Genomic DNA, 144,179 nt, shown 5'->3' on the forward strand with positions numbered 1-144,179 from the left:
CTCTTAATGCAAAATGGACCAATATTGGTCCTAAAGCAACAAACATTATGTTCATCATAAATTGTACATGCGCTTAAAACATTGAATACTTGGTGACTTTCTGATGTCAAGATTAATTTTGTTCCATAGGAAAATGAAGACTTGAAATATTCAGTATCATTGCCATTGGAACATGGTGGTAGCGCCAGCAGATCAGCTGCGGCTTGTCTCGTATTAACACAATGTCTATCTGAAATATAATTGAATTTTGAAGAGAGATATGATGGAGCCAAACTATTTAGAGATTTATACATCAATAAAGCCTTAAAATAGTTACAACGGTCTTGAAGTGACTTCCATCCTAACATTGGAAACATAATATCAGATGAAGTTAGATAATTAACACTCAATATAATTCTGGCACAACGTTTTTGTAATACACTGAGTTTATGGACATCCTCGTTGTATCTACCAAACCATACAGCACTGCAGTAGTCAAACTGAGGCTGAATCAAGCGTTTCGATATGGATGGTCACATATGTTCTTAATACACAGCGTTTTGGTTTGATTGAAATCGTTTTAATAACATTTATATGTCGGGTTATATAGACGTCATGAAAACGTGCTTAAAACGTTTGATATCAAAACACTTAAATTCACAATGTTATTGTAAAATATTTTGACAAACATTTGTGTAAATATTTTGTCAATTCTTAAAGGCTCGGATAGCGACGTTTGCAGAGTATTTTTTGTGGGACCTGCTGAGAGCACACCAGACACACCAAATTGCATTCTGAATACAAGGAATATCCTTCTGATGTCAAATATTTTTGATTTTTTGAAAATCGCGATATAATACACATTGTATGACGAATCATTGAAAAATAAAAATTTTAGGTCGTTTTGAGAAAAAAATGTATATCTTTAATAAGAAAGCTAAGGTAAAAATTGTCGTTGACGGCTTTTCCTCCCAGCTACATACACTTTGAGTACATATCATTAAATTGATAAAATTCACTTCGAGGACTGTTAAATATCAAAAATATTTAATAATTTGCCATAAAATTTGAATTATATCGTGATTTTCAAAAAAATCAAACTTATTTAATATCAGAAGGACATTCCTCGTAATGCGATTTGGTGTATCTGATGTGCTCTCATGCCCCAAAGAAAATATTATGCAAAGGTGGGTGACCGATCCTTTAAAAACAGTATGTAGCAATGCTTTGCATCAAGTTTTCAAAACGTCTGTTTTTGGAACGTTACTACAACGTTTTATAGCCTTTATATAACCCGACAACAAAACGTTTTCTGTACGTTTTGTGTTTGCTGGGAATGAAAGCAACAATTTTAAACTGTTGCGATTTGGTAGTTCATTCTTGCGAATGGTAGTGAGTTTTGGCAAAAATTTAACTGATCAATTCATAGCGAGTGTGTAGAAGTCTTTACTAGAAGAATTCAAATATCACAGATATACTTTTGTACGTCCTGTGGTTCTTGAACTTCTTGAGTTATGTTGTAAAAAGGGCTGAAACAACAACACTTTTGTAAAACGTACACAACTCATGAACAACAATAAATCAAGCAAGTTTTCAAAGAGCTTCAAAGTATATGATTTGTAGAATGATCTTTTGCCAAACTTCCAATTGTTATTGATTTAGATAATGAAAATCGTCTTTTTTTTATGCTTCGACCAACAATACATCGTCTACCTTTAACGCACAGTGATGGCTTTGTTTTGTTTTAGCCATCATTCCACAATGCAAGTCTGTTTTAACATCAAATTCGGGGTATAAGTTTAGTTTTCCAATAACAGTTTATTCTGAACATGAAGACGTGTTTTTTTTCACGATATGCCTATAGGGGCCTATATATCATGTATACGTACACGTCACGTCGTCAAAAACGTGTAACGAATTACCGATATTTCCTCTTTATAAGATTATTGTAAAAGACGACAATAATAGTGTCATAGTGTCAATATCTTACAAACCACAACAGTTTGATAATTGCGCTTATAGTATTCAATATGCGTCAAATTGTTTTTCGATTAAAGGTCAATTAGTTTCCATTCAAACAAGATAAATACAAATTATTCGAAATAATTTCTGTTTTCTGACAGGTCCCATTCACATGATGCACCTTTATAGGGCCTACTGTTAATATTTAATGTTTCGTTTGTGCAACTATTACAAACACTAAGAGAAAAATAAAAAGTATAAAGAAAAATATGAAAAGGTGTGCTTGTCTTTAACCGTTGGTTAGTCACTCTTACCCTTCTCACATTGCGCTCATAAGATATTATAAGTTGCTTTCAACATATGGAGTTGAAATTAATTAGCAGACAGTTTTAATCATGTTAATGGGCCATTCCAGAAAATAGATGCACACCCCATTCGGATTTACGGACTTTTTGTCCAATCGTGACTGTTGGAAATCCAGACTTTAAAGTGTCCAAAGGTAAAAAATCTGGTAGAAAAATAGTTCAAAATCAGAAATCCTCAATTTGAGAGCTCATTTCGGACATTTCCGTGATTTTCCTTCATTTAATTGGATTTTCAAGTTTTTCAAGTGACATTGGCAACTGGAATTCCAGTCGTTTTCAGAAAGTAGACTTGGAAATCCGGACATTTCTTTGATTGAAAATGTATTCCTCTATAATAGTGGGTGTGCACTTATTTTCTGGAATCGCCCAATACATAAAGGATGAATAAATGGTATACCTGAAACGGCATCGTTTTGATGTACTCAAAATGCGATTCATTTTCCACATGCGATTCCTTTTTTGAACACTCTGAATTAAATTTCCTCTTGAATCTTGATGTGCAACCATGACTTTGCTAGGACATTGAAACCCTCTCTATCCACGCGGGTGTTTACTGCAGCCTGACGACAAGTTTCAAATTTTCTTTAAAAATTCAACAATTTCAGAATTGTACATTTTAATGACCATATTTGAATTCAGCATGAAAATGCATTAAAATGAAAACAAACAAGCCTGGTTTTGGATCAGTGGTTCTTGAGATAGCTCTTCTTTTTGAGCAAATATCTCAAAACTTGGGACTTTTTATGTTGAATCCTATGGCTAGCAAGCAGAGCATTAATTCCCTTAATTGTGTAATCATCAATCAAGAGAGCAACTTAACTGGAACCAACAAGAGCTTCACTAACATGATTAAGTCGTGATTGGCCTCTAATGTCAAGAGAGATGTCCTAAGAGCTTTCGAGCTGATGATCGTGACTTTAATTAAATATTAAACATCGATTCTCAGTAGCCAACTGAAGAGGATTTTCATTTTGCATGATTAACCATGCTAAGCACGTCCAGTCCGTCCGCGATTTATTTTGTCCATGTTATAGAAGTTTCTAAAAACACATTGCTATTATTTTAAACGATTATTAACGTGAGTTGGAATAAGAAGGTCAAAATTACATAATCTGTAATCGTAATTGAAGAGGCATTCAAAGTGCTTGTATAACGAGTTAAACCAGTAATGGAAACAATATTAGAAATCAGGAAGCTCCTTCTCGGCAAATATTGGCACTTGAAGGAAAATATTCATTCGAAATCGTGCGAAATGTTGCTATCTTAAACGGACATATAGGACATTAAGATTGGAAATTTACCGTGGCTAGTCAAAAATCATTTTCAAGAACTCAAAATTTTTCAAAATTGATAAAATAGGCAAAACTACATACAGTGAAATTTTTATTTCAAATGCTATGTTCAGAGATATTATTTTTTGGTGTTGTCAAAATTTCCTGAAAAACGTGGACGAATCCTGAAAATGCACCTTTCCCTATACTTTTGCACAGGAAAGGTAGAGCAAAAACTTCCTGAAATTTGTAATTTAATTTAAAATTTTTCTGAAATCGGGAAATTTCATGAAAAGTGGCTTCTCTGTATGTTGACTCCTATGGGACCAATAATGTATCCTCATCCTTGTATCAGAATTTCATTAAAGCATTTCTTTCATATGTCAGGCATGAGAATGGCCTTTTTGAAAATTGCCTGAAAAGAGGCGTGAATTCGGCTTTAAATCTGAAGGCCCAAAATAGGCTGGGGAAAATGTGTAAATTTGGACAACAAAACTGCCTGAATTCAGGCAAAAGCCTGACAATTCTCATGCTTGATATGTGAGTGTTAAAGCTCTTGTTAATTGACAATATTTATTTGATAGCGGGACAGATTTCCCATCATCCCAAGTCCCTTGGATATCTTCTCAAAAGACAAGCATTTTTCTACGTCTGGTTCATAATGTCTCGATTCATTTCATTATTGGCCAAATTAGTGTAATATAAATTCTCACGCATATCCACTGGAAGTAATTGGTAGGAGTGGTCAGGGTTACGGTTGGCAATTTCAACCCTCATAAATTATGTTGTTTGTATAAGAGAAGCACCAGGTCATTTTTGATGAGATTCATCAGGATCGTTTAAAGTCAAATACTTCAGTAAGTTCTGGTAACAGATCCAAAAGAAAAGTAAGTACTCACTCGAAACATTTCAGTTCCAATCAGGAACCTTGTTCACTCTGCAAGGACTGTAACTTAGTGTGTCTAGATTCGGCAGTCATTGCAGAGTGAACAAGGTTCCTGACTGAACTGAAATATTTTGATGATTACGTCATTCTTTTGTCTTTGTTACCAGAACTTATTTAGTTAGGTACCAGGCCATCTACCAGCAGTTGATGGGACAATTGTGTGCTAATAGTGTATAGCTTGGGTGAGTAAAATTACCATTTATTTTCAGTAAGTCAAAAAGAGAACTCCTGCACGTTAAGACCAGTCCCTTCTAAACACTCCTCAGTCTCAGCATTGCAAGCCTTTGAAAATCACAGAAACACTTGCATTTGAACGTAACGTTTTCAGTGCTTTATTTTCAATACATAATATACCAGCTAAATATCAAATAAGAACATAGGCACATTGATTAAGCTAATATTAATAAAAAATATTTTATTTGGGGTATCCTCATCGGGGATTTGCCATTTGGTCTAATACCATTTGATCTAATATCCATTTTGTCTACATCCATTTCATCTAAACCCATTAGGTCTATATCCACTACGTCCAATAATCATTTGGTTCTTTAACCATTTGGTCCGATAACCATTTGGTCCGATAACCATTTAGTCTAATAACCAATAAGTCTAAAACCATTTAGTCTAACAACCATTTAGTCTAATACCCATTTGGTCTATAACCAATAGGTCTAATAGCCATTTGGTCTAATACTCATTTGGTCTACACACCATTTAGTCTTACAAGCAATGAGTTTATTAATAAATAGACGAAATGGTATTAGACTAACTGCTTATTAGACCATACGAGTATTAGACCTAACGGTTATTAGACCAAACGGTTGTTAGACCAAATGGTTATTAAAGAAATATTAGACCAAATGGTTATTAGACTATATGGTTAGTAGACATACCGGTTATTAGACCAAACAATATTAGACTAAATGGGCATTAGACTAAATGATTATTAGACTAAGTGGCAATTAGCCTTTCTGGTAATAGACCAATTGAATATAGACTAAACGGGAATTAGACCAAATGGTATTAGACCAAATGGCAATAGACCTCCTCATCCTTGTATCAGAATTTTATTAAAGCATTTCTTTCATATGTCAGGCATGAGAATGTATTTTTTGACAACTGCCTGAAAAAGCGCTAAAAATAGATAAAAATGCGTACATTTGGACAACAAAACTGCCTGAAATCAGGCTTTAATATTCTCATGCCTGATATGTGAGTGTTAAAGCTCTTGTTAATTGACAATATTTATTTGATAAAAATAGCGGGACATTTTTCCATCATCCCAAGTCCCTTGGATATCTTCTCAAAAGACAAGCATTTTTCTACGTCTGGTTCAAAATGTCTCGATTCATTTCATTATTGGCCAATAAGTGTAATATAAATTCTCACGCATATCCACTGGAAGTAATTTGTAGGAGTGGTCAGGGTTACAGTTGGCAATTTCAACCCTCACAAATTATGATGTTTGTATAAGAGAAGCACCAGGTCATTTTGATGACATTCATCAGCTGATCAGGATCGTTCAAAGTCGAATTAATTTAATAAGTTCTGGTAACAGATCCAAAATAAATGAAGGACTCACTCGAAATATTCCAGTTCCAATCAGGTTATGACTGCAACGTGTTTCTAGATTCGGCAGTCATTGCAGAGTGAACAAGGTTCAAGTTCTGATTGGAACTAGAATATTTTGAATGAGTCCTTCATTTCTTTTGGCTCTGTTACCAGAACTTATTTAATTAGGTATCAGGCCATCTACCAGCAGCTGAAGGGACAATTCTGTGCTAAAAGTGTATAGCTTGGGTGAGTAAAACGACCATTTTTTTTTCTATAAGTAAAAAAGAGAACTCCTGCACGTTAAGACCAGTCCCTTCGAAACACTCCTCAAAGAGTGCAGGATTACAAGCTTTCGAAAATCACAGATACACTTGCATTTCAACGTAACGTTTTCAGTGCTTTATTTTCAATACATAATATAGCAGCTCAATATCAAATAATAACATAGGCACATTTATTAAGCCAACATTAATATAAAATATTACATGTATTTGCACTTATCATATATTTGTATTTTAGCACCGGCAGTGACAAAAAAAACCCAAAACAAAACAAACAAACAAAAAACAACAACAACAAACAAACACCCCACAAACAAAAAACCAATAACATGCCCAGCAAACACAAAACATTTTAGACATCATTCGAAAAAGGTTAGAAAAGGTTGCCAGAAAACGTTTAAATGTCAGGTTATATAAAGAGTATAAAACCTTTTCATAACATTCATAAAAATTGTTATGATAACTTACTGCAAATATTCTAACATAATGTTATTTAAGTGTTGACAAAATATTTAGCAAAATATGTTTGCAAAAATATTTTACAATTACATTTTAAACACTTTTTATAAATATTTTAGTAGTGTGTTTTCATACAAAACGTTTAAAACGTTTTCATGACCTTTATATAACCCGACATTTAATGTAAAACATGTTTATCAAAACAAAAAAATAACCTGTATAAAACGTTTTGTGTTTGCTGGGTGGTTACTATTTTACATTGTTCGAAAAATAAAGTAAATTCAGTAATCGGCAAAAACTGCAAGGCAAGAAAACGAACAGAAATATTTGTTTTTACACTCTTTTTGCCCCAAAGAAATAAAAGTAAAATGTTTTTGTTTACAAGGCCAATTTTCAATTTTATACTATTTTAGTCTAAAAAAAAATTGCCTGTGAATGTGGTCCAGGAAGCTGTTCCATGTCAGTGCATTTTGATGTTGTGTCAGTTGGACAACTGCTTGGTTACTAAGATGTGTTTAAAGAAGAGTATTGAAGTAATCCTGTGTGTAATTTTGGTTCATTTTGATGGACAGGGTTTTAAGATATGACCTTGTGAGCCTGTCTTTTTTGGGTTTGTGTATAATATTAACAATAATTACATAATATAAATACGTAAAAATATGCACACATAAAATATAGCACTTGATGCAATGGACACATAAACATAATCTTCTCAAAGAAATCAGATGTGATTGCCATTATACTCCCACTCAAACATTCATTTTGGTTTGCTAATTTTGACACTTATTGTAAAAACAAAGTTGTGGGGCAAATGGACAAAGTAAGAAATATACAGGGTGTCACAGAATTATTAGTACTGTGTATTTTCCCCAGTTTGAAAAAAATATATATATAAAAATACGGTAACACTTGTCACTACAGCAAATTATTCTGTTAATTTCATCAGCATATCTTTGTTTGTTTCAGTGCGATATTGATATTTAATGATAATAAATGAAACCTGTTGTTTTATTTACAGTCCGTAGGAATCTCAAATCATGTAGTAGGAAAATCAAAACCATAGCTTATCTCTTGAATATAGTGCTTCTGTCTGGGATCCATTCACTCAAAATCTCATAGACAAGCTGGAATCTGTACAGAGGAAGGCTGTCAGATTCATCATGAACGACTATGGTCGTTTTTCTAGTGTTACGGACATGATGTCCGTGTTGAGTATTGAACCCTTATCTCAACGTAGGAAAATTGCAAGACTCACAAACTTCCACAAGGCAAGGGGGGGTCGCCTGGCGGTCCCGGTGCAAACACTGCTGCACCCGGTTTGTCGTCACTCTCGCCATTCCAACAAAAATTGTTTCATTGCCATAAGTGCCAACAAAAACTGTTATCTTCACTCATACCTGCCACAAACAGTCCGTGATTGGAATCAACTACCAGAGCAACTTACAGATATTCAAGACCCAAGCAACTTCAAAGAAGCAGTAACCAACCACTACCTCCAATAAACCATCATTCGCAAGCACGCCCACCAACCTACTCGTGTGGCTCCAACTTGATTAGCTTCAACTGGAGCGTTGAGTAGTATCGTACAAGACAAGACAAGACAAGACTCATATACTGTTAGTTACTGGGTTCAGTGTTGACATATTATGAGAATGAACATGCGCTAAGTGTCATACTAACAACGCTGAACCCAATAACTAATTATAATACCATAAAATTATTCTGAATGTATTAAAAATACTATATTTAGATATCAAGAACACAATTTATGTGCAAAATACCAAGTATAAATTCAATATATTCAATATATGTCTGATGTTTTTATGACATTTACAAATAATACACTATAGAATATGAATATTATGACAGTAAAGTAAACTTTGGCATGTTTGTCATCGTCTGGAAATCTCACAAACAATCCATAAAGATCAGTATTCTTAGTGTCAGTAAAAAACAAAACATATACAAACACCTACTTAATGTCTCAAAATCATTTTGTGCTGAGTCAGTGGTATTAATTGAGACGAAAAACTTTTGTCTCAGGTTATTACAGATTTTCAAAACTGAGATTGTTGCGGCCAAACTTGCGAAAATTTTTTTTTGCAATATATTGTGTATTTTCAATAATGGTTCCATTCTTAAAATCTAAAATCCATAAGAAAGCTGAATGTACATACAAATTTGATCTAAAAACAATTTGGTCAATAGAAACAATATTTATGGTACCGTATTAAAATTGTAATATAATGGGCATTGACCACTAGTAAGGCCAAAAAAACTTAATGTTTTGGTTCTCATCCCCTCCCTGTTACTCACACCCCAAGAATGAAGACATCCTGATAGAAGGATACAGTATAAAAAATTGTGTTTCCCCCGCCCACTTTCAAGATTCTTGAGTGTCATGTGGAAAAAAATTGGATCAACAATTCACAAAAAAAATATTTCTGTTGGTTCATTCGCAAGTTTATTCCCCCTTAGGCTAACTATACTGCTCCAAGAAAGTATCCTTACACTTGGAAAAATTTCATAACTGAACCATATTGGGGTAAATTTGTTTTTTTAATAGATGCACTATCTAATCTGGTACATTTTGACACCCCATTGAATCCAATGTGACTTCAAGAAGCAAAGTTACAAGCATTTGATTAGACGAAGGTCCAGTTTTACAAGTGACACGCTGGCCTATTCAAAACTTCACAGACTAGACATTTGGTTTGAGAGTGGTAAATGGCTAATTTGTGTGTGCCTTTAATTTAAAACAAAAGGAACTAAAGAAAACTGAAACAAAAGAGCTGACAAATAAAATACAAGTTATGCAAAGTACTGAGAAGTAAAAATTGAAATAAATACTGCTTTAAATAAAGTTTCATTGAAGAAACTGTGTAGTCTGTTTGTTGCGCTGTTGGAATCTTTTTGCGCCTTGTATAGGCCAATTTGTCACTTTAAAACAGGACCTTTGTCTATTCAATTGCTTGTAACTTTACTTCTGGAGGTCACATTGGATTCAATGTGGTGTCATAATGTGCAGGATTATATAGTGCATCTATTACAAGAACAAATTTACCCCAATATGGTTCAGTTTTGAAAGTGTGATTATTTTTCCAAACAAGTGTAAGGATACTTTCTTGGCGCAGTATATGTAGTAAGCATGGTGCTATGTCATGTGAATATAGTGTCACAATGCTTAGCAATAGAATCTGATAGTAGCTGGCTTGTACTTTTAACCCAGCAATCCAACTTCTGTCCTGTTAGTTTACTATGTAATAAGCATGGTGCTGAACCCAGCAATGTACCACTGCATATTCCTTCATTGCCTGGTGGAGAAATATAAGAGAAAGAAATAAACATTACTGAATGTACCAAACCTATTTCAACTGGCAATAAACTCCCTATCTGCTTTTGGCAAAGGAAAAGGAAAGAAGGAAGAAGGTGAAGAGAAAAATTGTAAATCCCGACCCTCGGATCAGTGGCGTAGATTTCTTTTTGACATTGGGGGATGGGGTTGGACAAATTTCTTGAAGTATAGTGAATTCAGCACTTTTTGACGACATAATAAGTTAGTGGTACAAATGCACATGAAGTGCATGAAAAATTTTGTCATTTTGAAGCTAAACTGTTGAAATATGGCACAAAAATGGAATGAATTTGCACAATGCATGAAAAAATGGCCAAATATGAGGTTAATTTGGTCAGAAACTTGCATACAGGTGTCAACATTGGGGGATGATTGTATGGACCTTCCGCCCTGACAAAATATTGGGGAGATTTATCCCCCCGGATCTCGCCTATGCCTCGGATGCAGAGACTGGGGATATCAACCATATGTGTGAATGTTGTACCGCCAACGATTTTGTGTGTATATGTGATTTTGGATGATTATGTAATCGGATCACATGGGATGCTTGGTCTTGCAGTCACTTTATATAGAGTTGTATTTTGTAGTACATGGTATGGTTAGGGGTAATGTATTGTTAAGCACTTAATCCTTGTTGCATGATTTTGAGATCTTCAAATTCCCAAGGGTAAAACTCATGAGCATTACCTGAAAACAATCACCTTTGAGGCGTGGTCCAAATGTTTGTTCTGCTTTTTATCTTACATTGAGGCCTACCATTAAAATAATGTTTCCAAATTTAGAGTTGTATTGCTGCAGTGGTTTTAATATGAGAAACAAAAACATTTATAACCGTGGCCCATGTACATACACTTCTGGTGTGGTTACCACAATTCACCACATTTTTGTTCACAACATTTTAAAGAAAAATATCTGGGGCATTATCTTTTACTTGGATAATGAGAAAAATATGAGATTTCTCCAGATACCAAATTTCAGTTTTGATCAAGAAAAATGGCGGATGAGGCTGTCAATCGGGTCAAGCATCATTAATTTGATTTTACCCAATTATTGCCAACCTGAATGTCATAAATTGCAACAATCAAACTTACTCTTTTATATCAAACTGACTAGAACTAACTTAAGTGATGAGAAATCTTACCTATTAAATCAACCGGATGGAACCGTAACTTTTCTTGCACAAGTGTCATGACCTTTGACATAGACTCTACATTGACCTTTCCATAGGTTAGTCTATGGTCATGAGTAAGCTGAGGCCAAAGTTGTCCATATTCTGATGTATCCATCTTCTTTGGCCTGAAAAAGAGTATGACACAAAAATCATGTTATTGGATGGGGGAGGCTGAGATCATAGGCACTGAACAAGAAGGATTCACACACTGGATAAAGGAGGCTATAGAAATTAGGAAGAGGAGAGGCACCACCATTGAACAGAGACGACGGACAGTATAAACTCTCACACAATTTTTCATGAGTTTCTAGAACTGGGTTCAAGAAAATCCCCAAATGGAAAATTAACTGACAACACCAAGACCTATGCTGGACATACATCTAGTGTCGGTTGCCAGTAGGAGAAGAGTAGAGAAAGAGCAAAAACTTGCAACTTTGTAAGTTCTTATACAAGCACATTCACAAAATTCAAAGACTTGGCAGAAGTTTAAACATTCAGCGCCTTAAATTTAGGTTAAGATATTACTCTTTATATTACTATTTCATGTTAATTTTAATAATTAATTATAAAATAGAATATAAAATGTGTTTGCTAAAAATTCAAGTGCATAGCTTGATATTAGACTTTATACAAATCTTCAGGCTTGATTGTCCCAACATCCAAAAAACCCATAAAAATGCATAATTCAAGAGTAGTGTGTCCTTCACAGTCTAGTTCTTAAGCACAAGCTTTGTGCGTCAGGCTCTTGCTTAATAGATTTTGCTAGTTCAGGTAATTCTGCAGGCATATTCAATCAGCAAATAGTATTGCCACACCCATGATTTGGTAGCCCAATTAGGCAACCATTGACTTAGAGAATAAACAATAGGAATTTTTATTTTGCCTATCCTCTAGCCCTCTACCTATGATAGACGACAGGCAGGTCCAATATTTTGAGTAGTGGATGCGGCGCGGCGTATCCACTACGATAAAAATATTGGACCTGCCTGTCTATCATAAATGAAGAGCTAGAAGATAGGCAAAATAAAAATTCCTATCGTTTATTCTCATTATTAGTCAGCTAAATATTATTTTAATAACTGTAAAATATTTTTTAAAGGAAAAATTAAGTTACCGTCATAAAAAATCCTCCTTTTCAAAAATGAAAGAAACTTGTTTACAACTTCACATCTTTTGTTGCAGCGTACTGCTAGCGGCGTGCGATACTCCGACCTGCGTCTCGCGCATACAGCGCGATACATACGCGAACCTCTATGGCGTGTTACTGGCGTTATCAACACTCATGATGGCGTGGGGTCGTCTACCGCCTGATAGGCGACACCCAAAATCATGCGATTGTCCAATCAGATTATGTGTCTACTAATAGACCACTCCCACTGTCTAAGAATTGTGATTTGAAAATGGCCACCATAATTTTGCAACTTTTGGGCTACTTTTAAACTAGAGTGGGAAAACATTAAATTTTTACCAATTTGCAGTGAATTTTCCTACAAAAACATAAAATACAACATTTTTTAAGATGATTTTTAAACAAAATGCACAAAATTAATTTTAAAATGCACAAAACCACTTTTGTCTCAAAAATGCCCTCTAGAATTGATTTCTGAAAAGTTATATTTTGGGCGGAGTTTTGTAAATTTTAGCAATATTTCAAGTGCCATGCATTTGCGGCAACCCTGCAAGCACACTCAAATCAAAGCATAAATAGTGAAGGATCTCCTTCACTATTTATGATCAAAGCAATCAAGTCATGAAGCAAGTTGTTTCTTTGACATAGCATAGAGCATGACAAAGTCAACACTAGAAAGCATGAACAACTGCTTGTATATGGTTGTCAGAATCACATATTTAGCACAAGTACTACTTGTTAGTACAAGTAGTACTTGACGCTTGATCATTTTATACATGTAGTAATCATAAAATGTCCTGCTAAGATGTGAAATTACTTGGTACTCTAGGTTGGTAAACATGAGTGGGATTTAATCCTTCCCTAGAAAAGTGTTGATAACCCCCAAAGATTGAATCCCACTCAATGCCCTGCTAACCCTGAGTTGCCTATCAGATTAACAAATTTTCTTGTCTCACGTAATGAAACAATGATGGCACTGATTTAAAGCCTTAATGTACTATCTTTTTAAATTTTTAGATTTTTCTTTTTTTCTTCCAAAATGATAAAATAGTTAATATGCAATCATTATGAAAGTTCCCAATACATTTGGACGCAAAAAACATTGGAAATTTGCAAAGAAACAACATCATAAGCTTTACCTCTATCACTCGAAATATCTTGCACTTGGATTAGGACGGCGAGTAGGCCTCAGAGTTAGTCTCCTCTGAAGCCAGTTTGGTTCACGCTCCTCACGGCGCAGCCACACGTGGAGGGGCGTAACTCTTTAACTGGCTTCAGAGGGAGACTACGATTTGATTGTTCCGACATATTATCATAATCTGAAAAATTATGATATGTCGGACCAACAGAAAATCATCCGCTTTCACTACAAATAGGACAAATTTGACAGTTTGCTTATAGATTTAAGTTGGAACATGAGTAAGTATTACAAATATGCCAAAAAAAATCTGTTTTGAAAAAAATAAAAGATCAACAGAGCTACAATCATGTTTTGATTTTTTGTAAATACCTGATAGGATCGCGCATATATGTCTAGCATTCCACTGGTCTCTTTTGACTTGATCATGGGGTTATAGCATAGGTATGGCAGTTCTTGGAATTAAAAAAAATCTTGTCTGAAATTCACATTCCCTGTGTGGAAGATTCAGGTCATCCACATGTATGGATTTCAACAGGAATATCTCAATCATGTTCTCACCTGAGTAAGTCTGCTATAGAGATGATTGAATTGAAGAATAATCTCTTTGTTGTTTTGGTATAGTCTTTATAAGAGAGTTGCCCTCCTAGGCTCATATGTAATGCTGGTATATTACATATGGTTTCAGCAAGAAGGTACTTGCTACAACTAGATGGTATATGATCGATGGTTAATGGCACTTCTGAAGGTTGAATTAACTGGAACATAAAAACAATACAAATAATATGTTTGTTATTGGGTGGAGTGGGAGAGTTATAAAATAACAAAATTCTCAAGAATGCACTCAAATAAAAGTCCAATGGTTAGTGGCTGGTATCTTTGTCTCCAGGCTGACAAATTTTCAAAATTACATTCCTGAGTGGTTGGTAGCATTTTAGTCAGGGAACCTTAATATTTTTACTTAGAAATTGAATTGGTCAAATTAGTTATCTGAGTGGCTGGGACTTTTATTGGTTAAAATTAACTGCTTAAAAGGGTTTTAAACTTAGCAAAGATAAAAACTGAGTTTAGTATGATATAGGCTTACACTAGCTTCCAGAGAAGTACAGCAGTCTTTTGCTCCGATTGACGTGAGCTCCCAGATAATGAGCAACATACACAGAGCTTTGCATTCCTTTAAAGAGCCTTGCTTTGCACCGACAAACGCTTTGACGCGTAATTTGGCCAATCACATTATCGGTTTGTTGTTATGACTGTCAGATGATTAAATCAACCAATCTGAGCCCCCACTTCAGTGTTTATGCTGTACATGCTCTCAAAATATAAACAAGTGTCGTTCTTCTCTGCCAGAGACTGAAGGCAATTGCATAAAAATATCACAACAAATGTTACACACTCTCTTGTTTTCAATTATGTGCTTTTTCTAGAAAGGTCCTAGTTTCTATTGATGAGCAAAAAAAGGGGTTTTTCAGGCGTTAAAAAGACGGAAAAGCTACAATTCTCTTACCTTGAAATTTGAAGGTAGATCAAGTTTGAGCACCAAATCCTCCACCGCATGAGTCTGACTTTGATTACTGACAAAGAAAGCTAAACCAAGTCTGTCTGGTCTCCATACTTTACATAGAGTCACCCTAACAACAGCATCACTACCTAGCTCTGTATGTTCAACTGAATGTGGGTATGAGACTAGATCACTAGGAAGATAGGTCTCTGGTTCTTTGTCCTTCAGATCTTCAGTTGCAACATCAAGTAGAGAAACATTTGTCTTAATACCACTGTCAGATTCATTTGAAAGAGTTCTTGGATTAGTTGCATCATGTAGCAGGTCCTTTGTTCTATCTGAACCACCAAGTAAATCACTATTTGTACTTTCAATTTCAGATGTGTCTAAAAGTAAATTCTCCTTCCGATCAGGAAATTTGTTTGATATTTCAGAATCAGAAGTAGCACCCAAAGATTGTGGTGACTCTTCTACAAATAAATCATTGTTTGAAAGTGAATTTGATTCCATTTTTCTGACAGGAATAGGAGATACTTTTGCAGCACTTGGTACTGACGTATCATCGTTTATTGATGCTGAATTTTTAAGTGGATCAAATTCATGTTCATCATTATCTACGTTAGGTGGGCTTGATGACAAGAGTCTGTCTACGTCTGAGTTGATATCTTTGCTGGTTTCCATAGATTGTTCCAGGTTAACTTCTTCAATTGATAATCCATCAAGAAGATTGGATTCGTTAGATGCTGAAAGCTCTTCTATCAGGTTATTTTCCTCCCTCTGTAAAACCTGTTGTTTTCTTCTATCAATGGGAGCCTAGAGTAAAAACATTGAAAAGAAGAAAGTTCAAATGTTATACATAATCATATATAGGCCTTCACATTAAAAATGTGACCATCCCCCAAAATGAGCCCAGAAGTCGGAAAATATGATTATAAGCTACAGTGGAAATATCTAAGAATTTCATATTTTGAGAAAAATTAGATTTTCACAGATTTGAAATATAACATAATTCTCTTATACAGCTGCAAATTTACACAGCTTTACAAAAACTAAAAATACTAATGAATTGATATTTTATGGAGCTGATTTCAACAGAAATAGTAGAATTGATAACTTCAAGTGCAGTTTGAAGAAACATATCTTCATTTCAGTCGCTTAGTAGCTAAAATATTGAAAACTATGGATAGTTTCACAATACTTTAGAGGGTGATAAAACTCCTTGATTTAAGTGAGTAATTGAAAGTTGAAGTGAGGGATTTTGTATAAATCTTCTATGGCACAGACAGTTCTATTGTACCACAAAGAATGCTGAGATGGTCCTTTCAGCTCCTGTGCCCAGTCTAGTATCCCAGCTTCCAATTGTGTATGTCTAGGTAATTTGCTATGACCCATTAACAAGGTTTTTAATACCAACCTTACTCATCACCATAGATCGTTGCATTCCACCAAACAGCGCCCTCGCTAATTCCTTCTTCTGTCTGTCTTCTTCACTGTCTTCAGTTGTCAGGTTATTTGGTCTTCTTGTAGTCCCAATAGCTTTAGCACTACTCATCTGGGCAGTGTTAGAAAACAAATTTTATATTATGTAATCAAACAATACTAGTCTTAAAAACTGATTGTAAGATATGACCAAACACAGTGGCGGCACCAGGAATATTGGGGGTGGGGAGCAAGATAGTGGGAGGCAAAAATTGCCAAAATTTGCCTAAAATTGGGCATTTTGGGCAAAAAAAATTTTGGGAGTCAAAGCCCAACATTGGGATCGGGCCCCCTTGGCACCACCACTGACCAAAAGCATGCAGGTTCTATCATTTTCTATTGTTTAAAATGCCACTTGTTGTAAGTCAAAACAAGATATTTCAATTTAGTTGCCGTTTTCAACAATAGGAAATGTTACGATGTGCTATTCCAGTTGAAATCCATACACCCCCTATGGAAGACATGACCTTAATCTTTCACACAGGATATGTAGATTTTACATGGAGTCACCCATTCAGGTAACCCAATTTGCAATTCACACTTGGTGTGTTGAAGATGTAAAACAACATTTCCAGTCTTAATCTCCCACAAACAGGGGATGTACATTTTAAATGGAGTCACACATTCAGGTCACCTAAATTGTAATTCACACTCCCTGTGTTGAAGATTAAGGTCATGTCTTCAAGTTTTTCATAGCTCCTACATAGCCTTAACAATTATATTTTACTCTAAAAATGTTGTTTTATCCTTACATGCACACTAGCTCTTCCTTTCAGGGAGGAGGTGAGGGGATCAGCCTCCAAACAAAAGCAAATTCATTTATAAAACATCAAACTTTTGGTTTCTTTCCTATTTTACCTGAACACTAGCTCTACCTCCATCTTTGCCTGGTAAGACAACAGGTGAGGTCACATCTGACATCTCACCTTTGACCTTTGCCGCTGTCCTTTTGGGGGATGATTTTGGCCGGATGTATCCTTTTTGTCCCCAAACTTTCTTTACACCTTCAAGTTTAAGGGCAGAACTGTGAAATGAACAATAGGAATATCACAAATGAATGAATTCATTCATTCATTCATTCATTCATTTTATTTTTCATCATCATCAATACATATATAATTAGCATAACAGAGATAAGCAATGTGGAAAATAATGATGTGATGAGGTAGATGCATTACAAAGCCAAAGGCCTGAAAGACAATGCATCACCTTTACATTAACAATAAGAGGTCCTGGGTTCCTGGGTTCTCTTCCCTGGTGGGTGACATTTCCTGTTCAGCCTTTGTTATAATGAAGTAGATGAAACCTTATTAGACACTCTCTAGTTTACACCCTGGGTTTCCACAACTGCAAAGGATCAATGTTGTCAAAACCTCAAATTTTGGCAATACACATGTAGTTCAGGTTCTCAAGTAGCCCAAAATTAGGCAGAAATGTGATAAATTACTATCACTATTTTTTTACCTTTGCAAGGCAGTGACATTAGTGCACATTTCATTTGGTGCATTTCATTTGGCGTACCTGTTGTAGATACACTTTTCTTTTTTTTCTCTTACCTGATATTTGCTGCAACATTAAACATTATTTATGTCTTTTTTATCAAGTATACCATGATATTTTCATATAAATAATATAACATGTAACCTTACTTATAAATTTTGTATAATGTATTAATGCTACAGACTTATTCTGTAACTTTTAACTGGGTGAAACAACTCTATACGCTCTGCATTCCTGTGGTATCCTGATCTCACAGACTACATTACCATAGCATTATTTTGTAATATAATATTAATATTATCTCATTTATCTCATTGTATGTTGTTAATTTATTCAAAAATGTTTATTCTATATTACATTATTCCTTTTCTTGTGCTAATGTGTTGTGATGATGAAAATAAACTGAACTGAACACTATCACAGGCACACACAGTGTTGCATAGTGATGGACAATTGACTGGTCACAACGCCGCTGGTCATCCAGGTATGCACATGTATGATTTCTAGTATGACGGACCTCTTGCACAAATTGGACATTAAAGTCACAACTGGCTTTAGCAAGATGGAGACCCAATTGGGTTCTTTCCAGGGTACAATGAAAGAAGATACCGAAGACATAAATCACATGAAATCTTTAGTGAACATTATGGAGGGTGATTTGAACCAAGTCAAAGAAAGTGTGATTCCCATTCTTGAGAAGGAACTTAAAGAAAAGATAAAAGCTCTTGAACAGAGTACACTGGAATTTGCTCTTCTTCAACATTCCCCCGTCATGTTGAAGAAACCTTGCATATTCACCTGGCAGCCACAATAACAAATGCACAAAACATCATGTTTATGAATGTTCATCGATTGCCAACCAAGTCTGCTACAGCTGATAAACCGATCAATGCCAAATTTTTGCGCATGAGCGGAAGAAACAGGAACAAATTCATCTTAGAAGGAAGACCACTTAAGATAAAAGTTACTGGCACAAAAGTACAGATCCTAGTAAATAATGCTGTCTACAGGGGACAGACTAGTAGGTTTCAAAGGCAATGTAGGTCTCTACAGGGATGATGGACTGGCCATCACTCAAAAAATGTAACCACTAATGTGGGTAAAGAATTCTTCAAACTCTTGGACCATCATTTCCCAAAAGAATCCCCCAACACAAAATCTTCAACAGAAATAATATAAAGTTAAGCTACTTATGCATGGAGAATATGAAATCTATCATCAATACTCACAACAAACAGACCCTCAACGTACCCTCTGCGAGCAACAACGAAAGGACATACAATTGCCCAAAGCAAGGAAGGGCAACTTGCCCGTTGAACGGACACTGCTTAATGAGAAACATCATATACAGAGCATCTGTTGCCCCAGAATCATATCCACTCAAGCAATACATCAGCCTTGCCAGCACCACATTCAAGGAGAGATTAGGGAACCACACGGCCGCTTTCAAGAACAAGTCCATGTCCCTCTCCATAGAACTTTCCAAGTTCACATGGTCATTAAAGGACAAAGGTGAACAATACACCCTTGAATGGTCAATAATACAGAAAGCTGCCCCATATAACCCATCCACCAAGCGCTGCAATCTATGTCTAGCAGAAAAATACCACATCTTGACAGCTGATAGAGACTTAACCCAAAACAAACGCTCAGAACTGGTGTCTAAATGCAGACATAAGCGAAAATAAAAACTCAGTGAATTTGGACTAACATTACTTTTTTCTTGGTTGGCCCAGTGCTTATTGATGGCTTTCTCCACTTCAACTAACTCTTTTTATGCTGGACTATATTGTAGCTTAAGGTCAAGTAGTTTGTGTGGAGTGTATAACCATTGTATTATGTGTGTGTGTTGCTTGTACTGTAGTTATTAGATCAGTTTGCCTGATGATTCCATTATGGATGGATGAAACTGCCAGTAGCAAAATAATTTAACTTTTGCATTATCACTGTTTATAAATATAAATGTAAATATAAATGTAAACAAATATAAATATAAACAGATATAAATGTTCAAACAAAAGTTTAAAAACTGTTGTTTGAACTTTGCCTGATGATTGCCCCAAATGCTGGCGTACATATGCACATTTTTTAAATATGCATACCGTATTGTTCCTAATAAGCGCCCAGTCTCTATTAAACGCCCACCCCAAAAATTTTCCACAATGAAAATTGAAATTTACCATTATTAAGTGCAAATATGTTAGATCATTCCTAGGTCTCACTGGATATTATAGGAAATTAATTTCTCCTGATGATAAGCTATTCCTCCTGTAAAAACGTACACACAAAAATGATCCCTAATAAACGCCCAGTCTCCATCAAAATGTCACAGCCCATGGGCGCTTATTAGGAACAATACGGTAGATATGTATGCGAATCAGCTGCCTCATTGTGTTGACATCACTGCCTCATCAAGATGAAAAATACTATAGTGGACTTCTGCTAGCAGCAATAATCATCACTCTTGAAGACTGTAAATTCCTTTTGTGTAAGATAACATTAAAGTTTTCCAGGCTCTGAAAACAAGTATATATTCTGTTTGAACTGCAACAAAGGCTGCCATGGTCTAATTGCCCAAGCAGTCCAACTTTAGCAAGCTGTGGTAGTATCAGGGTTGCCAAAAGATTTCAGCCCGAATCGAGGGTCAAATAATCCAAAAGTCGCCAAATTTTTCTCTTTACCATTGGTTTCTATGGGGCAGGAAACTACCGGAAGTCGTGGGAGCCAATGTTGAAAAGTCACCCAAATTTTTTCTTAACCATTGTCAAAAGTCGCGGAGAAAATTTTCAAAAAGTCGCCTAATTGGGCTACCAAATCGTGGGTTTAGCAACCCTGGGTAGTATTTGTAAAACCGCAGCAGGCTTGTTCCAAGTAGCCCAATTTGCATTACTTGGCAACACTGTGAATGCATATTCAACACTACTCCTATCTCCTTTACTCACCTGCCATGTGGCTCAATTTGTTCATGACTTTTAGCAGAGCCTCCCCCATCAGAGCTGACAGACAATGGAGGAGTCACTTGCACAGAGCTGTCTTTATCGCTTGTTAGTGACAAGACTGTAGATGTCTCAGCTCCGAGGGCGCTATCTTTGGCGCTATCTTTATCTGTTATTGGTGACGAGATAGAAGCCGATTCACCACTGGCAAGAGACGCTGGGCTCTCGTAGGGTTGAAAATTCAAACCAGCAAATATTGGCTTCACTTCTGTAAAATAAAAAAGTAGTAGATAAGGCATGGTTTATGGTAATACATAATGGGCAATTCCAATTGAAATCTATACACCCCCTATGAAAGACATGATCTTAATTTTTCACATACTGAGTGTCTATTTCAAATGAAGTTACCTGAATGGGTGGCTCTATTTGAAAGCTACACCCCTGAGTGGGAGATTCAGGTCATGTCTTCCATATGGGATGTATTGATTTCAACCGGCATAGTCCAATGTCAGTGCTAATTGATAAAAAGCCCATGAATATATATATCAAGGACTATAAAATGATATTATGCAACTTATACAAGATTTTGCAACTTTCAATTGTCTCTCAGATGGGATTTTCCCACAGTGCAATTTCCTTGGGTAAATCATTATATGGCTAAATGAAAGAGAAAATATTTATCTTCACTTCACAAAATTCAAACATGCCGTCTTCTAACAAACATAAACATGGCCAATGACCTTCCATACGTCTCTGCTGCCTACAGAGCACAATTACTCGCTAATGCATCAAACATGTACTATAAGCATACTGAAAACACACTATTACCTTCAGGGGAGGGTTGTTTTTCCATGTGTCTTTGCTGCCTGGGTTTATAGGGAGCACACCCATTCTCTAATGCATCAAACATGTACTCTAAGCATACTGAAAACACACTCTTACCTTCAGGGGAGGGTTGTTTTTCCATATGTCTCTGCTGCCTGGGTTTATAGGGAGCGCACCCATTCTCTAATGCATCAGACATGTACAATAAGCATACTGAAAACACACTATTACCTTCAGGGGAGGGTTGTTTTTCCATGTGCCTTTGCTGCCTGGGTTTATAGGGAGCACACCCATTCTCTAATGCATCAGACATGTACAATAAGCATACTGAAAACACACTATTACCTTCAGGGGAGGGTTGTTTTTCCATGTGCCTTTGCTGCCTGGGTTTATAGGGAGCACACCCATTCTCTAATGCATCAGACATGTACTCTAAGCATACTGAAAACACACTCTTACCTTCAGGGGAGGGTTGTTTTTCCATGTGTCTTTGCTGCCTGGGTTTATAGGGGCACAACCATTCTCTAATGCATCAAACATGTACTCTAAGCATACAGAAAACACACTATTACCTTCAGGGGAGGGTTGTTTTTCCATGTGTCTTTGCTGCCTGGGTTTATAGGGGCGCACCCATTCTCTAATGCATCAAACATGTACTCTAAGCATACTGAAAACACACTCTTACCTTCAGGGGAGGGTTGTTTTTCCATGTGTCTTTGCTGCCTGGGTTTATAGGGAGCACACCCATTCTCTAATGCATCAAACATGTACTCTAAGCATACTGAAAACACACTCTTACCTTCAGGGGAGGGTTGTTTTTCCATGTGTCTTTGCTGCCTGGGTTTATAGGGAGCACAACCATTCTCTAATGCATCAAACATGTACTCTAAGCATACAGAAAACACACTATTACCTTCAGGGGAGGGTTGTTTTTCCATGTGTCTTTGCTGCCTGGGTTTATAGGGAGCGCACCCATTCTCTAATGCATCAAACATGTACTCTAAGCATACTGAAAACACACTCTTACCTTCAGGGGAGGGTTGTTTTTCCATGTGTCTTTGCTGCCTGGGTTTATAGGGAGCACAGCCATTCTCTAATGCATCAAACATGTACTCTAAGCATACTGAAAACACACTATTACCTTCAGGGGAGGGTTGTTTTTCCATATGTCTCTGCTGCCTGGGTTTATAAGAAACACAACCACTCGCTAATGCATCAAACATGTACTATACTGAAAACACACTATTACCTTCAGGTGAGGGTTGTTTTTCCATGTGTCTTTGCTGCCTGGGTTTATAGGGAGCACAGCCATTCTCTAATGCATCAGACATGTACAATAAGCATACTGAAAACACACTCTTACCTTCAGGGGAGGGTTGTTTTTCCATATGTCTCTGCTGCCTGGGTTTATAGGGAGCACAGCCATTCTCTAATGCATCAGACATGTACAATAAGCATACTGAAAACACACTCTTACCTTCAGGGGAGGGTTGTTTTTCCATATGTCTTTGCTGCCTGGGTTTATAGGGAGCACAGCCATTCTCTAATGCATCAGACATGTACAATAAGCATACTGAAAACACACTCTTACCTTCAGGGGAGGGTTGTTTTTCCATATGTCTTTGCTGCCTGGGTTTATAGGGAGCACATCCATTCTCTAATGCATCAGACATGTACTATACTGAAAACACACTCTTACCTTCAGGGGAGGGTTGTTTTTCCATATGTCTCTGCTGCCTGGGTTTATAGGGAGCACAGCCATTCTCTAATGCATCAGACATGTACAATAAGCATACTGAAAACACACTCTTACCTTCAGGGGAGGGTTGTTTTTCCATATGTCTTTGCTGCCTGGGTTTATAGGGAGCACATCCATTCTCTAATGCATCAGACATGTACTATACTGAAAACACACTCTTACCTTCAGGGGAGGGTTGTTTTTCCATGTGTCTCTGCTGCCTGGGTTTATAGGGAGCACAGCCATTCTCTAATGCATCAAACATGTACTCTAAGCATACTGAAAACACACTATTACCTTCAGGGGAGGGTTGTTTTTCCATGTGTCTCTGCTGCCTGGGTTTATAGGGAGCACAGCCATTCTCTAATGCATCAGATACATAGTCATCCAGGAAAGACAAGGTAGAATCCAGCTGTAAGTCACTTCCATTACGGGATAACACACATTCCATCAATTCTGTGTCTTTACTAAGAGTCTCCAGCTCATAAATTCTCTAGAAACAAAATTAATGAAAGTTGATTTTTCAAGTGGTGATCCACAAATGGTAGAAATGATCAAATAGTGAGCCATAAAGTAAATTTTTTATTACTTCCGTGGTCCAGCTATGCGCAGGTGATCGGCGATCGCATAGAAGTGACAAGATCACCTACTATGCGCCGCGCTGACAACCAATGGGTCAACTGACTTGTTGTCAAGAGATCAGCCAATCAGCGTGAATGTTTATCTCTTCTGTAATCAAAATTTAGCTGTAGATAGCTGCATGCTGGGTAATGGTGCCATCTGCTGCAAATTCTCCAAACAGGGGGGTATTATAAAGAGAGATATTTTCGCGGTATGAATTTTTCAGGATTGGAGCTCTTTGGAGTAGTTTTGTAGTTTCTAATACTCATGATTAAAGATTATGGGTAAAAATATTTCCATGGACTTTTCGCAGTAGAAGGTGTGAAATTAAAAACCTTCCAAAAATTTCTCATTTATACAGTACTCTATAGAAAAGGGTAAGTACATATCGTCTTTGTGTCACTGGCCCCTGAACATGTTTAAAGCAGAACCTCCAATAACCTGTTGGCAGTTATGTTTTAAACATGTTCAGGGGCGCACATAGGAGGTTTTCCTGCCCAACAATGATATGTGTCGCCGGTATGGTTGCATTTTCTCCTGTAACTCTAATAATGGGTTGTCATGTTTTTGGAGGTCACCAGAATGGGTTAGATATTTTGTACATTTGCTACTATAAATATGGGTCAATTTTTGGCTCACCTGTATTATGTTTGGGGTCAAGGTCCCAAGAAGTCCTCAGTTGGAATATATGCACATATGGAGGTGATTAAAAGAACACACCCTTCCCACCCACTTACTGACCAGTGGCGTACCGTGGCCGCTCCTACCCCGGGGGGCTGAAGAAAATTCAATTTTGCCGCCCCTTCATCAACAGCCCGAAAAGGTTGACCCAAAAAATTTTTCGGTGGTTTGAAAAAGTGAAGAACAAAAAAAAAAAAAACTAAAGCAACACATTTTGATGTATAGCGCCCTTTTTTACTTATTCTTTCTCCCCCTTCTTTATGCTGCCCTTCTTCTTCCACCGCCCTTCTTTTTGCCGCCCTTCTTCATCCGCCGCCCCTTCGTTTTGGCGCCCCTGCTTTTACCCCAGGGCACGCACCCCAAAGCCCCCCAAATACGCACTTGCTGACACAACCCATAAAGATCTAGCTTACCAATCAACTCACCTGTCTTAGATTCATGGAGGCTGCCATTTTATATTTCCTCAAGATTTGTTTGACATCATCTGGTAAGACCTTCCCACATGCCACAACCTTCACCATGGCAGTAACCAGCCATTCTCTTGTACTGCTGTCATCGCTATAAGGCCTCTCTAATAAGGAACATAGAATGTGTAGAAGATTCTCACAATCAGGAGAATCTGGAAGGTTACAGCAGTCTCCTATCACCTGTAAAGAGCAGTTTATGTAATGATTCAATAAAAAAAGTCTTTTCTCAAGAGTAACATACAGGCATAAAAAGTGGCAACAACTAAATGTGTGCAAAAATTTGAAATGTCTCCAAAATTGGACAGATACAAGTGTACCGAAAAAAAACCACCCGAAAGTCCAGAAGTCCAAAATTCGGAAGGCTTACATTACTACGGAAGTTCACCATATCGGTAGTTCAAAAGAGCTACAGTGCTACTGCTATGCAATACTGTGAAAACAACAAGTTACTGCTTATTTGCAATTTGCATATGTACTTTTTGCCCTTGAACATGGATGAAGCAAACCATTCAATATAAAGTCTACACCTACAAGGTTTTATCCATTTTCAAGGGCCAAAAGTAAATATGAGGTGTTTCTTGCATGTACTATTGGCCCTTGAACATGGATGAAGCAACCTCTTCAATATAAAATCTACACCTACAAAGCTTTATCCATGTTCAAGGGCCAGAAGTACATATGAGGTTTTTCCCGCCTAGTGACGATGTGTTTATGAGGTGACAGGTGCCCTGCGAGCCGATAGAAAAATATTATTCTGTAATCAATTTCTATCCATCAGCTTTATTGAGTGTTAAGCAGGGCTGTATTTTAGCATCAGTGGGATAATTTTGCTGTCAAGCAAGAAATAAGAACCCACCATGGAACTGGTAATGTTTTGTAATTTGGCTGGAATTATAGACTGACCGATTGAGGCCAAAAAGATATGGTACAGCTGTAGATTGATTCAAATTAAGAATACAAATACAAATTCATTATTTTGAATCACAGTTTTAGAGTTTAAAAAAGTAGTGAGAACTGAACTAAGGAGACCGAAGAATGTATGTGTGATATCATGAAACCTTCAGTTGAATCCCATTTTCCATAATACCATAATTCTTCAATTTGGTTCTTAACCCTAACTGCCCTGAATGCTAGAAAATGCTATAGCGCAATAAAATATATAATACAGCAGTACAAAGCTTCTGCGAGCCCAAGCAGCCCAAGTGATGTAATTGCGCGATAATCTGATCATATATCAGTGTTCGAATTTAGGAAAAATAAATGGTTGTCCCACGGACAACCAGATTACAATTTCTAGTTGTCCGTCTAAGTTTCTGGTTGTCCGTAGGCCTATAAATGTGACTTTTGGCTAGATTTATGGTTGTCCGGCGGACAACCGAATCAGTATTTTTGGTTGTCCAGCGACTTTTTTAGTTGTCCCGGGCAACCGGACAACCAAAATTTCGAACGCTGTCATATATATATGGCACAGAAAGGCTGGCTGGCCAGGTCACTACACATGGCTTGCTATTATGGGCAAGGTGCTTTAAACCCCTGGGTCGGTGGTTTTCTATCTCCTCCGCCCACAAAAGCAGTTAGGTGTAAGGCCTAAAAAACAGTTTCCGAGTCAGTTTGTAAGATATAGGTTAGGGTTAATGCAAAAAAAATTACAAAAGCAGAGTGATTTATAGTGCGCTACGCACAGGCACAATGCCTAGATGTTGATCCACAAGCCTCAGCACACTTTACAGGTTGTCTCTGACAACTACGGCCCACATCATTCCATAAACCATTTAACAACAACACAGGGGAATTTTCAGCTTCAAGAGCGCACACCCTAGACATTCCACGAATGAACATCGCAATCAGGTTCAGCTCCCCGAGTTTTGTATGAGTTACAACGAGACAATTAGCAGTAAGCGTCTTGCCCAGGGGAATTTCAAGTTTTTCCACAAGAGCATAATAAACCTCCACCAAGGTTCGAAACCACAACCTCTCGCACACAGTCGAACTTACCCATGCAATGAGTTGAACCAATATTTCTGGAATGTTGGGTTTAGCTGCAAATGGTAGGTATAACTCCATGATATGCTGTTGTACGTCTATACTATTATCTGCAATTACAAATTGGATGCGACAGAGAGTGTTATGTGTGACTATCATCACAGGTCACCTCTGTCAAATAAAACATCATTCATAACAGGCTACCATATTTGATTGAACAAGGAAAATGCTACTTTTGAGAAATAGGTCTACAGTTTGTCCACTCTGAAGTACAAAGTGATAACGCGTGCCTGTACAGCACATAAACAGTGTGTAAAGTGGGCACAATGTGAACGTCTGTACTTAAAGCCATATAATAACATTTGCTGAGGAGAACGCCCTCAAATTTTTTAATTCTGGTTTTTACACGAATGTAATGCACTTTAGTCAATAAAGATACTCTGCAAAAATCAAGACTTTAGGTGCTGAAGTTTTGTCAAAATCCGAGATTTTGAATAAAACGATGGAACCGGCGTTTTATTATTTCTATTTCTATATTTTCTATGCTTTACCTCACTTGTTCGGCTCAAAATTAAAAGGGGACGTATCTGACAGTAAAAGCTAACATTTTATGGAAAATAAATACTAATCTATTTTTACAGAAATGTTTTAATATGGCTTTAAGAGCAGACTGACTATAGTTGAAATTATCTACAATAGAGTTCAAATTCACAACATAGCCACTGCAACATAGCCCTTAATATATGTGCCTAGAACTTTTGAAAAAAAAAAGGTTTATACAAATGTCATATAAAATAGACCATTCTGCCGATGGTATCACTAGACGTAATTTCAGATTAACAAAAGGTGGATTTATACCTGCTCACTTTTGCAAAAATGCCAAGTCAAATTGGGATAAGGAATGTATAGATCATGCAAAAGTGATTGTGAATTCAGCTTAACTTGCCTTGTGTTATAGCATTGATGATCTTGTGAACAATGTTTGTTGGTACATAGTTTCCTCCAGTAAGTATAAGCATTGTCATGGCATCCACATACCACCTCACAGTTGGACGATATGTAAAATATTATTTGGTTAAGGAATAATTATTTCAATACATTACAAGCTGGATATCATGCACATGCATAGATAGGTTGGGTGAATGACTATACTTTTTCTGGAACGAGTGGTTACTATGTGGCCAAATTTAGTGCAGAACACAAATCTGACCAAACGTTTGACACCTAGAAATTCAAAATGGCATCCAAAATAAACATATTTTGCTTGCTAATTAGATATTTAAAAAAAATATACGGCTTCCAATATATCTTTGGTGGTTGGGGAGCACACATTCAATACTTTAATTAGCAGTACCCTGCACAAGCTATGAATTGCCCGCATTGAATTTCATCTAATTTTCTTCATGACAACTGCTTCACTGGCTGTCACTGTTATTGTCCAGCTTTTAAAGTATCGGAACCTCATATACCTTTCAATTATTTTCTGGCTTTCTACACCATTCTATGGCTTTCTTTGTCTTTTTATGGCTTCCAGCAGCATTCTCAGGCATTTAACATCGGCAAGCGACACTGTGTTTACAACTCTCTCTTGCCAATACGGATATGCCAAATTCAAACCCCGCATACCACTCTCTGTACCCATCTTATTTCACAAAGGATATTTTTCTGCTTTTTTTGGCTGCTTCGACCAACAATACCTCATCTACCCTTAAAAGGATGCATTGCTTTCCACAAGAGTTGAACTTGGAGGGTGTTGGTTTGCAACAGAAGGCATCCCTAAATCTTTAGACCATTTTGCAAAGCACATTTGTACATAACATACAAATATGATTTCTTCTTGGTGATCTGTTTAAGAATTATTTTTGTGTGGATCAACTCAGCGTGCTGCCTCATTGTTCCACTTTAAATAATGCTATCTCCTCTGTTAAATCAGGCTATAGAATCGCGGCTAGGTCTCAAAACAATACTTTCATTCTCTAAATAAACCGAAAATCCGAAGCACAAATATTTTCAGGCACAATGGGATGAAGATTAAAACTCACTGGCAAATTAACCTCCTTTTTGGACAAAAGTAGTATAGTATCATCACCCTCATAATCAAATCCCCCAAGTCTTTATTTTGAGGTTTTGAGTTGTTTTGCTTAACTCAATCTTTATGACAATTGCCACCTTGTAACAAAAAGACATTATTACAATAAAGAGCATCCTCAAACACCTTAATGATTTTCTGCCTAAATCTGTGAGTGTGACTTAGGCAATTTATTTCAATGACTTAGACAGTTATTCCAGGACTTGTACCACTATATCAGTTTTTTTTTAAATTTCAAACCCTGCATACCACTCTCTGTACCCATCTTATTTCACAAAGGATATTTTTCTGCTAGTTGTGTAATCTTGTTCACCAGATCTCTCTTCACAAAGTCTTCTTTGGTGGAACCCATGAATGCCATCAGTTTCTTACACACGATAGAGATGTTGCTTTCATTGGTCATTCTATACAAGAGTTGTACTGTCTGTGTAAGCAATGAAAATACACTGCATAAAATTAGTATTGTAAGACAACTTTCTATGAATTCAAGAACCAATGATCAGAGCGACTATATTAAAACTCAACCCAACATGCAGAACTTAATGAATCAATTTTATCAATTAGCAGCAGCATTTTCACCAAAAGATAGCAATTTCAAGCTGTATCAAATGAAATGCGCACTGATGTTACTGCCATATCAGGGTGAAAAATGGTATAGGCAGTCTATGACAGTATTCTGATATTTAATTGAATATCAATTAGAAATTTTCACTTAACAAAACCAGTAAGTTTTTACTTACTCTAATATTTCATCCTACACGTCGGAGGACTTCTTCAGATGTGAAACATCTGATCCACTTGCCCGGGACGAAATATTAGAGTAAGTAAAAACTTACTGGTTTTGTCAAGCGAAAATTTCTAATTGATATGTCTTACAAACCTGATGAATCTATTCACTGTAATTGAATATCAATTGCTCCTACCTTCAATCTAATGGTTGAGTCCTTGTCATCTAGGCAGTCTATGACTGTGTTCTGATGTTGTATGGCACAGGATGGTGATATATCTAATATTGCACTTAAGGCAGAAATACCTGAAACATGATCAACAATAAAATAAAATCATTCTGGGTTACTCTACAGGAGTTCCTCAAGTACCTACAAATACATAAGACTAGTCCACATGATGAGTTATGAACTACTATTTTATATTTTGTTATTATGAAGTGAATGTACATATTTTTGGATTATTATTATTTTTTCTTACTTAACCTGGTTGAATCCTTCAATGTTGTATACAGATAGCCAGGCGTTACCCTAATCACTGGCTGTGAGGTATTTACCCTCATTCAATGTCAGACACTGTTCTCCCATGGTATATGATATACAGATAGCCAGGTGTTACCCTAATCGGAACTGGTTGTGAGGTATTTGTCATTCACTGCAACTGCCTTGCAATTTAAATGCAGTATGGAGAGAACAGGTAATAAATGTGCCACCTCCGGGAATTGAACCAGGGACCTCTTGCATCTGAGTCTAAGAAATGTAGGCAATCTGAAAATTCCAAAATGTGTTCAGACCAAAGCATTTATTCCACCAAAGATATTGGCTTACAAACATGCAAAGAGCCCAGACTCAAAATAATTCACATAATCAACATTCCATGGTTCTTACCTAAATATTTCAGATTGTTGTTCCTTGATTTGACAAATTTGTTGATACAGTAAGCAGCCTTATCCAGGAGTTCTGATGATGGGTGAACTTTTGTTACTGTTATTATACACTCATATTGCACAGCTGAAATGAAAAAGATAACGAGAGTTATGACTGGCAGGTGGTATCTGGTCAAGTGCAGATGCAACTATCACAAACAACCATTTAAGTCAGTTCTGTTAGATCCACTCTTTAAAAAAAAAAGGAAAAAGCGGACAAAAATACAAATTCTGATAATTAGTTTGGTGATTTTCACCCCAATTTGCTCTAAAATCCTCGGGCTCCTCCAAAATGCCAGAAAAATCATGACAGGCCCCCTGGATCCCCCTCAGTTTATTTACATCACATGCTAAAAGCATTTTCCTCCCAAAATATTGCTGCTACACTATTTTGCAAAGACCTTTTGCACTTGACGACCTATCATGTAAAAAGAACTAAGTCACATCTGGGTCACACCATGCTATGCTGAGGTGCTGATATAAAAAAACATGGTGATTCAACTAACCAATCGGAACCCGACTACATGTTTATGCGGTCAACAGCGCCAAATCGGGCAGTGCAAAATTTCTTTACAAATAAGTGTATATTGTTTGATTTTTGATTTGATTAATTTTGCATTGATTGCTAAATCAATCTATCGATCAGGCAATATCAATCAAGAGATTGATTAAAGGATCAAAAATCCTACTTACCAAAGGCTATATTCTGACTAAGATTAGCCTTATTAAACATCTCATCTAGCACATCATGTATTGTACCACAACACCTGAAATGCAGAAAATAAAATAGATCTGTTAAAAACAAGATTGCGGACAATGACTTAACTGATGCATATAAGTAGCTGTCACATCCCATCACAATTTTACACACCATTGGGGATTCATTAAGTTCAAATATGTTTTATTTATCCTTCACATTAATGAGACCCAGTTTTAAGTTCACTGAACTTTCTCAGTTACTATTTTTACAATTTAGTATCTGTCAAAAATCATTAAATTTTCCCATCTTTGGGGCACACCAAGATGGGCAAATGGACTATTTAGTAAGCTGCCAACTAGTCAACTCCACAAAATGTGACCCGGCAGCACAAATGAGCCGTAAATTCCCTAAATTGTATTCTGAGTTACGGTGTAAAATGTGTACGAAGGTCGTATTCATCGGTAACTTAAGCTGGCCCGACATCTGTCTCATTTTGATAGTCAAAACTAATCAATAATCCTATTGTTGAAGTGGATAATAAGCTTCTACCTTAGATGGCTATAGAACTTTTAATAGCTCTGGTCTTTGTTTGCTTTTGCTAAATCCTGTTCAAGTGGTGGGTTACCAGGCATTGTATTTTGTACAGGTATGCATAGCCAACAATTAACAATGAGAGAACTTTCTTAAACCTCGTTGACTTGGGGATGATTTGAAATGACCGCCAATTATGACTGTTTGATATTTATTGCCAGCAATGTGGAAAAAGAGACACATGTAAAAGCGTAAAAAGCTATAATTTTGTTGAAGGAGCAAAGTTTAACAAGCCATCACCCGCTTCTGGATATCGTTTGAAGTCAAATGATATACCATTTTTATGTTTATGTTGTTTATTTTTTAAACACGAAATAAATTTAACAAAATTGACCGGGGGAGGAATTTACGTCTCATTCGCCGTGAACGGTCACAAATAGCCATAAACCTTGTATAAATAACCAAACAGGCAACCCTTAGATTTGGTCCAGCTGGGTGGAGGAATGGCGGCTATATGCAAATTAGGAGATTGATGATCACATCTGTGACATCATTTTTTGTCAAAATTATTTGTGCCGAAAAATGACGAACATTTGCACTTCTCTTTCCATTACTGTCATATTGTGAAGTACCAAATAGCTGTGGTGTTAGTCTAATATGTTAGGAAAAATTCAGTTCAGTTCAGTTCAGTTTTATTTCATCAAATTCATCCATTAAATAAATACAATATAAAAAAGCTTTTACAAACATCGTATAATATGGTGAAATGATGAGGATGCCACTGAGCAGAGCGTGTTGTTGTGGCACCCTTTACAGAAGTTAGTATTAAATAATTATGATAAACTTTAGACTTTAAATTTTTAGAATAATAATAAATACAATAGCAAGATATATGCCTTGTGGGTTAGGTATAAACTAATTATCACAAGAGCTGTGCTTTCAATTATAAATCAATGAGTAGTGATGGTGAAAATAACAACCAAACCTACACAGTAGGTGTAAAAGGTTGTAAAATCCCATTATAATATAAAACAGTTCAGGCATGGCATAAGTATATTTACGGTACAATAGTAACAAAAATGTAAAAATTAGCCCGGTGAAAGCATAAGCACATGATTGCACGCGTGCACTTGCAACGAAGTCTATATAATGAGCTAAGTTATAACTAACATAGCAGGTAACTATATATTTAATGCAATATTTTGTAAATTAAATCTACATATTTAATGGAGCGATAAATTAACATGGTAAATGGTGTATAGTTCTGCAGAGCAAGAACAATGAAATGCAAAAGTGATAATCTGCATACAAGGCAAAGCGAGCTAACAAAATTTATCAAATAGCTTATTTTTAATATAACAAAGTAATAATAATAATAAATAAAGACTGGAACAATACAAACAGACAGACAAAGCGGGTCCGATTTGTTGTGGAACATATATACTGAATTAATTTTATGCAAGTAGATCCTGAAAAATGAGAAGGAAAAAACCAAACAAAAACAACAACTGCAGGTGTAGGCTAATCAGTGTTGTACATATGTGCTGATGAGGATTTTTTTAGAGTTGGATTTGTAAGATGGCACTGAACTACAAGATTTGATAGACTGGGGAAGTGAGTTCCAATAAAGGGCTCCTTGAATACTAATTATATTATCAGCCAATTTGGTATTGGACATTTTAACGTGGAAATCATTGGCTTGCCTAGTATGGTGATGGTGAATACTTTTGTTAGGTCTAAAAAACTCCGTAATGGCCAAATCTTTTGGGAGGAGATTGTGGTGGTATTGGAACATAAATGTTCGAGTTGATGGAAATAAATATCTTGCACCTTAAGAGTATTGAGTTGTTTAAAAAGCGGGTCTGTATGGGCAAGCCAAAGAGAGTTGGTGCATGTCGAATAATTCTTTTTGTATAAGGAATAATGAATTTATATGGGAATTATTTTTTGTCAGCCCAGATAATGTTGCAGTAGGATAAGTAGGGAGAGCAAAGGTGTTATAAAGTGTATGTAATGATTCCTGAGGTAGATAGAGGCGAACCTTACGGATAATACCATTATATTTAGAGACCATTTTGGATACATTGGAAGTGTGAGATTTCCATGAAACATCGTCATCAATTAATATGCCTAGAAATTTAGTTGTGTGAACTTTGTCTAAAATATGATTATCTATGAGAATTTTAATATCTTTGTTATGAATATTACTGTATTTATTTTTGAAAATCATGAAATTAGTTTTTTTGATATTTAAGGAAAGTTTATTTAGTTTAAACCAGTTCGAAATGGTTACTAGTTCATTGTTAACTAGAGTTTCAAGGGAGTTTTGATCTTTATGTGAAAAAAGAATATTTGTGTCATCGGCAAATATGACGAAGTCCGCATTGTTGGAACAAAGAGGAAGGTCATTAATATAAATTAAAAACAAAAGTGGGCCCAATATCGATCCCTGTGGTACACCACATGTGACAGATGTCATATCAGAGGAACTCTGATTGAAAACTACATATTGTTTTCTGTTATTAAGATAGCTGCGTATCCAATTATTAGCAGTGCCTCTATACCATAAGTGTCAAGTTTATTTAAGAGAATTTCATGGTTAAGTGTATCGAAGGCTTTGCTAAGGTCTAGGAAAATACCAACTGTATGGAGCCTATTATCAAGATAATTGGTAATTTTGGTGTAGAGTTAGTTGATAGCCATGTAGGTGTAACGTTTTTGTCTGAAATCAAATTGTTTGGGACTAAGGATATTGTGAAATGAAATGAAGTCATAAAATTTTTACCTGAGGACCCATGTTGACATTGGCTAAATTAGCTGTATTTTCGCTTGAAAGGGTGACAATTCTTGTCATTTTCATTTCGCCATTTTTATTTGAACAGACAAATTTGACCTTTTGAGGTGATCTAGTAGATTTTCTTAACAGTCGTTTTTGTTATCCCCACTACAATTTGCTCTTTGAAAACTAAACTTTTTTTGAGGTACCAATTTTTTCTGATCGCTGGATCAACAGTGTCTGAAAAGCGGAGGGGTAATGAGACGGGGCAATAGCTAACTACCTTGGGGCTATCTAAGACACTGATTACCAGTTGATCAACTACAGGTTACCTTTCATCTGCAGCTCCAAGCCTAGCCAACATCTTCAAGATGAGGATCTGCATCCATGGTGCCGACACTCCATGGAACTCAAAATCTGATGACAACTTCCTCATGATAATCTGATCCAAAATGCCCACAAGGGGGCGCACTAGCTGTAACTGCTCTGATGGATCCCTCTGCAAAACAAAAACAGAATAAAAGTTCAGTTATTCTGTTAAAAAACTTGTGTGGAAAGTTGAATGGCACCAAAACCGAATCACCAGTGGCCAGAATTCAATTAAAGATCAAACCATGCCAGACAAGCTGTTGTTTACAAAAATATTTTGCAGGTATATATTTTCACTAAACATCATTGCTACATAACTGTTTGAAAACAACTGAATACCTGAGTGGAAGAAGGGCCCAACTCCAATTTTTTACAAAAATGAGTTAGACCCTGGACTGTTCTTCCGTGTGTGTGAACGATGAGCCAAAATCCACTCTCTAAATTGTCTTCCATGTACACTTAATCATGGTTTTCATGGAAGAAAGGCCCAACTCCATGGAGTCCATGGAGTTGGGCCCTTCTTCCACAAATATTGGGTTAAAGTGGAATTTTGTTTATCCATGAAATCTGCTTTTCACTACAATAAACTTTCTTGCTAACATATTACATGCTCCTACTTGTGCAATTTATGGATAATTATCAAATTTCTGTAGCTATTTATAACACATCTGCTTTACGGAACTGGCACTTGCAGTATATTAGTGGAAGAAGGGCCCAACTGCAGCTCGTATTAAGTCCTGTACCGTTGACATCATATAATTTCTAATGTATGTAATACTGTATGTTCATGTATTAAAAGTCCCCTGAAGATGAAAACATTCTGTCCATAAAACTTTTCCAAATATTAATTTTTTTCTTAATATCTCAAAAACAGTTTTGATGGAGTTGGGCATTTCTTCCACTCAGGTATTCAATTGATAACAATTTTTGGAGTGCAAATTTTGCACTCTACTGTGACCTGATTGGTGGGTGATACGAGAACCTGGTCGCAAAGTTTTGGCTCCTGGTGACCAATATCTTACACTACAAACAATAGGACCAGGAGCCAATCTTTGGGACCAGGAGCTCATTTTAGCTCCTGGTCCAGGCCTACTTAATATAAGGCCTGATTACATAATTCTTCCTTCCATGTCTATTGCCAGTGCTCCTTGTAAATGACGGAACCATGTAATGGGCGAATATGTGTGTAAAATCTTGCTTGGTAAAAATTGATTGGAATTTGGAACTACATTATTTTTTGTTTCATTATCTTCACTATAATGCTGTACTAACAAATTTTAGCCACAAGCAACTCATTTTTCTTGATAAATAGTATTTATTTTTATTCCATACAAACCTGTATAAGATCATAGTACATCTGTAATGCAGCATACATGACAGTGGGATCCCTATCACACAGGGCTTGCTTAAATCTATCCTGCATATGTAGTATGAGATGGGGAGCCTTGTGGTAAAATCTATGCAGCACCATCACAGCTTTCTTTCTGACCAATGCTCTGAAATAAATCATATCAAACTTTGATGTTTTAAACTCCAAAAATATGATGATGGAGCTCAAGTGAAAACACATATAAACTAATTTGGTATTGCCACAAAACTTATGAAGAATCATATAATTACAAGGCTGGAGGGTTTTCAAATACAACATATCTTGCAACCATACGAAAACATTTTATTGATAATAATACTACAATTATCTAAAAACTAAAGACAATAAGCATATACCTTAACCATCTCATTACAGCTCAATCAATGATGATTCCAGTTCCAGAACAAACTAACAAGCACACAAGGTTGTAGCCACCAGTTTTTGAGTGCTGGGTTTGCGCGCAGGGCCATGAAGCGGCCAACGAGGCACTTGCCCCAAGCTAGGAATGTGTATTTTGTAATGTCAGAGAGGGCCTGTCACGGTATCCTAAGCACTGAACAAGTGCTAGGCTGAGCAGCATTTCCAAAACCAAAGTTATTAAATTAGCAATGACCATTCAGTGGTTTAATTATTTAACTTTTGAGAATTCAGAACTGTACATACATGTACATATGATTGTACATATGATTTTACTATAAGCTTGTTAATAATTTATTGCTAAAAACCTATTTCTGGTATTGAACCTTTATTAGTACTTTAGTAATGTACACATGTTTTGGAAATTTGAGTAATGAGTGGCAACAATAAAATCACTATTTAGTGATGGGTGACATTAGAAACCACGTCTAATTTGGTCCTATATCACTATCGGTGTCCGGTTAAATACTGATGACTCTATCTATATCATACCCTGGTGATGTAATAAATTATATCAAGCACAATAATTAACATTTGCATAGTGTTATCATTTTTTATTTCAATAAAAAACAAAAGCAATATGTAATGTTCAGGGTACAATTAAGAGCCATCAATACCATGAATACCTGGGGGGACCGATAGCGCTATAGGACCAAATTAGATGTTGTGCCTTAAAGAGTGCCAGGCAGGAGCGAACACTGCCGACCATCGTTGCAACAACCCTGCCAGCAAACAAACAAATTAACAACTATGATTTACCTTGGATGCGTCATCTTTTCTTCAACCAATGGCAGCATAGCAGGAATCATATCAGTGCTAACAAGTTTACACAGCACACCCAATGCCATACAGTTATCCAGGATGTTGGTGCTACGCAGATCACGTTGTATAGTGTTGATTAGAAGCAACACTAATTCATGGTTCTCATGTAAGAACATCGAAACTGCTAGATAACCTGCATGAATAAAGAAAATGATATAACATGACAAAGTGGATCTAGTAATAATATTGTACCTTTTTGTATAAATTACCATGTTATAACTTATACATTGCACATGTAACAAAACTGGCTCACTCCATCTCTTATTTGCTCACTCGATCCTCCCTTTCTCTCCCTCTATGTCTCTCTTTCTGTCGTTCCCTCTCTTCCTCTGTTTCTCTTTCAAAATATATTACATAGCTGTGGTATTTAACAATATAAAAGTGACATAACCATATGAAGATTGTAGTACCAGCAAATCACAAATACACAGTCCAGATACTGTAACCGTACCTATTATAGTGGGGTCTCCCCGTCAGTCCGAAACACTGTTAGTCCGAACCACCGCTAGTCCGAATTTTAGGGTTAGGTTTAGGATTAAGGTAAGGGTTAGGTTTAGGTTTAGGGTTAGTGTTAGGAAAGCTTAAACTTCAGGCTAGCGGTGGTTCGGACAGACGGGGTGTAGCCCCTACAGTAGCGTTATTGGGGGAGCTGTACTACTAGGCAGAACTTGTCTTATATTGCTGAGTTTGGCCCATTTCATTTAAAAATCATAGTATTTTGTGATAATAAAATAGAAATAAAGGGTCCAACATTATCCTTTACACTCTTGGCAGTAAAAAACATTAGAGAGATTGCGGAGAGGCGTTCACTGCAAACGCCATACGGGTTACGGATTTCTGCATTTTGCGGTAGAACGTCATAGTCCGTTCACATCCAAACTAGCCTCCTACACAGCCAGTTTGTGTCGGTCCTAACGCTCGTCGTTCCTAGTATGTTCGTGATAGCCGCATAGAGTCTGAACCAAGACTACGTGTTAACGCAATTGCAATCATGATGGCGCTATGCTGAGACAAATAATCTAAAGGTAATAGGAAGCACCCATTGATTCACCTTGGGTGCATCGAACCAGAACATATTATCTTCTTTCATCGAACTACTTTCCTCGGTATTGATATGCAAATACGACTGGCTGTATCTATAATGCTCTAAGCATTCAGTCCAGATTAGCCATATTTGAGTTTTGCGGGCTATTGGAAAATGAGTATAGGCCTATGTTCACACGTGTATGCTATTTGTCTAAATAATCTAAACAGAGTTTGGTGTTGGATGCCTAGGAAGTCTTGGTGTATATTATTTGAATAACAAGAAACAAACTCCATTATCATATAAATAATACCCTGTTTACTTTCTAAAGCAAAATGAAAATAGATAATCTAATATGCCTAGTTACTACCCAGCAAAGACAAATATATTACAGAAAACGTTACATGTCGGGTTAAAGGTTATGTGAGGGTCAAGGGCATTAAGAGTTTTAATAACATTCAAAAACCCTTTGTTCTAAACTTGCTGATAAACGTTCTAACACAATAGACACTTAAATATGTTTGCCAAATGATATTTTACTATAGCATGATTTCGAATTTTGGCTTGAAATGTTGTTGTATTATTTTTTTCAGTATAACACGAGTTTTCATGATTTTTATATAACATACATCGATATGTTATCAAAACATTTTAACTAAAACCAAAAACACATGCATTATCATGTTTTAAAAACATTTTGGAGTTTGCTGAATAGTATCCATAAGCAAAACACTTTGACAGCTGTTTAATGCACAACGAAAAAGCAAAGCGACAAATAGCGTTGCACGAACTTCTGTTCCCCGTCCCAAACAGACAATTATACGGAATTTATGCCGTAGCACGCCACAATCTTGCCTAAAACGCCTCTTCGCAAGCTGATTTTTGGACGGCATTTTCCACACACAAATGAATAGGCAATCTACCCGTTCGAATTCAAGCGTCGAAAAAAATCGAAATTTGTTCAATTCTTCTTGTCTATCTACGAGATCAAATTTTAACCCCAAAATGGATTTTATTACATGTCGGACTCTACTTGTTCTATTAGGATACTTTGATTCGTTTCATAACATGATAAACATAACATTTTTCTGCATTTTATAATGCGTTTTTTTGTCATTTTGGAGCGTCATTTTTTGCTACCAACCATAGCGTAATCGCTTTTACGGTAATTCCACGATTGACCAATTCACAATAGATTTCACCCTCTAGAGGGCATAATAACCGATTTTCGACTAATGTAGCTTGCCGTTCGCGTTCCCGTGTCACGTTTCACGTAAATTTCGCAATCTCTCTATTATTTATGTTTTTACTGCCTCTGACATATCATTTGGGTGTAAAGGATAATGCATTACCCTTTATTTCTTTTAAAAGTTTATAATTTTTTCAAGATTTCAAGAATTACAAAATCCAAATTTGATGGAAATTGAACACTTAACTTTGGCTTTTTAAAGCCATTTACCTTCTCCAAAAATAACTTAAAAGTCATTTTTGGAGTAGGTAAATGGGAAAAAAATTATGCAATATCACATTAACACAATGCTGAATGAAGACACTGTAAATAATCATAGTCTATGTAACAGATTAATTTATCCATATAGGTATTGAACTTTTCTTACTGATATTATAGCACCAGTATGTACTTACCAACTCTTTTGGTCATCAGTGTCCCTTGTTGTGCAAGTTTCAGTGCATAGATGTAACCAAATGATGCACTTTGACCCAGCATCTCACAGTACATCAACCGCACTAAATACTCCTTCATCTTTTTCTGTAATAAAACAAGGAAATACATTTTACAAATTGAAGAGTAAAAGGGATTCCAAGGTACAGCATCTGGGTATGGGGTAACTATCAAATCAAGGAAAAGGAAAAAAAAAAGAAAAACTATGGAAAAAAGTACAACAAACTAACTCAAACACACGGACTCTGGGTTACACAAATGTTTGTTGTTGTAATTGTGCATATACTGGTATACTACAAATGTACATGTGTAAGTAAAGCAGGGGTCGAAATATGTGATAGCCATGGCTATTATATTTTCCATCGGGCTATTACATTAGGTTTTATGTCCATTTTATTTCTACCCCTGGTGAGGGATAGACTACTGCCCTCATTTTCAACTTTCTGGGTTGACGACTGAGAAACTTCTGTTTAAAAAAGTGTTGGACTTTGCAACCAGATTATGTTGCATTGAGACTGTGCAGTTGTGTACAAACCTTTTGGCTACATGTATGCTTGTTACTGAACACAACGAGTGGTTATACTATCACTGTGACAAGGTAGTACTTCGTATTGGACAAACTACCTCATTTTAAAGCTCCCTGAAAAATGTTGGATTAGCTTTTGTCCAAACAGAATAGGTTTTTTTATGCAACATCCACACCTACTCAGTGTGAAGTTTTTAAATTGAGCCCTTCTATCAGGCACATTTCTCCATGGAAGCAAGATCGCAGTAAAATATCAATCGAGCCTGAATAAAGAACCTGTCTAGCATCTAGCGTAAATTCTGGGATATAGGCCAGCTAGTGGCGTGCGTACTGCGCAAAGGGGGGCAGGGGGCACAGGTCCCCCACTTTGGTTGGTCATTCGGGGGAAATCAGTCATTCGGGTGAAATTGGAAGGTCCCGTGGAAGGAAAAATCTCTGAGAAATTCAGGGAAATCAAGAATAAATTCGGAGGGAAAGAAGAAAAAAAGTAGAACGAAACCATGCTTGCTGTTGTGGATAGCATTCATAGCAAAACTCGAAGGCCATTGATGTTTTGTCCAAAATCCGTACCTGATTTACATATGGTGTGAAAAAAAGGTATTATGATTATGAAAGAGTCCGTCACTTTTGACGGTACAAAAACGTCAAAATTTGCCCCCTCAAAATAGGATTCCTTGGCCTTTTAAAACGCTAAAACCCCAGAGCTTTCGGGGGCGCTGTCCCCTGGACCCTAATACCAGGGGCCCTAAGGTGGGTCCCTGGACACCCATGAGGGACTTCGTGGCAAGCCGCTCGCAGTGCGGGCTACGCCCATACCTTACACTCCTAATCAGACTCCATTCGGGGAAACTAAACAACCTGCCCCCCCCACTTTCAATGTGCTGCGCACGCCACTGGTATAGGCCTACACAAATTTAGTCCATGCAGTCATTCTCCCAATGTAATGCAAATGAGTGCTTAGGCTACGCGCACATATTCATATTTTTTTATTTAGCTTGAAATTGGCAATTTGTCCACGCTTTGCGCACAGTTCCAACTGGTTTAATGTAAAAGCAAAATTCACTACTTCCGAATTTGGAAATTTTTGCGCGCTTCGCATGCATTTGTCCAATTCAATTTTCGTACTTGATCATTTTAACTTGAAGTTGAAATTGACAGGCTTTCTGCACTTTGTACAGAAGTTATTCAGAGAACACCACTTTCAAATTCCGAAATTTTGGGCGCTTCGCATTCCTTCAATTCAATAATGTTCATATGATTATTTTAGTGTAAGTTTACCAAAAAAAGCATGCGCACCGTCGACACATGCGCAAAGCAAACCTCCGTCGACACATATGCATTCGATGAACATGCTAGTACTGTAGAGGGAAACAGGACGGTTCGCACCCTTTCAATTTCGGACCCGTGCACTTTCGCCCCCTTTCAATTTCGCACCCGTGCACTTTCGCCCCCTTTTTAAACCGCGGGTAATGTGCTGCTGTTGATTGATGATGCACGATCGATCGCTTCAACTCCCGGCGGTACAGTGGGGTGTTGTATATGTGTATAGTATTGGTTGACTGTTTAGTGTTGATTGTCTGTGTTTGCAGTACCGGTACTGAGTCCAGCGTGTACAAAAGCAAACAGTATGTGTACCCGGGATGTTGATGGACTCTCCGGTTCGATTGAATTTAATAGGCCTATATTATTACAATATATTAAATGTGCTTCGACTGAAGATTGGTATTCATTATGTTTTTGATTTGTTATTTTATTTTACTTAGGTCTATTTTATTTTATTTAGGCCTATTTATTATTTTTATATAATTATTATTATTATTATTATTATAATTATTATCTATGCCCGTGCAACGGGGCATAGATATTGTATTTGTTGTGTTTATCTATGCCCGTGCAACGGGGCATAGATATTTATCTATGCCCGTGGTAACGGGGCATAGATATTCTGCTTGTTGGCTTTAGTCTTCTCCTCCTTTTCCTCCTCAAGACTTTTCTTTGCTCCAGCATATCTTAGGAACTAAAAGAGCCCTAGGGCCCAAACTTAGTACAAGGATAGCCCATGACTCCTAGATATTTCCTAGGGTAGTCTCGACCCCACAGGTCAAAGGTCACGGGCCCCAGGGGCCCAAATGTTAAAATACAAAACATGCAGTTTCTCTTCAACTAAAGCAGCATAAGGGCCCTGAGTTGGTACACTGATAGCCCTTTGGCATAAGACATTCACAAATATGCATGAGCTCCATAGGTCATTTACAAGAAAGATGCTTTGTCTTTTGAAACATGTCTTGTTTTTGGATGTTGCTGCACATAATAATTTATTTCTATCAATTAGATTTGTTCAGTTCGTCTTAATTTCTTTGTATTTTTTTTCTTTTTCTTTTTGTTCTTTTTATCTTTCTTTCTTTCTCTTTCTTTCTTCTTCTTTCTTTCTTTGTTTTTCTTTCTTCTTTCTTTCTTATTACACTTACACATTAAAGTATTTATTTTGGAACTTAGCTACAAATATTATGAATTGCAACTAAACACAGAAACGCTATATTCAATTTATTATTATAACTATTATTGTTATTATTACTGTTATTATTATTATCATCATCATTGTTATTATTAGGGGATGTGCAATAATTATGAGCCCTGGGGGGAGGGTAACATTGGGGTGGGGGTGCAAGAAATGTTTGACGAGCGAAAGGGGGAGGCAAGCAATTTTGGCCAGCCGAGGGGGGCAAGTGATTTTTGGCACACATTCATGTGGCGCCTTTTAAATAAAACACTCTAAAAATGCTTAGGAAAACAGTACGGAAACGCTTTAATATGCAAATTATCCTGCTCGCTCCGCTCGCAACATATATCTAGACCATTTAAGGTTTGAAAATTGGGATCCCAAAAATTTGGCATGTGTAAGGGGGGCAAAGATTTTTGGCGGGCCGGGGCAAGCGATTTTTGGCAGACCGAGAGGGGGGGGGCAAGCGATTCTTGGCGGGCCGGTCGGAAATTAACACCCCGGGGGGGGGGGAATAAATATTGCACAGCCCCTTCCCAGCAAACACAAAACGTTTTCGACATCATTCGCAAAAGGTTATAAAAGGTTGTCAGAAAACCTTTAAATGTCGGGTTATATAAAGGGTACATTAATGGTATAAAACGCGTTTTTATAACATTAAAAACATTTGTTCGTAATTTACTGCACAGCAAACACAAATGTTTTACAGAAAACATTTAAATGTCGGGTTATATAAATGGTATAAAAACGTTTTAATAACATTCCAAAAACGTTTTTGAAAACTTGGTGCAAATCATTCTAAACAGAATGTTATTTTGGGGTTGAAAAAATATTTTGCAACAAATGTTTGCCCAAAATATTTACAATAACGTTTTTAAAATGTTTTTGTGACCTTTATATAACCCGACATTTAAATGTTATTAAACGTTTTGTAAATAACATTTTAAGAACATTTCTGTGTTTGCCTGGTGCAAATATTTTAATATAATGTTATTTAAGTGTTGACAAAATATTTGGCCAAAAATGTTTGCAAAAATAGTTTACAATGACATTTCGAAAACATTTTAAAAATATTGTTGTAGTGTGTTTTCATACAAAACGTTTAAAACGATTTCATGACCTTTATATAACCCGACATTTTAATGTTATTAAAACGTTTTTACCTGAACCAAAACCCAAAATATAACTTATTTAAAAGCGTTTTAAAAAGCGTTTTTGTGTTTACTGGGTTATTATCATTGTTATTATTATTATTATTATTATTATTATCATATTATTATTATTATCATCATATTATATTTTTAAATTAACTTTGTTTATATTATTATCATTGTTATTATTATTATTTTATCATTGAATTGAATTATTTCATTATTTTGGGTAAGCCTGCTGCTAAAATATCTGGCCTGTAATATATTCTGAGAAAAAAAATTGTTCCTCTATTTTGTTTTAAAATATCCTTTCTTTCCTTCCTTCCCGGGTTTATCATGACTTAATAAGTGCATGCCCGCCGGCCCAGTACTATAAACATACTAGTAGTAGTACGCCGCATTGCCGGGAGTTCAAGCAATCGATCGTGCATCAATCAACAGCATGACAGCAGCACAATACCCGCGGTATAAAAAAAGGGGGCGAAAGTGCACGGGTGCGAAATAGAAAGGGGGCGAAAGTGCACGGGTCCGAAATTGAAAGGGTGCGAACCGTCCAGCATTCCTGTAGAGTGCTTTATCATTTTTCCTTCGGACAGCGGTGCAATTTTTTGCACCGGAGTTTATTTGTTCTGTTGAAATTTGTATAAAAGTAACCTCCAGTTAAAACTTCTGCAGGCAGTATTTGGAAGTATAGCATCCAAGATCATGAATGATTCACTTTGCCGAAGACAGTCAGAAATAGAATTTGCATTTGTTCATGTTCATGATGTTGGTTGACATGTTCTATTTTACTAGCAAATGACTGTAAAACTTATCTTCTAACTTCTTCTACCCTTTCCTTAGTAACATCATTCTTACCAAAGTAACGTCTGGCTGAGCAAGTTTGCTTTTTAACAATTCCAGCTCTTTCTTCACAGCTTTTTCCTCATCGGATTTCGACCGTGCACGATTTACGCTTCGCACAAGATTGCAAAACCCAGGTGACAAATCCGTATTTCTTGGGGCCACTGTACTTAACAGGAACCCCGAAACGGATGCAAATGTCTTCTCCATTACATCTGTCATATTTTACAACGTCCGGTCTTTTACTTACGTTAAAAAACGTAACTTTACGGTGTCCTTGTATGAAATACAGCCGACTTTGGGAGGTTTGTTTCCATTTTGAATGGTGCATGATGGGAAGGAGGTCACTTATTTTAGTCTCTGCAACAAAGCTGTTTTATCACTTTTGTATTCTTTTGTGTGTATATGGACTGACATTTTCAAGTTCTGTGTAAGAGTATTTGAGGTTACTTGAGGACATTGACCTAATAATCAAAACAATGTCAGCATGCAGGAAACTGCAACTCACAACATTTGTATACAGGGATAGATTTTAGTGCTGTGAATTAAAAAAAGCCTTTGCTTCGTTTGGTAAAGAATAGAGGTGACTGACTAATCGACTGTGTGCAGTGAATATGTAAGTTTTTGGAAAAATCTTGTTGCGTGAAGAAGAGCGAATTAAGTGAACAAGTTCATTCATGTACCTGACTAGATACAGACTTTAAGGTACATATTTCGAGGTGCATAACAGACACAAAATTTGTGTCATAACAAACACCAAATTGGTGTCGATGACCTGACATGCATGCATTCTTTTGTGATGGTCTTTCAATTTGTGCCGAGTGTCCTTGGCATACTTGACTATGCTTCAGTGGTCATGAAAGGATTCAATAGATAACCTCTGCCCCACTAATCCCCAGCTATTGTCTGAAATTGCACCTCGGAAGATATATTATAACAACTCAGTCCCTCAAATGATAGTCATATAACGACCAAAAGATAAATGACTGACTATCATTGAGGACTGAGTTCCGCAGTCTAGTACCTGACTGAGTAACTTCATTTTCAGTAAGCTTAAAAAAAAGAAAAAAACATGCTGAAAAAAACACTTTTTTTTAGTTTTTACAATTAATTTTTGTATTTCTTCCAAGTACGCACTGGTGATTAGCGATTGCGCATAATTGGAAACCTCTGGCAGTCTGGCTACATAATGTTTATGTACAAAATATATCTTGCAGATTAATTCGTTTAGCAAAGATATCGTGAAATTTGAATTTCGTTCTGATGGTATACCAGAACGAAATTACAACACATTGTCTATCATGTGTCTATGGAGCAGTGTAATATGAAAATCATGCATAACTCGCAAAGCGCAAAATCAGAATCAACTGAAATTTTGGGAATAGGCTTTTTTCGTGGATATGTACTGAAAAAATGTCATAAAAAGAGGTTGCTAGGATCTCGAAATACTCCTTTAAATGCCCTGATGACCATGTAGTTCACCACGTAAACTTGTATGGCTCAAAATTCGGACCGCTCGCCAATAAGTTTACTGCCATGGCATATTTTGAAATGGTTGACGTTTTAATGATCCCCGGTTTCCGGTCGATTATGTTAGCTGTGTCACGTCACGTGCATGATGCTAGTGGTAACCAGCTTAGTCTAACTTCAGTAAAAATATGTGCAACGCTTTTGATGTTTTGATGTTTTGGGACACTGTGAGGGATCCGAATAAACGGATGACAGAGCCTATTCTTGACTGTGTAATATTCCTTAAACATGCTGCCGTACGGTAACAGGCTTATACGATGGACAGATAGTATCAGTTTGTGAATGAGTTGAGGACATCATATAAGGTCATAAGCAAGATTAGACCTACCAGTTGCATTGTGTACCCACCACTGATCTTTTAATTGGTAGAATTCAGTCTAAACTATTATTAACATCAATCTAATTGTTTCTTTTTATGAATAAGATTACATATTTCAGCCAAAAAACCAAAAATAAAGTTCTTGATTAACTGCTTAATTAGCACTTAATTTCTTAACGAGGCACTCATATTGGCCTGTAATGCGTAACAACCGAGCTCATGTAGCCTCACTTATTTGTAATTTTCTAAGAGAATTTGAAGATAATTCCTAACAAATAAGGTATCATAGAAAAGCTAAGACTCTAAGCAATATCCCTGAGGCAAAGATTAAGTTGTGCAAGGATCTATTTTTTGTGAATGAAGTTTTTGACGTTGTTGAGTAATGTTATGTAATGGTTTCCAAAGAAAGTGAATGAAAGTTTGTTAAACTCACCCCTGGATGTGAAAAGTGGAAAAAATTCGGCCAAAACTCTATCGTATGAAATGAACAAATAATATAGTTCAAAATAAACATCTTTAGGATGACAAACAAAATGCTCCAGGAGCTCAGAGGAGACGATTTCCATGATCAGTCCACTTTTCAAGACTGACTTTAACAGTGATTACAAGCTTTGTTTCTGCTTAAATTACCGTAACCCCTGTAGTAGCAGTATTTTTCTACTGTTGTTCTTAAAACTTTTACATACTAATGAACATGTGATTGGCAGTAAGTACTGAAAAAACAAAGTAGATAGCTCTTTCCAGTGATGTGGAGTGGTGGCTGAGGATTGCAGTTGATGGTCATGTACTCATAAGGCCCGGCAAAAAACGCGATCTCGCTTTTCACGCCGTGATTCTCGCTATTAACCAATATATCTCGCTTTTTAAAAAGGTTTCCAAGCAGTGCACTTACTATAAAAATGTTGCTTTATGCCATAAAAGTTCGCCAAATTCCATTAAAATGCAGTTCCAACTTCGCCAAAGTGCAGAATTCAGCAGCATTGCAAGCACAAGGTCGAGTGAAAAACCCATGCTTTACTCAATAAAAACTGACATTTCATTTCAAATGAGTTCAAGTTTAGGCCAAATATCATTATATTTATTGAATTACTGGAATATTTTGACTATAAAACATAATTAAAGGTCAATTTTTTGTCACTTTTTTGCCATCTGATGACAAGGTAGTAAAGGAAGCACATCCTCACTGTTGTCATTGACCGAATCTGAAAAACAGAGGGCTTTTTTTATGGATTTTTTTTTTCTTTTTCGGATTTTTGTATTTTCGGAGCGTTTTTAAAGCTTCTTGTGCCATTTTCCGGAGGAAATCTTGCTTTTCTCGCTTTTCAAAACTTTGGATCTCGTTTTTTACTTCAAAACATTGCGTTTTTTGCCGGGGCCTATGTATTCAGTTTTATTAAGTTCATTTAATTGCTCCTTGCGCTTGTGTTTACACAAGTAATATAAACTGAAACCAAAAAAAAGGCCCTAGCATCATTGGTGAATTAAATACATGTACAATGTATCAACACATTCTGTGTGGCGGATAAGTGTTCCATTTAATTTGTCGTTTAGAATCATGACAACTTGTGGAAAATGAAGTGTGGAAAATGCTATAAAAGAAGAGGCACGTATTCTTTTGATGTTCATTTGGATCTAAAGTCTGCACAAGAAGTAACACAGCTGTTATAAATATGCCTATAGCTTCAGAACTAATAATTATTTTCACAATATTTTAACATAAAAAGGAGGATAATTTATTTACACGCATTTTGATATCCAATTTGTCCAGTTTTGTTCAATATTAACAATACAGTGCTCAGTGTTTTGAAACAAAGATACCCGAATTTAAAAGTTGCAGCTATTTATATTGATTTGAAGTAAGCACGAAGATAATGGCGTGCTTTACGTGCTACAGTGCTGGCATAATAACCATTGATCGCTGTAAACTGCAACTCTTTAATTCGGGTATTTTTCATTAAAAGCACTAACTGCGTTGTTAATGTTGAACGACATTCGACAAATAGGGCCTCAAAATGCGCGTAAATAAATCATCCTTCTCTATGTTGAAATATTGTGAAACCATTATTAGTTCTGAAGCTATAGGCGTATTTATAACAGCTGCGTTACTTTTTGTGCAGACTTTACTTTGTTTAGTGCCTGTGAATTTGTCATGATTCTAAACGACAAATGACTGTATATGCCAATATTTTTGCGTACCTGTATTTTCGCGTTACTTCCAAGTATCACTGACAATTTCGCGAGGTGTGAAATTTGCGGCTGTTGGCAACTTATCTAATAAAATACATATGAAATTTCCTCATTTTAACATATTCGCGGGTTATTATTTTTGCGGGCACATATTAATCAGCAAAATTCGCGAAAAAAAACTACCACAAAAATTTCACTTACCCGCCATACATGTACATCTACTTGTAATTTGTTGATACAGCAAGAGAAGAATGAACCACCAAGCTTGCTATATTCATGGCCACTTGGCCAGCTAATGACTTACAAATTCTGGAGAGCCATGTCAAATATCATACAGACATGATACAGACTTGAAAATGCCTAATAAAAACTAATGGCAACTTGAAAGCTGTTAAACAAGTACAGAGCTATTATAGTCCTTTTCTAGACCAATATATCTCCAGAAATCTCTTGTTCATGATTATCAACTTGACATTCGATAATCAAAGTGTTTTATCAACAGCTTAGTAAAAGTGTGGAAAATGCAAAAAAAAAAAACAGGGGCATATTCTTTCGCTGTATTTGCAATATGGGGACTGTTTAAACAAGGCCTATGATTGGTAAAGTTCCTATTTAAACGATTTGAGTTTCTACATGTAGGTATTTGATACTTTGAAGGAGGACTCTTTCATCACAACAATTTATATATCGCTGGCTTTGAGTATGTTAAAAACAGATTAATTGAGTACGGTACCGTAGGGTAAAGTACACAGATCAATATGCCTTTTGTTTGGAGCAAATCGGACATACGGTTTGCTGTATTACATAGTGAAGCATAATACATCAATTTATATTTTCTTTGTATCCTATTGTTTTTGTCAATAATCAATATAGTTAATGAGCTAAAAGGACTGAAAAGGCTTATTAATATATAAATTTTGCCAATATTTTGCTAAAAATCTATGCATTATAAATGTTCAGGGTACCGGTACTTTTATTTTGCATACTTTTGCCCTGAAACTTGGTCAAAGTGTTTCTGATATGTTCTAATGTATTACATAGTGAAGCTGCCCTCTAATTTGCATATTTGCATAATTAATGAGCTAATTTGCATAAATGCTAATTAATTATGCAAATATGTAAATTAGGGAGCGGCTTCACTTTATAATACATTAGAACATATTAGAAACACTTTGACCAAGTTTCAATCCAAAAGTATGCAAAATAAAAGTACCCTGAACATTTATGCATGGATTAAATTTTAGCAAATTATTGGCAAAAATTAATGAGCTTCTCCAGTCATTTTAGCTCATTAACTTGATTGATTAGATAATAAGATGTAAATTTATATATTTTGAAAACCAAATGTCCGATTTGCTTCAAACAAAAGGCATATTGATGAGCGTGCTTTAATTTGTTCTACTCAATTAATCTGTTTAAAACATGCTTAGAGCACTTCGGTAATGCCTCCAATACCAGCTTAATTTGTTTGAAGATTAAAGCGCATTTTGCAATTTAATAATTTTAAAGGAATAAAGAATGTCTGCCTTGTTACTAAAGTTTAATTTTCTAGTAAGTCAGAACAAGTAATATATGTATTTTTTTTTTTCCTTTCTTTTTAGACATCATTCCAAGTAGATTATACATCACGATCCAGTAGCCACCATGGATCCATCACTATTAAGGGAGAGAGATGCCTTCCGGAAGAAGGCCATGGCTCAGCCTGCAGTGGAGAAGAAGAGGCCTAAGCCAGGAAGCATGTCAGGTCGTCCACCTCCAAAGAAGAAGAAACCAGCATGGGCAACAGCAGGTAAATGGGCTATTCCAGTTGAAAAAAATTCATACACCCCTATGGAAGACATGAACTTAATGTAATCTCCCATACAAAGGGTGTAGATTTCAAATTGATTGACTCACCCATTCAGGGAGCCCCACTTGAAATTCATATGCCTTGTGTGGAAAACTAAGGTCATGTCTTCTAGAGGGAATATGGACTTCAACTAGAACTGTCCAATGTGAACTTCAAAAAGCTGGTGTTAGACTGGTACTTCTGGGCATTCACTGAGGAGAAAAAATGTAAAAGATGGGGTCTTTGAGTAAGAGATGGTCTTTTACCCTACATAATATGGGTTTATTAGATCATACATTACTGTGGCATAAGAGTTTAGTAAACCATACTGGGCATGGTCTGCTCTGGATTTGTAAAAACAATTATTAGAGCAGTACTGAAGGAGTTGTCATTTAAATAGAAAACAAAAACATCAAACCAAAGGGTCTAGGTGACGGTTCAAAGATAAAATATTGGGTCTGAAGTTTGGATGACAATGCAAGATTAAAATATGAGGTAATTATGCCACAGTTATACTGACAAAATAGGGATGTTAATAGCCCAACATATACCGTAAAACCCGTCTACAAGCATATATAGTGTTTTTATAAAAGCTTAATTAATTCAAGCAAGCGTTAATATACCAATACAATAGATCGGTCTTAAAATAATACTTGTTTGTATATGCTTGGATCCGTAATTTATTTGCTCAAACTCCATAATGGCGCCTGGATTAATGTAGCTTTCATCAGAAGCACACTATATGCTTGTAGACGGGGTTTTACGGTATGCCACCTCTGAAATGGGCATTCTTCTCCCTGACCTTGGATGTGACGATACTCGGAGTAGAATTATTTATTTTTGTGATTGCTGTATTGTATGCAGTTCATTTATAAATTGGTAAAAATCTGCATCACTGATTTACCAACAACCAACAACAGCAGCATAGTAATCAAAAAGATTTCAATATGTATGATTTTTATTGTTGTTGTTATATAATTCTTGATTATTATGTTTTATTTTTATCAGGTCAAGGTCAATCAAACAGCTCATCACTTTCCGGTTCTGCTTATAACTATAAAATGATGCAGGGAAGCTCAAAGTACAAGTTTGGAGTCTTGGCCAAGATAGTCAACCATATGAAGGTAACAATTAACAATTAATAAGGTTGAGAAAGGGGAAAGGGTAGTATTAGGGGGTAAAAATGATGCAGGGAAGCTCAAAGTACAAGTTTGGAGTCTTGGCCAAGATAGTCAACCATATGAAGGTAACAATTAATATTTATTATATTTAATAAGGTTGAGAAATATCTGACCAGCCATCTTTATTCGGGCAATAATTCATGTCTTGCCGGGAGTGCAGTCAGGGGTGAAGTTGGAACTAGCATTCAAAATAAGTGGTATGGTCGCCCAAGACAATCCAAAATTGATTGCAGACAACCTAAAATGACATTGTGAATTTAACCCCCTGAGCACTACCTGCCGATCTAACATTTCCTCTGTTTGGTCAATTACATGATATCATTATTTTAATCACCAATCAGAATGGGGCTTTGTTAATAATTCACCCCGATTTTTTTGTGTGGTGAAATTATTCTAACAATATTTCTGATTGGTCCAATTGATAATGAAAACTTCTTTTCGGCCAATCGGCAGGTAGTTCTCATCGGGTTGAGTTCAGACACATTTCATCTTGCCACTGCCCAATGACAATTGCAGTATAGATCATTAGATCATTGGTAGAAAAGAACAAAACACATTTGAGTAAAACAAATTATGCAAAAAAGTGACATTTGTAGCCGTTTTGTAGTTTAAACAAATGATGCTGGCAACCAAAAAAAATGTGCAGGACAACCAAAAAGATGAGGCCAGGTTGTCTGTGGGAAACTCTTCATTTTTCTTATTTTGAAAAATGTTTGGGATTGGATCTTGAAATATAAATTTGTGAATATTCTCAGTCATCCAGGTAGATAAACATAATAAAATGAATATTAAATCTGTTCATCTGGACTTACTATTTTTGATAGCGACAGTACGTCAAGTACCATCAAGTACGTCACAGGTCAATAGTCAACAACCTGGTCAGTCAGCCTGATGATGCGTCTTGGATGAGACGCGATACTGTCGCTATCAAAAATAGTAAGTCCAGATGAACAGATTTAATATTCATTTTATTATCTTGAAATATAGCTTTTTGTTATGTCCTGGTGTTGCCTGTTCATTTCATTTTATCTGATTGACAGTAATTAGGTGTGGAATAATCTGTGTGGTGAAGGGTGTGGTGCCCCCAAACAAACACAGGATCGCTCTGACCCCCTATTCAAGATATTGGCACAACGAGAGAGAGGATGAGAGAAGTTGATCGTTGATTCGAAGGCCAGAGTAATGGATGACACATTCGTTCACGCCCGAATTTGAGATTTCTTGATATTTATCAACACTAAGATGTATTCTTTCACTTGAAACTGATAAAATACAACTTTCTAATATTTACTCGTATTTTTGCTTGATTTGTTTCACTCTTTTCAACTCTAAAAAGTCACATGGCTCAAGACAGCTTAGTAAATTGGCGGAAATAATGAGTCAGAAATGCGTGAATGCGAAATATTGTGATTACGCGCGATTCGCTTAGCGTGACGGGCGCAACTCTTGCGCGTATGTCCAACGCAGTCTAGGCGCATTCGGTTTGTTGTTCACGCCAGCAAATGTGGTGTAAACAAAACAAAAATTTGCAGTCAAAATGCCACTTATATTTTTTAATTATTTTGAATTTTGGCGCACTGAAAGCAGACATTATAGATTTATTGGTGCAAAAAGATGCATATTTAGACCATGCACCAGATACAGCTTTTACAAGCGTGAAAGTCTTCCCGTTTTAAAATAAAAGGACGTTTTGTGCATAATTTTGACATTTTTTTACTAAAACATCGATTTCTCAGAGTTCACTTTTGAAAATATTGCACGATTTTTGTGACAAGATAACTCGAAAAATATGCAAGCAAAAGGTAAACTTTTTGCACTATCGTTTAGAGTACATCAAAGCCCAGGGAAGGTTTTCTCATTTTTTCAAAATATTTGTTTTAAACAAAAATATACACCATTCTGTGCAATTTTTAGCTTAATAGAGTGACAAAATTGCTTTTTTCACATGTTTTTTTCAATATTTTGAAAAAAGAGACGAATTTCAAAAAAATAAAAAAACCTTCCCTAAGTTCATGCCTCTTCTTTATGAAAAGCTAACTGAAATTTTTTATTCGAGCGGATTTTTTTCTAAGTTGTCACAAAAAATTGGGGTAAAAAGTGAATTTTGTGATTTTTTCAAAAACTCGAGATTTTTGAACAAATCTGACATCACCATGGGATTCCTTGACTCATTTCCTTTCCAAAAATGTATAGTTTTATATACTTTTGGCATACAATTCAGAAATAATGATGCTCGAAAAGGTCCATGTTCTCTCCCATTACACTGGCCTTAAATTCAAGATCAAGACATTATATGATTCCTGTTTGTGTCTGAATCAACCTTAATTAGTGAGCTACCAGACCGATATCCCGACACTTTCATGAATGTTTGCTTTATAATTGTGTGATTTTCAGACAAGACACCAGCAAGGAGACACTTTTCCGTTGTCAATTGATGAGATTTTAGATGAAACAAGTCAACTGGATGTTGGTTCAAAACAGAAAATGTGGCTGATGAATGAGGTAAGTATTGGGCTAAAATCCATATATCCCCTATGGAAGACATGTCCTAAATTTTCCACAAAGGGAGTGTGGATTTCAAATGGGGTTACCTGAATAAGTGACTCCATCTGAAATCTAAACTCCCTGTGTGGGAGGGTAAGGTCATGATTTCCATAGGGCGTTGTATGGATTTCAACTGGAATTGCCCATTATATTATGACACTGAACAGATTCATTAGGGTTGTAGATAACCATTAAGGAAAATTTTTAATTAATTAATAATAATTAACATTATATTATGGTTGCGTCATAATATTACATTCGCTACCAGCACATATTTTTTATTACGTTCATCTCTTGCTCTATCTGAAAAGTGACTAGCCAATAATGTGAATCAGAAGTCAATGACCATTGTCAAATCGATTTAGTCAACTTTTAAGCAACATAAAGCAGTCATGTACAACAACTGAACTGAAGCAGTGTCTGCACCATTTCTACCAGCATTTGATCAACACTGATTTGTCTCAAAATGTATGTACACACAAAAATGCCTAGTATGATAGAGGCATTAATCTTTGAATACCTAAATGCAATTCAATAGATATAAGTAAAAAAACGTTGTTTCAAGTTTTAAATAAAAGCTGTGTATCAGAAACGTAATTCACACTTTTTGTTTGAATGTTGTGGTGTTAACAAATCTTTTGTCATTTTCATTATGAAGGTTTTTGATTACCTATAAACAAAGTGAAAAAGATTGGACCATTTGATTCATGGAACTATTTCTAAATGCTAGGATATCTCTTTCCCAACAGTCTTCAATTGGACAACTTCTGATGCATTATGAGTTCAGATTAAAAATGCTCAACCAATCACAATTTGAATGTTTCATGGACTCGTACTGAGCCCATTATCTCTATATCTGCCTTTGATATGTTGCAAGTTATGCAATCGGGAGCCCATATACCTACAATGTTTTTCATTGTTTTTGTACCTCATTTTCTAGGCGCTGCCAAACAATCCCAAAATCGCAATGGAAGACGGTGGCTATGTTTTCAAACCACCATATCATCTGAGAGGAAGGAAAGATCTGCTTAGACTCCTCAACAGGCATGACCAACAAGGCTTAGGAGGTATCATGTGGGATGACATTGTAGAGAGTCTACCAAATGCAGAGAAATCAATTAAGGTCAGTTGCATGTTTTGGATAAACACAAAATGTAGTTATAGTCTGTATACCTTTCTCGAGTCAGTAATTTGGATATTTTGTTTTTATTGTATCTCTAAATGATAAGTATATAAAAGTATAAATTTTCAGAAAACATATGATGCAAGGAATCCAACTAGCATAATAGATTCCTGCAAAAATTAACAGTTTTTGAGAAAATCTCAAAATTTGATCTTACTTTACTGACTCGAGGAAGGTGTATGGACAATAGATGCATCTTTGTTATACGATCAAGCAAAATGATCCCCCTGTATAAGACATGACCTTAATCTTCCACACAGGGGGTGTGAATTTCATGGGGCTTCTTGAATGGGTGACTCCTTTTAAAAAAACTACACCCCTTGTTTGGGAGGTTAAGGTCATGTCTTCCATAGGGGTATATGGATTTCAACTGGAAGAGCCCATTGTGATCAATATAAAATCAAATAATTGTAAAGTTGAAAATATTATAGCCTTTTATGCAATTTAGTTAAGTTTGATATAATAAGGAGAAACTTATAAACAAACAAGGAATGTCAGATAACTTCTCCATTATCCCATAGTTTGTTATGACAGTAAAATGTTGAAATATTAATAACTGTTCTATTAACTTGAAGTCAAATGTCATATCATGATATGAAATCGCTGGTAAACAAAATGGTAAATGATATTGCGGTGAAAGTCAATTTTTAGATTTTTGCATCATGATTTATGAGAACATTTGATTATACCATTCAGCAAATTACTTCAGCGGTGTCCATCTGCCATGTCTGATTATCGCGTAAAAAGAACAAGGTCACACGTTGCTATGCAGCTTTTTATCCAGTGATGATGACATGATTCAATTAGCCAATCAGAATCCCATTTCCGTATACGCCATAAACTGCCAAATTTACGACCGCTGAAGTTCTCTGCTGAAATCTATAACTTCTGATGATATTGTCATCAAAATGTGAAAAGAAATTTATAATTGAAATCACTGGGCATTTAAACAAGAAACAGCATGGAGATTTGAATTCATATTAAACTCAAATACAACTTTTTGGTGAAATTATCCTTCTTGACTTGATCAGGTCATATATGTTGTGTTGTGAAGTGTGTTTATATAATTATGCTGAATCACATTAATGGTGTATTAAACCTAACTTGTGTATGTTGATGTAGGTTCATCAGATCTGAGAAGTAAATATGTTGATGTAGACTTAGCTGCTTTGGTTGAGTCAGGATGAAGAAAGTTAAACATTTACTCAAAGCTTAATTTTGCTCACCTAACTTGTGGATGTTTGCTGATTTGTTTACAGTTGTTAGGAGACAGAGTGATCATCATCACACGGCCAGACAAGAAAAAGGTTTTATTTTACAATGACAAGGCATTCCAGTTACCCATAGATGAAGGTAAGGGATCTAGCATCTTGGACTGACACTGGCCACCCAGCACTCAAAAAAAAAAAAAAAGTTGAAAATGTTTTTAAACATTTTTTCATTTTTAACAAATGATTTTTTCATTATAAACAATGTTGCCAGTCTTCGGGAAATTTCCTGATTTCTGGAAATTTTACTCAGATAATCCTGTACAAATGTTTAGGCAAAGTATATTTTTCAGGAAATCTTTTGCCATTTCAAGATTTTTTGACAACACTGCATCTCTGGTAAAAAGAGCAAGAAAACAAACAATCAAATTTTTTAGGAGGGTGATACCCCTAGCCTATTCCCCAATCCCTTGTGTTCGCTCAACTTTAGCTGGCTAGAACCCTGGGTAACAGTTACTGATCTACTAAACACTGGCACTGCACAAAAAGAAAGTCCATGCATTGAATGGTCATGATTCTTAAAACATGATTGATTAAGAACATTGAAATTAATATGAACATATCAAGAATTTTGTTAGCTTGAGTTTGATGCGTCTGATGTGCTCTCATGTCCCACAAAAAATACTGTGCAAACATTGCTATCCGATCCTTTAAAACATCCTAGAAAACATAAAAATTTTGTAAATGTTATAAACAATATGTTCTGCTTTTGGTTAATACATTTTAATAACATTTAATAATTTGCCATAAAATTGGTATTGTATTGTGAATTTTAAAATCGCCACCCTTAGCGTTACATGACAAATATTATGAATTTTTACACCAACCAGGTTTCTAATTAGATTATCTCCACAATCATCAACCCTAAACTAGCAAAAGTATACATTTTTGGAAAGCGGAAGGCATAAGCAATTCAAATATATACATTTCAATTCATTATACAGGGTGACCTGCAAGTTATACAAGGTGGAATAAAAAAGATTTTGATAAAAAATGGGCCACTCAATGCATTGCTTATTACCAACTTACAGTAATAAACTGGAAGTAAACAACATTCATTTGGTTAGAGGATATGGAGAACCAACTGACTTTGGAAGAAACCAAAATCACAGCTGTTTGGTAATCTCGAATATAGGGTGTCCCAAAGTATGTTAGATTTTTTACAATTCAACATATTTTGAACCTAAACATTTCCCCTAACCCATACAGAAAAAATATGTCCATATTTAGATTCCTCGTCAAATTTCCCTTCAGAAAATCTATACTTTGACTATGATAGGATAAGTAATTAAAATTTTACAGTAACTTTTAGATTTTGAAGACATCCTCATTACTTACTACAGTGTTTAATCTGACAACGGGTAGTTTTGTATGGAAAAGTTTGTATTTCTAAACCAATCATAAATGATTAAAAACAATTAGTAGAATTGTTTAGCTGTAAGGCCATTAGTCTTTTGAGATGTTAAATAGAGTCCAAATCCAATTTACAGCCTTTACAGAAGCAGATTACGCACTAAAAATACCAATCCCATAGAGTTTGTGTGTACCACATCCCCACCACCACATCCCCACCACCGCCACCCTGCCCATTCTGAATTCTATGAAGCACAGTGTCAGTATTAAAAAGTTCAAGTATTTCTTTTTACAGGGTTGAAAGTTCATTTTCTTAAGCAATAAAATGAGACCACAAGCATGACAATAACTTCTTGCTTGACAGAGATAACATCATTTGTTTTGAGTCGACTTTGACAAAATGTAACGTCGCCACCTTTTTTTGGTGGCGAGCTCAAGACACACGACCAAAAGCAAAATTATTTGATATCATCAGTACATTTTTTGTATTCAGAATGCAATTTGGTTTGTCTGATATGCTCTGGGTTCCCACAAAAAATACTATGCAAATGTTGTATCTGATTCCGTAACAGAGTAATGGAAGAAAAAATAAGAAGTTACCTCTTTTTATAAAAAAAAAAAAAAAAAAAAAAAAAGGTTTGTCTCAAAGCTTGCGCGCGCATTTTAAATTCGTGAGATTTGGAAAATAAGAAATGTAGAATTTTTTTTTATTTCAAATTTTTTTTTTTTTTTTTTAGTTTTTCCGGAAAAATTCTGCAAAAATCTGATTTTTTTCTCCAAATACCATGAAAAAAGTCAGGAATAAAAATTTAAAAAATCGCATTTTCGCATTTGTTTTCAAACCACTCTTGAGCTTTGAGACAAACCATTATTTTTTTTTTTGGCCTTATCTTACTTTTTATGCCTCCACCGGAGGTATTATGTTTCCTGGTTGTCCGTCCATCCGTCCGTCCGTCCATCTGTCCGTCCGTCCGAGCTTGCGGGTGCAATTTCTCGTAACTGGTAAGATGTACAGTGATGCAATTTGGTGGGGGGATGGTCGTTGGCAGTCTTCAAATTCCAGTAGGTTTGGTTAGTGGGTCAAGGTCACCCAAGGTCATCTAGGGGTCATCTGAGGTCAAATTAGCAAAAACCGTCGTATGGGCATGAACCTTGGTGTACAGTGATGCAATTTAATGGAGGGATGGTCGTTGGCGGTCTTCAAATTCCAGTAGGTTTGGTTAGTGGATCAAGGTCACCCAAGGTCATCTAGGGGTCATCTGAGGTCAAATTAGCAAAAACCATCGTATGGGCATGAACCTTGGTGGGTACTGTAAACATTTAGAGCCAAATTTTTTTGAAGGTCATTTTGGGGTCATCTGGGGTCCAAGGTGGAGGCATTGTGGCCGACGCTTTGCGTCGAGAACCGCGCAAGCCGAGAACCGCTCTAGTTTTCTTATGCCTTTCATTTTCTTTTCTCAGTATCAAAATAGTGGGTCATTTGACCTGCCATAAAGTTTGTTAACACACTACTACATGTGTGATTGTGATATCATTACCATAATATTATGTCTTTTTTGATAGAATTTAAAGAATTATGGCACAGTTCTACAGTGGAGTCATTAGATGAAGGCAAGATAGAAGAGTACCTCAGGAAACAAGGGATCACATCAATGCAGGATCTTAGTTCAAAGAAATTTGTAAGTATTACTATTCAATTGGGAAACAAATTGGCTGTTCCATTTCAAATCCTCACACCCTCTGTGGAAGATTTAACTAATGCCTTCCACAAAGGGAGTATTGGTTTCAAAATATTATAGACAATTGGGTAACTAACTTCCATTTGAAATATTTTTAATGATAACATTGTTATAATATTAAATGAATGAGTAATAATTCAATCAATTTCTCCGATAGGTCAGAGTTCAAAATGCTCAGCGAAAACCGGAAGTTACAATGCTGACGGGGCTTATTGCAAGTCGGTGATAATAAATAATTGTCAAAATTGTTTCCTGTGGCTTGGTTTTGTTCTATACTAACATCATTTCTTGATGAAAGTACAAAATAAAATTAATTATATTTTCTTGTTTTCTTCTTTCTTTTCAGACCCCACATCAGAAGAAGAGACCGGTCAGGAAAGGTCCAAGAAAATTCAAGAAACACAATGACCATCTGGCTACAGTTCTCAAAGACTATTCTGAAGATACAAATAAATAACAGGTCCTGATGAGGCTTTCAATGATTTTCTATCTAGATACTTTAATGCACTTGATTCACTCGGTCGGACATACGGGTCCCCTTTGCACAAGCGCGCGCATAGCAACCAGCTCAACAAAGGAGAACTACACATGTGCACACTGGTTTTGTAAGGCTATTTCCCTTGTGTGACGTCAGCCCGACCAAGAGAATGGGTGTTTGTATCTGTAAAGTGTAACCTGTACAGAAAACATTTGTTACATCAAAGCAATTGGGCTAAAGTAGCCCTATTTAACTCTCTCCATGCGGGTGTCGACTGCAGACGACAAGTTACAATTTTGCTTACAAATTGAAACAATGTCAGAATTGTAAATTTTTATGACCATATTTGGAATCAACATGAAAAATGCATTGAAATAAGGTTTAAAATATTGTTTCATTGGCGTAACCCGGCCTACCCTAAAATTAGGCCCGACCCTAACTTTTTTTTTCTTTTTTTGCAAAAAAATAATAAAATTTAAAAAATAAATTAAAATAAATAAATTTTTAAAAAAAAAGAAGAAAAAGTTAAATTTACAGCTTAGAAAAAAAAAAAAAAAGTATCCCGACCTACCTACCCTAATTTTTTTATGTTACGCCAATCAAACAATTTTTTAGGCCTAAGTACAAACAAGCCCAGTATTGGTTTAGTGGTTTTTGAGATAGCTCTTAATGTTTTGAGAAAATATATCAGAACTTGGGACTTTTTATGTTAAGGTCTGTGGGCAGCATGCAAAGCTGGTGGACTCTGGGGGGCAACCGTCACTCAGAAGACCCGTTACTTAGAAGGCCCACTATTCAGAAAACCTGTCACCCAGAAGGTCCGCCATTCAGAATTCTGAATAGCGGGCTTGTTTTCATTTAAAATGACCCGCTAACCATAAGACCCGCTAATCAGCAAACCCATTAATCAGAAGGCCCGCTACTCAGAAAATATTTTCTGAGTAAAAACCCAGTTCTCAGAGTTAGGGTTAGGGGTTAAGGTTATGGGTTAGGGCTAGGGCTAACTCAGTTCTTTCAAATGCTTAAAACAGCTCACTAGGAATAATTCTGAATAGTGGGCATTCTGAGTAGCGGGTCTTCTGGGTAACAGATATAGCCTGCTAGCCAGAAAACCCGCTTCTGAATAGCGGGACCTTTACATAAAATACAACAAAAAACCCACTATTCAGAAATTCTGTTATTTAGAAGGCCCGCTACTCAGAAAATTCTGACTGGCGGGCCTTCTGAATAATGGGTTTTCTGAATAGCAGGTCTTCTGACTACCGGATTTTCTGAGTGATGAGCTGCACCCGTGAGGTGTGTCACAATGTTTGTGTTTGGGTTACCTCACCATTTTTTATCTTACAAAATCTTTAAGTCGAGTGGGAGGAGTCATATTTATGATGTGATCTGTGCAAACCCTTCACATGTTGCATTATCCTGTTTTGTTTTATAAAGATAATAAAGGCTAAAAAACGTGTTACCATTTCTTCTTTTTTTTTCAATTCTTCTTTGCTCATGACTTTTGATGTTGAAGTTACGGGTACAAAATTAAAACGGTTCTAAAAAAGAGTTCTAAATTTCCACAAATTAAAAATGTCACCATGTGAAGAGTTTTCACAGATAATATCACATATGTCCAATTCTAGCCATTTAACTAAAAAACTGCAGTATATTTGTTGATATTAATACATTAATTGACTCTGAAGGAGTCAAGGAAGCCAATAATTGCATGTATATTTCAATAGGTCTTGCGGTTTTGAGTTGGAAGGCCAATAATATGTAGAATGTTTTGGGCATTTTTCCTCTTCCGATAAAAATTACTGTGGGGCAGAAATGACACCCCTTATATCAAGCCTTGGGATCTCCTTTATAGAACCATACCATTCCTCTTGTGTGTCAGTTTTAATTATCTCAATATTTGAGTGCAAGCACCTCTAGGTCATCTTCCCCTTCGACCTGCCTTAAATGTCCATTCATTGAGTAAGTGTGAAAAATTAAAATAGTAAATAAAATGCTTAAAAGTGAAGGATATGTCATTAAAATTGTTATTTGGTATTTTTGAATTGAAAAAGTTGGTAAAAACAAGAAAAACAGACAGTATTGGGGACCGTTCACAAACACTTGTAAGGGGGGGCCTGATGCAAAAAAAATTTATTGCGAAAATTTTTCGGGGCCCCCCCTTTATAGACCTCGAAAATTTCAGGTGCCCCCCTTTTTGACATGAAAATTATCGGTCAACCCCATAGAAAAGCATATAAACTCAATTTTCCCAGAAAAATTTGTGGCCATTTTTTTCAGGCCCCCCTTAGGAGGGTCAAAAAATTTCAAGGCCCCCCTTTTTGCATCAGCCCCCCCTTACAAGTGTTTGAGAACGGTCCCTTCAAGGTTCAGTAATTTTTCATTACCACCACAGCTTAACCTCTGTATGGTGTGAAAAGTGGACTTGGGTAATCCTGTATCAATACTTGCAACATACATACAGGCTGTATCAAAATGATTGGTACCAGTGGCGTAGCGTGGGTCATCACATTGGGGGGGGCACCAGGTCTGATGGGGGGGGCACAAGCCATTTTTCAGCCATTTTCCTATGGATTTTCTAATTTATGCAATCAATTGCCCCAGCCCCCCCCCCCTGCCCCTATGACGCTACGCCACTGATTGGTACCACTCATTGTTTAGTGGTTATAAAGAAGATGGCCACATCAAAATGGAATGTAAAATCCACTTTATCATTTTGGAGGCTTATTTTATCAAATGTTATACAACTTTAAATTCCAAGCATTTCAAGAAAACCCATGTTGCATTTGAAGGAAAGCTGATGGACCACTATTTTTGTTGGAGTCTGTAGAACAAACCACTAACTAAATCTAGTGAAAAAGAAAACGATTCATAATGTAAAGATTAAAAGTGGGTGACATTTTTTTCTTTATTTTAAATGTGATATAGATTTGTACTATTTAAAAATGCAATGTTTATAGCATTAAAACAAGAAGCAACAAACATTAATTGTGTTCAGCCTTTGAGTGTTACATGTGTTATGACTTCCATGCGCGTATTTTGGGGGCGCCAGCCCCCCGGGGTAAAAGCAGGGGGCGGCCAAAATGAAGGGGCGGCAAAAACAGGGGCGGCCAAAACGAAGGGGGGCAAACAGAATTAGTAAATAAAAAAGGGCGGAAAAATTTGATAAAGCATTAAAACTTTAAAAAATGGTACTATACATCAAAATGTGGTGCTTTTAGGGCGCTACCGCCTAAAACCTTTTTTTTTTTTTTTTTTTGATCCCCACTTTTTAAAAGACCAGGAAAAAAATTGGGTCAACGTTTTCGGGCTGTTGAGGAAGGGGCAGCAAAATTTAATTTTCTTCAGCCCCCCCGGGGTTGGAGCGGCCACGGTACGCCACTGACTTCCTAAAACCAACAAGCAACCAGACTTGTAACAACGCATGACTCAACACTTGGCTTTTTAAAAATTAAATCTATCAAGCGAAAAAAATTGATAACTCGTTGATTTCTTTCATTTCAAAAGACCGTTCAGTGGCACTGTAATGACTAAATAATTAAACCTTGGAGTTCACATTTTGTGATTCCAGAAGATGGGCGCAACAGTGGTGTAGCCAGGATATTTTCAGAATGGGTGGGGCAAGACAACTTTCAAGTGGACAACATTTGACAAAAATGGGCTACTGAAATGGCACAAACAAGGCCTAAAATATGAATATTGGGGAGCGGGCAGCATCCCACAGGAGACAAGACTTTGCCCCGCCTGGCTACGCCCCTGAGGTGCAGCACTGCTGAAAGAATGAGGACCATATTGAATTTAGTTTTCCATTTTGGTACAGCAATAACTTGGAACAAAATTTCAAGTTTCACAAAATTGCTTAACATTTTTACAAAATTGCTTAGAGTTGCTGAAAAGGTGCTCAAAAGTTTTCAAAATTACTCACCCTTACTTCACCTTCCGTGCAAGCTGCGTAAAACTTTCCATAAATGTAGCTCAATTAGGTCATGACACACAGCGACAACGCCGGGTAAATAATTATATTGTACCAAATACCCGGGATCAATATATATATTTGCACGATTCAGACGATAAATCTTTGGATACCAGGGTAGAAAATGATGAATATCTCCCGTAATTTTTGCTTTTTAAAGAAGCCAATTGTAGTGGCTTGCACTTGAATATATGTGTTGAAAGAATATGGTAGTCGTTACCGAGCGTATTGACAAACAACCGTGCGTTTTGAAATCAAAAACTGACAAAAACTTAGATTTTATATGTGCAGAACAAAACAAAATGACAGCTGCCCTCATTCGTAAACACTCGGGTTATGGAACATAACGCAGTACTATATATCTACTTAGGGCCTACTATTTTTACGACCTACGGGAGGTAAATAAGGATAAGTTTATACTGGGTGGTCAATTAAATTTATTAATGCCATCAAATCTGGGAAAACTTACTGGGTGGGCATAAATTACAAAGTTTGTGATGTATTTAGTAGGAGATATAGGCCTAATGACTGTGATCGTGTGATTTGTGTCACAGTGTCACGCGCGGGGCGGGGGGGTAAATACTGGGGTAGGCCTACCAACCACTCAGGTAATTTTGACCGAAGTGAAAGACATGGAAATACATGTACATGTATACTGGAAATGCGAAAAGTAAATTTCAAACGATTAATATTTTACAATAGGCCTAATGTTGTAATTTTACCAGTTTTGGCTGAGCAGCATTGTCTAAAATGTGTTGAAAAATGATTTGATAAGGAATTATGAAAATCTGTTTTCTTAGAATTAAAAAATAATAAAATAATAATAAATCATTTCTAAAATTTAGTTTTGGCTAATTCTTATCGATTTGATCGAGCAAATGCTATGGCCTAAGTTGATAATGAGCTAAAACTGAGAATCAAAGAATGTCAATAATTGTCCGGAACCAGGATTTGAAGTACCATTATCAAGTACAATCGACAAAAAATGATCGATTGACATACAACACAACACAATTGTCAAACTGACATTATTTTCTTTTTTTTTTCTTTACTGGTCGTCATTTTCATATGCTGAATTCGATCATAACTAGCATGACCAGGCAGGTTGTCATCTCATGGAGCCGCAGTAGCCGATATGGAGGCCTATCCTTCAAAATAATAGGCCCTACTGGTAAGTCAAATGTTATTATTGACAAAAAGAAGCACAAATGAATGGATTTGTAGGTCTAAACGTTTGTTTTCATCAAATAATTAGAAAATAAAACTGGGCAACAACTAGCCCAAGATACTCACTTTATCCATAGACTGAAGTCTTCAGAGTCTATGCTGAAATCAGGTTTGATATGATAAACTGACACCAGTACCGCTAAATCAGTCCCAATACAATTTTTGGGGGGGGCATGGGGGAAATGTGAATTTAAGGGGGAATCATCAAAGTTTGCGCACAATTTGCCGCAAAAACTGGACGTTTTCGTAATTTTGCTGGGGAGGGGTGAATTTATTTTCACTTTTCTTGCCCCCTCCCGCAGTTGCCCTCGTGGTTGCGCAGCCTAGAAGCTGATAATAAGGACTCTATACTGCTAATGGTAAGTTCCCTGAAACACAAAACGTTTTCAACATTATTCGCAAAAAGTTAGAAAAGGTTGCCAGAAAACGTTTCAATGTCGGGTTATATAAAGGGTATAAATCATTTTCATAACACTGATCCAAAAACATTTTTGAAAAAACTTACTGCAAAAGATAATGTCGAAATATTTGGCAAAAAATGTTGTCAAAATATTTTACAGTTAAATTTTGACATGTTGTGTTTTCACACAAAACGTTTTAAAACGTTTTTATGACCTTAATATAACCCGACATTTAAAAGGGCATTTCGTGATCCACAGCAACACCCCCCCCCACACTTTTCTAAAAAAATCGAGATTTTATATCACTGGAACCTCTTTTCGTTTAGCAAAGATATCGTGAAATTTGAATTTCGTTCTATGGAGCAGTGTAATACACATAATCATGCATAACTCGCAAACGCAAAATCGGAATCAACTGAAATTTTGGGAATACGTTTTTAGTGGATATCTACTGAAAAATGTCATAAAAAGAGGATGCTAGGATCATGAAATACTCCTTCAATGTTTTTAAAACGTTTTTACCAAAACCAAGACCCAAAATATCGGACACGTTTTTAAAAATTGTTTTGTGTTTGCCGGGTTAGCCTACATCAAATGAGAATTTCATGAGAGTTAAGTTCGATTAGCCTGCGCCCTATGTTAACGTATTCTATATATTACGATAATGTTGCGATTGATTTCGTAAATCCTATAGTATTATCATTATTATTATAATTATTATAATTATAATTATTATTGTTGTTGTTGTTGTTGTTGTTGTTGTTGTTGTTGTTGTTGTTGTTGTTGTTGTTGTTGTTCTTGTCACTTATTGAACAATTCTGATTTTGGGATTTACCTGTTTATTAATCATAATTATAGGGATCAGCCGGTCATGTTATGTTTTACCCTATTATCATTGTTTTATATGAATTAATGATTAACATACCTGGCTAAACACAGTTTTTGCAGTGGTTAGTCCACTTGGGAAGCTAGCAAATAGTGGGTATGGTCACTGTCCCGGTTTCCTCGTCCCATGTGGTGGAATATAAAGGCTGAGGCGAATATTAGGTATATTCGTCTCAGATAAAGGGCATATTCTTTCACAGGCTCGTCGTATATGCCCGAGAAATTTGAGTTGATGAATCTTAACTCTGGCAACCAGTGGAGTGGTGTTGGTCAGATTGTAGATGGTTTTATTATTTATTTGCCCCCTCAATGCCCCCGAAAAAACATTCCTGGTGCCGCCACTGGTTGGGCGTTACAGTTTGCAATCATTATATTCTGTCTTAGGTGTGCTGATGACAAGGCCTAGATCTGCTGCTGCTGCTGCTGCAGTTGCAGTCCTAATAAGCAATGATAAGCTGACTGGGCCCGGGCTGTGGAAGATTCCAACAGGGCAATATTTTATTTTATTTATTACACTTTATCACTGGCACAGAATTACAAGAAATATATAATATTGCACATAAGTTACATCAAAATTACACAATATTATGAAAGGAACATTTGTTTTAAAAAGTCCAGTGAATGGCTGGAGCGAACAGGTGCCAGGCACCTCTAAGACCGCCCCACCATCTCTACTCCCATATCTCACCCCACTGGCGGCCATCATCAGCAAAATAATCCAGGTCATTCAGCATCCTAGCAGGATACCTGCTTGACCGTAGGTATAACAATTCCAGCGTGGTCAATTCCAGAAGTTGATTTCTTCAGAAGGTAATCTACAGGGATAATGGACAGGAATGGTGCTTACACATTACCCTGAAGCACCCCAGTTGTTACTTGGAAAGGCTCTGAGAAACTTCCATCTACCATAACGGCACTATTTGAGTCCTTGTAGAGTACCTGGATGGCATTTACCACAACCTTTGGTATAATTTAATGCCGCGCAGCACCGAAAACATGACGGACCTGTTGATGGAGTCGAAGGCTTTTTTTGAAGTCCACAAAAATGTCTGTCAAGGGATGTTGGTACTCCTTGAAGCCTTCCATGGTCCTCCTCAAAATGTGTATTTGCTGAGCACAGCTTCGACCTGATCTAACGCCAGCCTGGTTGCTTCTCAGTAAATGATCAATGTGAGGTCGGATCCTGTTCAAAGGATCTTGTTGTACACTTTTGCGGCAAGTAAGCGAAATACCATGGTAGTTTGTCATGAGAGACGACGCCTTTCTTTGGAAGAGGAATGATTACATTTGTGACCCATTGACGTGCGAATATACTCCCAAGGTATTTGAACTCCTTGAATTGTTGAAGAGTACTGTTGTTGATTTGGATGTCCAAGGTCTTTGGTGAGTGACTTACTGTCATAGATTCTGTTTTTGCGATACTGATTTCCGTGCCATATTTTTCGCAGGCAATGTTTAATCTGGTTGTGTCTTCCTGGAGCTTGCGGACTTCATAACGAATGAGGCATTTGTCATCAGCAAATATATAGAAGCCCATTTAGTTTTGTGTCAGTAATTTGGGTTTATTTGGGTGATTTTGTTGTCCATATCAAGAAAACTAGAGGAGATAACGCACATCCTTGACGTACTCCTGATGTCACTGGAAACCAGTTCATGTATCCATTTCGTGTTCTCACGGCACAGAGACTGCTACTGTACAGAGCTCTGCCATTACCCATGAGCTGTCCTTTAATTTCATATTCTTCCTATACTTCCCACAATTTGCTCATATCAACTCTGTCGAATGCCTTTTCCTGGTCAATGAAGAGTAAGCGTAATCTTTGATCACGTTCAGTCCCGTGTTTAATGCTTCTGTCGCACATCTGACGTAGAGCAAATATGACATCTGTACATCCTCTTTTTTCCTAAACCGAACTGTGTCTGGCTAAATTGGAAATCCAATTTGGTCTTAATCTTTTCTCTAGATTCCCATAGCTTTTTGCCAATCTTTAGCTTATATGCTCTTCTTTCGTCCCAGGCTTGGTTAAATACTTGTGTGAGCCAAGAGACACTTGTCTGTGAGACAAGAGAAACTTGTCTCTCCATATGCTCTCATTGCATATGCTGTAATTCCATCTGTCCCAGCTGCCTTGCCCCTGTGGCTAGTTTATCGTAGGGAGTTTATCGTAGGGAGGCTATCCTCCTACGATACTTGAATTTGTACGTGGCCACGAGCTTACTTCATTTTCAGTGAAATAGTGTGAGTGCTTGGGTACATGGTATTAGGTTTCCATAAATTGTGGTGTAGTAATTAATGGATATTGAATTGTTTTTTCAATTGCGATTTGTGTAGTGGAGCGTGACAGGGTAGAAAAATGTGTTTTGGGAGGAGTTGATGATTTAATGAATGTGGTGTTAATGAATGTTTGGACTGGTTTTTGTGGAGTTTCAAGGGTTAATATTAATTGGAATTTGCAGTGGGAATTGGTAAGTTTGTTTAGTTGAACTTGGCCAAATTGTTTGTTTTCAGTTGATGGAGATTAATGGAGAGAGTATTAACATATGGATTGATAAGGTTGTGAATGCACAATGATCCCTAGGGAGTAGTGAAAGGTGTTTACTATAAGTGAAATACCAGTAGGGATTTTAGGAGTTGTAAGTGCAGTAAGTAATGTGATATTGATTGAATGGACTTGAACCAAGTTCAAGGTTGTAGGAAGTTGTAACCAAATAATTTAGTTACTTTGAACTCAGAAAGTTTTGTAGATGACTTGTGTGATAGCTGCTGTAAGGTGAGTGGGTGCTGTTTGTGTTATTCTTAATTGTGCGTAATATGGGACGTTTGTTTTAAAGGAGCTGTTATATTAGTGGCAGGATTGGTGTGGCTGTTTTGTAATGAAGGGAGTGGTGTTCACACTAGCTAAGGGGTGTTCAGTTGTAAGTATGCGAAGGTACTTTCACACTAGCTGTATTGCGAGAGGGGGTATTTAACTCGAGTAAACTGGGTATTTATACCTCGAGTAAAGTGCCCAGTTGTTGTAAGCGTGTGGTACTGTAGGCTTACCCCTTTGACTCATTACTAAACGTTTGTTTAAGAGCTTTAAAGACAGATATTACTAGTACTTGAGGAATATGTCACTAACCATTTGCTTGCCTCATCAGGGTATAGATAGTACCCGGGAGATAGTAAACCTTAGAGGAGAAGGCCCTGTAAGAATGGGTGACCATTGGGAGAGTCTGTTTAATATTCAGTAGTAACACTAACATCAATCCCCATCGCACCAGTTCTTTTGCCCAATATTTCTGTACAATAATTGAATGACCTTTGAATGTGCTAGGTACAAAAACTCATATTCCAAAAGATGAGGTCAAATTTGAGCAATGATTGGTATTATGGTGGTGAACGATAGCCTTTACGGAGATGGTGTCACTGTACATACCCACAGATTATAGGGACTGTGGTATATATGAATATGAACTTGACCAGGTCAGTGACTTTCTCTGTCAAAACATATTATGGTATTGTTTCAGTGGAAAGGGAGATATCTGAACAAAATGATCATAGTGCAATTATCTTGATTGTATCAAACAGTCAAAAGTCTTTTTTGAAACCAGTTTTATGATGTAAGTTGATGTAACAACTTAACCTTTGTTTGAGATAAAGAGGTATTGCAACAATGTTAATATGTCTTCACATCCGAACTGGATAATATTTTGATGGATTTGGACAGATTTGTTGCGTGACTTGTGTTTGTAATTTTTGCTATTCGTGATGTGTATTGTGAGTTGTGTTGGTGGAAAAGGTAAGCTTCTGAACCAAGTTTGAACTGATGAATGCCAATGGAACATGTAGTATGAATTGAGGGAATCATTCTAAAAATTGTCAATTGATCAGAATTTTCAGCAGTAGGCCTATTGATCAGAATGAAATGGGGAAATGATAAGTACAATCAAGATCGCTAGGTCTTATTGACAGAACGAACTCATAAGAGTCATAAGTTCTGAATATTGGGGAAAATATCTCAGGTTTGGGCATATAGCCACAAAAAAATGGTATTTATAAACAAGCAACAAGTTAATAATAGGTCATCACTGGAGTGATTGGTTTCTGGCCCCCAAGTAAACCATATAATAACAAAGCTATTGTGGCACTCGACTGCCCATCTATTATGCTTGTTCAGACGATCGCTTGTAAAGTCGCTTGTAACTGCATTCAAATGTAAACTTGCATGTAGTGCCCGTCTAAACGCACTCGCATGTAGCTACATGCAAGTTACAAGTGACGATTTTACATGTAAGATATCTTACATGTAGCGAGCCCGGGGGGCACTCCCACTTTGGAGGTCACGCGTATGTAGGGCTGTTAAGACCCCCTTTTTCAGCGTCGCTCTACCCAAAAACCCCATATTTTTTAAGAACACATGTTCTGTCACCCGAAGGCCCCTTATTTTTCCATTTGATCTGTCACCCAAAGACCCTTATTTTTCAATTTGAACAGCAATTTTCATTTATCACTGATTTTGTTACCTATTATTTGACAAAACAAAGAAATTTGAAGCCTTTTTGAACTAAAAATTTGATTTTTGAGGTTTTTTTGACACTGTTTCGGCTCTCACCCAAAGGTTCCAAAAGTCATGTTCTCACCCAATGACCCCATATTGTTTACATTTTGCTCTCACCGAATGGCCCTTACTGCGAAAGTGCCAGCCCTACACCTATATCCATTTAATATTGAAGTGCCCCCCGGGTAGCGAAGTACATTCGAATGTAAGGCCAGTGTGAACAAGACTTGCTTGTAAACTCGCATGTAAGCATGACCTTGATGACCCAATTCTATTCTGATTGTGCATAATCATGGCATAATTTACCAGTGAAGGTCACTCTTACTTTTGAGTTGGATGTTGGCTTACAAGTAAGTCCCGTGTGGACACACACTCCCTTGCAGCCTAGTCTCACTTCCCTGGCATAATTTAATTGCCGGCTTGCTTGTAAGTGGGCTACCGTCTAAACACACCTAATTTGCAGTTGGTGGTGCAATAGGAAAGGTTTTGGGAAGGATATCAGCCTTTGGTAGGGCATTAGGCACAACTATAAACCACCAACATCCTAACAACCAAGCCCCAACCCCACCTCATCCCCGCCCCCATCCAGAGTTACAACAGCCATCAGAAAAAACCTACGATATATGTGGCTCGAGAGCCACAGCGGCTCTAGTTTTAACTACATGCCTTTTGCACGTGGATTCCAAATTTCAGACCCTTACTCAAGAAGGGATCTCAATCTGACATAGGCCAAATAGAGAATTCTGCGAGTGAGAGAATCATTAACATGAACATTATAACATGTGTGACGAATAGCTACGAATCATGCCTAGCATGTGACCCGTCTTACAATTTAAACATTGGATTATTGGGTTCCAATTCGAATTACTGGGGATAACAACCCAGCAAACACAAAAACGTTTTTAAAACGTTTTAAATAAGTTATATTTTGGGTTTTGGTTTAGGTAAAAACGTTTTAATAACATTAAAATGTCGGGTTATATAAAGGTCATGAAATCGTTTTGTATGAAAATACATTACAACAATATTTTTAAAATGTTTTCAAAATGTCATTGTAAACTATTTTTGCAAATATTTTTGGCCAAATATTTTGTCAACACTTAGATAACATTATGTTAAAATATTTGCACCCAGCAAACACAGAAATGTTCTTAAAATGTTTTTTACAAAACGTTTTAATAACATTTAAATGTCGGGTTATACAAAGGTCGTGAAAACATTTTAAAAACGTTATTGTAAATATTTTGGGCAAACATTGTTTGCAAAATATTTTTTCAACCTCAAAATAACATTCTCTTTAAAATGATTTGTACCAAGTTTTCAAAAATATTTTTGGAATGTTATTAAAACGTTTTTATACCCTTTATATAACCCGACATTTAAATGTTTTCTGTAAAACATTTGTGTTTGCTGTGCAGTAAATTACCAACAAATGTTATTGAATGTTATGAAAACGTATTATACCATTAATGTACCCTTTATATAACCCGACATTTAAACGTTTTCTGACAACCTTTTATAACCTTTTGCGAATGATGTCGAAAACGTTTTGTGTTTGCTGGGAATGCCAAGATCATTTTGATTATCAACATTGAGTAGACTGTGATTACCAAGTTTGTATTCATAGACAAAATAACACACGTTTTGGCATTAGAATCAATGTCCCACGCATAAAGCATTGAGGTCATCATTTTGCAGAACATAATTATTCGTCAGCAACTGTGGAGATGGTCCTAAAAATTGCATCATCAGCAAATAGTGCACGGGTATCAGGCGAAACCTTGGTTTGAAGCTGTTTGAACATGTTGAAAGGGTTTTGATGGGTCTAGTTGCTGATCATGCTTATTGGATCATTCAGCAATTCTCTGAAGTGTTCTTCCCATCGTGTATTAAGGGATGGGTTTATATGTGTGTAAATGGGAGGATTTTGGCATGTTTGCTGTGATTGTTTGCCTAGCAATATTGATCACAAGTACACAATTGATGGTGCATATCAAGGACCAAACTCTCTAGTTTTATATTTGAGCACGATCACTTCTGTAAGGTCATGTGAAATTATGTAAATCGGCTTTTATATTTGATGTTGCATATCGGCTCACGCACTTTTTTTTTGTACCCAGTATTTCACAAAGTCCCTGTACTCTGATGACCCTATGACTTTTTGCTGGTATGTTGAGCACTTTAAACAATTAATTATAGTACTTACCTCCTACTTTAGGAACATGCGTATGCCTTAATGTATGTCGACCATGTCAACAACCCAGTGTAGTTTTACATGGTTGGAAAAGTCTATTTCCTTTCGCTATTTTGCCAATCATAATTCATAAATTGTCCAACTTTTTTGACAAAAAAAGAGTTTTGCAACTATTCCGCCAGCAAGGAAACACAAATTTATGTGTATCCAGTGCGTCCTTTACGTTTAAATAGTTCAGTGTATTGTCAAGTTGTGCCTCTATACGCCATATTTACGGAATTGATGATACGAGCTGATACAGAATTTTGAACCCAAATTTCTTGAAATATACATTACCTTTTAACTTCTCGCCACGAAATTGGATTCATAAGAAGGTCAAATACAAGCCTTCCATTATGGCTGGTATCATCATCTCGATTGGTGTCTTGTGTTAGTATTATTCCATATTTTGCTGGTAGAAGTTCAATGAAACCCTCCATAATTCACGACTACTGTCACTTGTGTTATAAACTCGATGTGTTTACTATATTGTCGCTCGGGTCCGCGACTAATCGCAGGGACCGGTCTATCATTACCTATTCTATACACTTTTCAATAGCCTTATTGTGATGTGTGGGAGTTTTAAAAGCCGAGCCATGAACAAAATATAATGCGAGCACCCGGGGGGGGGCATCAACTTTAGAGGTGACGGTATGGGCCTGTCAATATATGCCCCTCTTTTGAAGGCGACTATACCCGATGACCAGGCACCTTCAGTTTTCAAAATATTATACCCAATGACCCCTTTTTCATTTTGATTGTACATAATGACCCTTTTTTTAAATAAAAAAACCCAACGTTTTGTACTGATATGCGCCTACTTCGCGAAGCTTGTAGGCACATCAATTACCTACCCTACCCATCAATTCTAAAGTTGAGTGCCCCGGGGCGAGCGCATACTGCGGGCCAATGAACAATGAGATAGTGGCTTTTCTGATATCGCTTTGAGGAACTGTTGAAGTATAAATCAGCCAACGAGTAGGTGTGTCCAAATTCAGCATCGAAGTGGTTACGTAATTCTCTTGGTTACCGGATCACGCTACTTTGGTATGCCTTCGAGTGCCATATAGGCCTACTTTATGTGGTGATCATTTCGATCGTGGTTCATTACTCTAGCGCGTGATCCCGTTGACATAGTAACATTACGTAACTTCGATACTGAATTGCACATCTTGAATTGAGACCAAGACATGCTGTTATTTCAATTGTTATACCGTTCCGGTTGGTTTATTACCTACCATTGCCTACGAGATGCAGTTCTAAGGTGACAGAGGGACAGGTCTGCAATTCGATTCCACACCATTCATACCTTTCATCTGTTTTATTGTATTATCGTGCGAATTGCTCCGTGGTACCTTACGGGTACCTGAATTTTATTTGAATGAAGATGACTCTGTCATGCTCGACGTCATATTGCATAATTTCTATAGAGTATATGCAATAAACCAACCAGAACACTATAACAATTGAAATAATAGGCAGTTCTAAGATAGGTTAAGAATATAACGTCACAATTCTGTATTATTATTCAAGGTTGTAACGTGTGTCTATGCTGTCATGTAGGCCTACCTGGCAACAGACACGCCCCGGTACAAACAGATGAAATTTGTAGAAAAGAGAAAAAAAAAAAAAAAACATTAAAAACTGATACTTTGAGGTATTGTTTTTTTAATTTTTGTATGGCAGATCATACATACACATGTGCTGAGGTCAAAAAGGTAAAAATTTTGTTTTTGACCCCTGACTCACCTGTCATTCCAAACAACCCCTTAATCTCATCATACCAATTGAGTGGCTCCCGTCTTTTTCATTTATGATAGACGTTGTTTCTCTGCTTGAACGTCTTCACCACCTTGAAGAATTCTTTATACATGTTATAGATGAATGTTCACACTTTTCAGCTACAATCCCTGTCATAATTATTGTTAGAACACTATAACATGAGTACTTCCAATATGCCCCATTCCCCTGATCAATGTTGGTAGTTGTTTTTTTTTTGGGGGGACTTTGCAGACTTTACATTAAAGAAAGCTAAATTTCAGTATGTTAAGTATAACTAAAATACGGGTTAAAATCCTAGCCTACTTTTACCCAAGTGTTCTAACGACCTCTGACTGACCGATCTTCTCCAAATTATTGTTAGGATGAGTTTTTTTATTCTTTAACTGTTTTCATGCACTCAGGACTTGCTTCTTTGTAATTCTCATAGTATTAATATCATTAATATCAATTTCATTTTAAGAATTGTTTTGTGATATCTTACCAAAAGCATCAGGAATTTTTAATTGAAGTCCTTTAATAATAACATTTACTTGACCCGTGTGGTATATAAATTTTGCATTTTAAATATAGTAGACAAAGTATTAACCGTCGGACTATTTTTTGGTATAAAAGCGGTTGAGTCGCGGAAGGGCCGGTGTTTTTTTTGTGTTTTTGCTATTATATCAAAATAACAAATACCGAGAACATTTCCTTGAAGATTACAACTCAACTTGAAGCAATTTAAGCGGTTAAGTGGGGGTAAAAAATCAAGGCGTCCAACCTTAGGATCGAAGCAAATAAGCGGTTGAGTCAGGGAAGGGCCGGTGTTTTTTTGTTTTTGTTTTTTTTAATCAAAATAACAAAGCCTTTGCATCGGGGCTTGAGATTGGAATTCCAGTTTCCTTTCTCACGAAGTAAGGGCTAAGAGTACAATTGTACAATTGTGTTTGGGAGTGGTCTTCTCTCCTTTCTCCTTTTCCTTGCTATTTTCTTCCATTTCTTGCTTTGTTTATCAAAGCTATCTAGGCCAACATGCATTTTATTAGCCTACACTGGCTATCCAGGCTTGTACTTTTTTTTATATATAGTATGCGCTTGGAACGGTCCATGGATTTCCCATGGATTAGCATGCGTCCCTCACGGACCAACCCGGGTAAACAAACAAACAAAAAACAAACAAACAAATACCGAGAACATTTCCCTTGTAGATTACAACTTAACTTGAAGCAATTTAAGCGGTTAAGTTGGGGTAAAAATCAAGGCGTCCAACCTTAGACTCGAAGCAAATAAGCGGTTGAGTCGGGGAAGGGCCGGTGTTTTTTTTGTCTGTTTTTGGGTGGGTGCGGCGTGCCGCACCCACCCTGTATTCTCTGACTATTGACCTACTTTTTCACATGCCGCAGTGTTGAGAAAATATTCGTGCCGGTTATATCCCAAACACCCACAGAGGTGATAGTTTACGGCGAGTTTTGTAAATATTACTTGATTTTGATATGTAAGTAATACGATAAAGTCGTCATAGGCAGTAATGTGTTTGTATTAAAAGAAATAACAAAAATAATTATTTAAGTAATAGAAATACTATTTGTAAATTGCAGCAAGATTTGCAGATGTTTTTATTTGAACAGTACCAGTTCACCAGTTTTGCTAGTTTTCCTAATCTTTGGGCTAAATTAATAGCATCGTGAAAACCAAACAGTCAATTAATTTATGTCAACATTTCCTTGTTTGACATCGCATGCAAACATTATCTTATTTACATAATGGTTTTGACCTCGAGTCATGAGTGGTGATTCATTGTTTAGGCCAAGTAAAATAAATAACGTGTATATCGTCCCCGCCCTCTCCGATTTTTGGAGATTTTCAAATATTTTAGTTATTTTTCCTATTTGCTTCCTTACTTTGTTTATAAAATTGTTGTGATGAAATGACATGTTTAGAAGTTCTTGGTTATCATTTATAAACACATTGCAAACACTTTCTTCAAGCTAGGGGTAGGGCTTTGGGGAAATAAAAAAAATATTAGGGGCCTCCCCGATTTTATGATGTGTTGACAAACATTTGCCATTACAATTTTACACAGAAATGAATGGTAAAACAATAACACGATAACAAATAATAAGGACCTCCCTCACCAATTTTTGAAAAAGTCCGGACATATACATTTTTTTTTACTTGGCCTTAATTGGCATACTCCTCTAAATATTTTACCGCAAAGTCCTATGGTGGAGGGCTATTTTGTTGTGTAGTCCTACAAAGGTGGGTGACTAAAAAGTAGCCTGTTGGTACATGTTTTACCGTACAGTCCTATGGTGTGGGTTTTTTTTAATTTTGTTGTCATAATTCGATTGCTCTTAGTTCGTTATTTATATAACTTCAAACACAAACCTTCTTAGGGATGCACCATTAGATTCTCAGGGTGGGGTAGGAAGTTTAAAAAAAAAAAAAAAACTTCACCCACTTCATGAGCAAAAAAAAACTTTCCCCACCAACTATAAAAAATAAAAAACTTTCCCTGACCCCAACTTCCTACCCCCTCTCAGTATCAAATGGTGCGTCCCTTAGTTTAATTCTTTCAATCAAAATTTCACTCCTCTGCTAGTGATGACAAGTGATAATCGAAGTAATACTGCATTAGGCCAAATACAAAAATAAACATGTTTCACGTCCCGTCCCTCCTTTTTGGAAGTTTCTTCAATTATATTTTTATATTTTGCAATTCAGTTATAACTTTTTAAAAATTATGTCTAGGGAGTTGAGATGCTTTCTATAGCCTTCTCAATATACAAGAAACAATTTGGAAGGTTTCGAGATCATTAGAGGGGGCCTACCCCTCAGAACAACAAATAAAAAGAGGATGCCTTTTGCAGGCATTATTGTGCACGCTAAAATAGCTCTAAATATGGGTATTTACATCGATTCTGCAATACAAAATAAAAAGGCCCTCCTACTCCTTTTTTTTCAAAAACCTGGACGTGAAACATGTTTCTTATTTTACTTGGACTTATCAATATGGAACTACACCTTTATCTTGACAATTCATTTGCTCGCCCTATTCCTTTTAAAGGAATTTTTATTTATTGTGAACTTGACTTACTCATTCTTTCATTTCTCTTGACAATTTTTCATTTGCCCACCCTATTCCTTTTAAAGGAATTTTTATTTGTTTGTTTAGTGTTTTTGCTATTATATCAAAATAACAAAGCCTTTGTATCGGGGCTTGAGATTGGAATTCCGGTTTCCTTTCTCACGAAGTAAGGGCTAAGAGTAAAATTGTACAATTGTGTTTGGGAGTGGCCTTCTCTCCTTTCTCCTTTTTCCTTTTCCTTGCCATTTTCTTCCATTTCTTGCTTTGTTTATCAAATCTATCTAGGCCAGCATGCATATTATTAGCCTACACTGGCTATCCAGGCTTGTACTTTTTGTTATAGTATGCGCTTGGAACTCGAACGGTCCATGGATTCCCCATGGATTAGCATGCGTCACTCACGGACCAACCTGGGTAAACAAACAAACAAACAAACAAACAAACAAATACCGAGAACATTTCCCTTGTAGATTACAACTCAACTTGAAGCAATTTAAGCGGTTAAGTTGGGGTAAAATCAAGGCGTCCAACCTTAGACTCGAAGCAAATAAGCGGTTGAGTCGGGGAAGGGCCGGTAGTATTTTTTTTGTGTGTTTTTGTTGTTGGTGTTTTTGCTATTATATCAAAATAACAAAGCCTTTGCATCGGGGCTTGAGATTGGAATTCCAGATTCCTTTCTCACGAAGTAAGGGCTAAGAGTAAAATTGTACAATTGTGTTTGGGAGTGGCCTTCTCTCCTTTCTCCTTTTCCTTGCTATTTTCTTCCATTTCTTGCTTTGTTTATCAAGGGATCTAAGCTATCTAGGCCAGCATGTATAGCCTACACTGGCTATCCAGGCTTGTACTTTTTTTTATATTATGCGCTTGGAACGGTCCATGGATTTCCTACGGATTAGCAAACGTCCCTCACGGACCAACCTGGGTAAACAAACAAACAAACAAACAAATACCGAGAACATTTCCTTTGTAGATTACTACTCAACTTGAAGCAATTTAAGCGGTTAAGTTGGGGGTAAATATCAAGGCGTCCAACCTTAGACACGAAGCAAATAAGCGGTTGAGTCGGGGAAGGGCCGGTGTTTTTTGTGGTTTTTTTTTGTTTGGTTTTTTTTTTGCCATTATATCAAAATAACAAAGCCTTTGTATTGGGGCTTGAGATTGGAATTCCAGTTTCCTTTCTCACGAAGTAAGGGCTAAGAGTAAAATTGTACAATTGTGTTTGGGAGTGGCCTTCTCTCCTTTCTCCTTTTCCTTGCTATTTTCTTCCATTTCTTGCTTTGTTTATCAAATCTATCTAGGCCAGCATGCATTTTATTAGCCTACACTGGCTATCCAGGCTTGTACTTTTTGTTATAGTAATGCGCTTGGAACTCGAACGGTCCATGGATTCCCCATGGATTAGCATGCGTCCCTCACGGACCAACCTGGGTAAACAAACAAACAAACAAACAAACAAACAAACAAACAAATACCGAGAACATTTCCCTTGTAGATTACAACTCAACTTGAAGCAATTTAAGCGGTTAAGTTGGGGGTAAAAATCAAGGCGTCCAACCTTAGACTCGAAGCAAATAAGCGGTTGAGTCGGGGAAGGGCCGGTGTTTTTTTTTTGTGTGTGTGTTTTTTGTTTGTTTGGTGTTTTTGCTATTATATCAAAATAACAAAGCCTTTGCATCGGGGCTTGAGATTGGAATTCCAGATTCCTTTCTCACGAAGTAAGGGCTAAGAGTAAAATTGTACAATTGTGTTTGGGAGTGGCCTTCTCTCCTTTCTCCTTTTCCTTGCTCTTTTCTTCCATTTCTTGCTTTGTTTATCAAAGCTATCTAGGCCAGCATGCATTTTATTAGCCTAAACTGGCTATCCAGGCTTGTACTTTTTTTTTTATAGTATGCGCTTGGAACGGTCCATGGATTTCCCATGGATTAGCATGCGTCCCTCACGGACCAACCTGGGTAAACAAACAAACAAATACCGAGAACATTATTTTCCTTTGTAGATTACAACTCAACTTGAAGCAATTTAAGCGGTTAAGTTGGGGGTAAAAAATCAAGGCGTCCAACCTTAGACTCGAAGCAATTAAGCGGTTGAGTCGGGGAAGGGCCAGTGTTTTTGTGTTTTTTTTTGTTTGGTTTTTTTTGCCATTATATCAAAATAACAAAGCCTTTGCATTGGGGCTTGAGATTGGAATTCCAGTTTCCTTTCTCACGAAGTAAGGGCTAAGAGTAAAATTGTACAATTGTGTTTGGGAGTGGCCTTCTCTCCTTTCTCCTTTTCCTTGTTATTTTCTTCCATTTCGTGCTTTGTTTATCAAAGCTATCTAGGCCAGCATGCATTTTATTAGCCTACTCTGGCTATCCAGGCTTGTACATTTTTATAGTATGAGCTTGGAACGTTCCATGGATTTCTCATGGATTAGCATGTGTCCCTCATGGGCCAACCTGGGTAAACAAACAAACAAACAAACAATTACCAAGAACATTTCCCTTGAAGATTACAACTCAACTTGTAGCAATTTAAGCGGTTGAGTTGGGGGTAAAAATCAAGGCGTCCAACCTTAGGCTCGAAGCAAATAAGCGGTTGAGTCGGGGAAGGGCCGTTGTTTTTTGTGGGTTTTTTTTGTTGCTATTATATCGAAATAACAAATACCGAGAACATTTCCCTTGAAGAGTACAACTCAACTTAAATAAATAAAAATCAGTTTCATACTAATTGAAGTAAGAGTTGACTAGGGTCCATTTTGCGCGAAGCGAGCAATTAATATGGAATTTTAATACTCAAATCCCGCTTTTGTGTATGGAACCTAGCGGGGGATTTTCCTTCCACAGAACAATATTTTAGTCAACATGGTCACGTGGGTTAATTTTTCCCCATCTGAAGTAGGCAACGTTTTTTTTCTTCAAAAAACTCACATCCCCCTCCCTGGAAAATCTAATGCTGCGCCCTTAACCACTGAGCCACTTTCATGAAGAATTCTGACTCTTGAACAATTTGTTGAACGGGTTGAACCTATTCAAGCAGATAATTTCTTGTTATCTTACTGTTGTTTTACTCTTTCATAAATGGTGTGTGCAGATTTCACATCCAATGAGGATCTGTTGAAAGACCCAAGTATTGACCAAAGAAAAGAACAAGATTGTCACGGCAATTAGTTTAATGACTTCTTTGCTTCTTGAAATATCTAGGCTTTTTCATAATTATGGATTGTGGTTTCCAACCATGATACATTCCTGGTTTTTTCATCTCATTTCTCCCATTATCGCATTGCCCAAAGAAACTTTATTGTGTTTGGGGAGTCATGTCAGCTGTTTCATTATTTCTGTAAATGGTCACTTAAGATTTTTTTGAGAAGTATTGTAAAGGGTATAGGTGGGAGACCTTAGACATGGTGATGCCCAGTCGCTTTACACTCTTCTTAAAAACCATCCTCCTATCTTCATCTGGGTCGAGTAATCTGGGACTCTTGGTTTGGTGGCTGATACCGGGCTGTAATATCAGTGGCGGCACCACGGGGGGCAAATTCCCCAGTCAGAACTCTTGCCCCCTTTGTTGCCCCCCCCCAGAAAAAACCCAAATTATGAAAATTCCCATTTTTTGCGGTAATTTTGCGCAAAATTTGTTGATTTTGCCCCCCCTGAAATTCACTTTGGCACCCTAATGCCCCCCCAAAAAAAAAAAAAATTTCTGTCGCCGCCACTGTGTAATATGCTTGTGCAGCGGGCTGAATTGGATCCATTCTCACAATGTCTCCAAACCATTTTATCATTTGGTCTTCAATGAACTTTGGTGAGCAACTTACTGTTATGAATTCTCTTTTGACGATACTGATTTTATGCCATATTTTTCACAGGCATTGTTTAATTTTGTTTAAGTTCGGTGTAACTTGGGTTTGCTTCTTATGTGATTCTGTCCATCATCAAGAAAAAGAAAGGAGATAATGCACAACCTTGACGTACTCCTGATGTCACTGGGAACCAGTTAGTGTATATCCATTTCGTGTTCTCACGGCACAGAGACTGCTGCTGTACTGAACTATAGTATCCAAGAGCTGTCCTTCAATTCCATGTTCTTACAATACTTCCCACAATTCATCCATGTCAACCCGATCGAATGCTCTATCCCTGATCTATGAAGACTATATAGTACAAGTCTTGATTATGTTCAATGCTTCATGCTTTGTTAAATACTCTCGTGAGCCAAGAGAAACCTGTCTGTCTATATGCTCTTATTGCATCTGCTGTGATTCCATCTGTCACAGCTGCATTGCCCCTGTGGCTAATGTTAACTGCATTTGCCACTTATGATGGTGATGGAAGGGTGTTTGGTACAGCCTGGTCTGTGAACCTTGGTTTGAAAGGGTTTTGACGAGTCTGGTCGCTTATTTGATTCACTGCAATTCTTTGAAGTGTTCTTCCCATTAATCTCATCATCTCCATTGAATGAACATGTGAACTCCCATTTATGATAGATGTTGGATCAAGGTCTTCACCGCCTTGAAGAATTCATTGGATGAATGTTCACACATTTCTGCTAGATCTTCTCCAAATTGTTGTCTGGATGAGTTTGTTGATTCTTTGACTGTTTTCTTGCACTCCCGCCTTGTAGCTTTATAATTCTCAGTCTTCATCTGATTTAGATCGCATCCATTCTTTTAAACGTTTCTTCTTAATCTTTGCAGTTTCTTTCACCTCGTTCCACCACGCTGTCCCCTTCACTTGTCCTGGTCCTCTGCGTTATTAATACATCCACATAAGGGCATCTGTTAGAGCTAATATGAACCACTCACATTCTTCCTTGATCTTTTCGTCTTTGTCTTCCAGGATGACTGATCTGTGGTCTGTGTCTATTTGGATATTTGGTACAGTTTTTGAGTCAACCACCATGATCACTCTATGTCTTTCTGATATTCTAGTCAAGATGACGTCTGTGAGGCTTGGTCATGGTTGTTACTATCTGTACCATGTTTAAACTTGACTTTGTCTGTGCTGATAGGAAGTCAGTATTTGTCACAAACAATCCATGTTGGGCACACATCTCTATAACTAGCTGGCCATTGTATATAGTTCTTCTCAGAGTGATTCTCTGGCCACCTATTGAAGTCACCCATGATTTTGATGAATTAGGAGATATCCATAATATTCTTGGCAATGTCTGGATGGAGCATAATCTTATTCAATGGGTAGCTCTCTAACCTCTCTTCTTGCTAGCCCTGTCTGACCAAACAAATACATAGTTATTATGAGTTTCAACCATCCCATTTTCTTTCCGCCTTGTGTATGCCAGTCCCATATTTGAAAATAGAAATTGTCTCGAGAATTTCTGGTGCCTTGTCGCCAATTCCGCAGACATTTCAGGGTACCACAATATTTGTACTTGGTTTCAGTCTCCGTGGTCTATATTCGTTTCCATGTCGTTTTGCGTTAACATTGATAACATTAAGGTCAGTCCTGTTATATTTCCTTTTGTTTCTCTGACCAATTGTTTTCTACTACAGACTTGCTATGCCATTCGCACGAAGTTTCTGCTGGTTAGGCAGATGATCAGCAGCCATTTATCTTCTTTACTAATGAGATGCCACTGATCTGGAAATGTTGGTTGGTCGTTGAGCCATCCGTGTGTCATGGTTTCATCCGTGGATGATCCGCCTGTCATTAACATGCTTCAAGTAACGACTTGTATCTCGAGTAGGGTGTCCATTGGTAATGACATCATGTATGTCCTTCGCCGTTGGAGTCTTGGTGGGATCTCTCATCCACCTGAAGAAAGGAAAAGTCCTCAGCTCTTTGGCCCATTATAGCTGAGGCAATGATTGGTGTGTAACCAGGGCGTGTCTAAACGCCGGTGGGCCTGCGCATACTTTTGGGGCCCCTTTCTGCTTCCAGACCCCTGCATGTGTGTGGAAAAGCCGTCCAGAATACTGGACTGCTAACATTAGCCATGATGTTATGCATCTTTAAATGGATCTGGCTTGTGATTGATCGCCCACATCTCGATGTGATGATTTAAATACACAACTATCTGTGGAATTTTCGGCGCTTTGTGTCGGTGCGAAAGTTAAACTCTCACTTGGCGCATGGAAGTTTATGTGTCTTATACTTCTGAGTGCTTAGTGCTTACAGACTTACGGTTATAGATTAGATTGATAAGAAATAGATGGCGGCTGTGATTGACACTGTGTGTTAGGGCCCGGTGTTAGGGTAGAAGTTCCCGGGCAAAGTACTGCTCAAAATCATGAAAATTCAAAGTACATATGTACATAGTCGATTTTATACTCGGGTTTTCAGGATCAATAAACCGGTAGTCTGCGGTAGATCCCCAAATCAGAATTGTTCAATGAGATAGCCCTCATTATAATTATGCTAAGATAATTAGGCCTATGTTGCATACGTATACTTTACTTTTACTGTCACTAATTATATAATAATCATCTTCAAGCTTAATCAAATTCAGATCCACAAGCCTCACAGAATATGAAGAACGATCCTCAAAATCAACTTCAGGAAAATCTTTTAGAACAAAGTATGTGGGATTTTCCTCTGGATTTTCTTCAACATTATGTCAATACAATTCCTCTGGAATGGAGCCCAGAAGCTCCCAGACGCAAGCACAATAGAGAACATGCGGCAAAATTAGAGATTTGTACAACAAACAACCGAAACAAAATAGGACCAAGGACAGAGCCTTGGGGCACACCAGAAGTTGCTTAAAACCAGTGCGTTCTTCATGATTAATAACATTTTTTTATTTATTTAAAGTTAGCCTCACCACCCGACAGCTATTTTACACCACATTCAGTTGTGGATATCTATCAATTCTTTTGTTCTAAAAAAGTTGAGATATTTATTCCACTGGAAACCATATATGACTTCAGCAAAAAAAGACCATCAGGGTGTACTGTCCACCAATCATATAGAAGGATCAAACGGGAACTTGGAAATGACCCGAGGAAGCAGAGACACAAGCAAGGGACAGAACTGAATGGAGGAGGCTTTACTTACTCGGCAGGGGGCAAGGGGACACACAACGTCCTGTGCAGATCAGTCAAGTAAGTCCGTCAAGGAAACCTCTGGTTAGGCCTATAAGGGGCTGGTCACTATCAATGCCAGTGGGGGCAAGGGGTATTTCTATTTTTTTCGAAAAAAATGTTGCGCCCCCCCCCTTCGTTTCCGTTAAAAATTCCGCGTCCCCCCTCTATTTTTTAAAAATAATTATTTCTCTATTTCAAGTTTCACTTTCAGTTCTTTCCTGGCAAAGAAATTCGGATTCCCCCTCTTACTCACCAAAAACACTTGCATTCCCCCTAAAATCCCCATCACCCATGACGTAAATAATGCCCGATCCCTACTGCTGTACAAAAAATCGCGTTAGGCCTCATAGCAAAAATTTCGTCTTCTGGTGAGCCCTATTTGTACCATGTCCTTCAAAATTTAAATTAAACTCAAAATGCTGAATTAATACTAGTAATAATTTTCGGGAAGGGTTGCTGTCATTTTGAGCTCAAATAACAAGGTAAAATTAAATAACTACTGGAGAACATAAAAGTCATGACTTTATCATTGTTTATGTCGAACTTTGCTCTGTTGACCTACAAACACAACAAACATGTGTAAAAAAAAAACCTGTGTAAACATTACAAATGCCAAAAAATCAGGTTTGAAAAAAAAAAATCGTTTTTCATAATTATTATAAGATCGTGCATTATGGCTTTAACAGAGGAGAAAATATTGATAATTGACGCCTGTTGTCCTATTGAAGTTTTTAGTTAATAAGCTTTAATAACCTAAAAAAGAAGTTGGGGTGGATTAGGCCGAGTTAAAAAATAAACAAGTTTAGCGTCCCCGTCCTCCTCCTTTTTTTGGAGATTTTTCAAATTTCTTTTTGTTTTGTCAATTTTTATTTATAACTTCTTCTCAAAGATGCTTGAGAAGTTGAAATTTTGTATACAGCCTTGTAATTGTATAAGACACATTTCACAAGTGATCACAAGAGGGGCATACCTTCCAAAACAACAAAATAAAAAGTGCCTCTCCTCATTTTCGGATATCATTCACAACACCGAATACACAAAAATAAGGCGTAAAATATGGGCATTTAGAGCAGTTTCGTAAAAATAAAAAAAATAAAAAAAGCCCCTCCTCCTTCCCTAAAACACCAGGACGCTAAACATGTTTTTATTTTTATGTTTGTATTTTCCTGGAATCAGGAGTAGTATTTGAGCATTTGCCTGGTTACTAAATTCTAACCAGGATTAGGAGCTATAATAGGTGATAAGTAGAATTTTATTTTACATAGGGTCGGGATAGGCCTATTAAAGCTTTATAAGGCCAAAAAAATTGTTTGTTTGTCCTTCACAGCTTTGAAAGAGGAGGTGCGGGTGGGCGGATTTTTTTATTTTTATTTTTTTTTCGGATTTGGCGTATTCCCGGATCTAGCTAGAGCTAAAAGCCACAATCATTCATGCATCATGGTGACTCAAGTTAAAAAAAACCCAACATTTTGTTTCTTTTATGCAAAGTTATAGTTTGTGTTCATATCATAGTCCTAAATCAAATGTATTTTGAAGTCCTTAATAATAATAGACTATGACATGAACACAAAATTATAATTTTGCATATTGAAGACACTGGGTTTTTTTTTGGGGGGGGGGGGGCTAAGTTTTATTTTCAACCTTGAAAGATCCTAGCATTTAGCTCTAGCTAGGTCCAGAGATACTCCAAATCTGAAAAAAATTGAATTTTTTATTTATTAAAAAAAAAATTAGGAGCGGGCGGTGGAGGACAAACAAACAACTTTTTCAAGTCCTGTGCGTTACACCTCAGAGGGTTACACCTGTCATTTGAATTGACGCATGACTTGCGCTATCTGACAGGGAACGATATACCGCCCTCTCGTGTATAGTTTACTGTAACCAGGGTTGCCAAACCCGCGATTTGGGCGCCCAATTGGGCGATTTTCAACTTCCGTCCCGCGACAAAGAAAGTGCTCCCGCGATTTCGCGACATTTGGGCTACTTTGAAAATCTCACCCGCGAAATGTATAAAATGTTGGGCGATTTGTGACAAAGCCGACTTCAAAACTTATTTTTGATCATGATTGACAATTCTTTCAATGGTCATTCAACAAAAGCACCAAACAACTAAATTCAATAAGCAAAAGTTACAAAACACTCTGTGGTCAGTGTGCTTCCCATGACAATGGTACGCACAGGGAGGGGGGCTGGTTAATCGCATCACATGTTGTTGCTAGAGACCACTTGAGCTGGAGGATTATCCTTAGAATATTCCCATCTAAATACTCACAAGTGGTTTTAGCTTCTCAGTGTCAGCGGGGTACCAAGTTTAAGTTTCTACTTCAACATAAGTTTTTTTTTTCTGTTGGCGGTTCTTTTGAAATAAAAATGTGTAAACACCTACCGCACATTTTCTTTTGAAACGGCATGATGATCAAAAGTACTGGCCGTTTTGAATTTGATTAAAAATATGCATATGTTGTTATCACTCAGCTGAAGGCACATTTTTTGTAGGCCTAACCCCCCTATATTGCAATGAATGGCATGTCTATTAATTAATGTGATTGTTTTCCTGGCATTTTTTTATAATTTATAATTTGTTTCAGCATTTCCCAAAAATTAAAAAGATAGTGCAGAACCCCGTCAAAATTCAACATTTTATTTTCCTTGCCGTTTATTTTTTTCATGAATTTTTGAAAGTGTTTGTTAGTTTTTATTATTTCAATTTGCAGCTGTTAGTTTATAATTTATTTCAATATTTCCACAAAAATTCACAAATAAATTTTCCTTACAGTAGGCCTAGGCCTATATATTAAAACGAATTATCAGTTTTTGTTAGTTTTTTTATAATTTATTTCAGCATTAAAAAAAATAGAAAGAAAGGGGTGTAGAACCCCCCTGGGTCGTCTTTGAATTTTTTAATTTTTTAAAAAACTTTTTTCATTTTTTTGTTAGGTTTTTAAAAATTTATTTCAGCTTTTCCCAAAAAATCCAAAATAAAGGGGGGTATAGAACCCCCTCAAATCGACTTAAAATTTTTCTTCCGCTTTTTTTTATTTAATTTTTTTCCTTTTTTTTCAGTTTTTGTTGTTTTTTTAGAATTTATTTCAGCATTTTCCAAAGATTTCAAAATAAAACGGGGGTGTAGAACCCCCCTAAATCGACTTTAAAATTTTGGGCGATTTTTTGGCTATTTGGGCGACATTTCACAGCTAATACCCGCGACTTGGGCTAAAAAGTTTTGGCAACCCTGACTGTAACCAGGGAACTACTAATTGATTGGTGTGATTGATTTTGGTGGGTATTGATTGTGTGATTTGTACCGTGATTTGGGCGATCAATGTTACAAAGAATGTGTAGTAAGTTATGTAAGTGTGAAACCAAACTTTTGTGTATTTAAGTATGCTATCATTTGTACGAGTTATTGCAAAAATTGGCATGGTTTCATACCTCTTGCGCACGAACGTTGAATACACTGAGTGTGTGATGCCGAATTCAGCAGCAATATCATCAACAACATGAACTCTTTAAAGGGGCATTTCGTGATCCACAGCCTCATCCCCCACTTTTCCCAAAAAAAAGTTGAGATTTTTACACCACTGGATACCTCTGGCTACATAATGTTTATGTACCAAATATTTCTTGCAGATTAATTGTTTAGCAAAAATATCGCTAAATTTGAATTTCGTTCTGGTGCACCAGAACGAAATTACAACACATTGTCTATGGAGCAGTGTAATACACATAATCGTGCATAACTCGCAAAATCGGAATCAACTGAAATTTTGGAAATAAGCTTTTTTCGTGGATATCTACTGAAAAATGTCATAAAAAGAGGATGCTAGGATCACGAAATACTCCTTTATGAAAGTTCGTCCACGGTCCATGCATACATGCATAAACATAGTTTATCAAAATCAAAATAACAAAATATGTTTTACACATACACAAGTACAAAAAAATAATTAATATAACTACCATGTTAAAATTCTTTAGATGTGATTAATTCGCGGGGATTTAATTTCGCGAATCAGAAGTCCTCGCGAAATTAAATACCTCGCAAAATTAAGTGGTTTTACAGTGTAAAATTACGCTGTCGCTGCTCTTCTTCCACGAATCACGATAAAAGTACAGCTCAAATTACCGTACTTTTCCTGACCAGACAGTCCATGCCAAAATTGTTACTACACCTTTACATTTCATCGAATCTCTTTTTGATGTCTGTCATTTTGAACATCACACTTGAAAGATGTATGCTATGTAGAAACTTTATTTTGCAATTTCATAATTTGCATATTATTAGCATATTTGCAAGAAAAACATGAAAATCAATAAATATTTTTCACAATTTCAATATTTTATTAGAAATTAAGCATGTAGGCCATTTGTTATGACTCGATGAATGAAGCTGTTAAACAGATTTTGCTATTTTTGTTTATTTTTCCTTTTTTGCCCCAAAATGTGTAAAAATCAAAATTTTTTGAATGACATATTTATATATTTTCTTTGAATATTTATAAAATTTCTTAATTTAGGTATAATACAGTGCAGAAAAGATGTCAAAAAAATCTGTTAAACAGATTTCCAATAAATTGTTCCATTTTCCATTTTGGGTTAAATACTCAATTTTCATGCGCGGGATATTTCAAACATAAAATGAAAACATGTCCATTGCACTTTTTCCTCGAGATGTACTATAATATCAAGGTTACGGATATATTATAATCCCTTCTTATCTTCACTGATCCATCAGATACCGTACCTATTGTTATGAATGATCAATGAAAAGGTTCAGAACTGGGCTACTAATGGTCTGTCAAGTATCTATAGTTATTTTCATGACTGTGTCAACTCAAAAATCATGCAAGGTTGAATAGGAAAAGTACGATCAGTTGAGCTGTACTGTGTACAAAGTCGAAACCTCATTGATTCTCTCATTTGGGTTGTTCCTTCTATTAGCACTTACTGTAAAAGTGGAAATTTTCATGGTACATTAATTTTCGTGTGCAACACCTGTAGCTACCGCGAAAATAAAAACATGTTCTTTTAATCGGCAAAGCGTGAAAAATTATGGATGCAAAAATTACAACTTTTACAGTACCCACTCATGCACTTCTCATGTCTGTTAAATAAAGGGGACACCATCGTGAAATCCTTACCGTATTGGTTTGTACCGGGCATTTTCAGTTCCTCTCAGTCAATTTTCTCGCATGCTGGGAATGAAAAGGTCTCAAAACCTATCAAATTGGTCACCTGAGATCACAAATTTGAGCCCTTTTCATTCCCAGCATGCATCACTTTTGCCTATTGATCCCTATCAGCAATGAGCAATCCCCATTCCTTATTGGTTATCGGCGCGTTGGCCTTGCCTTAGCTTATACTATTACTAGATACAATCGATAATCGCCAACGTGTACCTAGACTATGGAAGAAATAAAAAATGTATTTGAATGGAAAGGTAAATTTTCAGGATGGTGCTAAACCACAGCAGCTGAAAGGAGTATCCCATCAAGCATTGCAGTATATCTACATGCCCCATAGCTAATGTATACAAAATATAAACAAGAGCCGCTTAGATATTGAGTGCTATGGATAGTTTCACAATACTTTAGGGGTCATATTTTTGCAAACAAAAGTCTAGGCTCCCCTGATTTAAGCGAGTTATTAAAAGTTGAAGTGAGGGATTTTGTGTACATTTTCTATGGCACATTGTGTTCTATTATGGTACCGGAAAGCATAATGGGATACTCCCTTCAGCTGTGGTGGTGCTAAACTTTTCCCAAAATTATATGCCAAACACACATTAACAGCCAAATGTTGCTTTCCCCCATCCTTCAGAACTGATGCCTTAGGAGTTATTTAAGTTATCACAGTTGGAAATTTTTCATGTCAATCTCATCTGATCTTGTATGGTCTGTATATGCTGCCAGCTTAAAAAGTATCAAGTATGTTTTGATCCCGGTTCCATTTAAAAATAGATATTTCACCCTCCCATCAATATTACCAACCGTGGTCATATCCTTTATTGACGTAATCAATGGAACTTTCAATCCGACAGGCTTACTTGTGAACTGAATTGGAATGAATTGAATAGTCTACTTCAAGTACTACATCATATGAACATCATTTTTATTGATTTTATTTTCAATTGGCAGAGTTTGACATCAATAGTGAGATCATTAGTATGATGTCATGGGACCAGCCCACCAGTATACTCAAGTCAAGTGGAACAGAAAAGTGTATGTAGTTCACAACTGACTAGAAAACAATGCATTTATCATTATGGAAGCCATCAGATATACACCAGATAGGAACTGCTGATCAGTAACACATTTAAACTTCATGGTGGTGAGTGGTTTAAATCCTTATTTTTTATTTTAGATGTGTTAGTTTTCATCTACATCTTAGCTTTTTTTTCTTATTCTTACGGGGGTACTACACCCCTGCCCAATTTTGTGCCTATTTTTGCATTTTTCTAAAAAATTATAGCGCATTGGTGACAAGTAAGATATATGTATATATATAGGGGCAAGGACTACAACTACTGCACTGGAAATTTTATTTCAGCACAGACAACAGTTGTGGAGTTACAGTCAAAAATAAGGGAAACCCCCGGGGAAACCCAATATTTGATCAATAAATCAATAACTACTTGCCTTGAGTTGGTGAATTTTCAGTGCAGTAGTTGTAGTCTTTGCCCCTATAATATACATATCTTACCTGTCACCAATGTGCTATAATTTTTGAGAAAAATGCAAAAAAAAGGCACAAAATTGGCCAGGGGTGTAGTACCCCCTTAAGTATGTCAGTTAATACTTATTATTCCAGACGTTATCCAAACAGGCATAATACTAACTGAGGGAAAGAAAAATCCAGAACCAGCAGGAATTGATCCAGGCCCTCTACAATGTAGATCCAGGATTCAGAGATAATAGAGGTCCCGTGATTTATATTATTAATTTCAATATCAGGTGTATATGATGTTAACAATTCATTGTTTTGCTTGAAATAGTTTCAGTGAACAGATCCAAACCACCTTAGCAAGATGTCAACCACAGGACCTATTACATTTGGCCTGAAGCTTGAAAGCAGGCTCAATATTGGTGACTTGGAAAGCATCAAACAAGCTTTTATGGTAAGAAAACATGAAATTGAATGAACTTATTCTGAAAGTAAGGTGGTTCAATTTAGGAAAAACAGTGGTTTGATTTCATTTATGCTGTTTTTGACTACATAGAGGTAAAGGTAGATTACCTCCCCACTGACCTACAATCCTGGTAAAAAAGCTTGCCACACCAAAGCATTAAGGTGGTACGAAAGGCAAAATCAAGTTGCTCTGATTGAGATTAAAATAGACTTGTTGCAGAGAGATATGCAAAATAATCTTAATTCCAAAATTTGAGCCAAATCGGACAACCGGTTTTTGAGATATGGCTGTTGAAAGATTCTTTGTATTCTATTGTTTTTGCAAATCTATTGATAAAGCTAATGAGGAAAATTGGCAAAATGTGCTCATTAATATTAATTTTTGCCAATATTTTCCCAATATTTTATGAATAAACCTTCATACTACTTTTACCTTTAAAATTTTGACCTGAAACTTTGCCAATGTGTCTCTATGACCTAAACCTTTAACATGTGATTTTCCGCCCATCTAATTTGCATATTTGCATAATTAATTAGCTTTAAGTATAATGCTAATTAATTATGCAAATATGCAAATTAGATGTGCGGAAAAATCACATGTTAATGTTTTAGGCCATGGAAACACATTGGCAAAGTTTCATGTCAAAATCATATAAAATAAAAGTAGTATGAAGGTTTATTCATAAGATATTGGTATAATATTGGCAAACATGAATATTCATGAGCACATTATGCCAATTTTCCTCATTAACTTCATCAATATATTGGCAAAAACAATAGAATACAAAGAAACTAAAAACATGTATATCTTGACAACCGTATGTCCGATTTCCTTCAAACAAAAACTATTTTGCTCAGTGTATTTAGCTTAACTTATTCAATCTATTCAAATGGTTCTAAATTCAGTTTCTGTTTTCCAGAAACATCGTTTCGAACCCCCTTAATTGGCCAAAATCCTTCCCGGCTCACCTATTGCAAATTATGTTGATTTGGACACCATCATCATCATTTCTACATTATTTATAGTCTCCCAACATTGAAAAATGGCAGGGGGGGAGGAGAGTGTAAGCTGAATGTGCATTTGCAACTATTATAATGCGGAACTATCACATACTTAGCTCTGGGGATTACATGCTTTTAACACCAATGCCGCACATGCTGGTATGGCAACAGATTTTGTACTTAATTTTGCTTTGCTTGAATTTGAGAGACAAAAATGTGCCAAGGTTGCTATGTTGATTGCTTATTAGCGCGATTATTCTATGCTATTCAATTCTGATTTTTCTATGGAGTACGGTATCTTTTCATTTTAAGAATTGGAACTTTTCTGTTTTAAAAATGTGTAGTACCAGGTGTAGTGTATAGGTACACAGTTGTATTAAAGCCATAATGTTTACACATGTCCCAACTTACACCTTAATGGAATCGGCCAAATTTGTTGTGTTTGTTAGGTCAGCAGAATAGTTTTGACATAATGTCATATTCAGACAGTCAAAATAGCCAGTGGGGTATCTTTCGCTTTACCTTGTTTATTTCTGCTTAAAATGCACAGAAACCTTTCCCAACAGTTATTACTAATACTATTTCAGCATTTTGAGTAAAGAATAACGAAATTAAAATTTGATGTTGATGAAAATGTATGGCTTTAAATGAAAATTAACATTGTATTGCTGTCTTCACACATTTTTGGCCCCCACATATATGTGGGGCTTATGTTATCATCCAGATGGTTGTTTGTTCTCTTGCCTGTTTGTTTCTTTCTTTCTTTCTTTCTTTGTATGTTTGTTTGTTTGTTTGTCCGGGCGGAAGCAAATTCATTAATCCACTCTGCAGCTCAAACGCCATGGCCGATCAACTTCATTATTATGTTTTCAGGGTTATTAGGAGTTAAGAAAACCTAATAATGATAATATTGGATGGCTTATTTCGCATGATACCATAACATATCGGATTCGTCATACAAATATCGAACTCGCCGTTGGCTCGTCCGATATTTTTATGACTCATCCGATATGTTATGGTATCATGCTCAGCCATCCAATATTATATCAAACTTGGTACAGGGATAGGGTATGGTGGCCGCATGTGCTGTATAGTTTTGTGTTGCATTGTTTGCATATTTATGAATATTAATGAGCTCATTAGCATATTTTGCCTACATTGTCATTAATCCACTCTGCAGCTTAAACGCAACCACCGATCAACTTCAAACTTGCTACGGTGATAGTCTATGGTAGCCTCATGTGCTGTATACTTTTTGTGTCATGTTATTTGCATATTTATGAATATTAATGAGCTCATTTGCATATTTTGCCTTCATTTCCATTAATCCACTCTCCAGCTTAAACGCAATCATCAATCAACTTCAAACTTGATATTGTGATAGTATATGGTGGCCTCATGTGGTGTATAGTTATGTGGGGGCCACCTTAATTACGAACCACATAATTCTAGTTAAATAATGTGATTTATTATATTGCAGGATGTTGGAGAAGGTTATGATGGGAAACTATGTGTAAACAAAGACACATTTGCTGATCTTATGCAGAAGATGCTAACACAAGGCAGTAGAGATGAGGTAGCTATTATATAAGATCCACAATATAGGATCCACAAGTTACCCCTAATGCTTTTTGAAATAAATCGGTGTGTGTTATTCACACATCTGGACACATTGATAGCATCACACATCATAATTTGCGTTCAGTCCTATTGGTTTATTACATAAATAAAGAGGCTGTTATAAAAGTTGCATCTGAGTCCATGGTGTTTTCACATATAAATGGGTCATCCTGGGAGATTTGTGGATAGGTTTGGAGAAGTGAAGGCAAATATTGCAGGGGTTTCTTGAGTGGTGGCATGGGATGTGAGCTATGATCAGTGTCGCCGTTAAGGAGGTACGTTGCCCCCTGGCCCAGGGTCCTAGGGGGCCGTAAAAATAAAGAAAACATACCTTAATGGGCCCATAAAAGCAAAGAAATGATGGCCTATTAAAAGGGGGGCCTGATGTCCGCTTAACCCCGGGCACGTAATGGCTCTCGGCGGCATAAATTTGTTGACATATATATGTATTATGCAATAGGTAAGACTATGCGGCAAAGTCTTTGCCCCTTCTATGCACTCCATGATCACCATCAACCAAATGGTCAACCTGTTGTCATGATCGTTGGTTAGTAAATGCCCAATCACATTTCTTTGTTCATGCTCGTATTATGCTCAACACATGGCACATAACTTTGAAGAATTAGGACATTTACTTCAGTGAGGGATTTGGAGAAACTGTGAAATATTATATCTTCACAACATGTAAACATAGTTAAATCAGGGGGGACATGGAAGGGTCATTAATGGACATACACCGGGTTATTTCTAGCAAAATTTGATGCTGTATTTATAAGGATACATGATATTTAATTTGAAACAAATGTTCACAAATTATGGCATGTTTACAACAAGACAAATTCTGTTAAAAATAATTGAACCTGTACAATGACTGATCCTTTCCTAAATTTAACTTTTGTTTTTGATTTCTTATTTTTAGTATGCAGATTTATTTGACAAGATTGATGTGACAAAGGAAGGTTATGTGGACTGGGTAAGTACATTTACAAAATAAATAAATTATAAGTGATTTTACCGTACAGGTGCTTCATTCTCCCATATCTTTCATTTGCCATTTCATCGTCATGCCCATCCCAAAACAAACTCATATAGCAAGGAAGGTTATTTCCTGCAACCTTTAAAAGGGCACAGTGTCTGGTACAGGCTGTGACTCATAATCGGAAGGTTGCTGGTTCGAACCCCTGCAGTGGTGTTATTGCGTTGTTCCTTAGACAAAGCCCTCAGGTGTATAAATGGGTACCAGCATATTATATATAGTGCTGGGAAGGTAAAACCATAGACTGTAGATAAAGTTCTGCAGTCCATGGTAAAGCCAGTCTGTTGCTGGAAAAGAGGTGAATTCCTGCAACAATTAAGGTGGCTGTGTACTCTCAGACATGCATGTAGTAAAAGTGCAATTATTCTGTAATTATTTGCATAAAACATATAAAAGTATACATTTTATGAAGGCAAGACATCAATAAATCTTAATATAAATACAGATTTGGGGTAAAAACAACAATTTTGAAGAAAATCACAAAAAAGTGAGTTTTTGGCAATATTTGTTAGGTACATCATAACAAAAAACACTCTTTCCAAAATATTTTATTTTGTTTTTAGCTCAATCTTGAGGCTCCATTCCAAAAACTGTTTTTTAATTTTTTTTGATATTGGCCTTATTTTTTTAGATATTGACCAAATAAAGCATCAAAATGAACTTTTTAAAATACAAAAACGCCTATTTGCACAAAATGATGCCCAAAATCGGAAATAGACCAAAATATAAAAAATGAGAAAACCGTTTCTTGAGTCGATCATGCTTTTTACGATGATCATATTTGCTTACCTATAGATGCTGTATTTATTGAGTTATCGTGTACCTAAATCGTCATTTTACCGAGAAAATTAACATTGAAATAATGGCCGTTGAAGTTTAAAGTGGTCACATTTTGCACTTTCATCGAATCTCACAGGAGAATGCGACAGTTTTCGTTTTTATAACTTATATTACGTGAACATCGGGTAAATCCACAGCCCTTGAGAAGTTTGAGCGAAATCCATTCATAACTTGATATTTAAATCGGGGAAAGAACTTGAAAAAACCCACATTTTATCAGCTAAAACAGAGCCATTTGACCACTAAGTTTTTGTGAAATCAGTGCTTCCGTGGTGTTTCCATAAGATGCGCCGCGCATGCAGATAAGCGTCGCGTATTTGTGCGTTAACAAATTGCGCGATACATAACGCGATGAGTTGTTCTTGTGGCGTGTACCTTGCTGGTACAACAAAGATTTTCTTTCCTTTTCAATTTCAAACACGAGTGGAATAGTGAAATAAAATCCTTAAAATATTGCAGTTGGAGTTTACAAATCTGGATTTTCATTCCTTGTATTTATAAAAACATAACAAGGTACAAACATATCATAAAAACTCAATTTTGAGAAAGAAAGAATGTCTAGAGTACACAGCCGCGTTAAGTTATACAGGGGTATCTGGCCCGAACCGCAAAGATAAAAGTGTGCACTTGGGTATGTGAGCAATGAGCATTGCTTTGGCATATACCTTACCTTGACCTTTAACATGAATGATACAACAATTGATTTATTTGCATAATGTTTGATTGTTATTATCACTTTCAGGATAAATTTGCATCACATTTGTTACTGCAATATTCAGAGAAAGATGACAGAGTTAAATCAACACAAGTAAGTTGGCATTTAATTAACACTAGTTCTCCATTCTCTTTTGAGGTACCTTAATATATTTATTAAGTTTGAAGTCACACAAATGTAAATCATAGACTTCACTTCTTACTTTCAATTAGGGGGGGGGGGTGATCACTGAACCACTTTGTGAGGTATTAGGCCTATATCAAAACTTGTGGAAATAGTTGTAGTGACATTGGTATTGAAGAGATTCATCAGGATTGTCTATATAAATTATTACTAGAGTTCTCTTAGCAAATCCAGGTACTCACAATTAGTAGTGACGTTTTGCAATCTTACTGGCTGGTAGCTTCTTCTTGACTGAGCTGTATCCAGTACTAGCACTTGCTGTCTTAGCTGTAGTGTTGCAAGTTGATTTTTCCTGGCTAAGCTGGTTGTATGCATGATTGAGAAAATAAGCTGCGCCCCCTTATTGTTCATAGCTTGCTCGTTGCGCCTCCTGATCCAGATTGATTCTCTTATCCATCTTGGAAACTTATCACATTCACGATGAAGAATTTTGGCCCCCCTCCCAGTCTATGATGTGATTGTGTTCTGCAACGTGATCTGAAATGGCAGACTTGTGTTGTTCTGAAACCGATGATATACCGAGCGGCTCTGGTGCATGTCCTTTGACTGATTTTATCTGCTTCTTTTTGATGTTCTTTCATTCTAGTTCCAAACTGTCCTCCTGTTTCCCCAACATAGTGGCATTGTGTTAGTGGGAAAATGCCTTTTGTTTCATCCGATTCAGTTATTTTACCTGTGGACATAGGGTCTGTGTCGTATTGAGTTTTTTTGCATGTTTCGGCATAAGCCTTTAAGGCCAATTACGTATATTCTGTCCATGGGATTTTTGTAACATCACGTATCATTAAATCTTTTACAAAATGGTATCAATGTATATTGGAGAGTATTTACATTTCTTTGATATAAAAAAATCCAACACCCCATTGATTTGATTGATTTTATTTGATGTCACAATGACATCATAATATAGATGTCATTTCTGTTGCACCAATACGCATGGAAGATGGATCGCAGTGGTTTTTTAAAAACTGATTACAAAGGATAATTACACCAATCTGTACCAAGAATATGTTCAGTCCCACCCCACCCCAGCAGGCTGTTGGACATTCGGGGTAACTATGTTTTCTTGTTGGGTAACCTCCCACATTAAAAAACAGATGTCCAAGGTTTAAATAGAATGTTAAAAGGCCTCTGCAAGTCTCTTAAAGCGTATTGAATTCTCGGGATTAAATTTATTTTCTCGGTATCAGATAGGGTATAAAATTAGCAGGACTGTTAGAATGATATGTTATGTTAATGTTAAATCGTGCTCAAAATTGAAAAAGTCAGTCAAATGGCTCAAAATAACTGAAACATTTCCAAGTAAAATCCCTATGTAAAATTGCCCATCCCAGGTCTCGGATTAACAATTTTACAGATCTTCATGGTCTCTAGTCTTGGATATTTCATTCTTTTCTGACCTCATATAGGGCCACATTCAGAACTGGCATAGAATGGGTGGTTACCCATGCTGATGTACAAGTTACCTCTGCCCCCCGGCTGGACATTTTTGTTTACATCTAATCATTTTTCTTGCAAAATCATGACATATTTGCACTGATTGTCTTCATTTAGGTCATTTCGGAAGTGTTTAATATACTGTTGTGGAAGCTAGGGTTGGATTAGGGAGCCAAGATGTTTTGAACCTTAAAAGGTGGCCTCATTTCAGCTAAATTATGATAAAGAGATTGAAATTCAAATACAACCAACCCCTATCATAAAAACGTCTCTTAACACTTCTTATTCCATCAGTAACAAAGTTTTGTACAATTGCTTTTTATAAATGCTGTGCTGATTCTTGTTATTCATTAGTCTGATAACATTCAGAGATTCAGAGATTCTTTGAAATCCTCGATGTCCATATTTACAACACAGGTTACCTTGTTGAGGTAGGCCATCAGATTTCTGGCATAGGCGTCATTGGACAGGTTTTTATACTTTTTCTTTAGTCTGAAAATCTCAGAACCTTTGGGAAATGACACTGAAGAGTTCTTTGCATATCTTACTTCAAGGTGCAGCATTTTGTTCTTCTCATCTTCAAGGATTTCACTGTTCTCAACATATTCCTTCACTGACTCACTGGTTGTAAATGGGCCCCAAACTTCTTTAGAAACTCTAGATCGTTTTTGTCTCAAACCCCTCATTCTTCATCTCTTTCTGCTTATCTTCCCACTTCTCCACAATCTTAGTGAAAGTGCCATCCTATTTTGTCATCTTGACAAACCTTGAATCCAGTTCCTTGTCCTGTATAAGAACGGCTCCCTTGCCCTTTACATGTGCAGAACTTGCAGCCTTCAACTGCTTTGCACCTGTTATTTTCTAGTTCTTAGTTGATGCTCCCAACACATCTCTCTGGTTCCAGATTATTGATGCGGGCTCTCTTTAGCTTCTCTTGATCCATTTGTCCCACCTTCATCTTAGATTATTCTCCACTATCTTTCCCAAATTCAAAGTGCTCCCCTTTTTGTCCTGACCATGCTGCAGCTAGCTTTGGCCAGATAATCTTGAGAACAGTGACAATTTCACTCCTATACATCTCTATCATCTGAACTGTAGGCTCTAGAAGTTCAGCAGTGTAGAGACATGACCTGAATCTCTCCTCTGAAATGAAATGAAGGGCAGGTTTACTGAGATCCAGGAGAAGCTCAATCTTGACTGATGTAAGATCAGAGTAGGGAAGGCTGTGATGGAAGGTCACTTCATGTAGTTTTGCTGGAGATGGTGAGGGAGATGAAGGGCTCTATGAGATGAGTACCAAGTATTACTCCCACAGCTGTGAGGACCCTGACATACTCCAATTCCTGGAAACAGTTTGTTATGTGCTGAAATTTGTCCAGGAATGCAGTGACATGGTTGTCTAGGAAAATAGTGACTGCACAGCTATAGACAAGAGAATTGAATCGCCCTTCTGAAGTCTTTTGGCTGGATTGATGATTGGATGAATAAAGATATCAAACTTGTCTGCATGATTCCAAGCCTTGTGATCGAAATCATAGCTGACTAAACGCAGAAGGCAGTCAATCCATTGCTCAGTAACTGAGACCTGCTCATAGCCAATAGAGACTGAGAATCCTGCATATAATCTTCTTTGTGCCGATAGCATTGTATGTCTACTTCCTTCCAGACTTTCACCAATTCACGACTGAACATAAGTGATGAATGAACCTGACACAGGAGGTGACTAGGAATGTGTTCACTCTTGAGCTCATTTGCCACAATGCCTTCCACATTCAGGTTGTGACTTGTGGAATCTGTCATAATAAAATCAATCTTGGTCCACAGAAGGTAATGGCTGACATTACCACAGAGAGCAAGAAGTTCAAGAATAGTCAACTTCAGTGCAGCAAGATTTGCTCTTGTCTCTGCTGATATTGCCAAGGTAGGAAATGGGAAATATTGTTGGCCTATTGTGACACCTTGTACTGAGTAGGAGTCAGCCCCTTTTGATCGTGATCCATCATTATGGTACGTCACTGATGCTTTTGATTCTGAGGCGAGAATTTTCTCCACAATCTGACTTAGAGTAAGTGCTTCAAGTGCTTTGCCTACTTTGATATTCCTGGCCTTGTGCGGTACGGTGTCCATAGTTATCACATCTTCTTAACCAAAGGATTTCCAGGGTAATCCAAACATGTTGTTCCCCATATAGTAGTGGCTGCTCCTACTGCCTGTGCATAGCTCATGTGGTACTTGGAGATCAGTAGGTCAACAGTTCTAAAGTATTCTGACCTAACCAGATATCTACTGTCTGATGTGTTCCAGTCTTTTGGCATTTTTGGCAAAGCATCATTTAGCACTTCCTCAGATACTGTGCTGTAATCATTTGTTTTGCAACTTCCTCTTTCTCTTTTCTCGTCAACATACTCTCATATCTTTCCTTCTCCTATCTGCAGTGGCCTTCAATTTGCTATCCACAAATCCCTCACAAAACATTCTTCTTGTGCCTTCCCATACCTGATCTTTGTAGAAGTCATAATCCTCTTGAGTCATTTTCACGCCATAGTCCTGCTTCTTGATGTATTCCCTTGATGTATTCTTTAGATCCTATGTCAAAACCTCTTTCCAACCTTTTAATGTAGGGCTGTAACTTCTCAATTTTCCACTTCTCAGGTTACCTCTGCACACATGTACTCTTGATGTTCTTGAACACTTCATAGAGAGCCAACACATCCTTTTCTACTTGAACTGAGTTCTTGGGATATACATTACACCAAATCCAATGATCACATAGTTCAGCTGCAACTATCTTGGAAGCATCTCCCTTAATAAGCTGCTTGAACCATTACCTTTTGGTATCAAGCAGTAGATCATCATTTCTATGACTTCCTTTTTACTAGAGAGGAGACCAAAGCTGAAAGTCTCTCTAGAGGTCAAGGTGAACTTCCCCACCTGATGACTTGAGGCAGACCTCAGTCCTTTCGGCCTAACACTCATCTTGATTTAATCTGAGAAGTATGAATAAAACAATCTCACGAAAACAAAAATCACAAGTTAAATCACATGACTCATCCGCTTGTTGCTCACAGTTCCGCCCGGTTCTACACAGTTAGAACCAGTTTCTATTGTTCTAAACAATATAATACTTGATTTAACCACCATAACTGCAGGTCAACCGACAGTTGAGTTTTGAACCCATAAGCTATTATCATTTATCAACATTTTTAAGACCATGTATTACAATGCACTAAAATGGGCAAAATAAGAAAAACTTCAGAAGCCATGTCCAGGGGGTAAAATACCCAAATTGAACGAAATAAAGGCCATTTTTCCACTCACACAATGTCACTACAATGATTTCCACAAGTATTTTAAAACTGATCCGAGATCAACCCCCCCCCAATTCCAATACAGATATTTGAAAATGATTTTATTACTTTGTGTTACATATTTCTGAAACTTGTATTATCAAGATGTGAATTTGATACACATAAATATGCAAGCTTCACTTATTGAGACCGTTTTTCCAATAAGCTGTTGAAGAGTTCATTAGCCAGTAGCCTTGCATGTATCAGCAGGGGTAGAGGGAAGCATCACCATTTAAAATTTGGTCTTATTAGTTCAGTTAATTAGGCCATTTATCTTTCCACCATGGTGGGATAATTCTGAATTGACACTTAATTTGGGTGTATTTTGTCTTGGGTCCAATCTCTATCATGGAAAGTTTGCTATATCTTTCTAAATATGTGATTTTTTGTTCTAGATTTGGGTTTTAGCGTTTCATATTTGAAAGAACTAATGTTTAATTGCAACATTTGAAACCACAAACCAAAACTGGGTGCTATGATGTACAAGATTGGGCTACGAGTATGCATTTTACCAAGTTAGCAATAGGTAATTGCTTCATTTTGCATATGCATGACTTTCTTTATTATACTCAAAATCGTATTTTATTATACATGTTATAAGGAAGTTGTTTACGTGCATATAGGCTCCTTCACTGCCGCTTTCTGTCGTGTATGTTTGCGAGTGAGCCACAAGCAGACTGGGTTGCCAGGGACTACAGGACAAAATACCTGTTTCTGACTATAACTATTAGCAAGGTCTGGATTTGGCACCCTGCCAGCTATACTGATAATCGTCGTCGTCGTCGATCTACTCATATCTGAGTATTCGTGACCTTTCTGATGAAGTTTCTCCACTCATGTCGATCTTGTGCTTTGGTGTAACAGCTGTAAATTGACATTTTGGTTACGAAACAATTCCATCTGTCCACCTGAGTCTCTGTCTTCCTCTGCTTCTCTTCCCTTTTCCGAACATTATCACTTTCTCTAGATTGACTCCTTCTCGCCTGGCAACATGTCCAAAATACTGTAACTTCTGTTTCCTCACTGAGTTGATGAGTGAGACTTTCTCTCCTATTTCATGCCGAACACTCTCATTTGTTCTTTTGGCAGTCCATGGGATGCATGAAAGTTTTCTCCAGCACCACATATGAAACGCTTCAATCCTTCTTTGATCTGCCGCATTGATCACCCACGTTTCACACGCATATGTTGCGATCGGGAAAATCAAAGAGGAGACAAGTCTAATAATCTTTGTTGACTTGCTGATGCTTCTGTCCTTCCATAGCTTGTGCATGGTGCACATTGATGTTTTTGCCATTGCTATGCGACGTCTGATCTCAGTAGAGCATCCGCCTTGGTTTGAAATCATGGATCCAAGGAAGTTGAACTGTTTGATAACCTCAATTGCTTGGTTTCCTGCATGAATAGTGTTATTCTCTTCTTGTTGGTTGATGACCATCACCTTAGTTTTGTTTACATTTAGACAAAAGGCCAAAGTTTTCACTCTCCGTCCTCACTCTTTCAATCAGCTCCTCAAGTTCACAAGCACTGTCTGCTAGTAGGGTAGTGTCGTCCGCATACCGTAAGTTGTTGATGGTTCTGCCTCCGACAGATATTCCAATGCTGCAACTCTCAAGGGCCATTCGCATAATATACTCTGCAATATGCATTAAACAGATGAGGAGACAAAATGCATCCTTGTCTCACCCCTTGCTCGATTTTGAACCAGGTACTGTCACCACATGTTGTTCTAACAATTGATTCCTGATCGTCATAGAGTGTCCTAAGCAGTTCTACCACATGTTTTGGGAAGCCCATTGATACTAAGGTGTCCCACAGTTTTTGATGTTGAACAGTATCAAATGCTTTTGAATAGTCGATGAAGCACATGTAGACTGGACGGTTGAATTCAATAGCTTTCTCTGTAATATTTCTGATGTTTGCTATTTGGTCTCTTGTGCCTCTGCCTTCCACAAAACCAGCCTGCTCTGGGGGAATCTCACAACACATGTGCTGTTTGATCCTCTCAACCATAATGTACAGCATGATCTTACTTGCATGGGAGATTAGAGATGGTCCTGTTGTTTTTGCATTCTCTTGTGTCGCCCTTTTTGGGGAGTGGTAGGAATATTGATCTGGTCCAGTCTATCGGCCAGCTCTTGTCTTTCCATAGAAGATTGCATAATTTGTGATTCACATCCACTCCTTCATCTCTGGTTTCTTTGATCAACTCAGCTGGCCGGATATCATCATATGTTGTCTCAGTTATCCTAGTATAATCATTGATAAGCTGAAGCATATTACAATGTGAAGAAAGATTATTAATTTTATGTGAGTTAATTTTCTTACAGTCTTCGCTACAAAGTTGACCATATAAGAATTTTACTTAATGACAACAATTTTGATGTGTTATGTCTTACTGAAACGTGGTTGGATAATAATATTAGTGATAATGAGATACAAATTGATGGTTATAACATAAGTAGGCTTGACAGAACCCATATGCAACACGGTGGTATGTTATGTTATGTTAAAGATGGTATTATTTTTAAAGAAAATTCCAATTTGCATAATTGTTCATATGATGTTGAAGCTTTATGGATAGAGCTCAATTTGCCTCATACCAAGCCTATCCTTCTTGGTACTGTTTATAGACCACCAGATTCTAAAGCTGAATACTTGGACAAGTTGGATGCAATCTTTCAAAATAATACCTCCCTTTATGATGATGTTGTTGTAGTAGGTGATTTTAATTTAGACATAAGTAAGAAAATTAACTCACGTAAAATTAATAATCTTTCTTCACATTGTAATATGCTTCAGCTTATCAATGATTATACTAGGATAACTGAGACAACTAAATCTAAACTAGACTTAATTTTTGTGTCAAAACCTGATAAGGTATATTCATCTGGTGTTCACAGCCTAGGACTTTCTGATCACTCTCTTACATACTTAATTCGTAAAAATAAAAAAGTAAACGTTCCTCCTAATGCACATATCAAATGCATCCCCGGCCCCTGCGGACCCGGGGATGGCCGGGTCGTGGGCCGTGGATTTTGGGTTTAAAAGTTCAAGTCCCGGGTAAACACCTGGCCAGTCCCGGACCCACCGGCACAACTCTCAGCCACTCCCGGCCCCGGGCGAATATCGATGCAAACCCGGGTATTCCTCGGCCCAAGTTCCCGGCCCTGAGCATCGGATATAGGCCTGGATCTACATATGGTTTTAATATCGCGGGCTCAAAATTCGGTATTCAGGTATGTCTTCACTAAATGGACTGCCGAGCTCTGGACATGCTGGGAGGATTCAAACGGTTCAAATATAGGCCAACATCTGTTGCAAATACGTCAGTTACTCACCTTGTTGCGGAACATCTAAAAACGAAATTAGGCTACCTAGATTCTCGTCACTAGTGCAGAGCAGCGTAATTCTCAGATATAGGCATACTGTTTCCACTTTCGGACTAACGTCTATTATGTCTAATGACCCTTTTTCGGACGAGCACACCGTCGAAGGAATTAATATACTAAGTATCAATATCGGATCCCAGTCACCCGACTTTCCCGTAGTCAGTTCGTGTAATTGTCATGCTTTACAGTGGCAGGGGAACGGGACAAGAGGGGGATACCTGTGTACGTGCCATCAAGTGCTATATTTAATATGCATGCATGCTTGTTCTAAATATATTATGAGGCATGAATCGGGTCGGGAATAAACCAGGAATATCGTATTGATATAGGGCATACATGTAGGTCTATATGATAAAAACATCAAAGATATGAAAGAAACAGATCACTGTTTACATCTGTCCACGATTATCACGGGAGTGGCGAATGTTCGATCTTTGCATGAACATTTTAAGCACATAATATTATAGGCCTATATATGATTTTTTTTATGTCAATCCAAAATGCAACTTCGATAATTATAATGAGGCTACTCTGTAAAGGCCCATACCCCATCCAAATAGGCCTACCTTGTATCTTGTTTAAAATCAAATGACCATCTATCAAATTTTTGGCACACTATAGTTATTAATATTTTGTTTGCTCATGAGGCTGTCATTTTGGGTAATATTGTAATATTTTATTATCACGGTCAGTTTTGTTTTTAAGTGTAGGCCTAATAATTAAAAAATTTACTCTTGGCGGGTGGTTAAAGCTTTAAAAAAAAAAACCAATACATTTGGCATAAATAAGCGTATAGCAGGCTCTCGTTTGAGCGTGCATGTCAAGAAGCCAGTGTGGTCTGGGTAAACATGTTAACTTTAGAGCCCGCTAAATAGCAGATACATGAACTATTATGGCAACATTTGGAAACAACAGCCAAGATTTTGTTTTTGGAATGGATTTATATGAACAATAACATTATTAATGTGGCGACTAAGTGGATTATTAATATACATCCACGGCTCAAGTGCACTGACTAAGTGATAGGAATCCTGACCCATAAATGTGGACATCCTTACTAGCAAAGCACGGCCCATTTTACTGGAAAACCCGGGTAAGTTCTGACATAATCCCGGCCCGGCTCGGGTAAAGTCCGGCCCACTTTCCCGGGGTTTTGGCCGACGTCTTATACCAGTCCCGGCTCCCCCCGGGATACATTTTGAGTCAAATCCCGGGTCACATGATGTCAAGTCCCGGACCATCCCCGGGTCCCCAGGGGCCGGGGATGCATTTGATATGTGCATAAGATCATAAAATCTAGATGTTTTAAGAACTTCAATGAGCACAAATTTATTGACACAGTTAAGAAAACTAATTGGGATAAGATACTTATGTGTAATGATGTGGACAATGCCTATAAAAGTTTTCAAGACATGTTTGACCAAGTTTGCAATTTGCATTGTCCTGTGAAAGAAAAAAGGATAAAGGGATCACTTCCTGAGTGGATTACAAGTGATTATATAAAGCTTTCCAAAGATAGGGATCATTACTATTCAAAAGCACATAAATCCAATAATCCTGATGATTGGGCGATGGCTAGAAAATTAAGAAATGATGTAAACAAACTTAATAAAACATTGAAGAAGAACTATTGCAATGATGCTATCAATAATAATATTAATGATTCAAAGAAATTATGGGGTACTATAAGGAAATTAATTCCAAAAAATATGTCTTCTGCTACTAATGTTCAAACTAAGGATGGTTTTACTTGTAATGATGCTGAAACAGCCAATCAGTTTAATACTTATTTTACTTCTATTGGTAATACCTTGGCTGATAAGTTTAATAATGATGATTGTAATATTGTTTTGTCTACTGGGGATTACATGTATGAAGATTTTCAATTTGATATCATTACTCCAGATTTCATCTTTGATCAAATTTGTAACTTTGCAAACAATAAGTCTTCAGGTATTGATAACTTCAGTATTAAACTCTTGAAGATAGCTGCACCAGTAATTTGTCACCCCCTTGCTTATATTTGTAACCTATCCATGTTCACATCTACCTTCCCAAGTGAATGGAAGAAAGCAAAGGTTACTCCTATATTCAAGAGTGGTGACAAAAGTGATGTCAGCAACTTTAGGCCCATTTCAGTTCTTCCCTGTATTTCAAAGATTTTGGAGCGTGCTGTACATGATCAATTGTATAATTATCTCACATGTAACAATATTTTGAATCCATGTCAATCAGGTTTCAGGAAAAATCACAGTACTAACACTGCTCTTTTAGATGTAACAGATCATATTCTCAATAACATAAACAATGGTAAAGTTACAGGTTCAATTTTCTTAGATTTAAAGAAGGCATTTGACACGGTGAACCATGACCTTCTTATTTCTAAACTTAAATCATATGGTATCAAAGGTAATGCAATTAATTGGTTTCACTCCTATCTTAGTGGTAGATCTCAGGCAGTAAATATAAATTCTACCCTTTCAGATTTTAAGGAAATTGGTATCGGTGTCCCTCAAGGATCAATCTTGGGACCGTTATTATTCAATGTATTTGTTAACTCTCTGCCTGAGCCTGTAAATTCTAACTGTAAGTGTGTAATGTATGCTGATGATACAACTCTTTTACTTAGTTCATCTGATCCCAATATTCTGCAAAATGATCTTAATGCTAACCTGAATAACATTGCTGATTGGTTCCAGGCTAACAATTTAACTCTAAACATAAAGAAAACTAAACTGATGTTATTTGGAACAAGACAAGCTCTTCACAAGTTTAACAATGTTTCTCTTGTCTATGGAAATGAACAAATTGAAAGAGTGGAAAAGTTTAAATATTTAGGAGTTACCTTTGATTCACATCTATCATGGAATGAACATGTAAATTATTTATCTTCTAACATATCTAAGCGTATAGGAGTTATTAAGTAGAGTAAAGCAATACCTTCCTTTGAAAACTGTCAAAATGCTTTCGCAAGCCCTTGTCTTTCCTCATTTTGACTACTGCAGTTCTGTTTGGTCCAATTTCAGTGCCTGTCACAAAAATGAGCTCCAAATTTTGCATAATAGGCTAGCCCGTGTTTTGCTCTCCGCAGACATCAGAACTTCAGTCGACAATATGATGAGGGACCTGGACTGGGTTAAACTTAGCTGTAGATGGGAGCATCAATTACTTATTTTAACTTTTAAATGTCTCACACAAATTGCTCCTGAGTATCTTTCTTCTAATTTTACCTTCACTCATTCTACACATTCTAAATGTACAAGGGGTCAATCTCAAAACAGCTTGGTTGTTCCAATATGGAAAACCTCTTCTGGAAAGAAAACTTTCCTTTACAGATCTTCAGTTGCTTGGAACAAGCTTCCTCCCAATCTTCGTATCAATTTTAATTCAATGAGTTTGGGTGAATTCAAAAATGCAATTGGTCTGTAAGTTAAATTGTATAATAATTTGAGCTCAACAATGCTGCATTTTGTTTTGTATCATGTTTGGTTCTTTCATTCTGTATAATATATATTTCTATCTTGTTATTATCATGTCCATGTATATAGAATTATAATCAGGTCTTCCAGGGAGACCAGTACATTTGTATTGATGTAATTTCCTGAATAAATAACGAATAAATAACGAATAAATAAAAAAATATCCTGGTGCTTTACCTGTCCTCATTTTCTTCATTGCCATCACCACTTCTGATCTCAGTATGTCAGGTTCATCTTCATCAACCTCAATTGGTTCTGTTTCACCTCCTAAATGTAAACCATCTTTACTTGCATACAGCCCGTGACAGTGCTGTTGCTACCTCTGTTTGATTTGATCACTCTCAGTTAGAATTTCACCATCTTCATCTTTGATTACATCCAGCTTTGGTGTTTTCTTCCCTGTGATTTCTTTCACTGCTCTAAAGAGATCCCTGGAGTGGTTGGTAGAAGAATGTGATTCAACCTCTTTGTGTTTCCTTTCAAGAAAATCCTGTTTATCTTGTCTGGTTCTGCGTTGAATTCTCCTGCTTAGGTCTTTATACTGCCTTTTGTCCTTCTCCGTTGGTATGCCTCTTGCTTTCACCTGTCGTCTTTCGTCTGCCATTGTACCCACTTCCTCTGATATCCATGGCAACGGGTTTTCTTTGGTTTGCAAGTTGTTCTGTGCTGCTGTAGAGATTGCCTTCTTGGTTTGTTCCCATAATTCATTAGGTGTCCACTCTTCTTCCTGTTCAAGGAGTATCTGAAAAGAGTTCCTGACTTCCACTCGGTACTGTTCATTCACGATTAACATCATATCTACGTGGAGGAGTGTCCTGTTTGACTGACTTAAGCTTTGATCGAATTTCAGCAACCAGAAGCTGGTGATCTGAGCCACAATCTGCTCCTGGTAGGGTTGTAAAGGGGTGGAAAGTTTCCGGGAATTTTGGAAAGTTTCCCGGAAAGTTTCGGGAATTTTGAAGGGCCCGGGAATATTGGGAATTTTGGGAATTTTCAATATTGGCTTTTATTATGTTTTTTACTTGTATTTTAATATCTAATCATTCAGAAAGCAAATTGAAAGCAAATTTAATCTTTTCACAACATTATATATGATGTTTACAATCAGATAAGTGCTACCAATGAAGAATAGGCCTTGTTTATATGTTCTTTTACCACAGATTTTCAGTATTAAAAAAATTACAAAGATTTTTTCACGTGGGATTTTCTAAGTCCGGGTTCTAAGTCCAGCATCTTGCATATTTTCATCCTTAAATGTTGTATATTTTGGGAATTCCCAATATACCATTATAATAGCCAATTGCTATTTCGTAACCAAAAATGTACGCAGTTGGGATTTATTCAATAGCTTTGAGTCACTGAGACAAACATTCCTCTTTATTTTGCCTTTAGAATATGGTAGTCATTTTGATTGACGATGCAAATTGCCATGTCATATAATTGACTTCATCAATTGAACTTTAAATTGCTATGAAAATGGACAATATTCTTATCATTTTCAGAAATCATTTGTTAAATAATTTAACAGCAAAAGAGTTCAGTGGAATGATAGACATGTACAATCCTATCAGGTATTTACAAAAAAATGTTTTAACGTACCGTATGACAATTTCAAAGAAAAAATTTGGGAATAAACCTGTTGAATTCTGCACCTTGAAGATGATGAATTTGTAGCAATAGAGCTGACATCATAGAGGTATTTAATTGCATCCAAAAGTTGAAGAAGCATTAGGAATGGAGTAAAACAGTCAATTTAAGAAAGAAATTAACTTACATCAAAAATGGTAAAATATGAAAGACTTTGATTTAAATTCATTTGGTGATTTAAAAAAAAACATTTGATTTAAATCGCACCAACCCTGTTGAATATGAATGCTGTAAAATTTGTGTTTTGGCATCGAAACATAATTGGTGATTATGACAAATAATTGGTGATTATTTGTATTTTAATTTTCAAAAGTCCAACCAAACGCAAAAAAAATGCGTATGTAGGCCTTTATCATGGTACATGTGTATTTTGGTACTGAACAGGCGATGTTAACTCCTGTGCATTATCTCATGCAAGATCTTTGTAGTTCACATCTTATGAGCTACGCACTGAATGAGAGTTTAAATTTAGTATTCAAGATCAATTAGTTGGTAGCTAGTAACAAAAATGTTGATAGTGCTAAAGTATTCTATTACTAAAATAATGGTTCAAGTCTTTATGTAATATTAGATTTAAGATAATGAGTATCCCTTCAGAGTTGTAGTTATTGTTCAAAAACTCATTGTACTAGCTAGTGTAAGATGTTTTACAGAACAAAAACATAACGCAGTAAGATCCGGTCATGCTTGTTGTTTACTTTGATAAAAATGGTTATTGATCATTCTTGAAGTTCTTTATTATGATTGTATGCTCTTATAAATTACTCTAATACCCTAATCTACACAGTGACTCCCCTGTTTACACTTTGATTTTTAGATTTGAATGAAAATTCCCGAAAATTCCTGAAAATTCCCAATATTCCCGAAAATTCCTGTTAATTCCGTTAATTCCCAAAATTGCGGTGGAAATTTTCCCTCCGAAAATTCCGGAATTTTACAACCCTAACTCCTGGGTATGTTTTTGCTACCTTTACACTCGACCTCCATCTTCGTTTGATTAAGATGTAATCTATCTGATTTCTGGTCCTCCCATCTGGAGATATCCAGGGGTAAAGCCGTCTAGGATTCTGTTGGCATAGCGTATTTGTTACGATCAGCTCATTTTCGTTGCAGAAATCAGCTAGTCTTTCCCTCTCTCATTAGCTTTGCCCAGTCCAAACTTTCCAACGGCATCATTGTTAACCAGGTCATTTCCAACTTTGGCATTGAAATCCCCATGATGATGGTAATATCTCTATTAGGAATTTTGTTGATGGTTTCTTGGAGTTCATGGAAGAAGGAATCAATTGTCTCATCATCTGCTGTCGAGGTTGGAGCATATGCCTGAACTACTGAGATGTTGACAGGTCTTGCTTGGAGACGGATGGTTATCAGTCTGTCACTGATTGGATTGTAGCCGAGGACACATTTTGCTGTTTCTCTTGATAGAATGAAACCTACTCCATTCCTCTTTAGTCTATCTGAGCCAGAATAATATACAGTATGTCCATCATCAAGAGAGAAATGACCTTTGCCAGTCCACCTGACTTCTGCTAATCCACAGATCGGAATATTACATCTCCCCATTTCTCTTTGTGCAGTTTGCTATCATCTGTCATACTTCTCACATTCCATGTGCCAAAACGATTATTATGCCTTAAGTTTAAGATTTTGTCCTTTGTTCCAGCCCTTTCATCAGCCTGTGAAGCGTCATTACAGGACCTTCCAAAGGTACACGTTTGTTGCCCGTTCCTTTCCCCTCCGGGGCCAGAGGTATCACCTTGGTTTGCCGGGCTGGTGACTGCCCCACTCTTAGAAGACTTCATCATTTAGGTTGTCTTTGGAAAAATAGTGAAGTGGGTTCCCGTTTCCTTCTTCACCAACAGTAGTCCTCTAACTCGACCATTGCTGCCAGTCATAAGAAAGATCAAATCATCCGACTGCCAACTTCCACCATACTGATAATGGTTAATTGGAAATCTGAAAATAAACACTTATTTTGTAAATATGAAATTGCTGTTAATGGAATAATTGATATATTATACATACATTTTGTTTTGTCAACGATAAAAATCCATTCACAAATAAGGTTTTTAGGAACCATTTGACATGCACCCCTGCTGATCCAGGCTACTGATAAGCTGTCAACAAGTGACCACTAATTCAACAATTATAATGAGCAATTATCAGACCAGACAGGAACCAAGCTGGGAACCATCACTAATTGATGTTGGGAGTGACACTAGTGTGGGGGGGGTTAAATACCAGTAATTGGGGTAGATAGTTGCTTTGGTTTTATACATTTTGGTAGAGCAACTGGGCAGTTAGTAGTAACAATTATAATCAACACATTCAGAAAATAAAGATTGAATTGAGCCAGGGAACTCCTGGGATTGAGTAATCAGTCGTTTAGTCATCTGAGCCCGAGGTGGAATAAGTATATATTGTTGGATTGTCAGAATGTTCAAAGTCATGTCATAAAACGTAATAACAAAGTCGTCTGAATATAGATTGTTGGATTGATGCAAAACTCGGAGGATGTGATTTCCATTGATCCCTTTGTTTGTACAAGTATAAATTAAGTATAAATTAAATGTAGACCTATTTAACACGTATTTTTCAATTTAGCTTATAGTATGTCATTGGTGGTATTCGTGGTAACATTTCCAACCCGGTTAGTTGTGCATGTGCTACACACAAAAAATTACTAGCATTCCAAGTACTTGTCAATGTAAAATTATGAAACATGAATTTCATCCATGGTGTTGTCTTTTTAAAGACATTTCTTGTTTTAATTTTATATGTTGATATGTTTTTTCTTACCTTTGAATTGCAGGTTCCGCAGTGGAAGGACATTAAAGTCTTACCAAGGTAAGGTATAACAAGAAACAAGATAACAAATCTTAAAGTTCTGATTATAGATCTGATTCAAGTCATGAAATATCATCTTGTGTGAAGCTTTTTTTGATAAGTAGTGTAACAATCCAGGATATAATTATTAACCAGTGTTAAACTTTTGTCTTTCAGTCCACACAAAGACATTATTCAGAAAGTAGCTTATCTGAAGAACACATCTCGTTATATTGCTATCAGCAAAGAGGGCGCTATATCAACTTGGGATACGCAGCTGCATCTTCAGAAATCAATCAAGGTAAGGTGGTTTCTAAAACTATTGGCAAGCTGCAAGCACTTACGTGTGAGATGGCAACATTGGTTACATTTATTTGAGACATTCTCCATTGTTTCTGCAACATAGAAGAATTCCATTTGATTTTCTGTGCATTCCCCATTGTTTGCTATCTCTCAATCAAATATGCAAGCAACAATTACTAACATCAGCTCTTTTCAAGAACATTTGGAAATAATGTGGATGACAATGTTATAAAAATGGAAATGAACAAAAAAATGAAGACAAATTTGCTTCCACTGGTCAGCAGTCTAAAAAGAAAAATAGCAGCAGCACTAACAAACAGTGGCGTAGATTTCTTTATGATATGGGGGGATGGGGGATTTTCTTGAAGTATAGTGAATCCAGCACCGTTTTGCGACAGATATAAGTTCATGGTACAATGCGCTCGAAAAGTTTGCCGTACTGTAGCTAAACTATGGTGCAAAAATGGAATAAATATTCCAAAAGCGCGCAAAAATGGGCACTTTTTAAAGTTTTGGGGCTATAATGACAAAATATAAGGTTAATTTGATCAGAAACCCACATACAGGTGTCAACATTGGGGGATGATTGTATGGACCATTCCCCTAGCAAAATATTGGGGGGATTTATCCCCATCCCCTGGGATATACGCCTATGCTAACAAACAAAACTAAACTTAAGCAGTTTGTTCAACTAGTTAAGATGCATGCTATGTGCGCTGATGGTGTGCTTTTTTGAAATCCTATGGCCATAAAATTGGCACATGATTAATTAATAGAATTAAAAAATACACAAAATAGTGGGACATGCATGCAGGACAGTCATTGGACATGTGTGCAGCACAGTTTGCATGCAAGACAGTCTGAAGATTTTATATAAAGTGGATGTGAACAACCAAAGACTTAGTCATCTGACAAATGAAAGAGAACAAGGGGCTAGTTTTGAAGCAAATAGTTCTGAAATATAACAGGGAGATGCATTTTTTTTCATTGTTTGACTGTCCTCATTTTGACATTTTTAGTGACATTCGATTAGAGTTACAGCACACTGTATCCCCTAGAATGCTCTTAATCATAATTCTAAACATTTACATTGACTTTTTGTCCTCAATTTCGTAATTTACGTTGTGTATTTTCTCTTATTTTATGTAGCAAGTAACCAATGAATCAGTAAAACCAAGAGATATGTGGGTAACAACATTTGTAGTGCTTCAAAACCTGAATAAGATTGCATTGTCATTCACCAGCAAAGAAATAGGTAAGCTTAGTTGGTCCAGTGATAATATGTGTATAGTGTGTCTCGTCTCGGGTTGAGAGTTAGTGTGTCTCTTCTCAGGTTGAGAGTAACGCCATGATGGATTTTGCAGTGGCAGCTTTTAATCGGCGTGTTTACACGGGGTGCATTGTCAGTGTATGGACAAATTGCCCCTCTACGCATGGGTATATGCCCCAGGGGATTAGGATACTGTGTGCTATTCAAATCTGCCACTGGGAAATACAACATGGCAATTTTCTCAACTTCAATTAGGTTACATTACCAAGGCATATGTGGATCACAACGTTTGAAGGTTTCCAATGATCATTTTTAGTGTATTTGTTACAAGAAGAAAAAAGGAAAGTTGTAGTGGTTGTTTTCATTTTGAAATTCAAACTTTTGTTAGTCAAATGGATAACTTAGAGATTTTAAGCTAGTCATCAATGTAGTATCATATTAATGGTCAAACCAATTTATCTATAATGTTGTAAATGGGCATTGATTTAGTGTTCTTTATAAATGAGTATTAATAACCTTAAGAAAATACCTTCATTTAAATAGCAATACTTTTTGCGATGGATATTTTGATTTTTAATTTTGATTGTTCTGTCTTTCTGTTCTAGTGTTTTATGACCTGAGCTCCAAATTGGAATTCAACACACAATACAAAGTCTATGGTTTAGAGAGTACACCACTCAGTATGGACTACTGGGGCAATCCACAGAATCCTAACGAATCCATTCTAGTGATGGGCGATACTGCTGGCAATGTCAATGCATTTGTCTTCTCATCAACCAGTATTGCATTATTTGACCGACCATCTCAGAGTACTAGTGATGGGCAAGGTAATATGTTTGATATAAATATGTTCAAAATTTGTAAGCTGTAAAGCCATCTTAATTTAATAGTTATCTTAAAGTTCCTGAAAGTTTGAAAACCTAATGCTGAATGCATTTTGTTTTTGTTTTTTCCCCTTTTTTTATTGTCCATGCATAGATGTTTTTAATTAAATTTTGGTAAAATTTAGAATCACTGGGAGATGATAGAACAACCCTTGCTGTGGCAATTTGTACCTGACATACAGGCAATCTATTACGCAGTTAAACGTTTAGGGAGTTCGTTAAAAAAGGATGATAAAAATAGTACAGTGTACATAAAAGAATACGCACACATGGTTTTACTCACAGGTTTTACTGTTTTGAATACTAGGAGAATTTCTGGATTTAGGCTATTTATTACCTGATGGTGTCTGATGTGGGATTTTTTTGGTGGGTTTTATAAATAAAAAAACCAGAAAAAAAATTAAATTTATACGTCCAGCTAGAATAAAGCGGGCGATTTTATTAATGCGCACATGAGCTTTAAGACTAACTATTTAATTTAAGGTAGCCTAATGTGATGCCTCACTTTCCCCAAAAAAGTACCACCAAATAGTCAAATAGTACTTTGCAGAAACAAAACGCAAGAGTGAACAAGCAAAGAATTTAAATATTCCAGCCAGAGGTTAGTTACTAAATGAAAAATCTTTGTAATTTATAAGGTGCAAAAATAAAGATTTTGCAGTGTAAAATGTCTGACCATGATCATAACTTGCATGTATATCAAATTTTAATCAAATTTGCCTGTTACCACAGAATTGGACCAATTTACTAGGGTTCACAGCTTGCCCACCAGTAGTTCAACTTGGCCTTGTATTTCTAAAATATTTTGTGCTATACATGACCAATCAAGTATTGTCTACTTAGTGCCTGCCCTAAGTGAGATCAAACTTAACCAATTTCAAATTTACATCTGGACATCCATATGCAAGTAAAAGATGATGTACTTACAGCTCTCAATTCCAACAAGCAAGTACTACATTCAAGCCTTGGTCAGTATTCATCATTAATCAGTAAGAACCAGCAAGCTGTATCTCTTTGTTAGTTCTTGAGAATATAATATTTTGTAGTAATCCTTTGACGAGGGCATTCTACCGTGATGTTGCAAAGTCAGAGCTAACAATGCAATGGCGCAAAGTTCATTCATAAAGTTCCACTCGGCAACAGCAGATCGTCTCAGCAGCCAATCACGAGACAAGTGTGTTTCAACGCAGTAAATATGTGATCTACGCTTAGAATGCGCTCTCGTCAAAGGTTTACTGCAAAATATTATAAAAGCATTATATTTCATCCAATTGTCATATCATGAAATCTAGTTTCTCAATATCCTACTGATTGTACTTACTTGTACTTACATTATTTTTTTCTTTCAGATCAAGTAGTCAATGTGAATTTCAAACATCTCATAAAGGATAAATTCAAGTATTGTAGATTGGTGAGGCATCAAGACCATAAAGAATGGGCAAGACAAGGTAAAGTACATGCGCATCCACACCCCCACACACATGTGTAACCATTGCAGATGTGGGCAGTGACACACTACTTAAGTTTAATTTCCAGTACTGCAGACACACATTTGAGTTTAAGCCTTAGCAGGGACTGTTATTATAGTTTTCTTACAGCTGATCTACATATATACTGACTCTACACCCCAACAGGTTGCTGTTTCTTATCTTCAACTGTGGATGTTGTTGATGCATATTTATATTATTTAAAACATCAGCACCGTCCTGAAAGCACAGTTGTCCACTGTTACACAGTAAATCTCATGTGTGTGTCCTTCATTGATAGTGTTTACAAAAGCACACATGCACACACCCCATCTCTACCCCATCCCACCCACACATCAAAATAAAAATAAAAAAGGAATAGGTAAGACAAAGGTCCATTAAACTCAGTCATCAATATATTTTTGAAATGTTAACTTTGCAATTCTGTACATAAAATAATAAGGTACATGTCATTTGCTGATCACTAAATTCTCTTTAAGTGTAAATCATGTTCGCAAGTGAATGGTAGTCTTTCAGGCAAATGTGTCTGTAACTATTATCTTACAAGTGCAATACTTGTGCTTTAATGGAGTCCCAAATATCTTTTATTGAAGCCTATGGTTAGCTAATTTGCTAACTTTTGTTTTCATTACCTTAACCAGTGAAATATGCACAGCATTTAGACTGTTTCATCTCATGTTCAACTACAACTCGTAATGCCATGGTGCTAGGCTGGATTGAGAAAGCAAGACAGCGTATGAAAACGTAAGTACATCAACTTATTAAAGCACAGTATGAGTAAACAAAACTAAATTTCATCAAGTACTCTATAGATATGCTGCATAAAAGATAATTTTAAGAAATATTGGCTCTTTAGCCAAACTTCAAAAGCATTTTGTACTTTGGTGTGTTTTGAAAATAAAATATACTGCGCCAATAAAGTATCCTTACACTTGGAAAAATAATCACAATTTCCAAACTCAACAATATTGGGGGAAATTTGTTTTTTTAATAGATGCACTATCTAAATCCTGCACATTATGACACCACGTTGAATCCAATGTGACTTCAAGAAGCAAAGTTACAAGCATTTGATTAGACGAAGGTCCAGTTTTAAAAGTGACAAACTGGCCTATTCAAAACTTCACAGACTAGACATCTGGTTTGAGAGTGGTGAATGGCTAATTTATGCGTTTGGCTTTAATTTAAAACAAAAGGAATAAAAGAAAACTGAAACAAAAGAACTGACAAATAACATGAAAGTTATGAAAAGTACAGAGAAGTAAAAACTGAAATAAAAACTGCTTTAAATAACGCAACATTGAAGAAACTGTGTTGCCTCTTTGTTGCGCTTGTTGGAATCTTTTTGCGCCTTGTATAAGCCAGTTTGTCACTTTTAAAACTGGACCTTCATCTATTCAATTACTTCTTGAGGTCACATTGGATTCAATGTGGTGTCACAATGTGCAGGATTAGAAAGTGCATTTAAAAAGAACAACAAGTTTCCCCAAATATTGTTCAGTTTTGAAATTGTGATTATTTTTCCAAGTGTAAGGATACTTTATTGGCGCAGTATAGAATTGAGTTGATTTAAAATTTATATCCTCTGCGGTACAACTTGTTATGCCTAGGTTGATTGATGCTAGGTAGATTTGAGAAATCACAAATCACTGCATTGGGTTATTCAAGTTAAAATCCTGACACCCATATGGAAAACATAATCTTCCACATGGGTTTGTAGACTTCGGGTAGACTTCAAAATTAATGGAGTCACCCATTCAGATAACCCCATTTAAAATTCACACTCCCTGTGTGAAAGATGAAGAAAATGTCTTCCATAGGGGCGGGTGGATTTCAACTGGAATAGCCCATTTACACCAAACCACTAAATATTTTTACTACCAAGGACACATTATTTAGGTGTAAAGGGTAACACACATCATTTATTTCTATTCCATTACTGCAAAAATAGTGTGGTTTAAAACTTTTTTTGCCCAAATATTTGAAGGGGTGGGTGTAATAAAGTCCTAACCCACCTAAAACACATGTTACTGGTTTCGCGATAAGTTGTTTTTTGACCAAGTACATGAGAATTTCCATAAGTAAAGTATGTATAGGATAATGGCCAAGGAATGCTCCGCGGCTCAGCCATTCTTACCCACTCACGTTCTAATCCTTGGCCATTAACCGACTTAATACACACCTATGACGTCGCGCTATTGTTTTACCGCTCCATTATTTTTCACGAATGGAGTGTTATTGAAATAGGTTGCTCTTTACAAATTGATCAATTACTCATTGATGCGGACAATACACTAATATAATGATCGTACTAAATTTTAGAGTGCGAGTGCAAAAATAGTCCGACTCAGCTTTATGTAAAATTTCTATAGAAATACCCATCATATCACGATCCAGGTGTTTAGTTCAAATCATCCGTAACCACCTTCTTGAATTATAAAGATTTAAAATGTTTGTTACACAAATTGAATAAACGTAGATTAAGTAAAATCATTAAAGTGATTAGACCATCAATAGTTCTTTATGCCCACTTCTAATGTATTAACTGTTGAAGTAGTTGCGTCATGTTGCGTTTAGGTCTCTATTTTGCATAATAAGGAAAATTGGCAAAAGGTCATATAGCATGTATAGGCTCATATGAAATGGTCATTACAGTTGTCAACCTCAAGAAAACTACACCTATCGCTATACCTGAGCAATGATACTCTTCTCTGTGAATCGAGTTTACGATTTTGGAACAACCATGCAATTATGGACACTATTGTTTATCTTGGATAATTTTGTGATGGAATCATTCGAGGATATATATCGTTGATTCGCAGCAGAAGGACCAAAATCAGGTAAGAAAAGGTACGAAAATTTTAAATGTACTACAACACATTTTACCTAGGCCTATTATTGTCCTTGAACTTTGTCGGCAAAAAACAAAACAAACTTCGCCGCCTTCAACGCGAAATAAAAGCCACCTCAACTTCCAGTCCCCCTTCCGAAATCAAATGGAGCGTCCCTAACATTGTAATATTTAATTACCGTATAATGGGGGTAACTTCGGTAAGCGGGTAACTTTGGTCGTTCAAATATATTTTTAAATGGTCATATTTCCACAGCAATATTGTTTTTAGTCATATTTGGTGTCAATTTGTTAAGAATAGTCGCTCATGTCCAATTTAAGAAATTTAAGAAAAAAAATTGGCATTTTTGACCAAAAATGAGCATTTTTTTACATTTTTTCAGACAAAATAAAAATCGATATTTGTGAGCAAGGATGCGTGCTTGCTTAATTTTGCATGGGGATAAATGTCACAAAAAACAAAACCTTGCCCATATACAGCGAAGATCAATTTTTTTCATTTTCTTTTCTTCATGGAATGTAATACTCTGTCCAAAGTTGCCCCAAATGCGGGGTAACTTTGGTCAGGCTATTTTCAACCCCTAGGTATATGTAGCAATGTTGCCCAAAATATGACAAATTATATGTAGGGCCTAAGCCACTGAAAACGTATAAAAATATAAAGAAGGAAAAAAATGTTATAAAAAACAGTAAGCGAGAAAGAAAGGTCCAAATAAATAAAAGTAAAGGCCTCACTAAGTAAAGCCTAAGTGAGGGTAAAACACATCTTGCATAATAAGTACAACGTACTTAGCCAACAATTTAACCTGCCCGTTTTGATCTTGACTTGCTTTTCACAGATTGCATTGTAAGGGCTCGGATAGCGACGTTTTTACGTATTTTGTTTGTGGCACCTAAGAGCAAATCAGACACATCCTTCTGATATCAAATAATTTAGATTTTTATTAAATTCGCGATACAATACACATTTTAAGGCAAATTATTAAAAATTGATATTTTTGAAATTTAACAGTCCTCAAAGTAAATTGTATAAATCTAACGATATGCAGTAAATAGTAGGAAGTTGGGTTGAACAGCCATCAATCATATGAAAATTGTGACCTTCATTATTAAAGATATAGATTTTTTCCTCAAAACACTAAAAAATGTAGGTCTTTTTGGAAACAAATGTTTAAGTTCTATATGAAAGGTCAAATTTTCAATTGAGTCGGCTTTTCATCACAGCTACATAGGCCTATAGTTTAATTACATATCATTAGATTTATAAAGTTTACTTCGAGGACTGTTACATTTGGAAAAATATAAAAAATATGAAATTTTAATAATTTGTATTATATAGCGAATTTCACAAAATTAAAATTATTATTATTATTAGATATAGGGACAATCCTCGTATTCAGCATGCAATTCGATATGTCTGATGTGCTCTCAGGTCCCATGACAATACTGTGCAAATGTTGCTATCCGCTTCCTCAATTTATTGTATTAATGAAAATCATTTTCTTCTTGTTTTTCGTATCATTGTTTTGCATGAATGAAGTGATGATAACAATACCGCACTTTTTCGCAAATACTTGCTTTTCAAAAGTGCAATTGATATTAACACTACATTCAGTAAATGCCAGTACTTTTCCTGAAAAGTATTTGCTTTTCAGAGAAAAGAGAAAGGCATTACTTAATGGCGTGTTATTGTGATCATCGCTCCATTCGTGGAAAATAATGGAGCGGTAAAACAATAGCGCGACGTCATAGGTGTGTATTAAACAAGCATAAAGTATATGCTTTCTTCAACTGTTTTGTTGAAATCATTCGTACAATTTTTACACACAAACCGGTCACTTGTAAATTAGTGGGTTAGGACCTTTTTGCCCCAAGAATTCCACACTACTTTCTAGAACTACTTATGAGATGGATATTTCTTTGAAAAAAATATCAAATCTAGTCGTTGTTGATGTAAGAAACACATTCTCAATGATTACAGATCAAAATTGTTGTTCATAGAAAATCTTGGACCCCAGGTTTAAAGTCGGTAGCAATATAGTGCTAACCCACATTTCTTTTTTGAAGAAAAACAGGGAACATTACATAGCTGTAATCATGCCAATAAGTTCATATTGGTGCAAAAATTACACATTATTTAAGTACAATATAAGGATTACTTTTTATAAAAATGGATAAAGTAGTTGTCCAATCTATATATTTTAACTGCAACTGATTTGAAACCAGTAACAAGTGCACCGAAAAAAGGGGGAGGGTTATGACTATATTACACCCACCCCTTCATTTGTTACATCAAGGTAGAGTGTATACACAAATTCACAGCGTAGGTGACAGCGGAAATATTGTATGTGTAACCACATGAAATGCTCTGCAGAATATGTGTTGCGCTTTACAGCATTTCAGACGTAATCAGGATACAATACAGAATAATGTGATGCATTTGGATAATGTATAGTTTGCAATTTGAATGATGTACAGTGAAGGTAAGGGACTGTGCAATAATTATGAGCCCCTTGGGGTAAATTTCCAAATGGCATGCCAAAATTTGCCACCCCCCCCTCTTCCGCCTGCCAAATTTTACCCTCCCCAGGGCTCATAATTATTGCACAACCTCTAATAAAATGTGCTATTTTGTTTTGTTTCTTTTTACAGGAGTAGTTTTAACATCGCTCAGGGTGTCAATGCATTTGACTACCATGACACATTGAATCTTATTGGTGAGTTGGGTTATGTTGTTCAGTACCCCTCCCAATTTTGTCTTCCCTCCCCCACCCCCATCAGGAAAAAATAACAGAAAACACTATTTGGAAGGTGAAAATGGCCCTAGTTGGGCAAAAATGGCCAGAATTTTCCAGAAAATTGCCCAATTTTAGGACAATTTTCCTAAGGGTTTGTACAGGGCCTTTCAGTATCAATCGTCTCCTTATAGAAAATACTAAGTTGCCTATTCTTTGTAATTATTGGGAGTTAATTCCTGTGATAAAAAATCAAACTTAAGGAATTGTTTTACAAACAGTTATTTATTTTATGGCATGGCAACAGTAAGCATCCCCTACATGTCAGAGGGTGCAAGATGAAGCAGCCAAAACATCCAATGTGATGAAGCAATGTAACATTATGCTGACTGAGCAAATGAAAAAAGGGGAAACTATTAAATCAACATTTTTCAGTTTGTGTGTTTGAGAGCTACTTCAGGAAATCAAATATCACAAAATGTTGGTTGTTCTGGCAATGATTTTTAAATTAAAATTTATTTTTAAATTAAAATTTTTAAATTAAAAATTAAAATTGTTTAAATTAAGATTTTTACATTAAAATTTATGCTCATAAACTGGACAATTTATTTTTGTACTGACTGGAGTTTTTGTGCCAGCCCGATTGAGATTACTGTTCTTTTCTCTTTCTATTTAGCTACTGCTGGTGTCAGCAATCATGTGTGTCTGTGGAATCCCTATGTGGTGTCTAAACCAGTTGGGGTAAGTTGAAATTTTAATCAAATAACTAAAAAGCAAACAGGGCGAACAGTAAGTAGACACTGACATTTTTTTTTACCGTTACATGCAACAAAATAGTTCACTTACATTAGCTTTTGTCTTGTGTCAATTACTGTTAACCCTGTTCATTATTTTTTTTATTGTCAACTGACTTGATAGTTTTAATGTTATGTGACAAGCAGGGATGTAAATCTTCCAGAAATTTCCGGATTAAAAAAAAAATTATATTTCCGGAATGGGATGAAGAAATTGCCTAAACAAGCAAGATATTTCAGTATTAAAAGAGCAAACACAATTTGTAAAGGGGTGATACCCCTTTAACCTCTGCTGTAGCATATTTCCCATACAAGCCCCCATCAATATTTGATGCTGCGCTACGCAAGCACTCGGCCTCCTGGCCGATGACCAAGTTGATTGTCAAGTAATTGATCTGTTACCCATTTACATCCCTGGACAAGATGTTTTTTTATGCTGAGGATCTTTCATGCTGGCCACTGCCCTGCTTTAAACTACTGGCATGACTGTCATTATTGATGGTATTTATGATGCCCTATCAGTTGTAGTGCTGAACAAGTCCTTTGTTTCAACGAATGTTATGTTTGGTAGTTGTAACATGTTGTAGGATATGGGAGGAGGAGATACTTGGTCTCCTGTACCATATGGGTGTTCAAATCCAACAAGTACACACTTGTTCAAATGGAAAATGTTATTGAAATTCTTTACCCGTTCATGTTAATGTTATTCATTTATATGAATATTTTTGTTGCCATGTAATTTCAGCTTCTTCGTGGTCACATGGCTCCTGTTATGCATGTTCAATTCAACTATGGGCGTGGTCAACTCATAAGCTTCTCAAAAGATAAGGTGCTTAGAATATGGGATGTACAACTCCAAGTGTGTCTGCAAAGAATGGCTGGCATGTTTCCTAAAGGACCACAATGTAAGTTTGGTAACAAACAAACAAGAAATTGATTCGTAATAAGGGATGTGCCTACAACGAACAGCTGGAGTGTTTCCTAAATAAAAAGACTGCAATTTATGCTAAGCAATTTTGGCATAAAATTTGTATTATATTGCAAATTTCAAAAAATCAAAATATCAGAAGGACATTCCTTCTATTCAGAATGCAATTTATTTTGTCTGATGTGCTCTCATGTCCCACAAAAAATACTGCGCAATCATTGCTATCTGATCCCTTAACAAGACCATGTCTTTTTTGTTGCAGTGACTACATCACTGTTCTTCCATGAAGACAGATCTCGTGTGTTCATGACCTTCAACTACCAGTTTACTTTACTAGAGATGAAACCAGAAGTCAAAGATAGAATCTTAACTCATGATAAACCAGTGACATCTGCTATATACAGTCCCAGATGTAATCAGGTATGTGCAGTGGTGTAGCCAGGATGTTTTCAGAGGGGGGAGCAAGGTGGCAAACTTGATGAAAATGATCAAAATGGGCTAAAACTACAAAAAGGCCCAATTATCTTAAATACCAGGGTGGCCAGTGACCCATCGTAAAATTTGTCATACCTGGAATTTGTGTGTTTATCTATTTCTCACAAATTGTCATTTTTCCCTCAGGTTTTCACAGCTTGCCAGAATTCAGTTGTTAATGTGTGGATGTTGGACACAGGTCAAAAGGTCAAACAATTTGTGGATTGTCATGGCAGCAGCGAGATTACATCACTGGCTCTTGATCTGAACGAGACCAGGTTGTATACAGGGAGTACAGATGGGACAGTTAAGGTGAGATTGACATGGATTGGTATGTGTTCTAATAAGCTTAATTATAATCACCCATTTCCTAAGGCATGGCTTCAAACCCAATTGCCATTGCAGAAACAGGGGCAGTGTCTTAGCTAGCCAGCCGTCTGCCCGTCATTTTAGACAGGGAGTTTGCTACATTATAATTGTAGGTGTTGAGAAGTTTTTGGAATGTGCATACCTTGTACATTTTACCCCATACTTTTACCCTCAAATTTTTTGATCCCCACTATTAAGGACTGGATGTTTTTTATCCCTCTTTTTAAGACCCAAAATATTTTTGATCCCTCTATATTTTCCAACCCACACCAAAGTATTTATGAAGACTCCCTAAACAAGAACAAAGAAACAATTGGAACTGGGTGTGCTCACAATGCAGACTTCTGTTTATTAAGCTGTTTCATTATTTTGTGTTTGTTGTTTTTTAGGTATGGGATTTCAACGGACACTGTCATCACACGCTTCATGCAGGAATGGGAAGTCCAGCTGATATATCTCAAATAGTAGTACTCAAAAGAGGGCTGGTGGTCATAGGCTGGGACAGGTGAGACCTAGGATCTTTATGAATGGGCTATTCCAGTTGAAATCCATACACCCCCTATGGACGATATGAACTTATTCTTCTACACAGGGAGTGTGAGTTTCAAATGGGGTTATCTGAACGGGTGACTTGATCCATTTGAAATCTACACCCAATGTGTGGGAGATTAAAGTTATGTGTTCATTAGTGGGTGTTTGGATTTCAAATATAATCAGGGCTGTGACACTCGTATTCAATCCCTGTACAAAAAGCGAAGTCACTTTACGGCAGTTTGATTGACATATCGGCAGTTTGAGTGACGGTTGTTAGGGAGTTTGGTACCAAGTTTGGTACCGTAGTAATTGATTGACAGTTTTGGTAGTTTGGTACCATAAATTTTTCCAAGATGGCGCACATCAACTGTCAATTATTCGGACCCTTTCCAGCAAAAATGCAGCTTATTTAGCCAGTCTCGTCATGGGGTCATCGGTTATAATATTTTCCTAGCATATTGAGCTTACTCCTCAGCTATTTGGTTTTTCACGATATGATAGTAATGGAAAGATTTGACCAAATGTTCGCGTTTTTTTGACGTTTAATGCTATGCCATCACATGCATGAAGGCGCATAGGCTGAATGACTGACTTCATTTGCGCAAACGAGTGGCTTATCCTATAGTATATTAGTACTTGAGAATCCTTGATATAATAGGCATATGGATGGGAAATTGATACATGTGACACAATCTGGACCATGGAGGCCAAAGGAGGCATTTTTGACAAAAATTGACTATTGTATACTGAAAACACCAAAGGTCTAGCATACTTGGTTCTAAAGTTCTGTGATTTTATTTTCTTACATGTTTTATTGTTTTTTTATTCCATATTTTTGCCTTTATCTCAATTTCAAATTTGCCGCCTTTTGCCTCCATGAACCAGATTGTGTCACATACTCTTTTGCTTGAGCTGTAGGAAGACATCCTGAACATTGTGGGTGTATACGGGTGCTGATTTGTGGCTAAAATGAAAATAAAAATATTTGACTGACCTGGCTTCATGCACCAAAACTTAGAAACAATTTTAAAGGAAGGCATATGTATGAATGCCACATTTATTTACATGCATTGTGTATATATTCATTTATCATATTGGGCAAAGGAGTATCGTGATCATTTATCAACAGTCAAACTCCCCATGCATTGTGTGCTGCACATCGTCATCATCCCTATATCTTCGTGTTAAAAATTGCCGTGATAGTACGGCGAATCCTCTCGTTTTTCAAAAGCTACACAAGGCGATTTTGTTCGAGATAGGCCGAGCGACTCAGGCTAAGCATACCATTTACATGATATGAGATATCACACAGAGCCTGCCGCATAGTTTCTATTCTACTATTTGTGCATGATGATCAGTACCACATATGGTGTTGCCATTATAGAAAATTCAATTTGCAGTCAGGTAAAACGCAGGTTTTGTTTCCAGTACACTAACTCGAAAAGCAATACACTAATTAGCGGGGCCTTACTGTTTGCTGTGGATATATTTTACTGCATTTTATAAGTAAAGATTTTGAAATCCAAAGTAAAAATTGTGATATTTTCAACTGTTTGAGAAATGAATTATACAAAAGAACCCGTGTAAGATCCAGCTGCTGTATCTATAATACAATGTACATTACCGACTTTCTTTATCTGCGTCAATAATAGAATATCGATTTCAATCGAATTGAATACATGTCTCCATTTTGAGTTTGTACTACACCTCTGAGCGTTCAAGCGATCGATTTCTAGCCAATCAGATACGGTAGGCCTCCTTTTCTTGTGTTCGGTGAAATACCAATCACCCGTCGCTCACCAACGGAGTATTAAGTTCATATTTATAACACTGGCTGTCGACACTGTTTGCTGTCAAGGGCAGACGAGGGCCGATTTTTCAATTATGCTGAGTCACACCAGCATTGCGCACCTTCTCGTATACAAGATAGAGCTTTGCATGTCTTTGCATTTACGCAAAGGACGGTAAAATATGTGGTATGTGCGTAGCAGTTAAGTCTGTTGCATTTCATGGAACAATTGGCCCTCATTATCGGGTGATGCTGAGACTTTGACTGTTTGGAGTTTGTCTGTTATTTCTTTCGTCTATGGGTGTAAAATAAACTGCCTTTTTGAAAATTGTAGGATATGCTTATTATATTGGGTGTATTTTTAATGTAGTTGGCCAGAATGAAAGTAAGAAAAGTTGTATGACCTGTCATAATATACCAATGCTGAAAGAAAAGAACTTCTTCTTCTTCTTCTTCCTTATAAGTTCCTCCCTCATATGTATGAGTATTATCGCACTGCGTACAGACAAGCTGTACTTATTTTTACTCTGGAACTTAGAGTAGATGAGTGTATTTTGAAGTACAGTCAACAGTACCGGGATGATCCCCTGCTTTTTTCGAATAGCCTGTGACGTTCTTTAACATGCACACTACATTAATGTGAGAAAATATGCATGTACACAGGACCGACAGCTTAAAGTGCCCTCCGAAGCACTAAGCAAGTAGAGTGAAGTGTCTTGCTCAAGGACACAAAGAGCCGGACCTGGGATTCGAACCCTTGACCCTTGGATTCATAGTCCTATGCCTTAACCGCTAGGCCACGCTCCCTTTTTAAGAATTTTGTGAAGCAAGGCATATCACATATATGCATACATTGTGCAAATTTGTATTTGTATTGTACAAATGAATCATCTTTTTGATCAACTTTTGCAGGCATATTACAGTCTTTCACAATGGACAATTAACTCAATTCCATGTCCAGCCAGCAGACTGGAAAGGAAGACAGGTAAATATTGGGCTATTCCACTTGATATCCATACACCCCCTATGGAAGACATGCTCTTAATCTCCTACACGGGGGTACAGATTTCAAATGGAGTATCTGCCAACATTGTATTGTTGCCACATAACAAACATGCAAAACTAATTGCAAAACTCAGACATGGTTAGGCCCATAGCCAGGATTTAGTTGAGGGGTGCATCTGGCTCAAAGTGGACTTTTTGTGATTTTTCCTATAAAAAAGTGCTGATTTCAACGTATTTACCAAAAAAACAATTGTTTGTGATTTTTTCCTTCAAAAAAGGGCTCATTTTTCAAAGTTTTTACAGAAAAAGGTGGACCTTTGTATTCGGATTGGCATATTTTTGAGGGGCACCTCCCCTGACCACAGCTTTAGGCATGGTACATGAAATATGTGGAAAAATAATAATTATTGATAGAAGTGTTAAATATATCTTCAAACCAAATTAGTATTGGAAGAAAAACACAACTTTTTGCAAGAAGGACATTTTAACTGAGTTGTAGCTGTCCACAAACACACATGGCAATTCCCCCAAAACTCTCCAAATACATTGCTTTCATATGGTTTAAAGGCAGCTAGGGACCCTATTGATGTCTCATCCCCTGCTTTACCTTAATTTTGGCATCAAATGAAAGCTCTTATTTTTTATCATTACTAGTAGAAATTTAAACTAGAGATACGTTTGGTTTAGATGGTAAGCTTTTATTTTTTCTCATTACGCTGTAAAATTTTAGGCCTGAGATATGTTTCGCTGAGATGGAATGAACAAAAAAGTAATTTAGCAGGGCGTGTACCACCCCTCTAGAGAGTAGTTTTATGGGTCACTTTAACAGAATAAAAATATTTGAGTGATGGACTTCAATTTCTATGAATAATGTGATAAAATTGGAGCCACCTTCCATACCATAGAAATGAATAAATTGGCTGAAAGTTTTGTACAAGTTTGTGTATCACTCCATCCATCATCTCTTCCTCAGGAACACCAAGATGACATTCTAGCTGCAACCTTTAGTCAACCACATACACTAGCGACAGGTAGCTACGATGGAGAGATAGTTCTTTGGAACACAGGCTCAGAAACATCATCAAGACATCTCAAACAAAGAAGTTATCAGAAAAAGAAAAACAAAGAGAAGCAAAGATCGGTAAGTTGTGATGCAACTTAGATTACTCAACTACACTGTAATATTGATAGGGTGTATGTGTACCCCACCACCATCAAGATCCTTACATTGTATTATCCATCTACCTTCCTCAAGTCAGCAAATTGAAATCAAATTTTGATATTTTCTCAAAAATTGTTAATTTCTGCAGGAATCTGTTATGCTAATTGGATTCCTTGCATCATTTCCTTTCTGAAACTGTATACTTTTATATACCTCTCATCATTATATTAAGCGATACAATAAAAAAACAATATCTAAATTACTGACTCGGGGAAGGTACATAGACTATAGTGTACACATCTCTACAGTTCATAAGACCCCGATTTAGCAAGGTCTAGTTCTTGGACCTTTAGTTCAGTATGCTCTCATTCTTAACATTTCCAGTTTGTTATGCTCCAGTACTTAAGTCAACCAGTTCAGCACCTGTAATTTTTTATAATCCCATTTCCACAAATTTAAATGACAAACCCAAACTGACTGTGTGATATAAGTTATTTCTTCTATTAGATAATCTGATGTAATTTTTTCAAATTTCCTTTTTATTAAATCTTTTGATAATATTATATATAACAAAGTACTACATACCTTGTTTTTCCAATGCAGCCTCGCAAAAGTGTGTCAACTAACTCTCCTTTGAAATCAGTTAGTCAGTCCACTGTTCATGAGACATCATCTGGATCGCCACGCCATCAGCCATCTACATCTCCAAGACGTCAGTTACCCAGTCGTTTATCGCAAATGAAGAGCGAGGGAAGTGGAGAAACGATTAGTGAGAAGGACAGCGAGGGGGCGCTTTTCAGAGCATTGTCAAGGGCGAGTGTAAACAGCGAGGATGAACAGGTAATAAGGATGTGTTTTGTGATCATATTCCATCTGTGTGTATTTTTGTATGGTTGCAGATAGCCTCATGAAATTCTGGAAAGTGATAATATTCGCTTGATGGTTTGGAACTGCATGCTTGTCATATGAGTATGTGTACATTAATTGGGTACAGCTTAAACATGTACCTGTAGCCAGGGTCTTAGCTAGGGTTTGACAAGTGCCTGTCATTTACACCAAAACTCTGTGTCCGAACTTTGAAGCTGAAAACATGAACTAGACCTCTGTACCTTCCTTATGTTCAGTCAGATAATATCCTTAATTTATTGAGTTTTGAGTTCACAGAACTTATTCAAGCATTGTTTTTGGAATTTAGCATATGACAGAGACATTAATCTTGGATGGCCCAGGAGCAAACTACCTGTCCAAAATAACAAGTGGACGGGTTTCTGGCTAAGACCCAACCTGTAACTCGACATGACATAATAATTGTCAAAACCTATGTGCAATTTAGAATAAAATTGACTTCATTCTTGTCAAACTTGACGTAAATTTTTGATCAGGGTTTTGGAGGGCTCACTGGGACATGTTTGCAACCCTGATTAAAACTTTATCCTTCCACATTCTTCACATTGTGCTGTTAATAATAATATCATTGCTCTTACCGTTATTTTTCAGATGGATTTCATTGTTACAGGATTAGCATTCTTAGATGCTAATAAGTCTGCAACAGAAGGCGGGGCTAATTTGATATCATGCGGGGGAAATGGATGGGTGAGGTTTTGGAACTACCAATCAAATCAATTGTTAGCAGAGTTTGTGGCTCACTCCAATGGTAAGAAGTATACACAGTACAAAAAAAGAAAGTCCTTACTTGTTTCAGTGATCAACTTTGATCTCACCTCACGTAAGCTGTTTCATCCTCTGTATGAAGCCCTCTTTGCGAATCTTCCATTACTGTCTGTCTTGCGCATCCCTAACCCGAGTAGTGCCTCTATATGCTGTGAGATCATCTTGACATCTGTTCATACCATTGCTTGTAATCTTGTCAAAAACTATGCCCACTCCAAACTATGACTACTCAAACAAATGTGGAATTTCTTTCTTTTCTTTTTTTTTTTTCCTTTTTGAAAATGATTTTACTTTAGGTGATTAGAAAACTAGAAAGAAATCCTGTCAGATTATTTTTTTAAAATTGAGTGCATACTCAGCAAATTGATACAATATTGGTGTTTTTCAGTTGAAATCTCACATCACCTATGGAAGACACAATCTTAATCTCCCACACATGGAGCGTGAATTTCAAATGGATTCACCCATTCAGGTAACCCCATTTAAAATTCACACTCTCTGTGTGGGAGATTAAAGTCATATCTTTTAAGATTTCAATTGGATTTGGCCATTGCTTTAACATCTGTCTTTATTCCTCTTTATTTGCAGTTGCAGTAATTGTAATGGGAATCAGTGAAGATAATAGATATCTAGCAACAGGTGATACAGAGGGTTTCATTAAAGTATGGAGTATAGAAGACTATTGTCAACAACCAGAACAAGATAGCATTGTTACAACACCACCAGGTAAGCATGACGTATAACCAGATAGAAGATAATAGATATCTAGCAACGGTTGATACACAGGGTTTCATTAAAGTATGGAATATAGAAGACTATTGTCAACATCCAGAACAAGATGGCATTGTTACAACACCACCAGGTAAGCATGATGTATAACCAGATAGAAGATAATAGATATCTAGCGACGGGTGATACAGAGGGTTTCATTAAAGTATGGAGTATAGAAGACTATTGTCAACATCCAGAACAAGATAGCATTGTTACAACACCACCAGGTAAGCATGATGTATAACCAGATAGAAGATAATAGATATCTAGCGACGGGTGATACAGAGGGTTTCATTAAAGTATGGAGTATAGAAGACTATTGTCAACAACCAGAACAAGATAGTATTGTCACAACACTGCCAGGTAAGCATGATGTATAACCAGGTAGAGGATAGTAGATATCTACAGTTTTTGGCAAGGACCATCAGCGGTCTGTCAATTTGGCGGGGTTTAAGGCGTAAACACATAAGTGAGGTTCTGATTGACTAATTGAATCACATCATCAGCACATTGTCACCTAATTTGCCGATCAATCTGCGTAAACAGGCATGACCTAGTTCTTTACACGCGATAATCATAAAGAGTTGTCGGATACCGCTGAAGAACCTTGCCAAATACTATAATTACAGTTTGTGTTAATTTTGAGCAGTGCTGTCCCAAGGCAAGTGCTTTGCTGGAGGCACTATTTAGAGAATGAGTTATAATGTAAGCTTAAAAAGTTACCTATTCAAAGTCTGAGTTGAGCAAAGATGTTGCTTGCGACGCCATCACAGTATCTTCATTCAGCGTAGTGATTACACTCCTCCGGTCACCTTACCACCCGGTGGGTGGTCAAGTGATAGCAGATCGTCATAGGTGGCTGGCAGGTCATTTCCAGCATCCATCCCTGTTGAGTGTGGGTCTTTGAGTCTTGATCTCTAAGGCTTCTCTGATTTTTCGGTTCCAAAAGTTATCCTCCCTGCCGATCACATCTATATTGTCCAAACTGATGTTGAGTTACATAATGTGTTTCTGATGTTTTCTTTGTTTTTTTAAAGTAATGTTGTCAACACGTCAGCCACACAACGACTTGGTAGAAAGCATAGTTGTATGCGAGAGGAATGAACGTACATTAGTCATCTCAGCATCTATGGATTGCAGTGTACAGGTATGGGACATTTACGGCAATCATATTGGCACATTTGGACAAGAAGAACATTGGACAATTGAGCCATTTGTGTCACCACCTTATACTATACCAGAGGATGAAGAGGTAAGAAGTTGTAAAGATATACAAGAAATTTTGTATTATTCTTAATTTTCATTTTTCATACACTCATAGAACCAATTAAAGCAAAAAACACCAGGAGTGCATTGATTGTGTATAACACATGGGTGCGCACTTCACATACTATCCTTCAGCAGTCTGGCGATTACAGCTTAAATACGGAAGTGGGGTTCTGATTGGCTAATTTAATCACTTCATCACATCGGTACCTCATTCGCCAAACAAGCTAGATAGCAACATTTGACTCAGACGTGACCTAGTACTAGTGCAATAATGAGGAAGAGCAGTAGGACAGTATGCTATAGTTACTTTATGTGATGCTTCTATAGAGAATACAAAAAATGTATTGCATCATATATGGATAATTGTTTTTTCAGTGCTTCTGTAAAATCATAACTACCATCCCAAATAATTTGTATTGCAGCTGAGTGAAAAGTCTGATGTACCTAGCAACTGTCCAACACCTCATGTTACCTTGGATATACCTGATACGATCCCCATGGAAACGGATGACTTTGATGAGGCACAGGTAGATCCATTAGCAAAAGTCAACACTTGGGAGAGAACAAGACTTGGTAGGTTTACTTAAGTCCCTTGAAACATAGAAACTGGGTTTTATCCTGAATTCAGGCTTTTTAAAGTCTGTTTGTTTGTTTGTTTGTTTACCCAGGTTGGTCCGTGAGGAACACATGCTAATCCATGGAAAACCATGGACCGTTCCAAGCTCATAGTATGCACAAGCCTGGATAGCCAGTGTAGGCTAATATATGCATGCTGGCCTAGATAGCTTTGATAAACAAAGCAAGAAATGGAAGAAAATAGCTAGGAAAAAGAGAAAAGAGAGAAGGCCACTCCCAAACACAATTGTACAATTTTACTCTTAGCCCTAAGTCCAAATTATATTGCTGTGCTTTTATTGATTTCCAGCTCTTTTTGGAACTTTTTAACCACAACTTAGATGTTATTTAACCCCCTGGACACTACTGGTCATCTAATAGCATTTCTGATTGGTTTATAACTTGAAATGCTCATTTTAATTGCCAATTAGGCTTTAAACTATTTATGGTCAAACTTGCATTTGCAGATGATCTTATTAATACCCTCCTTGATTGGTTCAAAATTGGACACAATTGGCAAATCGACAGGTAGTTCTCATAGAGTTAAGGCTTTTTCAGTTTCATGCTTTTTGTAGTCAAGTTAGCTGAATAAGTTAGGTGTTAGACTCGGGTGTATTGGTGTGTGTGGCAATACAAGTTTAAGCCCGGGCACAGTCTCTGATTGTTCTTGAAAATAACTAAGCTAACTTGAAATTCACCAGGACAAAGAACTAACTGCGTATTTTCTTAGTTACTGTTATGAGAACTTGGGGTACTGGTCCTGAGTGCATTTGGTTTGTTGTATGTATAGGGTGTGCTCTTCATAACTGCAAGTCTTTGATTGTTGATAAATGGTTTCTATGGTATGTCTTGGGTCACAGTTGTTAGTAAATTCCTGTAAGGTGTGCTGAGGCTTGTGGGTTTATGCCTTTGCATAGCACAGTATAAATCACTGCACATATTGTGTGTGTGTGTGGGGGGGTGAGTTTCTGAAGGTTGATATTTGTTAGATAATGCAAGTATATGAGATTGATGTTTGAAAATTGAAACATTTCTGATATATCTCAGCTCTAAGGTGTAAAATGAGATATTCCATTTGAAATTCAGACATCCCCTATTGAATACTTGTGCTTAAATGTGTCACTCAGGGAATACATAATTGTGTGACACGATCTAGGAAAATGAGTCGGATGTCGCTAATATTGATTTTTTGATATTGGCAAAGAAGGTTGTACAATTCTTTTGTTTAATACTGTTTTCAACTATTGATTGATGTAACTTTGCAAAGAAAACAGTGGCATGCGCAAAGGAGGGCCACAGCCCCCCACTTGTGTTGGTCATTCGGGGGAAATCAGTCATTTCCCCGAAATCACTTCGCCCGCACCTTACACATCATCAGACTCCATTTGGGGGAACTGACCAACCTGCCCCCCACTTTCAATGTGCTGCACACGCCACTGAAAGAATAGTCGTATCAACATGGGGTTTTCAGTTTATGAAAGCTCTAATTGTACTCTTTAGACACATGTTAAACTCATTTTCGACCTTGGACGACATGTGACTCATTACTGTTGATTATAACACATATTTCAAATAAAGTTATCTGAATTTGTGACACCATTTGAAATTTATACCCCATATGTGGGAGATGAAGGTCATGTCTTTCAACTAGAAGAGTCCAATGACACCTCAATATGTAAAGATTATATTCTATTAAATGAAAAGTTTGTAGCATGTCAAAGGACACTATAGTGACAGTATGATATAGGCCTATAAGGAGTCTCATACATTTAATTATATCTGTAATAGTTCAGTTACAAAATTTAAGACGTATACCATAAATAGACTTAACTTAGCAAACTGTTACAGAAGATGTTTCTTTTTGATAATGTATTTGCAAAATGTTTTGAACTATTTATACTTTTTAAACAAACACTAAAATGTTTTGTTGCTAAATGAAATATATTCTGAGGTGCAGTGATGCATACCACAAAATTCTGAAACACACTTTATATTATCATCAATTTTATCAAGACAAAAAAGAATATCACAAGAAAGAGTTTGACATAACTATTATGTTGTAAGAGCAATTTTTGATCTTGCATATTTTTATTCTTTGTTGATACCAATAGGAAAGCAATATCAAGAACAGCGAATGAAGAAAAGGGAACGTAAGCAACCAGGAACCATCCCAGATTTGCCATATCTTAACTGGGAGAAAACAGGTCAACCGCCTTCAGGACCGTTTGCTGTAAGTTTCTGCTCTGTTTCATATATGTGATGGGTCCACAGGCCCCTGAATTTGGCTCTTTAAATTAAATACATGACATGAAAAAAATTAAATAACATATTAAAACTATAATGTCGAGGGTTGAAAGACTCAACTCACAATCACCTGCCACAAAATGACCATACAGTCCAATAATTGTGACAAAATTCAATAGAAAACAAGACATTGTGGGGAAAATATTGATTTTTGAAGACCAAAGCAAGGAGTCAACTTTATGCTCATTTTGTGAGAGCTGGTCATAGAGAGTTACGGCTTTCTGGTTCTGAACCCTCGATGTAACATGCCTTGTATTTATTGGAAATAATAATTATTCTATTAATAAAGGTATAATTCAGATATATTTTATAAAGAATTTAAGAGTGTGAGGGAGAGAGAGAGAGGCACACACAGATATAGTCGGTCTCATCTCAAGTTGAGAGTAGCACCATGTTGGATTTTGCAGTGGTAGATTCAAATTGCTGGAGTTAACCTAATCCTTTGGGGTGTATATACATATGTGACCTGGAACAAATCTCATTTTTGACATTTCATGATTTGAATCAAAAGCACTAGACAATAAGCTTTAAGATTATACCAAAATTATATAAATAGCATCAATACTTTTCAAGATATGGATAATTTTGTAAATGATACCTTGATATTTTTACCAAATTGCTATTCGGAGTAATGGGCCAATTTGTGTCTTAACACAGGATTGAATAGGGATTATCATAGTTCAACTGTCATTTATTGATTAGGCCATCTTAATTAAATCCTGTGTCTCAAAGCTTGTGAAAAATTGAAAACCTAATACGGAATGCTGTGTTTTTTACCCTAATTTTTTTTTAATTTTAATTTTTTTTTTATGTGTCAGTACAGGATTTCGAACAAGCATTTTGTGCAAAAAATATCCAATGTTGCAAATGTTGGAACAGCAGACAAAAAAGTCACTGCTACAAACTATTATTCTTCTCTTTTATTATTTTTGTGTCCAAAGTTTGCGAAAAAAATCGAAAACTTGAAAATCAAATAAGAATTTGGAGTTTTATTTTAGCCTTTTTGTTAAATAAACCTCTTTTTATTAAGTACTTTCAAGGATTTGAAAGTCCACTTAGTCCCACAGTCAAATACCATGAAATCCCAAATTTTCATTTTTTTTTATGAGAATGTCATCTTTCCCATAAAGGTCTATGACTCAAAAACATGTCTGGTGACTTGTTCCAGGTTTTGTTGGAGCTGGTCATATATGCAGAAGGGCCATTGGTCTGTACACTGGCAACTCAATCGCTTAAATGCTCTAACTAGAATCTGGCAGAGCAAAATTCAACATGGCGTTACTCTTAACTTGAGATGAGACACACTACAGATGGAGACAAAGGCAGACAAAAATAGAAAGACCAAGACTGTACAAGCCATGCTCAAAATAAGGCACAAAAGCCTGTCAAATTACTGGTGATAAGCTACCCTGCAGTCCTGTAACTTCACCAAAGTCAGCAAGACAGACTCAATACTTACTTCAATATCAATCCATGGCATGGCAAAGTGTCACACAAAAGTGGACCATTGTGACATTAAAAGTTTGTGACCAGCTCCAACAAAACCCGGAACAAGTCACCAGAGATATTTTTGAGTTGACATTCCCATAAAAATATTAAATTTTGGAATTCTTAATTTCATGGTATTTGACTGTGTGACTAAGTGGACTTTCAAATCATTGAAAGTACTTATTAAAAGAGGTTTTTTAATCGATAATTAACAGTTGGAACTATGATAATCCCTATTCAATCCTGTGTAAGGCAGGAAACTAATTGGCCCATTATTCAGAATAGCAATTTGGCAAAAATATCAAGGTATCATTTACAATTTAGCTACCTTGAAAAGTATTAATATAATTTATATAATTTTGGTATTATTTTAAAGCTTTTTGTCTAATGCTTCCATTTTTATTCAAATCATGAAATGTCAAAAATGTGACTTGTTCCTGGTTTTGTCAGAGCGGGTCAGATTTGTGTTCAGTCCCTTGAAAATTAATGAAAGGCCCACAGAAATCAAACCCAAGGACCTGATTGGCCTTTGAAGATATTGGCTTATTACAAGCACTGTGTACAACACAAAAAGAGAGTGAGGGACAGAGAGTGAGACAAGGAATGGAGACAAGGAGAATAGATGAATGAAAGAGATAAAGGGAACTGAAGATATCAGGAAATATAGAGGCAATATCAGATATATCAATAATGTTGACAGGTAGGATAGCATGTTGTTAACCCTATGAGAACTACCTGCCTATTGGTCAAAGAGAAGTTTTCATTATTAATTGGACCAATCAGCAACATTGTTATAATAATTTCACCACACAAATAAATTGGTGAATTATTTGCAAAGCTCCATTCTTATTGGTGATTAAAGTGAAGATATCACGTAGCTGACCAATCAGAGACAATGTTGGGTCGGCAGGTAGTGCACTGGGGGTTAAGATGTACACTTCAATCCCACAAACCATTTCAATATCATTCATGAATGCAGATTCAGTATGTAGTTGCAGTACCCTAATACACACAGGGCCGGATTTACCACCAGGCCAAGTGGGCTTATGCCAAGGGACCACAATCTAGAGGGACCAAAATTGATGTCTGTTTTAACCAAATTAATCTCATATTTGATGATTTCAGCATTAAAAGTGCCTATTTTTGCACGCTTTGTGCAAATTTGTTCAATTTTTGGCAATTTTAGCTTCAATATCACAAAATTGTTAACACGGTTCAAACACATTTGTACCATCCAAAGAGCCATGGGGCCAATCATGATGCTGTGCCCAGGGGCCAGTAAAAGGTAAATCCAGCCCTGAATGCGCCTCCCATCCTTAACCTGATAAGCAATAAATTATTATTTTTATGCTAACACATAATGTAAGTGCATGATGATTCCCATTGCATGTATGTATAGTGTTTGCATGAAACTCCATCACATATCCCTAAATATTACATCATCAGCTCATTTGAAAATGAGGTCTTAGGATTTTTAATATAGTTTTATATCTTTAGCCATGAAAATCAATCAGTTCAGTTCAGTTTATCAAATTTCTAACCATACAATTATACAATGAGCAGAAATAAGGTATATATAAAACTTGCTTTTGAACATATCAAACATCTAAACAGTCCCATGTTACATAATGAAAACCGAATCAAACATTTTTATTTCAAAATCTCACATGCATGATCACATCCTATCAAAAAAGAGGTGAAAAACACATTTTGAAAGCCTGGTGACCAGCACCACATATATTTCATATTTATCCCAGTTAAGCCATGGGTTTAAATCTTTTTAAAGCCCTTGATGAGCATCATTTTCTGAAAATGTAAACCCTGCAGTAAGATTTTGCCTGCACATTCATGTTCATACTTATAAGTTGGATACAATAATGGTGCTCATCAGAAAATATAAAATATGATTGACCCCTTAGGCAAAACCTTATTCATAAAGTAGCCAATGGCAATGCACTCCTCATCCTGCATGTCAATCCAAAATGCATGTCACTAACACACCTTCATATTTCATATAACCTTTGACCTTACAGCAGCAACCGCCACCACCACCACCTCCACCTCAGTCATCAGAGAAGCCCATACTACCATTATGGACTCAGGTTGGTAATCATTCATCATTATGTAATGCATCTGGTGATTGTATTTGGTCATTTGATTGAGTGCATTTCTATCACATGATCATTTATCATGTTTGCCATATTATTATCTGTGATAACTGTAAACGTAATCCAAGTATACAATAACTTTCACCAGTTATGAATGGTCAAAATCATCCAACACCAAAAGGGTAATTATTTTGTTCATTTTATATATTACGTAACAATCAAATCAATCGATCAACAAAAGAATTGATCAATGCACATCAGCATTGTTTTGAACGATTGTTATCATTTAAGAGGTTTTTGCATGACGAATTCTCAATGCTTGGATTGTAAACTGTCTGAATAAAGTTCTTTCAACTATTTGTGTCTATTGTGGAACACTCTGTGCCTGTGCAGCTCGCAGCAACAACACATATACGGCGCACAGTGTAGCCTTCACATTATCAAGTAGACTGCGCCTTATGCGGTGAACGCTACATGTACTTAGATTTTTTTAAAGATCTGTAGCTTAAGTTCTTTTAAATTGATTTGAGCACAACATATTGATATTAATAGGGAAGAATTTGTCAAGGTGGAAATTGACTTGTTTTGAGAACCATGGATATAGTAACAAATAATTATAATTTGACCAGTCACTGAGCTTTACATCAGTTTACGTTAGTTGCAAAATTGTCATGACACTGTTTGAAAACTGCTGCTTCTATTATAAGCATTAATCATTTCTGAGCTACAAGTATAATGGACTTGAAAGAACACATAATTTATCACCCTCCCATAGACACCAAAATGTAATCTTTTTCTTTATGCAGACATTAACAGTTATGGGGTAATAATTTGGTTCACCTCAAGTTCGGTATTGATGTCAATGCTTTTTTGCGATTGCATCGCAAGCATGCCGACAAACTGCCCCTGTCATATGTGTGTACACTTTACGCTATGTACGTCACTACCGAACTTGAGGTGAGCCCAATTATAGATGAAGCAGGCAGATTTTATCATCCTCATCTACACCAAGTTTTAACTTCTTTTCTTTATACAGGCATTAACAGTTCCTGAGTTAGATGATGTAGGCACCTTAAAGAAGCCTGATTTTATCACCCATCCTCATCGATATTTTGCTGATAGAGAAGATGCAGCGGAAGCTATCTTACAAGGAGACACCAAACCAACAGATGATGGTATGTACCAAAATGTATTAGATTAATTGATCCCATTAGGCGACGGAAAAGAAAACCCTGTTCTACAGGCCCGACTGACCCAGATTTTACAAGAATTGGGAAACAAATATTTCCTGTACAAATGAATACTGATCCAAATTTTGAAAATATTGGGAACAAATTTTTTATGGTATTTCCCCAAATTGAAAAATATTTACAGATTTTGGTGATTTTTGGGGTCATTTACAAAAAACGACTGACTGACTCTACTTGAAAGGACTGTCCACCATAGAACAGGGTTTTTTTCATCGCCTTAAGATGTACTTTTAAGTTTAAAACACAAATTGTAATCTTTGTATGTAAATAACCTTCCTAACATATGCATTAGAACAATAAACCGTTTTGGGGGGGAGGGATCCTCGTTGTAAACAAAAATATAGTTTGTTTGACTTCCTCAAGAGAGTGACATCAGTACTTTGTTGGAGTTACTTCATGTGTGTACAGATGTACCGCCTTTGATCGCGCATGTAAACATGCCAGTTCTTTGAGTCAACCACTAGAGCATGCACTGATGTCAGCCTCTCGAGGAAGTCAATCAAGACTTAAGGAGCCCTGTCTGTGTCTCCTGGAAAGATTCAGATGTTTTCAGATTAGCATTTTATTTCAGTTTGTCTGCGCACTAGTATAATTTTGTAAATTAATATAATTTTAAAAAATGTTACTCAAGATATATTTAGTTGATTTCATCAAGCACATCGGTCTGATGTTTATCTTTATGAACTTTCTCAAAAGATAAAAACGAAAACTGGAAGCAAAAAAAAGAAAACATAGCCAACAAGGCTCTTCAAATTAAATTTCCTGGTATTTATGTATATTTATAACAATTTATGTACTTTTTATGACAATTTTAAACAAATTTCTTGTTGACTTTTTCTTTGACCTTACCATGACAGCTGTGAAGCATCACTTTGATGAGCGGAGTCTCTTTCCAAAGTACATCTTGGAGTATGAAACACGTATGAGAGC

At 36.6% G+C, this 144,179-nt stretch overlaps 3 protein-coding genes across 6 annotated transcripts in view; 2 read left to right on the forward strand and 1 right to left on the reverse strand.

Annotated features, from left to right (window-relative positions):
• Positions 1-8,427: 8,427 nt before the first annotated feature.
• Positions 8,428-46,097, reverse strand: LOC140142334 (AP-4 complex subunit epsilon-1-like). Its single transcript, XM_072164303.1, has 20 exons — positions 45,806-46,097; positions 40,734-40,857; positions 38,003-38,198; positions 36,794-36,953; positions 35,421-35,587; positions 31,775-31,848; positions 31,044-31,166; positions 30,354-30,463; positions 29,715-29,854; positions 28,288-28,400; positions 27,354-27,451; positions 25,317-25,538; positions 23,887-24,082; positions 21,033-21,294; positions 17,449-17,614; positions 16,526-16,663; positions 15,118-15,924; positions 14,172-14,368; positions 11,314-11,468; positions 8,428-10,131 (listed from the first exon to the last, which is right to left on the reverse strand). The coding sequence occupies exons 1-20, from the start codon at positions 46,010-46,012 to the stop codon at positions 9,977-9,979; spliced, it is 3,810 nt and encodes a 1,269-aa protein (XP_072020404.1). The 5' UTR covers positions 46,013-46,097; the 3' UTR covers positions 8,428-9,976.
• Positions 46,098-46,256: 159 nt separating this feature from the next.
• On the forward strand, positions 46,257-61,812 carry LOC140143106 (general transcription factor IIE subunit 2-like). The gene is made up of 8 exons (XM_072165156.1): positions 46,257-46,406; positions 51,428-51,615; positions 52,663-52,778; positions 55,230-55,337; positions 56,320-56,502; positions 57,822-57,915; positions 60,747-60,862; positions 61,269-61,812. The coding sequence occupies exons 2-8, from the start codon at positions 51,471-51,473 to the stop codon at positions 61,377-61,379; spliced, it is 873 nt and encodes a 290-aa protein (XP_072021257.1). The 5' UTR covers positions 46,257-46,406; positions 51,428-51,470; the 3' UTR covers positions 61,380-61,812.
• Positions 61,813-86,433: 24,621 nt separating this feature from the next.
• LOC140143107 (cilia- and flagella-associated protein 337-like) overlaps positions 86,434-144,179 on the forward strand; it is a 58,665-nt gene continuing 919 nt past the window's right edge. Inside the window, exons 1-29 of one of the 4 annotated variants that reach the window (XM_072165158.1) lie at positions 86,434-86,551; positions 92,671-92,863; positions 93,528-93,650; positions 96,144-96,239; positions 97,203-97,256; positions 98,902-98,967; positions 115,175-115,209; positions 115,366-115,489; positions 116,641-116,746; positions 117,367-117,588; positions 118,995-119,093; positions 119,774-119,876; positions 124,636-124,700; positions 125,395-125,459; positions 126,258-126,417; positions 126,703-126,860; positions 127,062-127,226; positions 127,673-127,788; positions 130,519-130,591; positions 131,585-131,752; positions 132,377-132,613; positions 133,271-133,427; positions 134,033-134,170; positions 135,253-135,467; positions 135,907-136,057; positions 138,211-138,329; positions 141,925-141,993; positions 143,036-143,174; positions 144,107-144,179. The exon at positions 144,107-144,179 is cut by the window's right edge and continues 919 nt beyond it. In XM_072165158.1, the coding sequence (XP_072021259.1) occupies positions 93,561-93,650; positions 96,144-96,239; positions 97,203-97,256; positions 98,902-98,967; positions 115,175-115,209; positions 115,366-115,489; positions 116,641-116,746; positions 117,367-117,588; positions 118,995-119,093; positions 119,774-119,876; positions 124,636-124,700; positions 125,395-125,459; positions 126,258-126,417; positions 126,703-126,860; positions 127,062-127,226; positions 127,673-127,788; positions 130,519-130,591; positions 131,585-131,752; positions 132,377-132,613; positions 133,271-133,427; positions 134,033-134,170; positions 135,253-135,467; positions 135,907-136,057; positions 138,211-138,329; positions 141,925-141,993; positions 143,036-143,174; positions 144,107-144,179 (3,263 nt within the window). In that variant the 5' untranslated portion in view covers positions 86,434-86,551; positions 92,671-92,863; positions 93,528-93,560. Of the gene's footprint in view, positions 86,552-89,774; positions 89,884-92,670; positions 92,864-93,527; positions 93,651-96,143; positions 96,240-97,202; positions 97,257-98,901; positions 98,968-115,174; positions 115,210-115,365; positions 115,490-116,640; positions 116,747-117,366; positions 117,589-118,994; positions 119,094-119,773; positions 119,877-124,635; positions 124,701-125,394; positions 125,460-126,257; positions 126,418-126,702; positions 126,861-127,061; positions 127,227-127,672; positions 127,789-130,518; positions 130,592-131,584; positions 131,753-132,376; positions 132,614-133,270; positions 133,428-134,032; positions 134,171-135,252; positions 135,468-135,906; positions 136,058-138,210; positions 138,330-141,924; positions 141,994-143,035; positions 143,175-144,106 lie in introns of those variants that run through there. The other 3 variants (XM_072165157.1, XM_072165159.1, XM_072165160.1) reach the window with 3 other exon arrangements.

The sequence above is a fragment of the Amphiura filiformis genome, chromosome 20 (genome assembly GCF_039555335.1).
Source record: "Amphiura filiformis chromosome 20, Afil_fr2py, whole genome shotgun sequence".
Classification (NCBI taxonomy): Eukaryota; Metazoa; Echinodermata; class Ophiuroidea; order Amphilepidida; family Amphiuridae; genus Amphiura; species Amphiura filiformis.

Coding starts and splice junctions, on each gene's coding strand:
- LOC140143106 (XM_072165156.1), top strand. CDS start 51,471: ATGGATCCATCACTATTAAGGGAGAGAGATGCCTTCCGGAAGAAGGCC. Junction 52,779..55,229: donor AGATAGTCAACCATATGAAG/GTAACAATTAAC, acceptor TGTGATTTTCAG/ACAAGACACCAGCAAGGAGA. Junction 55,338..56,319: donor AAATGTGGCTGATGAATGAG/GTAAGTATTGGG, acceptor CTCATTTTCTAG/GCGCTGCCAAACAATCCCAA.
- LOC140142334 (XM_072164303.1), bottom strand. CDS start 46,012: ATGACAGATGTAATGGAGAAGACATTTGCATCCGTTTCGGGGTTCCTG. Junction 36,954..38,002: donor GAAAAGATGACGCATCCAAG/GTAAATCATAGT, acceptor GATTTATTTCAG/AGCATTGGTCAGAAAGAAAG. Junction 28,401..29,714: donor ATTACACAACTAGCAGAAAA/ATATCCTTTGTG, acceptor ATAATATTTTAC/ATATCGTCCAACTGTGAGGT.